Source organism: Rissa tridactyla, chromosome 2 (genome assembly GCF_028500815.1).
Source record: "Rissa tridactyla isolate bRisTri1 chromosome 2, bRisTri1.patW.cur.20221130, whole genome shotgun sequence".
Classification (NCBI taxonomy): Eukaryota; Metazoa; Chordata; class Aves; order Charadriiformes; family Laridae; genus Rissa; species Rissa tridactyla.
The window spans coordinates 28,013,163-28,157,341 of record NC_071467.1 but is presented as its reverse complement, the minus strand read 5'-3'; the positions used below and the strand labels follow the sequence as shown (position 1 = coordinate 28,157,341).

The 144,179-nt window shown below is 42.0% G+C and overlaps 2 protein-coding genes across 2 annotated transcripts; one reads left to right on the top strand and one right to left on the bottom strand.

Annotated features, from left to right (window-relative positions):
- Positions 1-41,245: 41,245 nt before the first annotated feature.
- On the bottom strand, positions 41,246-47,807 carry TMEM64 (transmembrane protein 64). Its single transcript, XM_054192886.1, has 2 exons — positions 46,953-47,807; positions 41,246-45,588 (listed from the first exon to the last, which is right to left on the bottom strand). The coding sequence occupies exons 1-2, from the start codon at positions 47,715-47,717 to the stop codon at positions 45,496-45,498; spliced, it is 858 nt and encodes a 285-aa protein (XP_054048861.1). The 5' UTR covers positions 47,718-47,807; the 3' UTR covers positions 41,246-45,495.
- A 25,479-nt stretch (positions 47,808-73,286) lies between these two features.
- Positions 73,287-143,933, top strand: NECAB1 (N-terminal EF-hand calcium binding protein 1). Its single transcript, XM_054193631.1, has 12 exons — positions 73,287-73,392; positions 81,118-81,142; positions 93,735-93,843; positions 110,820-110,845; positions 113,205-113,302; positions 128,825-128,961; positions 131,381-131,490; positions 133,846-133,922; positions 138,606-138,659; positions 140,493-140,605; positions 142,719-142,796; positions 143,834-143,933. The coding sequence occupies exons 5-12, from the start codon at positions 113,285-113,287 to the stop codon at positions 143,931-143,933; spliced, it is 687 nt and encodes a 228-aa protein (XP_054049606.1). The 5' UTR covers positions 73,287-73,392; positions 81,118-81,142; positions 93,735-93,843; positions 110,820-110,845; positions 113,205-113,284.
- The last annotated feature ends 246 nt before the right edge of the window (positions 143,934-144,179 follow it).

The window sequence follows — 144,179 nt, the reverse complement described above, 5'->3', positions numbered from 1 at the left end:
CCATTATTAAGCTGAGATGTCCCCATTTATGAGCTGTGATTTACACAGAACTGTCAGCCATTTAGGGAATCCTGGCTGTTATAAATTTCAAACACCTGGGTCAACTGTTACCTGATTTTCACTTAATTTTCCATCTGAATACCTATACTAGTACAAATGAAGTCAGAAATTGACTATTAGGCTTTCTCCTTCCATTAGCAGGACCAAAGCTGCAGTCAGGAAGTGAAACTCAAAAAAAAAACCAACTAAACAAACAAAAATTATCTTAATTTCTTACATACGCTTATAAGAACAATCAATTTGGAATGATCATTTAGGTAAAGGCCCCTTCTATTGCAATTTGCTCATTCCTTATTTTCCTATATTAAATCACACGCAGAGCATAATATTCCAGACAAACTTCCATTGCATTAGAAGTTCAGAAACATGATTCATTTTGTATAATAAATGCATCAGAAGAGCCATTCTGTATTCATCATGGATGGGTATGCCCCACTAAAATATTAAGTCAACCTTTGGTCAGGCCATGCTTCTTAAGTTTCAATGTGTATTGTGGCTACAGCTCAGGAGGTGCATTAGCAGTGTCTCTTCCCACCGACTGATGAAAAATGGTATTTTTTTTTCTTATCTGGAGTATAACAAGCATTAGCAGTCAAACAGATTCTTTGAATTTAATTAACTGAAAGCCCTACAGTAAAGGAGAATAACTTCCAGCTGACCCAACGTAAGAACAGCCTTCTTCATGAGCGTTTGAGATAAAGCCCTGGTGTTCATGCAAATTACTATCTGAATAATAAAAATGTTTTATGCATATGTATGATTGAATAAATGAAAACCGGGAGTAGTAAACTTCAAAACAAAACCTCAAAACAACTTTACTGTAAAGCTGATACAGCTTGTTTTGGATACACACAGTTGAAGATCTCCATGAAAAAGCAAGATACATCATTCCCCTGCAGCCATTCTGAACGCACTGACTTCTTTTGTTACAGCTAGACCCAAAATCACAACCTTTAAATTTCGAAAATAATCTTCAGAAAATGGGTGGTTTTGTTTAAAATAGTGTCAACATGACAATGCGGGAAAGGATAATCTGTCTCTGTGCATAAATATGTAGTAACAGTCCTATATGGCGAAAGCTAGTGCAATTGGGCAAAGGGAGATGGAGGGGAGGATATCACAGAATCACAGAATCACAGAATCTTAGTGGTTGGAAGGGACCTCTGTGATCATCGAGTCCAACCACAAAAAAAAAAAAAAAAACAAAAAAAAAAAACCACACACCAACACCGACCTACTGAACTCCACACCCACAACCCCCCACACAACACCCCACCACAAACAATAATCTTGGGCACTAGAGCATGCCCTGAAGAGCCATGTCTACACGTTTCTTAAATACCTCCAGGGATGGTGACTCCACCACCTCCCTGGGCAGGTTGTTCCAGTGCCCGACCACTCTTTCAGTAACGTAATTCTTCCTAATATCTAATCTAAATCTCCCCTGCCGCAACTTCAGACCATTTCCTCTGGTCCTGTCGTTATTCCCTTGGGAGAAGAGGCCAGCCCCTGCCTCTCTACAGTTTCCTTTCAGGTAGTTGTAGAGGGCAATGAGGTCTCCCCTCAGCCTCCTCTTCTCCAAACTAAACTAAACTAAACTATATTAAAAAAATATAAGCAAGAACTTCACTCATAACCCTCCTTTTTCTCCACTCAAACTGCTTGTGAACAAAAGCATCCTGAAAACACTGAGATAAGTAGATATTTTCAGGCTTCTGAAAGAGCAAAATCAGCAATGCCAGACCATGAAGGGCAGATCTTAAGTGATTTCCAGTCATTTCAAGTGAAAACATTAGAAATGTGGGTTTTGCAGCAATCTGAGATCACAAGTTGTTACAACATGGTTAAATGTCTTAATTTTCCACAATCAAATGTTTTTAAGCTTGTTTAAAACCTTTTCCCCCTCACATTGGTGAATGTAACCCTTGTTACTGAAAAGAATCTTTCCTCAATAATTTCAGTTTGCGCAGAGTGAGATCCCAGTCCTGCAACAATATCTACGTGGATAAATGCAGAGGCACCTGCGTTTCGCTGAAGAGCCTGCCCCTGTTTTTTGGCCCAAGGCATGATTAAGCGGTGTTCTTTCTTGACTCAGTGCTGTGATAATAGATTATCTGGATCATTTTTCTGCCAAATAGACATTTGAATGGAGGAAAACCAAACATCATAGTGTAAGGGTTTGCACCAGCTTCTTGGTCTGTTTTAAGAACTAATTTCTGAAAGTAATTGTTCATTATCTGAATACTCAGAAACACCCAAGACTTTTCATATTAAATTCAGCATGCTTATTTCAAAATTATCAATTCCACTTTAGGTTTTGTTAATTGTTTTCACGTTCACGGTAAGAAACCTACACCTCTTCCAGTGAGGGTGTAATTGGCATAAAGCTGTTGCCTTTTGACTGACATTTAGCTCAAAGACTTTTTGGATGCATAAGACAGTTCCAGCAGGAGCAAATGAAAAGTCCTTTCCCCCACCTCCCCCAAATGCTCTTCACTTATGAGGAACTCAGGCTCTCTGGTTTCCTGGGAAGAAGCAGAGGTCCACTGTAATATAATAAGGATAAGGCTTCTTGAAAAGAAGGACCTGGGGGAAAAAAAAAGGAAAAAACCACAACAGCAAAACCCAAACATTTAGTGATTTGCATTGAATGCTTTGAAAGGCTTGCAGCAAGAATTCAAATGTACCATATTCTTAACTGGCTTTTTTTTCCAGTCAGACTTTGGAAAGTCAGTCCTGTATGATGTAGCTGACTTTAATGCCAACTAAGAAAATAAAAATAAAAGGCCATATCATTTGCACCTCAAAATGGAAAATGAAAAATATTTTCCTCTGCAAAACATACTTTAAAGACTACATTTCAAACTAGTTGCTATGACTACCACAGCACGCTTAAAGATATCTGCTTTAAAATGTCATCATCCTGCCATCGTGTGCCAATTTGAGGTACTGCTCTCACAGTCTGTAATATTGAAAACATGACTGTTTTAAAACTTGGACATTTCTATCACTAGAAAGATACATGTTGCAATATAAACATCCGGTTTTAATCACTTGAAATTATTAATATGCTGTGATGATGAATGAGAATGATTAATGATGCAATGACTGTTTTTGCTTCTTTTACTTCAGAGCCAATGCTCTATAATATAAAACGCTTAGGAAACCAACAGCTAACTCGATGACATTCATAACATTAGTAACATTAACACTTTACTTGAAGAAAAATGAGTAATTTCAGTCTTGGTCTTGCCTCCTTTGTCCCAGTCTCATTCAGTTCCAGAATGTATAGAAAATCACTCATCTTGCACCCCATTGCTATAGTAAATCAACTGTATTAATTAGGTATGCCACATCAGATTACCCAGTTTTATCAGAGTGCATACAGCACAAGGTGGGAAAAGGAGGGAAAGCTGCCTTTTGTTCTGTTTAGGCTACGGAAACCAAAATCTCTTTCAATGTCTGGGTGCGTACCCAGCCAGACTCCAGCTCTGTACCAGCAATATGTGGGCACACACCAACCTCTCCCTCCTCTTCCAGAGGAAGGTCCCCAAGCACCTAGCCTTAAATCCCAGTAAGTAAACACAGACACCAAGGGTGGTTTTTTTTTTTCCCTTTTGTAGTACTGAACAGCCATCTGTTTGAAGCAACAACCCCTCTGCTTTTATTCTGGCCTCGAGGTTGAAACACTGATCAAAACCCTTTCAAGCCACATAAATGAGGAGGTAGCAGCCTCTTTTCTCATCCACTTCTTTAGCGCTAGACTATGTTGAGTTTACATCACCCTCCTAATCCTCCTTGCTGACAGATGCCAGTTTGCCTGTGTAGATGGAAGAGAGAGAGACAATACTTTGCCAGCTGGCCAACATGAAAGTGAATTCACACAGCACTGATCTGTACTCCTGAGCCACTAAGTATATCACTTTAATCACGTAAATTTTTAAAAAATCAAAATGGCTGAAATAGCTCAGGAGTCCCAGGAAGAAAGCATTCACAACTTCCATAAAACCTCAAACTCAGAAGCTGTGATTAAAAATAAACCACTGAAACTCTCTGGCCAGCTGTTACAGATGAAGCAAAACCTTCACTAAGAAGTTATTTAAAATCTCCACAAGGAACCTGAAATATCCCTGCTCCAGCTGAGGCAGGTTATAGCTGTTAACTATCCAAGTATAACCTTATCAAGTAAAATAACTCAGAAATGGGAAGCTATGCCATCTGCAGAATGGAGCAACTCAATGTTCCCTGGGCTGATAAAACATTTTACATCTGTTGCCATCCTGCCGTTGCACACATTTAGGTCCTTCCAATGGCAGACAGCGACTGGCAAGCTCTGTACAAAGTTCTCTCACCAAAAGCAGTTCCATTTCTTCATTTAATCTTCTACCCTATTTCCCCTTATGATCAGAAATGAGATTAAAGGCTGCCACTAAGAACAGAGCCGTCAGAGGCAACCAGCACATCTAACCTTCCCCCTTTCTTTGACAAGCTGGTGGATTTTGGTGTCTGCTCTGACACCAATGACCTCATCGTGCAACTCACACAAACAGACCCTCTGATTGCAGTGGAAGCAATTTACACAGGTTTGCAGAATGCCCTCCTTCTGCTATGCACATGCTGCAGCCACTACTCAGCTACTCAAACAGCTGATGAGAAATGGATGTAATTAGACTTTCAGGGCAAAAGTCCAATGGGTTTGCAAGGGCATGAGCTGCACATCTCCTCTGCAAGGGTTAACAATTCACTCTTCAAAAGCATTTTATCTCAACCATGTATCTGCTTATATTTTACTTTAATTTGTTAAGTGATCAAAAACAAAGCCTGTACTAAGGACTATTCTTCTGGGTGCAGGCTAACAGGACCTGTCAGGCTAGTTTAATCATAGAATCATAGAATGGTTTGGGTTGGAAGGGACCTTAAAGATCACCTGGTTCCAACCCCCCTGCCATGGGCAGGGGCATCTTCAACTAGACCAGGTTTCTCAAAGCCTCATCCAGCCTGGTCTTGAACACTTCCAGGGATGGGGCATCCACAACTTCCCTGGGCAACCTGTTCCAATGTCTCACCACCCTTACAGTGTAGAATTTTTTCCTAATATCTGATCTAAATCTCCCCTCTTTCAGGTGAAAATCGTTACCCCTCGTCTGTCGCTCCACTCCCTGATAAACAGTCCCTCCCCATCTTTCCTGTAGGCCCCCTTTAGGTGCTGGAAGGCCGCTATAAGGTCTCCCTGGAGCCTTCTCTTCTCCAGACTGAACAGCCCAAACTCTCTCAGCCTGTCCTCATAGCAGAGCTGCTCCAGCCCTCTGGTCATCTTTGTGACCCTCCTCTGGACCCGTTCCAACAGTTCCATGTCCCTCTTATGTGGGGTCTCCAAAGCTGGATGCAGTACTCCAGGTGGCGTCTTACAAGAGCAGAGTAGAGGAGCAGAATCACTTCCCTCAACCTGCTGGCCACGCTTCTTTTGGTGCAGCCCAGGATGTAGTTGACCTTCTGGGCAGTGAGCGCACATTGCCAGCTCGTGTTGAGCTTCTCATCCAACAACACCCCCTCTAAACAATCCTCTTGTTTAATTTGTGGTAGAAGAGATACCTATGTCTCCTGATTTTGAAATAGTACCGAATATAATTGACTCAGAACTGCTTCCTGCCACAGCTTATTGCATTTGGACACTGCCAATTTTACCCCACACCCCGATGCCCATTTCACAACAGGAGATGTCATCTGTGATGAGCGTTTCCACTGCCTCGCAGCACAGGAAGGCTCTCTCCTACCTCAAGCCATTAGATTAACCAATATCCAAATACATAATGATAAAGTTTCCTTTATTTGTAGTGTGTTGTAGCACAGAATAACTTGATACAATTACAAGGGCATAATAGGATTTTTATGGAACAGAGGGAAAAAGGCAATATGGCACTCAACGTCTGGTCTGCTCCACAGGCCTGTGCTGCTCATGGGGCAAGCCCGGAGCAGGTGAGTGACCACCTCCTCTCTACAGCAGTGTATTTGGGTCCATTTAGGTAAAGAATCTGTCCTAAACAAAAATGACTCAGTAGGCTGTTACACAGACAGCCAGCTTTGTTCACAGACTTTAGCTACACCAATGAATCTGAGTCATGACTTGATTATCGTGCTGACAACAAGGTGGGTGGTAAAGAGAGAACTCTTACAGGTTGGAAAAATATGACTGGTAGAGATCTCAAGAGGTCATCTAGACGAGTCTCTTCCCCTGCCCAAAGCAGGAACAGTTACATGAATACAGTTTTCAGATTTCATCCACCCTATCAGTTGTTTATTAAGCTTGTTCTCAAAAAACATCACTGCTGATGGGAACTATGCATTATCCCAGAAAATCTGTTTAGTGCTTCCCTGTTCTTACTTTCTACTTTCAGGAATTATTTTGTACTCTCTGAAAAATCTCTGCAACTTTATGTGTAGTTTATCCCCTCTCTGTGTTCTGCTTTGTTATATTACCATTTAATTCATAAAATGTGCAGTGTTGCACCTTATTTGAAGGCATTTCATGGGTACATTTCTATTCTCAGCAATTCTGGATCAAATTCATTGCATTCAGCAGACTGGCTGTCACATTGCCTCTGAGTGGAGACCCTTACGCTGTGCAGTGCCTCGCTGTTGGAGCACACATCATGTGTCATTTCCTTCTTTGGTCTTTAGAACTAATGTTGTCCAAATTCACATGTGCATTTTCTGATGTGCACCCATGTGTAAAAAAATGTCATGATAACTGGAGAACATGCATCTGAAAATATCTGTTTGCTTGTGCAAAGTGGGAAGTATGGAATTTCCTCCACAGATCTGCAAATAAACCTTGCAAGCTGCAAGCTGCGTGGGCCTTTACGTCTTTTAACCTGTGCTATATCATCCATGCATTGGTGTGAAACCCTTTCATGAGCCAAAGAACAGCTCACTGCACTCCATACTTCCAATCCTACACTTCACAAGGCGTCTGGAATCTAAACAGCGTTCCTGTGCACACTATTTGTGCAGAGGGGTCATAGGAACAAGTTGAAGCATTGGGCCACACAGCTCATCTCGTAGCCCAGTCCCTGGCTCTTTATTGAGATGATTCAACAAACTTCCTTCAAGATGCATCTGTTATAGAGGGGCTAGCCCTAAGCAAGCTGGACACACCTCACTTTTTATCAGCTGGCCTTGGGGTAATGGCCCTAACTTCTTCAGAAGAATTTCCCCGTCCTCTCTGAAACTCCCCGTCATGCAACAAAAACAAGAGAAAAAACACACATCTGGAAACCCTGCACTAATCCTGTCCCCAAACAGATCCAGTCAACAAAAGCCACTCACTAACATATTGAGCTGGAGCCAGTGTTGTAGACTGAGCACAGCCTGGCTTCAGGCCAAGACATGGTAGAATATCCTGGCCTTCTCTGAGAGCATTTAGTACTGCTGACTTGAGCAGTGTATTACTGCTCAAGAGAGAGGGCAGGGGGCTCAGGAAAAACTTTAAAATGCATTCAGTGTAGGAGGGGAAGGAGTTTAAGGGGTCTCAAAGTCTCAAAGGTGTCCTGGAGAGTTGTGGTGGGAAGTCACAGCTTCATCAATCCACCCAGGCAATTCTCATGCAGTATCTAAATGAAAGCATCAAAAGAAATGGAGAAGCATCATGGCCGCAAACACATTTACGAACTTCTCCTTGTCCTTCAGCAGATAAAACAATGCCTTTCATTCAGTTGGCTGGAAAAGATCACTTCATAGATGATTACTAGCTAGTTACATCTGAAGAGTATTTTCTGAGCTGGTAGAAGGAAGCAAGTGTAGTGGGAAGTTTGCAGCTACTGAGTGAGAAAACCCTTTTGGCTGAAGATAACTGACTTTCAGTGGAAGGGCCTTTTCTAAGAAAATACACACCTGAAAAGACAATGTGAAGTTCCCACCACCCAGAAGTAATGTTTTCTGTCAAATCTCCAAAGCGAGAACATTCTTCTGCATGAGTAGGTGTTGACCCAGCCTTAATACCTGCCTTCAGTGCTTACTGACTGAACTGCAGCAGGGCGCTATTACTGAGCAAGATCATTTCTAACTTCACGTCTCCAAGGACTCTCCAAAACATTCAGAATGGTGTAGATTTGCATCTCCATGACATTCAGCAGTCCAGGGCTTGGGATACTAAAATATCCTTCATGGTTCTCAGCATGCTATCATCTCGCACAATCATACTGTAACTGGCTGTGGGTAATGGGGTGAACTACCTTCACATGGGAAACAGAACTTGCTTATAATGAACTTAAAAAACAAAAAAAAATTAGTCTGGAAGCTTAGGGGAGCATTAACCCATCCCAATAGAAATGGGATTTCTGTCAAAGCTTTGACCTTTCTCTTGACATCTGCTTAGTAATTTGAAAAGAATTTCCCATAGGCATGATCCAAGATCGAGAAAATAGTTTGAAGAGAAATTTTGTTTCCATTTTGCTGGAAATCTTTAAATATCTGTCAGGAAACCAGCCTTAGCTCCATGGCTTCTCCCAGCTCACAGTCAGCTGCTTCAACCTCAATTGTCCAAGCCCTCCCAGTGAGCCTAGCAGCAACATGAGCATCTTTTGTTCTATGTACACCAACACAACTTTACCACAGGAACTCCAAAATACTGCCAAATTTCAGCTAAATGAAAAATATCCAGGTATTTTGATTTTTATCCTGAGTGATAAAACAGAAAAAAAATCACCTGAAAATTCAGAATTCACGCTGAAATGTGAAGCTATTATTTCACATGCAATTACTGCTGCTCTGGAATACACATTAGTATTTGTTGGTTTTGCAAGGTGACAGATTAGCTTTGTTGCAATCTATCCTTTCCTCCAGAGATACGTCATTCTGTGAGATAATATACATAAACTATAATTAAGTCAACTTCACAATTTCCCCTGTAGCTAAAATTCAACTGAAGGGGAAAAAAACCCCAACCTACCTCAGTTCTGTGGCAAATTATTATCAGTTCCCATTGAGTTGAACAAGGAACAAAGAACATTATTGTGACCTTTGTGTATGAAATTACCAAACTTTTTAATACTGGCATCATTCTCTGTTTCTCTGCAGCAAATGAACAATTGTACCCCCAGTATCTGATGTGCTGTCTAACTCTTGGGTGATTTTCTGCTGATTCTGTGCTGTATTTCCCCTTTCTACTTTACATGTAGTTTGAGGCCTTTGTTTCTGTTATCAGATTTAAATATCGTTTTGTTGTCACTCTTGCATGAGGCTGATGCATGCTGACTGCTACTCTTCTTTTAATCCTCACGGTAGTTGAGATCGCTTTAGTTTGCTAAAGCAGGAAACATTAATTTGGGCAGCCTGGTCAATGACTCTCTTTTGCTGTTGACTATTTGTTATTACTATTATAACTAACTCCTCTGTTTATGGCAATTTTGTCCTCAAATTAGCTGGTAGGAATCTTTTGTACCTTTAGAGGAACAAAGGAGCAAACAAAGCTGCCTTATCTTCACTGAAGTAAGAGTTGGAAAAGACCTGCCAGATCAACAAATTAATCACCCGGTAAGTACGGGGCTGTTGCCTCTCTTTCTGTCCCAGCTGTCAGCAACCTGAACACAAGGAAGTGATTTTATTTGATTGCGCATTTGGCTTTTAGCTGCTGCTCCACAACCAGACTGTGACTCTGGGCAGGTTGAACCATGTTCCTGAGCACCATGGGTTGGCAGCCAGAAGCCAACGCTTCAACTACCTCTCTCTGTCATTGCAGCATGCCAAGCAGAACCAGGGGACAATATACTTCTTGGATGAACTTTGCTGAGAGTTAAAGCTCTCCAAAAATACTTACTGTGTCTTTTTTTGGGTTGGGAGAGATAATCCCACAGCACTTTATACTTCCTGCATTAGTAATTTTTTTTATTCCTCATTTAGAGTACGCTTGAGACTTAGCAGGTTGGGAAGCAGAGAGGGAAGGCAATACTCGCAGAGTATGAATAGTTGAGAATCAAAGATAGTTGTGCTAGATGCCCACAAACTGTAAAGCCAGAATCTTATTGGTGACAAAGTGGTAACTCCCTGCAGCTGTGTCATATGTACATGTAAAGTTGTCTCTGTGCTCAAGAAAAAAAAAAAAGAGGACACATATTTGAAGGAATACTCAGATATGAGACTTTTCATTCATCTCCACTGAAAGAAAAGCAATTTAAAGGGAACACAAAGTGCCCTTTGCAGCCCACAAACTGTGGGCAAACAACAAAAAACTGCTGTTGTCTTGCTTTGGTTTACTTAAGTCGGGCACTCTACACAGTAAAACTGGCCCACCATTGCACATACATTTGCATATCTGCAAGAAGTTACAGAAGCAACTTTTCTGATTTATTCATATAATAATTTTTATTTTTTTTTGCCTAGAAGATAGGATAAAGTACTTACACACAAAGAATTCAAAAGCAAAAACACTGAATGAGCCCACTGCATCCCACACCTGAATATACTGTGCAGAACACACGCAGCAGTTCAGAGAGCAGCACCATGGAGTTACATCAAAGAGGAATGTGGTCTGCTGTAGCACCAGCGTCTTACTAATCTTTACTGCCAAAGCATCTCTGGTGCTTAGAGTGTAACACAGATAAAGTGCAAAAACTCTCATGAGCATTAAGAAAATATGGGGAAATTATTGATTTTACGAAAACACCATTTCCCAGCCGTTCTTCAAGATTTACTGCAAATCTTGCTTCTCCTGTTGCTAGGATTATTTCTGTTATAGTATTTGACATAAAGAATAATTTATCAGAATTATAGTACGCATACATGAACTCAATTGTATAACTCAGCATTTACTGAGCATTATCCTTTGTTGTGCTAATGGGGATTTTGGCTTCCTTCTATTTTCTTTGTCAAGTCACTCAGCTAAGAGACAGTCACAGCAGTCGTTAACAGAGAGTGACTAAGTTACACAGCAGTATGTATCGAGATGCAAAGGATCCTATCGAGTGACAGCTGCAAGGGGAATTTCTCTAAGCTGAATGCAATCAGTGAATAGAAACATAGCCAGCAATTTGAGCAATAATGCTACAGCGTCTCTGTGATTTACAGTGATCTGTTTTACTTCTGATCATAGGCACTAAGGGCAGCAGCTCCAATGATACGATGGCGCTGATCACCTGGTGCTTCCCAGCCTCAGGGTGCTCTGGGAGTGCTTTTCAGCCCAGCACAGAGCAGGTCCTCAGGTCTCTCTGTGGGTTTTGGACACATCTCTGGCTTTTTTCTTTGTGGAGGAGAGGCAGTTTCAACACTAATGCTTCCATGATAAGCTACGCAAAGATTTGGTGAACATCATAAGCGACAGTCCGTCTGTGCCTGTCCAGGTGATGCTCAGTACCTCCTGGCTTCCCTCTCTGGAGTTGTTTTGCCCTAGACCTTGAAACTCTGCCTTCAGCGTGGAAAGGGGTTGATTTTCGTTCTGATAGCAGGATAATTACTGCGCGTTAGTTAGACTGCTGCAAAGTCCCAGTGGCACCAAGGGCACTACAATCTTTTTGCCAGGTTGATAGATAATATGTCAACACAAGTGAGAGGGAGCTACGCCGCCGCCCAACTTGAGGCAAGTCAGATCGGTACCGAGTCTAGGAGGCTGGTCTTCTCCTACTGTTAATAAAGAGAGAGGCAAACCTTTCCAGAATGCAATTCAGAAGAGGAGCCAAAATCAAACACATAAAAGTGCATATGTCCCTGCCAGCAGTTCAATTTGTAGAGAAGCGTACAGTATTTTACCTTCACTAGCATCTTCGTGCCTGAGTCTTTCTGAGGGGATGCTGGCCTTTTACGGGAACGAAACAAGGCCCTTGTTGCAGCAAGCCCTTCTTATAACAGCATCTCTCGCTTGCTCGATGCATTACGTTGCCCTAATGTCTGTACATTCACTCCAAAAACAGCCTAATCTGCCTTGCAGCCAAATATGCAAGTCTCCAGATGTAGTACTTCCACTCATTGCCTCCAGTATTCATATATTCATATCGTATATATCTATATGGGATGAATATTCAAAACTGTAATCTTGGCATGCCCCAAACTAGTTCAGGGATGACAAATATAACTTTTGATCACACTCTGTTCATGTGGAAAAGTTAGAACAGCTGCTGCTATTTCAGTTCTCACAGGCAGGGAGTTAAATTACCTACAAATAGACACAGCAAGTGTAACCCAGAAGGCAGACAGCACTGGGAGCTGTGCTGGTGCGACTTGCCTCCCCACAGACAGAAGGGCTTCTGAGGGGGTACCTGGAAGACAAGCTGTAAAGCTGTCCTCTGTAGGGATTACGTTAGCGGAAACACCTCCCTCCCACCCCTGACCCCTCAGAGCTGGAACCAAGGTTTCTGGAGCACCTTCATGCTTTTTTGTTGTTGGTTTTTTGTTTTATGCGTCTTAAAAGACTAAGGAAGTGGGGATGAAAATCTTATCCAAGGAGTTTAATAGGCATAAAGAGAACTCAAGGACAGAACACAGTGAAAAAGATAAACCTTGCTGCAACTGTTTTGAAATATGACTCATACGGGTGGTTAAAGAGAGGGAAAGCAAAACACATTCATCTTAAAGTTTAGAGTTTTATTCCGTTCCCCCAATTGCCTTGACAAATCTCCCGGTCCTACCTCATCAACTGTAAATATGCATCTGTATAACAACAGTGCTAAACTCCAGCAGCTGGGCAAAGAAGTTAATATTCTTTCTCAGAGTCAGCCAGTTCATTTTTAATGGTATATGCAGGATAATGTTTTTCTCGAAAAGTAATTTCTTTTGTTAGCAAGAATATGAAGATAAGCTCTTAGAAATACCTGCACAAACCTATATCTGACTTCTGTCTTTTTCCAATTTCCTACTAGCTACTCTCCAGGCAGTCAGCAAAAACCACAGGTTTTATAACCACAGGATTTACACAGCCAGCAACTCTATAGGCAATGCAAAATGAATTGCAATGTAGCAACAGGAGAAAAATCCAACGAAGGAAGTAGATAGGACTGTTAGCAAAAAAATTAAATCAAAAAACAGTTCTTTGAAAAGAGAAAATTTTAAAAATAAAATTATAGTATTCTGTGAGAAAATAAATGACAAGACTTCTTGGAGAAATTTGCTCAAAAATAATTTAAGTCTTGAAGAAATTATTAATCATTAATAGAGAGTTGGAAAGTAAAGACGGAAGAAGCCTACGAGGTCATCTACACTATTTCCCTGGTACTCCAGGATTTCAAACTGTCTGTGCTCTTTCAGCACAAGAACTGCCTTTGAGGTGTACTTCTAAGTCTTCCTCTGCTGTAAATGTTCATGAAACACATGTGAACAGAATCAAAGGTATGTCCTAAACTAAGTTGAAGATTTCATGCCAAGTGAGATTTAATTTATTGTAGAATACATTCCACCAGGCAGGCCAGAATGAATACAATGATTAGGCAAAGCAATATTTAGTCCAATCTTACACTCCAATTGTAGTTTTATTGTGCTAATTACTGTCAATTTCTATGATGCTAGACAGTGACCTTCAGCTTCTCATTTTTGTTGATCACCAGAAGAACTTGATTTTACTTGATTGCAAAGGTAAGAAGACATGTTTGTCATTATACGGTTCCCATTTTTCCTTATTTCTTTGAGCTGACAGCAGGTAACTCTAGCTCGAAAAATGAATAGGAACACAATTCATAGAAATGTCAACCAGGTATTGCTTCAGCGCATTTCTCTAGCATCGGTGTTAAGTGCCATGCATTGTAAATGTTCTTCTTCAACTCACTGGACTGTGAAATGAGTTTGAAAGCAAAGCGAACCTTGACATTTTGCTTACAAAACGTTCACACTGATAAATTTAATTTACTATCTCTTTCTGGAAACAACAAATGTACATTAAAGTTCCAAAACAATGACAACTGCAGAGGAAATGACAAAATGACAAAATAATTCTTATTGACAGCTTCCTATCTGTCCCAATTCTCTGCTCATTTTAGGCCTGTTTTTCCATTTTGTGGGGATTAATATTTAGAAAATAACTTTAAGCTTTAATTCCACACAATATATAGGCAGCACAAATATGCAGTTATTCTGTCAGGGAAGATATCAATGATTGGTTTAATACGTAACATTGTCCATGTTTATTCATGCGGCAGAAAAAAGAATGCAGCTACATAAATACCTGCATACATATAAATCAGCAGAGACATGAAATTAAAAAAAAAAAATATGAGGAGTCTTAAGAGAAAGATGATCTTTTTTTTTTGCCTGTCGTTTTCCACTCTAAAATCAAATAATGCATTGCAGAAATCTGTATTAGGTTCTGATCCTGCAAACACTTGCAATATGTTTAATTTTGGTCAGGTGCCTTGTCCCACTGATTAGTTAATTTAGTTCTGTGTATGATGAAATTGCACGATAGAAAGTCCATCTTGCCCAGCACTCATCTTGCCATTCTCTCCGGCTTTGATACTGTGATGGGACAAAACCAAATGCAGCACAGCTTAAAGTCAGCACATTCCCACTGGAGTTAGAGAAAGAAAACACTTTTGCTTTCTGTCATGGCAGAGCTGACTGTGTCTGACACGCTCCTGACTGAAAGCTGAAGTACTTTAAAAAATACTCTTAACTCATATTTTAGACTCCCCAGAGACTTATTTCAGAAGATGAGAAAAAAGCTCACAAGTCCCCTGTTTCTTTGGGTGTCCTAAATTGACCAATATACCACAAATCATGAGGAAAATGTATAATACACCTGAAAAGTTCTCTTACAGACTGTAACTACTTTTACAAGTTGCACGGTCTTTAGTTTAAAGAAATTGGATCAGAACTATCAGATAAAAATACATCTGTACTAACATCCGGATTCCAGAAGTGCCAGGAGGCAACCAACTGGAGCAATGTTTTTCACTCTGCGACGTCCAAGAACTATTCTAAAGGATGCATGACCTTTAATTAAGAGAAGGCAATTTATGTTTACATTCACTACATGGAGGTTCAAAAATTTTCAGTATGAAAACAAAAGACTGAAAATCACTGCTCTGAAAATCTCCAGGAAAAAAATTGTATCAATTATATATTCAGAGTGCAACAGAAACAGTGGATCTCTGAATCACTACATGAAAATAGTTCATGTTTTGACTTATACCTCACTCCAAAAGTCAAACTAGTGTCCATAGATGAATAATTTTTTCTCTTAACTTGCCTGACTTACATAGATACAAATGTATTTGTCATTGAGATGCCTAATCCCATCTGCTTAAATCTAACATGGTTTTCTCTTGAGCCTTCTTGATTTAGACTTCTAAAGGGTTATTCTAAGAAGTAATACAAGAAGCTGTCATATTGCCCATCCTTATTTGTCCCCTAGATGATGACCATTACATTGCGGCATTGAGAAAACTCTGTAACACCAGATTGCTTTGATGTGTAGGCAGAGCCAAAAACTGAATCAAACAAAGCTTTGTGATTCCTTTTGTCCCTGCATTGTCACAAATTTATAGAATACGCTATGACCAATCAAGCTTTTACCTGTGCAGAATATTAAGAAAGATTGTGCTGGTTTTGTCTGGGATGGAGTTAATTTTCCACATAGCAGCTTGTATGGGGCTATGGTTTGGATTTGCGATAAAAACAGTGTTGATAGCAGACTGATGTTTTAGCTATTGCTGAACAGTTCTCATACAGCACCAAGGCCTTTTCTGCTCCTCACACCCCCCCGCCAGTGAGCAGGCTGGGGGTGCAGAAGAAGTTGGGGAGGGGGCACAGCTGGGACAGCTGACCAAAACTGACGAAGGGGATATCACAGAATCACAGAATCGTAGGGTTGGAAGGGACCTCTGGAGATCATCTAGTCCAACCCCCCTGCCAGAGCAGGGTCACCTAGAGCAGGCTGCACAGGAACACGTCCAGGCGGGTTTGGAATGTCTCCAGAGAAGGAGACTTCACCTGTCTCCTCCAGAAGGAGACTCTGGGCAGCCTGTGCCAGTGCTCTGCCACCCTCAAAGGAAAGAAGTTCCTCCTCATGTTTAGGTGGAACTTCCTATGCTCAAGTTTGTGCCCATTACCTCTTGTCCTGTCCCCGGGCACCACTGAAAAGAGCCTGGCCCCATCCTCCTGACACCCACCCTTTAAGTATTTATAAGTGTTGATAAGGTCCCCCTTCAGTCACCTTTTTTCCAGACTAAAAAGACCCAAATGCCTCAGCCTTTCTTCATAAGAGAGGTGTTCCAGTCCCCTAATCATCTTGGTAGCCCTTTGCTGTACCCCCTCCAGCAGTTCCCTGTCCTTCTTGAACTGGGGAGCCCAGACCTGGACGCAGTACTCCAGGTGTGGCCTCACCAAGGCAGAGTAGAGGGGGAGGATGACATCCCTCCACCTGCTTGCCACACTCTTCTTGATGCACCCCAGGATGCCGCTGGCCTTCTTGGCCACAAGGGCACATTGCTGGCTCATGGTCACCCTGTTGTCCACCAGGACTCCCAGGTCTCTTTCCACAGAGCTGCTCTCCAGCAGGTCAGCCCCCAACCTGTACTGGTGCATGGGGTTATTCCTCCCCACGTGCATATCCCACACCATATATGACATTGTGCTCAGCAATAAAAGCTGGGAGAAAGAGTAAGTGGGGACATTTGGAGTGATGATGCTTGTCTTCCCAAGTAACTGTTAGGCGTGATGGAGCCCTGCTTTCCTGGAAAGGACTGAACACCTGCCTGCCGATGGGAAGTAGTGAATTAGTTCCTTATTTTTCTTTGCTTATGTGCACGTTTTTTGCTTTACCTATTAAACTGTCTTTATCTCAGCCCTTGAGTTTTCACACTTTTACCCTTCTGATTCTCACCCCCATCCCATTGCGGGGGCCGTGAGAGAGCGGTCGGTGGGGCTTGGCTGCCTACTGGCATTAAGCCATGACAAATGTTCATGTGACAGTAATGCTCGAGCTCCTTCTTCCTCATCCTGGTTAAGAAAAGATACTCCATCCCATATACTTATAGGTATTCCAGCTCCTGAATCACAGTACAGTTGAGTCAGATGTAGGAAACTAAATATCTTTTAAGATTGGAGCCTTCGGCTCTTACCACTTTATATACAAAACAAGAAATTGTACTGAGGACTCTGGATATTTTCTTAATTGGCATTTTGGTTTCAAAACTTTTTAAATTAATACAACAAGATGGAAACACTTGTTTTGATCTCCAGGTGCAATAATAAAAAAAATAAAAATCCCTATCCCTTCTCCCAAGCATTTGGCATATCCATACTGAAAAATTACTCACAGATATTTTGACTTTAAAGCCACCCAAAGACAGAAATAGTACTTTGTTTCGCTGCTCCTTGCCAGACAATCTTTGACATTTATCCTAAAAGCACCGTAATAGCCTTGCTGAAACCATGCTGGGTGGAGAATGCAAACAGTGAAGCTGTACTTGCTGGAGCCTCACAACAGCTGAACAGAAGAGATTCAGAGCAGGAAAAAGCAGTTATAAAGTTGTATCCTGAAGTAAAAGACCAAAGTCACATGCCTAAAAACTAAACTTGAGAAAAGGTTAGTCACTGACATGGAGAAAATGTGAAATGTCCAAAGTAGGGCACTGGATTTCTGCAGCATGTAAAAATATTCACGGATAAGATTTTTGAGGGAGTAAGTCTCATGAGCTTGAAATTAAGATCCGATACATCGGTTTAACCTACAGTAAAAGTTATCTCATACTTTTAACAGTAATAAACATAGGTGATATGTAAACATAAGATAACAAAGAGGTTTGATATTGATTTAACCTAAACCAGTTTGAATCAGAAGTGCTAAAAGTGACCTTAAAAAAAGCCCCCAAAAACCACCCCAACAACAACAAAAAAAAACCAGATCCGGAAATATTGTTGGCTTCACTGGGAAAGGCTCTCACAATACTGTCCAAAACAGTATCCAATCTACAGTGAAGATTTTTTTAAAAAATAAAAATCCAAGCCAGACCTAGGTCTGTAAGTGAACATAAATTGTGAGATAAGATTCAATGCCACCTTGCAAGTGGACAAAAAAGTGCTGTAGTTTGAAAAAAAAACAATGAAGCTGACAGTTACAAAAGTTATACGTCTACTGTTAAATATTAAAGAGTGCCAAGAAAAATTCCCAGGCATCAGAACTCAATTTTATGTATGTTTGACTATTAGAAAATTCCCTAACATTATTTTGGCCTGCACCAACTAGCACCTTCACAAACAACTTATGGGCACGAGTCAGGAGCTAGCTCACATCATGACTGTTCCCTGCAGGCAGCCTTGGATGCAATCATCCTATTTTGGAGGCTAAACTAGTTTAACAGTTGGACGTGGGCTATTCTGTGCCAGTTGGTCTCAGTGCTGGAGAACATTCCCAGACATGTTTAGTTTATGAATACCGACATAGCCAAATATCCCAGCTTGTAGGCACCTGAAGCTAAATTTATTACAAGAATGTGACCTGCAGAGCTTTAGAAGCAGTTGGTAAACAACAGCAGCATACGAACTGATAGGCTGCCCAAGTGATGGAGGAGTCCTTAGAGACTCTACAAAGTGTTTTCCGCTGCAAGAACAACTTCCTTGCAAAACATACGTTTAGCTACAATATTTATTTGGTCACTCCAGCTAAAAGGTAACAGACTAAGACTGTATTGTTGGAAATAGAAGGGGAAAATAAAAAGTCTCCTAATGATCAGAAAGGAAATTTAGTACTTACAACAGAATCATAGAATCACAGAATCGCTTTGGTTGGAAGAGACCTTTAAGATCATTGAGTCCAACCATTAACTTAGCACTGCCAAAACCACCACTAAACCATGTCCCTCAGCAACACATGTACATGCTTTTCAAATACTTCCAGGGATGGTGACTCCACCACTTCCCTGAGCAGCCTGTTCTAATGTTTGACAACCCTTTTGGTGAAGAACATTTTCCGAATATCCAATCTAAACCTCTCCTGGTGCAACTTGAAGCCATTTCCTCTTATCCTGTTGCTTGCTATTTGGGAGAAGAGATCAACACCCACCTCGCTACAACCTCCTTTCAGGTAGTTGTAGAGAGCGAGAAGGTCTCCCCTCAGCCTCCTCTTCTCCAGGCTGAACAACCCCAGCTGCCTCAGCCGCTCCTCAGAAGACTTATTCTCCAGACCTCTCATCAGCTTTGTTGCCCTTCTCTGGACATGCTCCAGCACCTCAATGTCTTCCTTGTAGTGAGGGGCTCAAAACTGGACACAGTACTCAAGATGGGGCCTCACCAGTGCCGAGTACAGGGGGACGATCACTTCCCCAGTCCTGCTGGCCACACTATCTCTGATACAGGCCAGGATGCTGTTGGCCTTTGTGGCCACCTGGGCACACTGCTGGCTCATATTCAGACAGCTATTGACCAACACTCCCAGGTCATTTTCCGCCAGGCAGCTTTTCCAGCCACTCTTCCCCAAGCTTGTAACGCTGCATGGGGTTGTTGTGACCCAAGTGCAAGACCCGGCACTTGGCCTTGTTGAACCTCATACCATTGGCCTCAGCCCAACAATCCAGCCTGTCCAGATCCTTCCGTAGAGCCTTCCTACCCTCAAGCAGATCAACACTCATGCCCAACTTGGTGTTACCTCCAAACTTACTGAGGGAGCACTCGATCCCCTCATCCTGATCGTTGATAAAGATATTAAACAGAACCAGCCCCAATACTGAGCCCTGGAGAACACCACTTGTGATCGGCTGATGACTGGATTTAACTCCATTCACCACAACTCTTTGGGCCCAGACAGACAGACAGTTTTTTACCAAGCGAATCGCATGTGCATCCAAGTCACAAGCAGCCAGTTTCTCCAGGAGAATGCTGTGCGAAACGGTGTCAAAGGCTTTACTAAAGTCCAGGTAAGCAACATCCACAGCCTTTCCCTCATCCACTGAGCAGGTCACCTTGTCATAGAAGATGGTCGGGTTAGTCAAGCAGGACCTGCCTTTCACAAACCCATGCTGACTGGGCCTGATCGCCTGGTTATCCTGTGCATGCCGTGTGATGGCACTCAAGATGATCTGTTCCATAACCTTCCCAGGCACCAAGGTCAGACTGACAGGCGTGTAGTTCCCTGGATCCTCCTTCTGGCACTTCCTGGGCGTCACATTTGCTAACCTCCAGTCAACAAGGACCTCCCCAGTTAGCCAGGACTGCTGGTAAATGATGGAAAGTGGCTCGGTGAGCACTTCCACCAGCTCCTTCAGAACCCTGATCAGGGATCCCATGAGGCCCCATAGACCTGTGTGCGTCGAAGTGATGTAGAAGGTCACTAACCATTTCCCCTTGGATTATGGGGGCTTCATTCTGCTCCCCCTCCGTGTCTTTCAGCTCAGAGAGCTGGGTACCCACAGAACAACTGGTCTTGCTATTAAAGACTGAGGACAAGAAGGCATTAAGTAGCTCAGCCTTTTCTTCATCCTTGGTCACTATGTTTCCCTCTGCATCCAATAGGGAATGGAGATTCTCCTTAGCCCTCCTTTTATTGCTATCAGATGGAGGAAAATCATTACAATCCTCTTGAAGGTGTTCAGAAAAATACACTTTTTAAAAATAATTATTTTACTATTGCTACTCTCCTCATTACATCTGAGAGGTTTTGTTGTAACTCTTGGGCAATTTCTATCCCTGAGTGAATGGGAAGTCTGAGTACACAAAACAGCTGGTTGCCAAGCCAGCAATGTATCTACGTTAGCAAAGTTTCAGGACAGCTTGCTATGTTAGGGACACAGGCCTATTTAGAGACATAAAGTGAAACATAAATAGCACAATGTATTTACTTAGAACATTAAAGAGTTCCTGCTTGTGATGATGGCAGAGCCTAGTATTTTCTTTTGGCTCGCTCAATGCTATTAACAGAAAACACAGGGTTCGGGAAGGAAGGTAGAAATTAGGTTGAATCAGTCAGAGTAAAGAGCAAACAGGACTGGTTCTACTTCCGGTGGCACATTTACCCTGCACTGTCATCAGGTGAGCCCAGAAAAATGATCTCATGTCTTTGATGTTGATTAAAAAGTTTACTCTGCAGATCTCAAAGCTCCAGACAGCAAAGGATGGGATTCATTGAATCAAATGTGGGTTTTACCTGGCACACATCTCATCCAAGTCACCATAGGATCCTTCCATAGTCCTGCAAAGAGAAAGGAGCTGGGCAGGAACAGCAAGAACAGTTCAGGGACTGCTTCATTTGCTCCTGAAGTAGACACCTTTTGTATAGTTACATGAATTCTACTTTAATTTCCACTGACTCTGCTGGGAACCAAAGCAACAAGACCCTTAAAGTTAGGTGAGCTCAACCAGAGTAACCGTTTTGAGTGTCATTGCAATGAACGCTGACAGAAGGTGTACGTATACGAGCAACAAGTCAAATACTAGGGCATGCTTTCTCCTGCCCAGAAGCAACATAAGGGTTAGGCATAACCCTTCTTAGGACAGACTTGGTTTAACTGGCACTAAGTGAAAGACCCTAACATGCAGTCAGAAGAAGTATTTGGCTGGTAGATGGATAATCCTGAGGACTTCAGGGTACCCCGACGATCAACATGGGCACTGGAAGCTGCAGGAACCTAAAGAAGTTTCAGACACTTGGAAAACAAAAATAGGCACAGCTTTAGGAAGGGCACGTGTTTTATATAAGAGATTTCTCAGATATGAGCACAAAGACATCTCCTTCCGGGCACTGGAGTTTGCAATGTAACTACATACACATGCTTGGGTAATACCATAACTGTGGGGCCGACCTCCCAGAATGGTCACCTTACTCTCCGCTGACTCTAGAGATAGCTGAAACAAATCGATGTCTTGCAGAAATCACTAGTTCAGGCTGGTCAGTCAGATACTATCATGGCATGTGTAGAAAAGTCAGAAAAGGGCTGGAAAGATAATACAGGACTAGGCCTGCAGAGAGTAACAAATACTTCTGGTGCCTATAAGCATGTGTCATAAGCTTTGATTGCAGGAAATTAGGGAGGCTGGGGCAGCTCTTTGCATTTTCCCTACATATTCCCGTGGCTATTTAAGGCAATAGCACAATGTGAGAGACGCTGGTGCTGTCAATATACGTGTATCTGCTTTACACACAGCTGACACTATTCGTTATGTGCTGCTTGTGTCACAGCCAAAACTCTGAATCCTTTAGCTTGCCAAAAGTCAACAAAACGTGGGACTGTGAAGCTTCAAGTCGTCTGAAACATACAGCGCTTATTAAATCTGTTTGTGGGTTGTCACCCAGGAAGACTGCATAATACTGCAAGGGAAAACAAGGTAGAGAAGGCAGATGCCTTAACAGCTACTAATTAGAATCTAATTACTCTTTCAATTACCTTTACTTACCACTCTCGGTCCCCAAGCCAGCTACTGACAGACATCAGCTGTCCACGTGGCATTCTCATCTGGCACAAACCGTATTGAGTGCGAAATCAAATGAAACACTGTCACGCCAACATTAGCAGCACGCCTTTCAAACCCTCTGCGGCAGGAAGGTACGCTGAATATTTCATAGCACACATTTATAGCTAGTGTCTCCTTTCTGAGGCGATACGAATACCGTATTTCTGCAGGATTTCAGTGCTGCATAGCTGTAGACAAGTGATTAAATTCTACTTACAAACACAAACACACAGCCAAATCACAGTCATGCTGCACTAAACACGGCTTCCCTATCCTTTTAGTTCAGTCCCCTGCTGTTACAAGCAATTTTGTCATATGATAACATCTAGCATCAATCCCTTCCTTATTTAAAAGAAGGTTCCTGAAGGAATGAAACATAAATACAATCCCTATTCCTCCAGGGAGAACCTTCTATATATTCTAAGGAATTGCAAATCCCCAAATCCCCATCATCTAGAGAGCTACAGCTACCTGGTTATTACTTTTCATAATTCTCACAGTGCCTAGAGTCCTCCCGCAGCTACAGGATCCCTCTGTAGTGGGTCTGTAGCTGCTTGCAGGGTGAGCAAGCCCATGCTGCCACAACCACACAACACAAGCACGTAAGAAAACGGAAGAAATCTCTATTTACAGATGAGGAACAAAAGCTGAGAGACACTTCCCCCGAAAGGCGGGAGACAACCGCAGATTTCCTGCACTCAGCACAGCGTTAATACTGTGGGTATTGCCCTTCTTTCCCCAGAAGGATGGGATGCTTTACTTGTAAATCTTAGTTTTGTGGGGACCCGGATTTTTGAAGCTCACCAAGCAGTGAAGCTGTTTGAGACACAAAGAGTTAGTCAGCAGGAGAAAGAGCGTCTGAGTGTGGCTTTAACGTGAGAGTTACCGTGGGGGTGGTGGTACGGCTCGGCTGTGATTACAGTGGTGTTGCTGCAGCCCACAACTGCTGCAGGAGGAAATTCTGCTCGTTCAGTGTCTAGCACGCTCTACCAGGCAGCGTTCACATGTTGTAAGCTCTTTCAGAGGTGATTTGACCAGATTTCACTTTGAATTTGCCTTTTCTCAATCAGTTTCTCAGAGTGTGCTCCTTGTCCCTAGAAGATGGAGTCTATATTCCAGCAGGACAGCCGTGGGCACGCGAGATGGCTAAAGGCTGACATTGGGATGTGCAGCCTGAAGGGAGAAGAGAGCGTAATAGCTGGCGAGGAAAACCTGGTAACTCTCCAGAGAGCAGGAGTCTTTAACAGATATTGACCTTGTCAATACAAAGTCAATCACTCTGCAGCTGGAGAAGGATCTCCTTGTCTGGCAGATCTTTCCTCTGTTTTAGTTTCATCTGCCTCAGCTTGACTGAGGTCTGCAGGCCCACGTGCCACGTAGTAATGGAAACACTACTTCCAGGGATACCCCTTCACTCCTGTAAAGCGAGCGATACACTGGTTTTCAAAATACAAAAGTTACGAAGTGACGGGGAGTGATCTCAAGGTTTCACTTTCTCAACTACATTGCTGAATTACCAAAACACTCGCCAGCAAGCTCCCCCGGCTGACCAGCACTCTCCTAAAAAGCTTCCAAGTTGAGTTGGGGAGTTAGTATAGCTGGGGAATTCATCCAGTTTGGGCATCTCCACCGTGTTTAAGAGGACAAGATTGTTCAGCTGTATGGACATGGACTGTACACGATGTTGTATCTCAGTGCCAGCAAACGGTCCCAGACATAATTTATTAGCATAGTCGCAGCTTAGCTCTCTGTTAATTATGGCCTGTCAACCTACTTGCCAAACTGTACAGCTCTTCTTCAGATAGCTCCCATGGAAATAAATCATTAACAGAAGAGATCAAAGAGAAGAAAAGAAACTTTTCCTGTGATTCCCCTTGCTTCCTGCATCTGCCACAGACCACAAGGTTACTAAGATCAATAGTTATTTGTTTTCCTGCACAAATCCCTTTTTGGGAAGAGGTGGTCAGGGAGATTACAAACTGCGGACCAGAACTCCCCCTTCTGACCACACTAATCGATCTCTCCCGTTAATTAGCCAAACTTGGTTATCAACGTGAGGAACCTCCTAATAAGACCCAGAGGTGTTTTGTTGTTTTTTTAATTCTAAAGAGAGATGATTACTGATGTGCACACAAACAGGTCAAGCTAGCAGATAGAATATAAAGCAGTTTTCTATCCCAAACCATCCCTCTTGAAGACAAATCATGGTCAGTTTTGCTTCAGTTTTTTTTCTTATTACAGGCAAATCTGGGGTGTGTGTAGCAGCTGACCAGATCTTTGCCTTTTCTTCCGCTGCGAGTGAAAAGCCAGGGGAACAGCATTACAAAGGCAAATCAAACCGCGAAAGGAGAAGCAGCTCCACTGAAGAGAGAGGAACAAGTCCTGCTACCATGGGAGTTTAAAAGATTCCTATTCTTCAGAAATCCCTGCACCTTTCAGAAAACCAAAAATAAAAAAGTCTTTAAGAGATATTGACCTTGTCAATACAAAGGATCATTTTGAGAGTAGGAAATGGGGAAGGGAAAAAGATGCTCAAAATGAGCACTGTAGAAAAAGCTGCCTGCCTGCCTCCATGTAGCCTGCCTACCTAAAAATTTCCTTGTATTTTTAGTGAACAGTGTGTTTGTTTTTTTTTTTTTTAATTCATTCTGACCTGGAATGTAACATGCTGTTCTACAAGGGATGGACAGAGGGATTCACCTTCTGCAGCTCACAATGAATCAACATACCTTTTTATTATTTCTTATGCATACTTTCTCCACTGAATATTATTCTGATTATTGAAGGAATGGTATTTAGATAGTGAAACGATTAAAAATATTTCATTTAATGTAGCATTTAACGCAAGACTTCTCTTTGGGGGATATTGCACTACTTTATTAAGCATTGTTCTGCAAAGATGCATGAGCGTGCCTCACTGAACAGAGCTCTCTGCTGGGTTCAGACCTTAATTACGTTAAGTCCAAACTTTGACATTTTCCAGAAACATTGCTTGGAAGTTCATCTACATTTTCAAAGAGGAGGCGGGATGAAGGAAGCTCTTTTCCGTTATTCTTTTTTATTAACACTGACTAAATATGTGTTGAATTTATTTGCCATCTCTGAAGATTAATGTAAAGAGAGTGTTTTAAGCAGTGTTCCTGCATCCTATTAGATTTGTAAGATCTAAGACCCTTGAACACATGCAGACTCTTGGAAAATGAGGGGTTTTTTTGGTTACCCAGGACAAGGGGAGGATGTCAGATACAGTGGGGTTCTCTCTCATCCCTCCAGTTTTGAATATTTAGCATACTGCTCTTTCAGCAAAGCATTTTCTTAATCCTTTAAGTAGGAGCTGGAGCTTCAATGCATCTACACATGAATACACTGATAAAATAACCTTAAAATTATAGAAGATTAAAAATTTATTTTTTTTTTGCTTTTATCTGCTCGATGTTCCAATCTCTTACAATGAGATAATCCAGCTAGTTCCAGGGTGGGCGCCATCTGTATTTTAATTTATTATTAAATCCGCAAACTGTTAAGCATACGTTAGAGGACACAAATCTAAATATAACACAGAGTTCTTAGAATCCATGTGAAGTTAGTATTGTAAGAATATTGACACAAGATAATAAAGCTTTCTTATTGCTACTACTTTCTTATTGCAAAATTTCAGCCTTTCCAAATAGCAGCTGAAGACTGATGGTGCACACTGCAGACTACTGAAAGGAATTATATCCAAATGGAACAAAATTTTATCCCAGGCCAATGTAGCAGCCGGTCTTTGACAACTAATGGCATTGCCTTCAACAATGAGCGCTTCCCTTCGCTTGCCGTGAATCAGAAACATCCTTAGAAAGTCAAATATGTTGAAGGGTAAAAGTAGGATGCTACCAAATGCAATTGCAAGCCTGATTTGGCAGTATGTCTTCCTGCTGCCCCTCCCTGCAAAGACACAAGCGCAGCATCTCAGAGCCAGTTTCACGGAATCACTCCCAGGGACCTGACTTTCAGGCTGATTTTGCAAGGGTGGGAATCAGAGAAGAGGTTTTTGACTTGTAAGCACACAGAACACCAAGTCCCACAAAACCCCTTGTGCAAAATTGTTTTACAGTTTAAAATTGCGCTGCTGCTGCTGCTAAGTTTCCTTGGTCAGTACAAGAAGCAATGTATTTTGAAGTCCAAAATGACTGAGCCTACTTAATCTGCACTTTCATATACATATATATATATACACACACATATATATATATGAACAACTGATTTCCTAACCTCTTTGTTCCACGCCTCCTCTCTCTTCCTGTATGTAGCACAAAGAGGAAAAGCAAAATGTGTCAGCACTACCTTCTTCAGGATCATCTCAGACATATGCTGAGAGATCTCTAGAGCAAAGCAAAACCATATATAGAAAGCAGCGCTTTGCTTTGCATTGCATTGCAGCTCCAGCTCACAAGCCCCACACGATTTAGGTTGGGCAATTTAAGACGTTAGTAGGGAGCAGGTCTGGTTCACTGTCTGGTGTTTCAATACAGTCACAGCCTTCCCTTGTGATTTGTGTTAAATCCAGTGTAATTCTGAGCTTGTTCTGCAGCCTGCATTTAAATGATGACATCTAGGTAGGTTAGGGTTTGTCAAGATTTCAAGAAAAGTATGTCACATTTTAATTCTTTTGTTCCAAGCCAAAGGTAAGCGTGCCTGAGGCAACTCAGCAAGATGGTCCCGCTCCCAGAGGCATGACGCCTGTACCACAGTATCCTGATGCATCATGAGTGAAGATTCCCGAGAGCTACCGAGCTCAGAAATCATCGGGAATCAGGATCAGGGAAGCTCTGCTTTGCAGAAAGTACCAGAGCACTCCCATTCTGATCCTCTTGTGCCTCACTGAACGCTGGGCAAGACCAAGTGATACAGATGCTAGTAGGTCAGAAGGCAAAGACACAGATCAGCCCTCAAAAGCACTGCTAAAGTTCAGAAACATTCAGCAGTACTGGGTGCTGCAGCGCTTTGAAGATCCTTGGTAGACAGCTTCACACATCCTCTAGGCACCGAAGTACTTTAGGAAAACTGGTCTCCGGGTACCTAATATTTATTATGCAAAACAGGACTTCTGGTGTTCTTTGAGAAGCTCAGAGAAATTAATTCCTTGTGTTGGTAGCATTGCCATTGTCCTGCTACTGTTAAATACCCAGTACCCTTAAACTATAGAAAATATAAAGCAGTTGCTGGGACTGCACAGGTCTATAAATCCCTCACAGCGATTTCACAGTACTTAAAACATATATTTGCAGGTGTTTAGACATTTGCATTAATTGCCACTATTGTAGACACTTACCTCTATGAAGAAAAACACTGCTCAGAATAGCTGATATTCTGGTATTATTTTCACCTGATGTTACTTAAAGCTGATACTTTAAAAAGAACAGTTTATAATTTCAATGGTATTTACACACAAATTTTGGAATGAAATAATATTCGAAGTAGCTACTTTAAGCAATTAAATACAAAAATTCAAAAATTCAAGTTCTGGGGACATGTCCAAGAAGTTACTTTATAGAATGGCAAAAAATGCATGTTCAGTAGCAGGATAAAAACAAAATTAGTCTGAGATGTCACTTGGGATTTCATATTTTTCTTTGTTCTCTAGCTGTAACTTAGCCAGGTCAGCACTTGGAGATGCTTTTCTCCTCATCCATGATCTTCTTACACAAATAACTGTTTTGCGATGTAAATATGGAAAGCGCGTGCATTTCATTACAACTGCAGAGGGACGACAAATCCAAGGAAGTGCGCATTTCTTGGACCCGCAGGGCTGCATGTAAGAACATGACCTTTTGCACTTCTGCTGTCTACCCAGCCAAGTTTCCCCACTGTGGTACCAGCCTCCCCAGCACCAGCCCTCACGCCAGCATCTTCTGCTCATTCCAGCTGGGCTCTTGTGGGGCAAGGCAGGAGCAGACCAGCAGAAGTGCCTCTGAGGGAGCCATGGCTCCACCTCCCATTCAGCTGTTGTCTTTGACTTCCTAATGAGCAGGCAAGAGAAGACGGAGCAAGACTTTTCTCTGAGGTGCTCGGTGGCAGGAGCGTGGGCAATGGACCCAAACTGCAACACAAGAAATTCTGAGCAAATATAAGGAAAAAATTATTTCGCCATGGAAGTGGTCTGTCCTCGGTTGAGCGACACAGGACTAATTTCTTTTCTAATGCTGGGGAAAACTCCACTTTTGGAAGACTCTGGTGTCTGAATTCCTGAAACTATTTGCTTTATAGCCAGCTAGGCTATGTGGGATTCAAGGTCTCAGTGTTTTCAAGCCTTGCCAGGTGCAGGGATGAGGAGGAGCAAGACCCAGGCACTTGACCCAGGCTGGCCAATGGGATTATTTCATACTGTGAATGTCACATTGGTATAAATTAGAAAGTTTTCTGTGTAGTCTCTCTCTCCCTTGATGGCGACAGTCCAGAGAACTCCTTGCCCCGGTGCTAGACCCCCGAGCCCTTCCCTTCCTCCTGAAGCCATTGTGCTCACAGTGTCCGACATTTACCGTCCACTGCTGGGAGTGCATAGCTTCCTGCTGAAATAATTGGCTGAGTATAATTCTTGCACCGATACAGGCTGGGCAGTGACTGGTTTGAGAGCAGCCCTGAAGAAAAGGACTTGGGGGTGCTGGTAGATGAGAGGCTCAACATGAGCTGTCAGTGTGCACTATCAGCCCAGAAAGCCAACCGTATCTTGGGCTGCATCGGGAGGAGTGTGGCCAGCAGGTCGAGGGAGGTGATTCCCCCCCTCTACTGCACTCTCGTGAGACCCCACCTGGAGTACTGCGTCCAGTTCTGGAGCCCCTACTACAAGAGAGACATGGACGTGCTGGAACATGTCCAGAGAAGGGTCACGAGGATGATCAGAGGGCTGGAGCGCCTCTCCTATGAGGACAGACTGAGAGAGTTGGGGTTGTTCAGTCTGGAGAAAAGAAGGCTCCGAGGAGACCTTATAGTGGCCTACCAGTATCTTAAGGGGGCCTACAAGAAAGCTGGTGAGGGACTTTAGGGTGTCGGGTAATGGTAGGACTAGAGGGAATGGATTAAAACTAGAGATGGGTTGATTCAGACTGGACATTAGGAAGAAGTTCTTCACCATTAGGGTGGGGAGACGTTGGGACCCGTTGCCCAGAGAGGTGGTGGAAGCCCCATCCCTGGAAGTTTTTAAGGCCAGGCTGGATGGGGCTCTGAGCAACCTGGCCTAGTGGGAGGTGTCCCTGCCCATGGCAGGGGGGTTGGAACTAGATGATCTTTAAGGTCCCTTCCAACCCAAACCATTCTATGATTCTATATTAGTATCAGGATTAATACTGGTTCTTTAGTATTATTGTTAATTGTTTAGTCTTATCCTATTAAATCTATTTATTTTTCAGCCCTTATGTTTCCTTGCTTTCCCCAATTCCCCTTTCTGGGTGGGGAGGGGTCATCGGGTGATAGAATAATTGTCTAAATGACAATAAATTGTTATGGTTTTTCTCAAAGCATAACATGGTCAAAGACTGGACCGGGTCTCCCAGACTTGTGGATCCTCCACCTTTGAAAACATTCAAGCCTCAGCTAGACATAGCCATCGGGCAACCTGAGCTAACTGGATGTGATCTGAACAGGGGCTGGACTGGATGACATCCCTCCCCATCTTCATTACTCTATAATGCTACGAACTGGGGAGAAATTGCTTTTCAGGAGCTTCAGCTGATCAATATGACCTCACTTGTTTGAGACGGAAGTTCCCAACTTGGATACAATGATGCTTAAATATTAGGTGAAATAGGTTTTTTAGGAGAAAACTCACCTCTTAGTTAGGCAAATGCAATCACACATTACACCTGTACAGGGCTTCCATCAAAGGTACCTGAAACACTGTAAATATCATTAAGGATAACAGTATCCATTTTCAGATAACACAGACACATCTTCCAACTTTGTTCAAGTTCCAAGCTGGTAAGAAGGGCTGATAAGAGGCAGGAATTATTTGCTCAGGCTCATGCCATGTTATGGCAGGTATACATTTGGCCAATTCTGAGAGAGAAGTGGCTCATACACAGTCAGCACAGAGTGCAGGAAGAGGACACCAGGTACTTCTGTCCTACACGCAACCCCAAAAAACTGAATCCCCAAGGACTTCTCCCCAGGAGAATATAATGCACAATACAAATCTGTCCATGCTTCACTACGTGGCTACTTTCCTTCACTGTTTATCAGAGCGGATATAATGAAGAAAAGTGGGTTTGTACCAACATACCTGCCACTTATAAAAGCAAATTTCTGCCTTGCCTCAAGGTTAATATTCAGTAATCTTTATGAGTCTGCATTTTCTGCATTGTTAATACTTTCTTCTGTGACACCCTCTGCTTTTTCTACTCAGGCTTTAACAAGCAAAAAGGATTTTAAAAAAAATAAAAATACATTTAATCCATTCTCTAAGCAGTGACTCATTGAAAAGGGGAGAATAACCTCATCTAATTATAGCTGCCAGGATTCTTACCTCCTGTTAAGTATACTAATACTCTTGCACTAATTGCAACTTTTCCCCCCCTCCTCTAAATTTTCAATTCCAGTCTCAGTCTGCTTCTTTATGGAAAGATTTTTAAAACTCATTATCACTAGACTCTTCTCCCTAGTGCAAATGCCAGGGGGTCTGGGGAGTCCAGGGTTCTTCCTCCAGACCTTGCCATCTTCCCACCTCAAAGCTTATCTGAAAAAAAAAAACAAACAAAAAAACCACTCTGTCACACCCAACTTAATCTAAGGAAGCATCGTTTGCAAGAAGAGAGAATGTATTTCATTAGATTGACTGATGTAGCTGGAAAAAAGACAGATTCCTCAGCTGAAAGGAGCCAGCCACAGAAAAATACCTGTTTAATGCTGGCCCAGCATGTAGGCATAGCAGAGTCGTCTGTTTGACTGCAAATTAAGCGATAACCATACAACATCTGGTAAACCACTGTGGTTGAGGTGGGGGTAGGGGGGAAGAGGCGTGCTATATCCAGTGAAATACAGTACAACTCACCAAAAACCCAAATAACTGTACTCTTGCCAGACAAATATGGGCAAGACAGACATCATGTTGCAACCGGTGCAGCCTTCTCACAAAATGCAATGGAGACAACACAAAATGCTTGTAAAGCACCAATTGGTGTGACGCTGGAGCTGCACACGCACATGCAGTTCTTGTTCCCACAGTTGTGAAACCCTAAAATTCAGTGCAATGTTAAGACAACTGGAAATCAGTGATTCAATACAGTGTAAGCTGCAAGGGAAATCCTTTCATGGCTACCACAGTATTGCACCCCAGCAAGCTCAGTGCCTGGAGAACTTCATTTTGCACAGAAGCCGCTGAGCATGGAAAAGATTACTACAGCTGGCTGAACACAAAACATCATCTTGTACCTCAGTTTACATCCGCAGGAGAATATATAAGATATTCATTCACTGGCATGAATTTTACCAGTCCTGGAGGGTTTTTTGGGTGGCGTTGGGGTATGGTTTTTTGTCGTTTTGGTTTTTTTTAGAGCATAGGGAAAAGAAGCTACTCAGAAAGTAGTTTGAGAATGAGACACAGAGCAACCTCTGGCTTCAACTCTGCAACCTCTGCCTCCCCGGCTGGTGGGAAAGCAAACAGGGAGGGCACAGCTCTTCCTCACCCAGCGACCACCTGAGCTGGCAAAGCAGAGCAAGGCAAAAAAGGAAGCCTTTCAGGCAGGCAAACCATCTGCCATGCAATTCTGCTGCATAAGGTATCAATAGGGCAGCAACATATGTTCCTCTTCTGATGAGAACTATTCACAGCTTCTGGTTTGGACTTTGCTAGCCCAGGTTATAAAAGCAGGCCCTGGATGCAGAGGTACATACTCAGCAGCCCTCCAGAAGCCAAGATGCTCTTACTCTGACTGCTTCTGAGAAACTATTCCCCGTAGCTGTAAAAGCCATCTGAAACAGTCACAATAAGTCAAGGTTCAAAAGAATGAGCAGTAACTTCATATCGTTGCCATTTCAGCTTTACTGGCTTCCAGTAATATCTCCTCCACCCTCTCCCCACTCCCAAAAAGCCAACAGAAAAACCACCCCTCTATCATCTGGGTCCTTCATCATATACCGAGGGGAACTGTTACTCCCTCACAAAAAAAATCACAGTCAGAGAATTCATTAGTCTACTCCCTCACCACCTACCATTTCTCACATTAAGTGGAGAATATCTGTAATCCTAGGCAATCAGGTTTCTAAGGCAGAGAGCGAAAATTTGCTATTAGAATAGTCCATCACCACAGGACTTTCCTTCCTTCCTCCCACCCACCCACAACCTTCAAGAGAAACAGTTATAGCTCACTGGGAACAGAGGGAAACTCCTCACATTCAGCAAATTGAGCTCATGCACGTTGCCCTGCAGAAGTTCCTTCTTGGGCCAGCTGCGCGTGCATGAACACCACTTGGTGTGTACCACGTGTTTGCACCCCAGCTGACCTTGCCCCGTTACTGGGACAAACTAAACCGTTCTAATTAGAGAAACGTCAGCAAAATTTGTCAAAAGACTATTTCAGAAGTTAAAAGGTCCAAAAGTCAAAGCTCCAGAACAGACAATGCTGACCTACCTCTAGCTGAGCCCACCCAGCTGCCCTCCCATGGAACGAAGCAGAAGCTGTCAAAGGACTTGACAATTAAGGAAAAAAGGCATTTACAAGTATTCACAGTTCTGGCAACGTTAACTTAACCTCCTCAAACTGCCTCAGCTGTGCTCAGACTATGAGTTCTTCCCTTCAATTTAAAGACTTGTAGCTCTCTAGATTCCCCCTCCTGCAGATGAGGAGGGATGGGAAGCGATGCACTGCAGCCACAAATGCCAAACTCTGCTGGTCTGTAGATTATATGATTAAAAAAAAAAAAAAAAAAAGACTTGCCATGCTGACCTGAAGATACAGGTTTTACACCCTCTTCACCAAAGTGGGCACCTAATTACCTTGACTCACCTAAGCTTGATTGTGCTACATCTTGGCAACATTCTCATCTCCTAAGAAGGATGATACATGGTATTGAAGTCTCACGATCAGGATGGAACAAATCCTTTTTCTGCTATCTTGCTAATAACCTTTTTTCTAAAACAAAAGAAACAAAAAACCTTGTACAATAAACCTGTTCTGCTAATTGCTTTAGCAATGTATCCAAAGTCCTAAATAAGTAGAAGGAAAAACAGAGGATTTGCACACTCAGGACAGCAAATCCTGCCCAGCTAATTTTCCAAACGAATCGAGAATCCAGATCCAACCAACTACATATTAATCACTTGGCTAGCAAGAGGGATTTAACTTACACTAATGAACACAAGACTTCATTAAAGCGTAGTTTTAAGTTTAGCAATATGACAGAATAATCTATTGAAGGAGGAAAGGGACAGGACTGAAACTGCAGACTCAGTTATTTCTTGCCACTTATCACTAATAAATTAATATAAATTAAAAATCAATACAGCAGGATACTGCAAGACAAATGGTAATGTCCACGAGGAGAGGATGCGTACGACCCATCATCCCCGTGCTGCCAGGCACATCAGTAGCTCTGCAGGACTGGAGGGGACAGGGACAAGCTGCTTTCCCCAGCAGAGCCAGAATTTGCATCAGCTTCCCCTCGGCTCTCCATTTCCTATTCCCTCATGCCCAAACCATCTTCTGTAGACAGGACTGGTACCAACTTTGAATTTATTGTAGTAAGGAAGCCTGTCACAGAGCTACTTAAGCTATGTGCTTCTGCCATTAAGTATGGCCACAGAGCGAATGGGAACACATTTATAGTATTTCATCTTAAGCATCGTACTCTAGATTTTTTTGCAAGGCTGCTGCTGACTCCAATAATCTTGGTCAGTCAAAATCCAAATCATACCAGCCCCAGGTGGAAAGCTGAAAACGAACACAAAGGATCCGATACATGGCACTAGCCACACACCACGTAAGAGCGGCTTTTCCATTCTTCAAACTTGACCTCAGCAACACCTGTTGAAGTTATTGTGCAAAAATCAGTATGAAAATAGTATATAAAGCTCTTGGATAAAAAAAAAAAAAAAGGAGGGGGGGTTTCCTCACAGGTGCTTAGTATAAAATTAAATTTTGACAGATTTATTACACAGTTGCATTTACCACAAAGAGGAAGAAGGAAAACTGGTGCCACACAGCTGAGAGAGACTCCTTCTTCTATATGACCTGCAATTTCGGTACATTTCATACACAAACACCAGAAATCTCACCATCATGGCAACCCAGCAAATATTCATGAAGGTGACTTGCCACACATTACTTGAACTGGATTCAAACCCTTTTAATTTTTAATAGGCAGGGAGACTATCTAAAATAAAATATTTTTTTAAAAAAAATCACATCACTTTTACTACTTTCACTTTCAAAAATACTCATTCTCTTTCGGTTCAGTACCACATTTTTCATAAGCAGAAGTTTGCTTATTCTTTTATCAAAAAGGCTGCTACAAATACCTAACCTTCAAAGTATTTAACATGATTAAGCACGTATTTAATTTTTAAAAAAATAAATAAAAATCAAGTGTCTTTCCCTTGTCAGTAACTCCCCACCCACAGAATTCATCCTTAAATCCTAACTCGTTACTCTAACGTAGACAACTATCTTCGCATGAATACTCTACTGCACCTTCTTTCCAACTACTTCATAGCAACCTAAACATTTAATACATATTCCTTTAAAGAATTTTGAGTGAATTTATTGTATAAAATTATGATTGGCATGGTACAGAAAAGTTCCTTTTAATGCACATTTCCCATTAACTTGTACACAAATATTACAAGTATCAAGCAAAATGCAAAAGTCTTAAGAACTAATTCCATACTACAAAAGTATTCACATAGTGAAGTTACTCTGGTTACAAAATGTCATGGAAATAAAAGCACTTCAAAATACATATTTGGGAAATGTTCTCGAATAATCAACACAACCTTAAGTTAGTTAAAAAACGCAAAGAAAGAGATACCCTCTTCAAAACACTATTGTTGATTTGGCAAAACGAAGCAAAGTTCAGATCAGTTCATTTACTGAAGGATTGTTCTCTCCAAGAAACAAAAAAACCAAACAAACAAACAAACACTTTTAGTTAAGAAAGGGCTCAATTATACTATGATGACAAATAACGCCATCAAAAAGTTATCTGGCTCTCTTGTTTTCACACAGGAGCTGTCAGAGGCAGAGATGTGTAAATGAATACTCCCAGGTATATACAGCTTGCCTTTTCAAAAGCAAACCAAAAAAAAACAAACCCCAAAACAACAAAAAAGAGACAATCTGAACTTTGTTGTTTCATTTACCTAGTTCAGTTCCTTAGGTCACAAGACCCAAGAACGGCAGTCTGCAAAGGATACATATTTAAAGAACAAAATTGAATTTCCACTACCAGGGACCGCGTAGGTGTCAAGGTACGCGAGCACCGTACATCCTCACAGTAACGCTGTCGGAGGCTATCACATCGCTGCTTCCCAACGACCTTGGAGACCTGCAATTCTCAACAAGATGACCCTACAAACAGCCTTACAAAAAGGAGGCACGGTCATACTGTTAGAAAATAACACTAAATCTTGAAGACTGAAAGCATCTTTAAAAACTTACACAAAGTAACTACAAAATAAGCAATACGTTACATTATTTTTGTGTCAAATGACTTGCATGTGTTGGAGCAATTGAACACTGGTACGCATATCTACATGAAATTCACACATACAGGACATTGTGTTCAGGCATTATTGTTGTTTTCCTTTTACACACACACAAGTTACTGTCGGGTCATTCAATCTTTTCAAATGCAGTGAAAAAACAGTCCACAGCAGGCGTAAAAGGAGCATTATCCAATACAGTGTTGTCTTGCAAAAATGGAGTCAGAATTCCTGAGTCTCAGAGACATTACTGTCCTCCTCCGTTACTGGATTATTTATTTTTCCAAGGAGAACCTCTATTTTTCATTTCTTCACTCTACTGAAATTTATAATAGATTGCGTCTTTTAAAAAAATGTAAAACTTTTAGAAAAAAACATGCCAACCAAAGTGAATTTTTAAAGCTTTTTAAAGGGAGGGGGGATTCAATTACAAAATAAAGGCCACCTTCATGTAAAAGTAGTACTGCCAGTATGCCATCATTCTGTTTAGAGGAGAGATTTAGCTCCCTGTTCTGGAAGCCTTATTACATGCAGTCACGTGAGCTGAAAAACTCCATCCTTTTAACGATTAAAAATGCTATAAATAGGACTAACGTGGAACAGCCCTTTGTTACAATCACCAAGGTGGCCAAACCAATGCAACAGTTAAGTCATGAAGTCTCCTTCAAATAGTCACTGCAATCTATTATAACTTCTGTATTTTCCCTTTTACTTTGCATATTACACAGTGTAACTTAAAATGTTATTTAAGAGCACTTCAGTCCCACAATGTAGGATTTAAGCTTGTGTGAATACATATGCATGGCTCTGCAACATTTTTAATGACTTACAAAAATACATTCAACCAAAACTTTATATAGGGTTCTCTTATTTTAAAATCAAAAATGAAGGAAAAGCCAAATGGTCCCACCATTAGCTAAATAATACACTCCAAGTTCTGGAAGCAATTCAAAAGCAAAAGCACATTCAAGAATAACACACATTGAATTGCATACTTTCTCATTCATCTTTATCGGTAATAAAATTCTACTGCATATAATTATTCAGCCTTATAAATAATGCTAAGCAGAAAAATATTTACCTCTGTGCTACTTTTCTCAGTTTATAGAAGCATTTCTCAGTTTATAAGAGCAAAGGAAAAAAACCTAAAGTGCAGACTACAGGCCATGACAGGCATAATAAATGACCAAAGGTGCAGCCAAATTTGCAGTTACATCTTAAGTTACTTCGCCATCTTTCTCGTCTTGCTAGAAGTCACCCCGTGTGCAACTGAAGAGCTGGTCGGTTGGTTTGTGCCACAGTACAACCTGTAACCACTGGTAATTTTTTGTAAAACTAGTTGAATTGTCCATAGGTATTTCTAGGCAATAGTTTAGGTTCACAAAACCTTACTTTATTAATACGTGAAATCACACAATATTGACACCTCCTCCAGAGAATGCTACTGTCCTTTTGTTGCAGTATGTGGTTGAACCACTGATGCTCGGTTGACTGTCTTTAACAAGCGATGTCTTCATTTCCATTTCACACGCTACAATAGCTGCGTTCAGTTCCACTTGAGCTCGGTGAACGACATAAAACATGAGTCCTATGCTTATGACAATCTGCAAATAAAACAAATATTGTAGGCTATACAAACTGTGAGCATGAATATAAAGCAACTGTTCTGAACAAAACAAAAAGTCATCAATGCAAAGATTCATGGAGGCATCTGTTGACTCAATGCTTCCCAGGAAAGATACTTGAAGGGAGCTGAATCTAACCAATGAGTGGGGCTAAGCCTACATATGCTAACAACATAACTAGCACATCAGAACATAGACATTACACAGAACTCAAATACTGACATGAATTGAAAAGATATTTTCTTTCTTTCCATTGACATCCACATACTTCTTGGAAAGCAATCCCTTCACTTTCTCTCTTGGCAAAAAAATCTCCACAAAGAAACAACGTGCTGTATTTCTGGAAGTCAAAAGGGCTATTTTCCACACACCAAGTGAATAACAGGTTGAAATTGTACTGGGCATCTGCAGCTTGCAAAACAGCAGACACAGTGGATGACACAGACCAAAGAAAATAAAAGTTCTTGTTCTTGTCCCTCTGGTGTAGAAGACAGCAGAGAGCAGCAGTGTCACTGCGCTCCTTGGGTATCAGGACTAAACAGGACAGAATCAGAGTTTCTGAGCTTCTTAGCGTAGTCTGTATAAGAAGAATTTGGTTTCTGGAGGATGGCTCAGGGAGGGGACTGGATGTTGACGGTGTGGGGGCTTCTTTGTTTGTTTGAAGGAGGAAGCATCATCCAAAGCTATGGGTTTAGTTCAGGGTTTTGGTCTGAATTTTATTGCTAAGAATTGTTAAACGTTCACCACAAAAAGGATCAGGAATAAACCTGGACAGTTTTTGCTTAGAAATTACTCATTCAATGACATTGGCAAGCACGGCACTCCCCAGAGGTAGCCTCTGATTTCAATAAAACACCAGTTAAGTTTTCAGCTGAGATCCTCCTTAAAAAAAAATAAAATCTTAAAATAATAATCAAGCTGGCTCATAGTGAGAGTCCCTTTGAAACAAGTAAATTCCTCTGCCTTTTTTAAGAATGTCTTATGAAACTAACTGGTACTGCAACTTCCTTTCAAAAAACCAAAAAGGTTCTATTGTTTACAACAGAACCTCAAGTTTTGAGTCCAAAATCTGAACTTCACTATTAATTGGTAGGGCTATGTTTTCTTGAACATTAAGGACTATTACTCAAAACATCTGTCAGCATGGCATAAAAGATGCTAGAATACTGCGGAGTGAGATGATTGACAAGTATGGCCACAAGATAATTGCAGCTGGAAGGCAGCCTGGTGGTCTCTAGCCCAACCCGCTGCTCAGAGCGGGGCTGGCTGCAAGATCAGACCAGGTTGCTTAGGACTTCTGTCCAGAAGGGTCTTTAAAACTTTCAAGGATAGAGATTTCACCACCCCTCTGGGCAACCTGCTCCACTGCTTGACTATCCTTGTGGTGAAAAAGATGTTCCTCACTAATTCACATTACACGTTTCAAAAGCTGTCCAATGTAAGAAAAAAGAGACTATGGACACCAAGTTCTGAATATATAGGAAAAATCCTATTCTAAAAGCTTACCCAAATATTTAAATTTGACTGGTTTTAGAAATATTACTACCAGTAGCCTAGCTCCCTAGATGAATAACTTTAAAAAAAATATACACACAGACAACCATGAAATGTGAACAATTTTGAGAGCTATTTACTAAATCAAAGTCCCATCAAAGCCCAACCAGGCAAAGCACCAGGCAGAAGTGGGAGAACATAAGTAATTCCTCCACTACCAGGCTCCTCTTCACTTGTTCAGTCAGGTCCCAAGGATTGTTCTCAAGGAGGTGAGCACTCCTATTCAAACATTCAGTCCCTCCAGCTAGCGCTTACCCGCGCAACAGTTACGTTACAACCTATATAATCTACAAAGGAGAGTCAATGTCATTACAAAAAACATTAACGAGAAAAAAAAAAGGAAAAGACCACTGAAAACTACTACCCTGGAAATAACATTTCACAACTAAAACAAGAGCTGATCAATTAACCGTTTATTTTCTTTTTTATTTACCAAGGCTATTTACCCCACACTTACACAGGCATTTTTAATACTCATAACCCCGTTCTATGAAGCCTATAGATTATATGTTCCATTTAAGAGCACACAAGCCTTGGGGCAGGGGTGAGGTATAAAAGTAAGTCTAGGACCATTTTAAATCTTAGCATTGTTGAACATCAGCTTTATGGTTGTAAAAACTGAGGAAGATGAATGACTGCAGTACCAACTGCAAGTCTGCAAACCACAGTAACTGCTGGTCAAGCACCAACACTATCAAAGGAAGCTTTAATATGTAATCTGGTTCTGAAATACTCATGACCTCTATGCTCGTAATGGTCGCAGACTTGAGGCTTACCCCCAAGATTTATTGACAAATTATTTCATCCGCTAAGCTGACGTAAAGGTACTATATACTTCTTAGGAATTTACTCACTTGCAAAATTAAGATATTCCCATTTAGGCATTAGCAAAGTGGTATTTCTACAGCACTTTTCCTCCTGAATGCCTACGGAAAACCAGGAGTGCTCAGTGCTAACAGTGAACGCTGCACAGGTGCTAGGTCTACAAACTCTAAGCACACTATTGCACTGATGGTGGCTTTTGTGTAGGGGTGGTTTGACAAGTCTAAAATTCAGCAGGAGATTACCACAGAGGGCAAGAGAAGAAAACTTGACAAAATTGTGGCAGAAATAGAAAAAGAGAACACTGAGTAAGTTCTGCTTTGTGTCATGTGAGGTATGAGAGAATTAAACTTTTCTAACAGAAGAAAATAAAATCAAAAGAAAACAGGACACTGGAAACCCATTTCTCTGGGTACCTACCAATCAATAAGCCTGTGAAAAAGAAACGTCAGCTCAGTTTTGCACAATCTACTGAAAATACCGGTAACACAGCTATAAATTAAACACTTAAAACCTGCTACTTTTCAATACCACATGCCGCACTTGCTTGGCTCTCAGTCTGTAAGAGGCTGGCTGCCTCAGACTAAGGAGCTGTTATGCCAACCGAGAGCAGTTCTTAACCCCGAAGACATGCATTCTCCCAAACCTCCTGCACCCGCCTCTTTTGCACTGGAGGCTGCACAACCTGAAAGACAAACCAGCAATACCGAGTCTCTCTCCCATTTCTACAGGCATGCAGTTTCCAAAGCAAAGACTCAGTGACTTGAAGAGACAAAGCTACAGGAAGGAAATTTGTCTACTGGCTGCAGAAGAAAAATTCTGTCTTGAATTCCACTGGGACAGCACATCAGCAAGAAATTAGAGGGGTACAGAAATAAACTCAAACACAAGAAGATGACTGTTTCCAAGAGTAACTGCTTATCCAAGCAGTCATAAAGAGACTGACATTACTGTTACCAAGGTCTACGAAAGCAATTATTTTAACATACCTGTAAACTGAATATAAAATAGCCACTAACACTTTGTTCTGCGATGACATCCTCCATGGTGCGCAAGGTAGTGCCCAGGTATGAGTTCAGGAGCTGAGTAGGAAGCAGCCCAAGTGAAGAAGCCATCAGGTAGTTGGGTAGTGACAAGTCTGTAATCTGAGTAGAAGACAGCATAAGAAATTGAGCACAGCTCCAACACAATCTATGTACACAAACAACCAGACTGCTGCTCCCACAACCATCTGTGCAAAATAATGAAAGAATTCTTACATTCCTTCACTGAAACTTTCCACTGTGCACGAATGTAAGATAATACAGTGAAACAGTACATGGCTAGTTTTCATCCAGCCTTTTTAAAGTTACTAGGTTTTATTTCATTTCATCTTAGATTATGCAAGATCTCTGTGCAAAAGTCATTAACTAAGGATGCAATTACACTGTTCATTGAAGATGTTTATTTCTTCATGGTGAATAGAGCCCTACAATTTATGAGAATTTGCTCGCAGGAAGAAATTACTTTATCAGATGTGAAGGTCTAAAGCAAAAATCTATTTGCTTTCATTTTGCATGTATGGCAAGTAATACAAGAAGTAATTGTTCAAAACGTCACTGTATTAAATATGATCTAGGTAAACAGCATGGCAGATACAATTTGCCTCTGCAAGGGAAGTTACATAGCTCATTAAGATACATCTATCTATCAGTGATCTCTATCAGCGATACCTATCTATATCTATACTGATATACATGGGTATCATTAAGATTCTCTACCAAGATATTTTACATCACACTTTAATTAGTGAACAAAATAGTACACACGGCTATAGCTCTTGTTAGCGTCTCTGGAAAAAAAACACTAATAATACTTCTAAGGTATTTTCCTCTATTTGCTGTGAAACTTCTGTTCTGAGTCAACATGTGGACAGTTTACATGGGAACAAAGTACACAGTACCAGCTAAATTAATATCAGCAGCCATTGGGAAATAGTAAAGGCAAGAGCCAAGGAGCCAAAAGATATTTACGCAAGAAAAATGAAAGCAAGAGGAAACTATGAGTTAAAAACCAGTACGAAAAGGGTGATTTTGAAACAAGCAGTCTAAGGAATTTTCCAGACAATTCAGTTGATCAGATAGTAATAAAACAAGTTCTAATTAAGAACAGCCCCTAACACTGGGAGTCTACATGGAAATTATTGACCTTGACAGTTTTGTACAATGTCGAAGACAAGAGAATAGCAGCAAAGTTACTCATTTCATCATGCTATTCTTAAAATAAACTTTGGTTACTATGAAAGTCACAGTGCTGAATTCTCAGAGCCCTAAGCACCATCAGTGGAAAGTTTTTGGGAGGAAGAAGGGCAATGGAGGAGGGGACTGCAATGAAGCATAAAGATTAAGAATAATTCACTGGAACAAGATCCAATAAGCCAATTCCAAACTTCACACTACAAATTATACTTCCCACAGACTAAAATATGTACCAGCAGCACAAATAATTTCCCTCTCTATACAAGAATAATTTAGATGTATAATGGAAAAGCACTACATAATTATGTCAGAACTTCACATTTGAACGATACTTTGAAAAGACTTTTTTTTTTAAAAAAAAAAAACACATTATAGTAATCTGGGGCATGTAATAAGAATGCACAACCAAAACTTCCCATATTGCCAAGGGAATGAAGGAGCTGCTATTAAAAGTCTCTGAAATACTAACGCTGAGGAAAGATTTGCTAAGTAGGACACTATCATTAAATCTAATGGAACTGGGAGACTTCCCAAAGATTGTTTTAACACTCCTAGCCACCTCTTTCTTTTTTGTATACGTTGCAGAGCAGTTCAGATGCAGAGCAACACATCTGCACATCTGGATCCGTCCTGAAGCAACGGGACCTCCTGAGCCATGAGAAAGACTGTTTCCAAATGAAGACAAAGCTGCCGATGGATACGCTGGACTGCAACTTGTGCTTCTCACTAATATAAAAGCTAAGGAGAGCGGGGAAAAAAAAAATTTGCAGGTGTCCTTTTAACGCCTGGTTTACACTGGTCTCACTTCCCCTAGATGGCACAGAAAGCAGACAGCATCCCTACCTAAGAAACCCAAGAAATTTTCAATCAAACTTACAGCTTTCCGTATTTTTCCTTCTATGAACTTTACCTGTTCTATAAACCCACCAGACTGGGGTCTGTGTGGCCAAGCTGCCAAACAGAGGCTACCAGGACTCAGTTTCTACTGAAAGCTCAAGCCAGCAAAATTAACAGTGAAATCCCAAGGCAAGTATGGACGATGCAATTGTGTTATGGGCCATACCAATGCATTTAAATAAAACTAAGAACTACTTAACTGCTCTGGCAACAAGAGCATTAGCCAGAAACTCTCCCATTAAGCCTTGTGCAGGCTTTTTGCAGCAGAACTTTTGTGTATTCTTTGCAGCTGACACCTTTGGTTTAGTACTGTCAAAGCATAAATGCTTGTGTCAGGACTTTGTTGGGGGCTCAGATGCAGGGATTGCAGCAGATTTCTCTCCCCTCAGTTTATGAATGCCTGTGTTTTGGATCAGGTAGGCTTAGCAACTGAAAGCAAAGGACAATTCTTAGGCTCTTTCAAAAAAAAAAAAAAAATAAAAAAAACCAAACAAAAAAAAACTAAAACAAAACAACAACAAAAAAAAAACATTAAAAAACCCCCACAAAACCAAACCAAAAATATCCATCATCTTTCCAACAAGCCGAGTAAGCAGCCTGCATGTTCCTGCAAAGCAGGTACCATTTTTTCAACTCTGATTTCACTGTGTGCATTTCTGGAACCAGAGATTAACACTCAAACACTCAGATTTTTTTAGTCAGATTATTTCTTCCATGTGATATTCCTCTCAAAGAAGGGGGGAAAAAAAAGAAACATGAATTCTGATCTAAGCTACACCTGGCACTAGAAGTAAACAGTTTGCACAAACCTCACTCCAGGGAGCCACTAGGGGGAAGAAGGCGATAACCTGCATACCAGGCCTCCTTACAGACCTGCCTTCAGAACACCCTGAGTTGCCAAGGGGAGAGGGCTGTGCATGGGCAAACACTTCAGTGAGAGCTATCAGCCCACCCCAGCAGCCCAGGCCACCCCGGCATCACAGGAGCGACAATTATGCAAAACCAACTCAGAGAGAAATGCAAACATACTTTCACAGTGAACAAGTTTCTAGGTCTTCCAGAAAGGCAAGTAAATGCATTACCCCACTCTCCTACTATCAGCGCTTTCCCAAAGAGCAGCAGCGTGACCTTAAGAAGCACCATGTCCATGTCTGGCTGCTGAGAAACTAAGGAATTGGTGTTAGTTTTCTTCTTGTGCCCTTTCAGATAATATGATCCCATCGCTAATCAAATGCTAGGAAGCTCTTCCTTCCTTCTGTACGTTCCCCTGCAATTCAAGCTCCGCAAAACCCTCCGCAGATGGTACATGCCACTGAACAAGTGCTTGTTAATCCCAGCCCTGTAGACAACCCCTCTCACCTCAAGGTTATGCCTTGCCCTGGACCTCACGTATCACTTCCTCCCTCCCTCCCTCCCCCCTTATTTAAGTATTCTCGGTATCTCCACTTTACTTATAAATAGGCACATAAAAAACATGCATAGACCAGATTGCTGGAAAATTAAAGATGCATAGGTTTTAAGTTCACCATTCTTTCCTCTACTATTAAGAGCAATCCTTTTCAGATTCACTGCTGAAGTTGCTAGCACGGTAGAAATGGATAGACGGTTAAGGCACACCAAATCCCCTTGCATTTTAAACTTAAGTAGAGCATTAAGTTTTCAAGTAAGTCAGATTTCAAAGAAATGACAGCTCAGTCTGTGTAGGTAGAATTTTGTACTCTATGTAGCCTAAACTGGACTCACAGTGGGAAACTGCCTTGAATACCCAGATTTGCATGCAACATTTTTATTTTTCAGTAATCTAGTAGTTCATATTAAGTGTTCTTGGTTAAAAATTGAACACAACATGCTTTATTTTACTATGCTGCAAAATAATAAATCTGGAGTAATAAATGCAACGCAAACTAATTTTAGCAGGCAACATGCAAGTTATCTGGCATACTCAAGAATCTAGTTTCATCTCATTTCCTATCTGTTACTTTAACACTGAAACCTTCCACTTGGAAAGAAAATGATTGAGCCTGCAGTACTCAGAGAAAATAAAACGCTGATTTACAGCATCATTTTAATATCGCATTGGTCTGAGTACTCTGCTGAACTGCGTTTCCAACAGAACGGTTATGCCAGGAAAGAAATCATTTTAATTCGGTAATTCTCTGGTCCACTCTTCAGATCCAATACTGCCCTACAACATCTGTTGACTACTTCAAGTGACACCCAGAAGCTGTGAGCAACCAAAGCATAACAGCTCTCCCCCACTTTAGGATGGTCACGTTGTAGCAGAGGCTTCATCTACTACACCGGTACCTTGGGCTCCAGGGAGACTTTGCTCCCGGCTGCACAGGTCTAAGCTGCCTCGGTCCTGCGATAATATAGGTAAATAAACAAAACAGCTGAGGTTTTTCTCATTCATAATAAGGAAACAGTTTAAGGATTTGCTTAAAAAGACATTATAAATTGTTACAGCTTTTACAGACAGAGATTGCAGCTCCTGAGATGAATGCCCCAGCAGACACAGTTTTATACATAGCAATTTTAACTATTTGATGTGGGTGTTAACCCCTAAAAATTGTGTAGATTAATTTTTTCTTAAGTAACAAATTTGGTTATTCAATGACCTACTCATTTCAACCACATGATTCCATCAAAATTAATCAAGCGCTTCAGATAGGTACAGGATCAGGATTGCAGATGAAGGAAGGAAAGTATGCTGTAAGAAAGTGACAGACCAAAACACTTGTTTAGAGGCTCTCTTATATTAAAGAACATAAAAGCTACCGTTAAATGTTTAAAATGTTTCACAATCTGGTTTGCTTTGTTTTGATTTCACCAAGACATAACTGAGGTGCAACGCACAGCCAAAATCAGATCCTTCAAAGCACTCAGGAAGAGCTGAGGGTCTGAAATTGTGATCATCAGCACGATGGTACTCAAAAAGGTTACCTTCCATGTTCTTCTTTACTTTCTCCTTTAAGATGCTCAAGGAGAACAATAAGACTATGAATTTTAAATAAAGAATGTACCAATCTTCAGCTAAAAGTAGAAAAAGCAACACTAACCTTTTTCCAAACTCAAGTTAAAACTAACTTTCAGTACCACTCAGGTGTACAGTCCCTTTTCAGCCCTACATCTTACTGCTCTGCTCAAAATCCGTGACACCTCTCGTGTGCATGGACTTAACACCCTGTATGGATTTGCCAGATGTATGCTACAAACACCAACCAAACTGACCAAGAATTTTAATCTGTCCACTTCTTTCTTTCCAATATGATTAAGTACTTCAGGGAGATCCAGCAAGACCGCTTAAAAATACAAACTATTGCTCCCACGCGGATCACTTTAAAACTGTCGAGTTCTCTAGAGATTTTGCTACACAGCACCTTGGTGCTTCTTTCTAACACCAGAACATAGTCTTGAAAACCTGAAAGCAACTCTAGTGCAGTGCCACTGAACAAGGCGGCTCAAAAACCTGCCGTCCATCTGCAAGCACAGAAGAGCCACTAGCAGAAGCAGGTGGGGGGGACGTTACTTTTACTGTTGTTAAAGAGAAGTAAACCAAGGTTTCTTCCCAGAAAAGGAGGCAACCTCCACCAGTGAGAAAGAAACCAAGGTTTCTTCTAGGGAAAGGAGGCAGCCTCCACCAGTGACACTGGCCACCATCCTGCAAGCCATCCTTCAAGCCCAAGCTTCTTCCTTTGCCACAGCATGGCCCGGGCCGGGACTCACCGCGAAGACAGCGTTCTGCAGCCCGAAGGGGATGGGGGTCAGCCGCGCCAGAGCCACCACCTTGAGGCCGCTCCCGCCCTCCACCACGCGGACGACGGCGCTGAGCGTCTCGCTGCCCTGGATCCTGGCCCGCACCCAGTGAGCCAACAGGCGCTTGCAGGCCACGTGGGCAATGAAGGTGCCGACGAGGACGCCCAGCACCATCAGCCCCATGCCCAGCACGAAGCCGTAGAGGTAGCCGGCGGCCACGTTGAGGAGGATGTAGCCCCAGCCGCAGGGGAAGGAGACGACGATGAAGCCCACGGTGAAGAGCAGCACGCCGGCCAGGCTGTCCAGGCTCTCGGCCCAGAGCAGCAGGTCCCGCAGGTACTGGCGCACCAGGGCCAGCGAGGCGAAGCAGAGGGCGGCCAGCACGCACACGCTGAGGCAGCTCTTGCACCAGCAGGTGCCCAGGAAGCAGCAGGAGCAGCGCCAGCCCCGGGCCTCGGCCAGCCCGGGCCCGCCGCCGCCCGCCTCGGGCAGCTGGCAGAGGAGCAGCTCCGCCGGCGGCAGCCCGCCCTGCTCCGCGTAGGGCCCGAGCAGCAGCCCGGGGGCCCCCGCCGCCTCCGCCGGGACGAAGCCGACGGCGTCCCCGCCACCGCCTCCTGCCGCCGTCCCGGCGGCTCGGGACAGCCAGCGGCCCAGGTCCTGCCGGGCCCCCTGCGCCGCCGCCTGCTTCACGGCCCGGGAGAAGAGCTGCAGCGCCGCGGCCCCCGCGCCCCACATCCCCCCGCCCCGCCGCCCGGCTCTAGCTCCGCCGAGCCGCCCAGCCCCGTCGCTCCCCGCCTCCCCACGCAGCCTGCGGGCAGGGGCGGCCGCTCCCTCATCGCCCCGCCATGGCCCGGCTCCCGGCGGCGGAGCCCAGCCGAGGGCCGGGCGGGGGCGGGGAAGCGGCAGCGGGGAGGGCGGGGAGGAGGGGGCCGCGCTTCGCCGCTGCCGCGGGGGCCCGGCGGGCGGAGGGGCCGCGGCGGCCTCGGCGCTGCCTCCCCCCTCGGCCGCGCCGCCGGGGCTGCGGCGTTAGGCGGCGGCGGCACCGCGCTCTCCGTCCCGGCAGTGGCAGCGGCGGCCCTGGCGGAGGGCGAGTCCCGGCGGGCGGCAGCGGCGGCAGCAACCGCGGCAGCGGGGCTCCATCTCCCGGCGCGCTTGGGCTCCCGCTCCGCTCCGGGAAGCGCCTTCTCGGAGCGGCGGTGCCGATGTGGCAGCCCGGGCGCCCCTCGCAGCGGAGGCGGGGGGGGTGGGAGGGAGGAAGGAGGCTGGGCTCCGGCGGCGGCAGCGCCCGGCCCCGCTGCGGGGCTCGGCGGCGGCCCCGCGGCCCGCCCCCCGCTCGGCCCCGCCCCGGGAGCGGCGCGCCGGCCGGGTGTGCCTCAGCGGAGCGCCGCGGGCCCCCGCCGGGCAGGGGTCTGCTTCACGCCTCCGTGAGGCGGCCGTGGCCGGCGGCCTTGCCGGTGTCCTGGCCCTTTCTCAGAAGCCCTCCATCGGCGGCAGAGCCGTGACCGGCGGGATTTGGAGCCACCGTGCTGAAAAGCGGGTTATTTTCTGTCAGAGGAGCGCGGGGTCGAGGCGTCCCTGACTAGGCGGTTGCTCTCGGGGTCCCATGGCATCTCCCATGGAGGCTTGCTTTCACCAACACCCCGCTTTTCCCCTCTCCTCAGGCCAGACAAACCTCTCCCAGCCGGCAGCCGGGGGTTTGAGCTGAGGGGCGACATCCAGGGCCCCGCAGCTCCGTGGTGGCTGCGTTGGTGGCTGGTGGCTTCTCCACATCAGGCCAGCGCGACTCGCCCGAGTTCTTGGCTCACACACCTGAAGGCTCAGACACACTTTTGGGTGGTTTCAGCTTGAATTTTGAGCTGTTGACTAGAAGGAAAGAAAGAGCCTGAATACGCAGCAAGGGCTCAGTTTCGAGGGGTGTTTCCTGAGGAGCCTTGCCAAGGCTCGACGGCTTCGTTGGTCGCTGTTGCTCTGGCATTATTAATGGCAGGACCCGTACAGTGCAGAAAGGGGTTTGTTTTCTTCACAATGCGCTCCAGTGGCGTTCTATTCCTCTGCTGGGAAATTTGCAAGCATATATAAAACGAGAATGTGTGTGGGAGTTGTAAAGGTTAAAGGGTGGTTGGAAACCCCCCCCCCCCCCCGACTCTCAAAATGAGGAACGTATCTTGAAGAATGTACTCAGATATGTTCGCTTGAAAAATACACCATTAGAAACAATATAACCTGGGCAATCCAACAAGTCAGCCTAAGAAAATGACAGATGTCTTTCGAGCACCACAGCAGAATAAAACAGTTCTGGGAGACTCTATTTATGCAGATAAATATCTCCAGCATAATCTGGTTTCTTGCTGTTACGTGTATCTGAATATGAGCATTTGATTTAGTGTGTGCTCTTTACTTAAGATGCAAGCAAAGGCAGGGTGTGCATCCAAAATAATAATAGCAATAATGGCAAGAAAGCCCTGCATTACAGCTTGTAAAGGATGATGGGCATACTTACACGTTCAGTAAGGCATTTCAGCAAACTGTGGATGGCTGGAAGTTCAGTAGAAAAACAAGAAGACGAAATATTAATTTCTGGTTTTATACTAAGAGCACGTATATCTCTGATGTGGGTTCAACTTGTGTATATTTTTGCTCAGTACAGTTGCTTTCACAGAATAGAAAAAAGCCTGTATGGAAACGTCTATCAGAGTTACGTGCTTTACGCTGCCCCTGCATTTCTGCATTTAAAGTGCATAACCTCATGCTCAGAGCTGGAATGAATCTCCTGCTGCCACTCCTAAAAGCTACAGGGTTCTGTATTTATAATCACAGAGAACATATTTAAAAGGGACCGCAAAAGGGTATGAGGAATATAATGGTTTATCTAAGTGACAGTCCTAACATTAGACTCCAAGCTATAAAAATATTTTATCTAGTTAGTTATTGGAGATGCTTCTCCAGTCCCTAGGAATATAAAGGCTGAAACTCCTTGACCTCATCCATCCCCTGACCTCCCTAAAATAGCTAATCCTGGCATTGTACAGATCCTTGGAGCAGTAGCTCAGGAAGGAAAGGCGACACGCAGTCAGATATTGAGTGACACAGAGCATGGTCATGGAGCAGGAGCTGAAGCATCTTTGGATAAACATCCAAACGAGGCCACAGGAATTCAACAGGATGCCACGGAGCTGGGAGCCTCTCCCAGAGGCGGAGCGGATGCAGCTACAGAGCTGAGAGGCAGCGTCAGCTGGCTCCTGCGAGTCTTCCCGACGGGCTCTTACCCTCTGAAGGGGGAAAAAAAACAACCTCACACACCCTTGAAAATCTGCCAACTGCTGGACGAAACGGTCTGCCTTTCAGACTTACTAGCCAGTGAATCGTCAGATATTCCCATACTATGGACGATGCAGTTGCAATGGTCTGATGACAGACGCAAGGCAAGATCTGTAAGGAAAAGCAGTTACCTTTTCACAGACCGATCACTTTTCACTTAGAAAAACAGGCAAGCTCTTGAGCACACAGCTCCTGGGCAAACACTTTGTGCTCCAAAAGATAACGTGCTTTTTTTTTTTCTCTCTTGTTTTTTTTTTTTTTCCCAAGTAAGTTAGTTGATTTAGTGAATAATTTCCAACAAATGTTGTCTAACCTGTTCTTTAAAAAAGCACTGCTGGCCTGGTTAGCCTCAGAAATTGTTTGAAGTAATAGGAATAAAAATTACAGGTTTAGTACATATGGGTCTAAACAGTTACGTTAGATCAACTGAAACTGCTCCTATACTTCCTTAGATTGAGTTACTTAGATTCTCATTAAACTCATCTATCATTTGAGCTGATTTCTTACCTGTCTTTATATTTTATTTTGGTATTTGTCTGTGAATCAATTTAAATCTGAGACACACAGGGTAACGACCAGAGCACTGTTCTGCTTCAAGAAAAGGTTTCTATAGAAAGATGCTCTCATGATGACATAGATTGTACTGGATTTTGAAGAATTTTTGCCATACGGGTGGTTTGCCAGGCCCGTGTTTTAAGTCCAGGATAGTTCCTTGATCTGGCATGAGTGACTGTGAAATGCTATTTTGCGTTTTGCAACACTGTTTCTCCTGTCTCACTTTTTATTTTGAGGAATATCAGCATGCAAACACACACAGATAAGCACCTGAGTCATCTTAGTGAAATGAAAGACGTGACTCATTTAGGCCCATGGGATGGGTCCACTCTGAATAGGGGTCCTGAAGCCAGAGAGTAGGATACATTAAGCCACAAATCAGGAGCCAAAATAATTCTGAGTTGCAAGCTCCTGAAAACTTGCCATGGTTATTTCTGAATTGCTCTTTGGGAGGGAGAAGCAGGACTTTTTTGAGAAGATACTAAGGACCGTAACTCTAGCGTACTTCTAAATGCCTGTGCTGCTTAATTCAATCAGCTTTGATGTGAAGGTCCTTTGGTGGGAACTGCAACATTGGCTAATTGATGTCAGGAATAACCATCCTTTGGCCACAGCAGGCTGTCACTATATGTGCCTCCACCTCACCTGCAGCCTTCCTTGCCATATGTTCCTTCACATCCACATGAAGGAAGGTGCATACACTTTTCTCCTGCAGGGAATATACTTTTTGCTCTTTAACAGAGGATGAGTTGCAAGGATGTGGGGGAAGATATTAGCAAGGAGCAAGCTGTGACCAGAGGAATTATTCTGGTAGACCAATTTAGGTCTGCAGGCCATAGGCTGGGCACCACTGGTTTGCGCCATTATATTTCAAATACATGTGCATTTGCAGCTTTGGCAAAGCGAATGAGAAGTATGCTAAAGGAAAACAAGCCATCGTTGTGGCTTTATATGAGATTGGTTACATTCCCAGCAAAAGGTGGTGGTTCTGAAGTTGTTGCATGAAGAATGGGAGGTGCAAGAGGAGAAATGGTGCAATTAGCAACTTAGGATCACCCAGTGTTTTAATTTTCTGGACAAATATCGATCAAGATGTGGCAAAGCTTGTATTGCTTCCACCTTCACCTAGATCACAAGAGATCTTTAAATAAAAGATACATACATAAAAAATGAAATGCCCATAAAACTCAAAAAATGTATTCATTAGAGAGTACTACTTTTTAAGTCTTAGGGTGGGAATCTAAACTGTGTTATTTTGCAGCTTGACTGATTAGGTGTCTACATATAAGACTAGAAACTTTATTACTTTATTTACAGTCCCAGCCTCCCAGACAAGTGCCGTACAATCCTGTTAAAAAAATTGAATGATTTGATATAGTATCATAAACTCATATAATTCAGAAAATGAATGGTTTTATTTTCATACATATTTGTACGTAAAAAATACAGTTAATACAATGATTTCACAAGAAACGTTTCAAGCCAATTTTACTACAACTATATGTAAGGCATGAACAAAAATTAAATACAGTAAGCAATATGCAGAAATATTTACATTGAAGGGAAGATTCTGAGACATCACTCTGGTATTGGTTATTATATAAATGGTGACGTACATAAAACAAGTCCATTGCAGTAGAACTGAGGATTTATGATGACTTGGGTGATATTCCTTAGAGTGTCCTAGCCTAGAAACAGCAAATGAGAAAACTTAAACATCCTTACACATAAGGCAAAAATACAGCTATATACTTGGTACATCTATAGCTGCTTTCAGCTGTTGCAGTAATGGAAAACTTAAGCTAAATTCATCTTAAAGACTCACATGGGATTCTTCCTTGCAAAAGGATATCCTTGGGTTGACAGACGAAACTTCCGTCAATTTTTCATTCCATGAAATGACTGCTTTGCTGCCAAAAGACCTCATCAGTCAGGGGCTGTTGGGGTAATGCAGAGCAGCCTAAAGTTTGGAAGTCACGGAATTGCTCTTGAGGGCCGGACTGGCATTGGCAGCCCTAGGAAATGGTAAGCTATAGAAGAAAGACCAAGTTTATTACAGTCATAGTGTCCTCCTGAATTGCACAGTGCGAACATTAGATGCACCTCAAAATAACCCTGTAGTTACTTACTTCTATCGGGGTCACAAACTAGGAATCTACATTTTCATGCAACAGAATACTTGAGGCAGTTCTTGAGAGCACTAACATTTAGAAGGTGTCCTTTCAAAATGAATTTTGGGTATCACGAAATAAAGCACAGCGAGCAAAGCATATCTGAGGAATAGGAAATTCTCTCAGTAAAGTATTTTATTGAGGTTTTTTACCTATAGATTCTTCTCCGGTTAAAAATGACTTAAAGAAGAAGTGTATCTAAATATATACCATGCTCAGGGCCCTTTTAATGGGAGGGGCTTAGGAAAATGGACATGTTAGCGTATCCTTAGTGTCATGTTTTCATCAGTTCCCACACATCTGGGGCTTTCTAGCAATATACTTTGATATTCTTCGACAAGCTACCACATTCCTTTTGATACACCTGCAACACTTTTTATCCAATCCCATAGGTAAAAGCTATATCTATATCCTTTGATATATATATTTTTGAAGTATACTAGACTAAGTTGCAAAGAAAAGTGTACCGCGTTTTCACTATTTCCATGGCAAGGGTATAGACCTATCGGGTTATGGATCGGAGGTCAGTTTCTCCTAATATTTTTGGATCAGGGATTTTTGTAAGAGTATTTAACATTAAAGGTTAACCCAAGAGCCAAAGATTCTGTTTTAACAGCACAATAATATTTGACTGAGTTTTACTAATAAGCTTTATCAAGCAGCTTTAAGGTTAGCTTCAAGTCAGCACTGAAGCAGGACTTTATATTTGAGTTTGTGGGTTGGATAAACAAACACGCATTTAAGTTTGCTGGTATAAAGCAGGCCACTAATTTCAATTACAACAATCTAAGATCAGAAAGAAGCTCATGTGTTTATTTTTTCATATGTCGTCTTGATTTATAATTAGCTTTTACTTAGCAAAGTTTGAGCAGCCCTTTCCCATCTTTGTTGTTATTCCTTTATCTGGGAAACCACAATGTGGTAACTGCCGGCAGGCATTGAACATAGCAGGGTTTTATGCCTCTGAAGAAGGATGAGGACTGAAAAAAAAAACAAACCAGCTTCTAAAATCAATGGCAGAACCTTGTGTGAGTGTTACACTATATCAGGCCCTGTTGCTGCAACAAAGCACAGTTACATCAGTCTACATGTTTACAAACCTTGTTGTAGTATATCTACTAAATTATTTTTTTTTAGTTTCCAGATGGACTAACTGATGAGTTACAAACCACCTGTGAGGGAACATGCACAGGATTTGAAGCCTAATTTGCCTCCCATTTTAATTGTTATAGCCTACCCCCTTGCAAAAGAGCATCTTAACTAGAAGTACCAAAACTCAGAGCAGGGTAGGCAGCCTGGCTCTCCTCTGCCAAGTAGTTGAAAGGAGAGGCAGATTATGGATGAGTTTGGAAAATGTTTCCCAGTCTTTTCACAATGGGCTCACCTCTTATGTCCTGAGGCTGCAAAATGGAAATTCCATTTTTTGCCCGTTCCTCTGGTGTCTGCGCAGCTACCCCAGCAGCTGAGACCAGGGACACAATGTAGTTCCAGGAGCAGCAATCCATTAGCAATAAACATTTTGCCAAAGGCTTGCAGTGTCCTCTGTTTTCTTTTGAAGGGTTCAGTAGTGCTCAGCAGGCTTTAGCGGGCACTAGGGAACTCGTAGGAGATGCTCCACATCAAGCAGCTTAGGAGATAGACACAGAATACAAACAAATGATTGAGTAGAGGAGACAGTGAGGGCTGACAGGACTTAAAGAACGTTAATGTTGAAACCCCATGAAAAAGGGCTATGTGCTCTTTTCAGTCCCATTCCTGCTCCCCCTCAGTCACAAAAGGTGCTGTAAACATAAAGATGCTTTTTAGTACTACTTAAATGGAGTTATCCAGGAGAAGGTACAAGAAGCAGGGCTGGGAGACCGGATCTGTGCATGAAAAAGCCTGCCCTCTCCATCCCCAAAATCACTATATGCAAGGCAACCTCCACGCGCCGTTTTCTGCACTTGGGGGCAGCTTTTCCATGACAAGGAGAAGGAACCTTTAACGCTGTAAGAGACAGCCTTGCACACAGTAATTAAGATTAGAGTCTTTGCTAAACATGAAGCCTGAGTACAAAGCAGATCTCTATAAGGCACACAGCTTAGGCAAGTAGGAGGCATGGCAATTTGGACTTTTGAAAACAAACATTCCCAAATTGCATCTCTTACCAGGTTCAACAGAGCCAGAAGAGCTGTGTTAAAAAATATTTAGACATGTTGAAACTGTTTATTGACTTTGAGACTGACTTAAACCGCTCATACATTGATACCCAAAAGCACACGTTTAACCTGAAGTTATTTAGTAAACCTGGTTTAAATGGTATTGTTAAATAAAATCAGAAAAAGGTTTGCAAAGAAATATCAGCACATGAATTCTAATCATACAGGGAGATATTTTGTTCTGCCCTCTTTTTACTGTATTCTGGGCAAAATTGTGCTTTCTGCAGCCAATAAATACCGAACAAATATTGTAAACAATTGCATATTAAACACACAAAAGCATTATTAAACACACGGAAAAGTTATACATGTCACTGGTAGACATGTTCAGGCAAAGACATCCACAAAACCTGAAAGCATCCAGAGGTTTCCATTGCTGTGCTTTACAGCTCATCTTTTCTTTAGCTCAGATCTTTACCTGGATTTGGAGTTTGTTTGTGAAGGTGGCTGGTTGGGGGTTTTGAGCCATCTATACTATTACTATTGCTGCTCAATCGTTATTATAACAGTTTCAATTTCAGCAGTTTTCACTGGCTACAACAAATTTTTCAACTGTCTGGCTCTCCTGTACTTTGCATCCTCAAAACACTAGGTAAGCATTTTGCGTTGGATTTATTGCCTCCGTCTCCCTTGAAGCACTTAAAATTGACTTTATAAAATATGCATACATTAAATCAAGCAAACAGTACATTTGAATGAATCTGCTCTAAAGTGCTTTCCAAGTCATCAGGCAATACAGGCAGTCTGCAAACCCAGATACCCCCTTAGGAAATAAACACACCGGCAGCATATCAAAGATATCCCAGGAAGACATTCTCAGCCTCAAAATACAGTCTTTCCCCATTATTCCTCCCAAAGTAACAGAAATAATTATGTGAACCATTTAGCAAGTCCTAACCTAGATAGAGAATTTCTTCTTCATTGAAAGAGAGCCTTAAAATCTTTCTGCAATGCTGAACATTTATAAAACCTCTATGTAATGTTTACTTGCTTGTTTACTTCTTGTGATCAGAAATAAGGCAGAAGGGTTAAGTTAGACCCAAAGGGAATTAGTACCAAAGCTGGGATTTGAAATCAGTTCTTTGCTCCTATTACACAAATTTTGATTTTTGTGAGTTCTTTTTTTCTCTTAAAAAATGTAGAGGATTTTTTTTTAAGTAGGTTTGTGCAATGAGAAAACTTCTCAGAATTTTCTTCATGATTTTTCACAGTTTCTTTAACACATTCTGAGATCACTGTTTCAATGTAGTTTGTATTCCTCCAAGAAATAACATGTTTTATTAATATACAGACACCTTGTACTGCTCCATCTTCAGGAAAACGTTAGCTTTCGTCATTATGTGCGGTCCCAGTGGTAACACTTAACGTCATTCTTTATTCCCTGTTTCCAGTCGATAACGGTGGGAGGTTCACCTCTGTTTTCCTTCCTCCTGTCTCCTTTCTGGCATTCTGCCTACGGCCGTGGGGTAGCAGGCATATATTATTTCTTCAAGCAGTTACACCAGTTACCTCAGGCACACATTATCTCTTCAAATTAACTTCTCTGTGCCCCTTAGCAGCTGTTGCTGCTTTATCACTTTACTGCCAGATGGGCAGCAGCCACCAGTCCTGAGCCAGTACCAGCCAAGATGCCATTCCATCCTCCAAGCACTGACGCTGCTAAATTCCTCACCGGAAACTGGAAAAGCTAATTAGCTGTATTTTTTTCATTAAAAATTACTTTCATTCTTCTTTATGTGTGTTATTAATAATAGTCAATAAGACTAATTTTGTACCAAAGGAAATGCTGAAGAGCTGTTATGTGCTCACATACGTATGATTCTTTCATGGGTTCTGAATGCAACTGCACACCACTCCAGCACAAAATTAGCCTTAATCTCAAGTATTCCTAATTTTCTTCTTTACATGTCAAGGCCTTCCAGATTCATCTCACATCTAGCAAGACATACAAGAATATTAATTATTTTTTGCTGTGAAATAGTTACATTTTAAAGTGTGAACTCTACCTCACCTCGTCTAGAGTGCACAAAAATTTCCATAAAATAATTATTTCACAGGGAAAAAAAAGGACAAAAATAATTCAAATACATCTGGAGTTGTCTGTGACATTTAATAACTTGAGCAAATAGTTACAGTGTGATAGCAACATTATCCTTCAGCACAGAAAGCTCACCAAGTTACACTGCTAAACCAATTATATGTACTTTCACGATGTTCTCAAACACACTGTATGGTTTATAGCAACTAACATGCTCTTTGCTAATTATGGCTGGATTAAAACCGTGGCATGCTCTGTTATGAGCCTCTCCATTCCACAATAGCTTATGGCAATCGTAAGAGAGAGGCTGTGATGCCTTTTTTCTTGACCCATGACTTTTTCTGTAACACATGCCTTGATCCAAGGTGCCAAAAGAGAACTACTGGATTCGTGCAAAAGCCTTTACTTCCTCACACAGCAGATGTTGTGAGCTGTTCCCTTCTAGATAGCCTTCATCGATTGTATCATAGACACACTCCAGTGATGACAGAGACATAAATTACCTCTAGTCTGAATTCATGGGCAAACTGTACCTGCTGTCCCTCAGGACCTGTACTACCCTCAGGAGCGCTGACATCAAATGTGCAGACATCTCAAAGTGTCAAGACCCCATTCAATACAGGTAATACCATTCGTTTTCCTAATTCTAAAGAAAATTGCGTTACGAATGCAAACCACTTGTCTGGCTTATGCATGGTAAGGTGCTACTAGAGGTTGACAAGCATAGAGGAGGATCACGTCTTTCTTATTTGCATCCATGGCATTAAAAAGGTTTGTTGTGTTGTTTGTTTGTTTTGTTTTGTTTTGTTTCTATGTTTGGTTTGTTTTGGTGTAGCTATTATTATTTTACCTGGAGTTCTTTTTCTTTCTTGCATGGAAGTAGAAATGAAGTCTCACGAATCAGTTCCTTAAAGAAGTCAGAAAATTGTCAAGAAAACTGATGTAAAGTGTTGAGCTTCTTTTGAAAGCAGAAATCTAGTATCCTGGCTCTGTGTAAGACCTTCAGTCTTCATGATTTCACCCTCTTGTTTCCCAGTTGCCACTTCTTTTTAAAATTTGTCATGCGCTTTAAACTTTCAGCCCTTCAGGTATTTCACGTTACTTCTATATCCACTACTCCTCCACTTCCCATTTGCCCAAAACTTGCTGGGCAGAAAGCAGGCTACATTTCTGAGGCAATACCTTTGGAGATTGCTTCAGAATTAAGACAACTGATCATAAACTTGCTATGTAGTGATAAAGTCAAGCCCAGTAGATTTCCAAGAGATACAACAAGCTTTTTGGTAAGTTACCCTTTATGGACATACCAAATACAGGAACAACTCATTGCATTGGTATGTGGAATCCGTGAAGCATTTATTTATTTTTTATGCTCTTGATTTTTAATTAGCATTTTACTTAGCTAAGTTTGAGCAGCCCTTTCCCATCTTTGTTGTTATTCCTTTATCTCAGAAACTACAAATGGAGTCCCTCGAAGGAAATTAAGTTGCTCAGGTGTGATTTTCCCCTGGTAAATCCATGCTGACTACTCCCAATCATCATCTTCTCCTTCATGTTCTCAGAAGACGTTATTTGCACTGTATATCTTTTAGATAACATGCAGAAAATACTTCATCAGAGTATATTTTTATTGCTGCTACACCTTTCTCACCATGTATTTTATGGTACAGTACATATGCTATGAGCACTGAATGTCGCCAATCCACAGCAAACACAAGCAGGGCTGGATCCAACCCTGATCCAGATCTGGGGACTCTGCTGTGCGTGAGCCTTCATACTGTGTGTCTGAATCCATTTGCCGCACTGGAAGAGGCTAAAGAAGGATGGACAGGGAGAACGGACAGGGAGAAGGAGAAGGTTAAGGGCCATGTTACCTGTCTGCCCTCCCTCCCTGCCACCCTGCCTCTTCCAGTAAACCCTACCCGCAGGGTATTGTCCTCTTATTAAGAACTGTTTCAGTAGATAGATAGGAAACTGAAGAAGGGAGATTAATAAAAACTCTACGCAACAAGTAGTCACATAGCTGAAGTCTTGATCTGATTCAACAGTGTTACAATAGCTGTGGGACAAGTTCTCCTCCTTGACATCAGAGGTCTTGCATGAGCGGAAAAGCAGGGAAACACAGAAGAAGTCAGGCTTACCCAGTCTTTAGTGTAACAGGAGGCTGCTTCAACAGCAGAGGGAATAAAGTAGTTGTAACTCTGCTGCAACCAATTACGAAGTTTCTAATTACGAAGAATTATTTAGGATTTCCCCAAGGAGTTCTTTTTAAAGAGTATTGGAGATTATCTCTAAAGACTTCTTCTAACCCATCACAATTAAAAGCATTCCAGCTTCTCAGATGTGCTGCTCAAGGGAACTCTTTCTATTTTATTGGTATCCACTGGAGAAAAATAAGCAACAGCCAAGTCATAAAAAGGTTGATTTTTATTACTTAACATTACAGCAATTTGCTGTTGCTAACCTCATTGGAAAATTGTAGGGACCTGAAGATGAGTGGATGAGCTGATTCACTGGGGAGTATGATTGATTGATGGTGGGAAAATAATGAGAAGTCCCAAGGAAGCACATAGCAGAGAGAAACTTCAGCAAAAGGAGAGTTTTAAAGAGAAACATTCTATTTTCCTCTTTCCCCTCCCCCCCAAAGCACCCAACATCTTCATGATACACTTTGATCTGCACCATTTTGCGGAGGTTATTTTCAGACCTCAGAAGGCCCTCCTTCCTGCGCAAAAATGAAAAGGCTGCACTTAGCACCCCTGGAAACAGCTGTAGGATTCACAGTTCACCCAGAGCTCCTAAGAACCAGTCTGAACCCTTGTTGTATCCTTAGCAAAGGAGGAAACGAATGTTTCTGTAATTTTGCCACTGATGAAGTATGAAATTCTAAGTGAAATGGAGTGTCTGGATGCTGTTTCCCTCCTCACAGATATTTCCATGCATAGTTTCATTCATATTTACTGCTATGCCAACAAATGTGCATCAAGTGCCTTTCCACAGCTGCTTTTTCCTCAGAACCTCTGCCAAACCATAGGATTGATTGTTTTTCAGTGTTTACAGACAGTTTGAGAGTCTATAAACTGTTGTTCCTGCAATATACACACAAAAGCAAAGGAAGGAGAGGAGTAAAGTCTTGCCTGCTTTGATGGCAAAATGGTCTGTACAACAAGGAACTATAAATTCACTTATTCTTTTATTTTAAGATTCAACAGCTGCCAAACTCATACTCTGCTAAACTCCACTATTTCAAAAATGCAGTGACTTAACTGCAAGGGATTTTGCAATGAATTGGAGTGCTGTCCCTCCAGTTCTGAAGGTGGCTTTTCCAAACCAGCTTGTACAGGTCCTCTTGTATCTGGCTGTAGAGGTTCTCCCAGCCCCAGCTCGGACCCCAGCTTCTGGGTATAATGATCCTTCCTCATATTCTCTTCCTTCTGTTGTCAAGAACCACTTTCATCCTTCAAACTAAATATGGAGATGTTAATTAGTACTATTTAGAATAATATGCATGTTATAGTCACACAAAGGACTCGCCAGTGGAACCCAGGAAAGGAAGAGGGGAGGAAGTGGGGGAAGGAGAAGGGAGAGTTTATTTGTGGAAACCACTTCATAAGCACCAAGGACATCTCTGGTTGCTATTTCTGAGGTACAAAACCAAAGCAAAGACTTGCTTTTGGAGCCATCAGCCTGAGTTAAACCAGGACAGCTGCCAAGTAATTAGGACATCTTGGGAAACTCTTTTTCAGTGCTCTCCATGATACTGTTTTCTCATGTGAGCTACTCAGTAAAGTGAGCAGAAGGAACAGGTCACTGATTGAAGGAGAGAAAGTCTCCAAGAAGAGGGAGAATTAAAGGCTGTTCCGCACTGCCCAGGTGCAAAAATTCTTCTTGTGGAAAGAGCATACAAAGCTCAACTGCTTCTCTCCAAAGAACTGTATTGGTCTGGGTGGATATTAATAGGAATAACCATAGAAGAGTTGTGGAGGGAATGAAGCAGAGCAGAACCGTGTCACCCAGACAAAAGGCAATTTAAAACTTATGCGAAGAGGGGACGCCTGTGCTGGCAAGGATGTAACAAAGGATGGTGAAGTGATGTAAGTAGAGCAATAGGAAAATACTATCCCAACAATGCTGTTGCCACTACCACTAGTAAATGCTCTGTAACAGATAATAACGAATCATCAGTCACCATCTCAATAACGAAAAGATAATTTTCTTACCCTATGGCAGTAATGTAAATGGAGAAGTGCTAACCCAATTGAAATTTGTGCTAATCGTACCCTTCTTATGTATAGGTTTGTTTGAATTTGCTTGTTTTGGAAACAAAGCAAAGCTTTAACTTCATTTGTTAAAACTCTATAGGCAGCAGAACTAGCCAGTATTTTACTCTGCCTCGTGACCTATTAGTAAAGTTCCCAGAATCAGCAGATTTCCAGGTGCAGAAGTTTTAACTGGTGCCAATGTAAGGGACAGAAGGGACTTGTGGGTTGTGAGATTAACAATGAAATAACTAGCTCTGACATATGTCCCAATGATGTATTGCACTTGTGGATGCTTACCATTTTACACCAGCATATTCCTGTGAGATGTCCTGAAGGTCACCAGCATTAAAATTAAGACAACATAGTCAGGTTCGGTCATCGCTTACAACAGTACAGATCTAGATTAACATCAGTATTAAATTTACGTCAGCAAGAGAATGAGAAACCAAGAACACTTGGCTTTTTCTGGAAAAACCCAGAACAAAAAAAGTTAATATTACCTTTCCCACAAGATTTTACATTGGCAGAAGTGGTGGGACAATGGAGAATGTGGCTACTAATTCACCAGCCTTAGAATTAATTTATAAACTTTATTATTGTCTCCACTGAGAGTCTCAAATTATTTTTGCTATAACAAGATTCCAATTATTTTCAGCTGCTCAGCAAGTAGAATTTGTAGAAAAATTCCGACTCTTTGAAAGTTGTGCTCATTCTGAATGGGAACAAAATCAACTTTCTGTAGTTTCTCAAAACACAAGTTTCTGGAGGAGATGCTGTTTCAGGAAATTTGAAATGCATTACCCTAAGATAATTAACTAGTAAAGAGCTTTGAGTTTCAAACATGACAATTTATTCTGAAAAGGATTAAAATGAATCACACTGATGTTAAAATGCTTTGCAGTTCTTTTCATCAGAGTTTCATGAAAAGCAATGCATTTTTCAGATGGTTCAGTTTTAAATGAAGCTTCATTTCCCAAAGGAGAAATTTTTCTATAGTAAATTTCTTACCTTTTTAATTTTATCTGTTGTTTTATGTACTCTGTTCAGCTGAAACTCGATTGTACAAATGCTGCCGACGGACGCTTGTACCACAACCATGGCCACTTTTTCTAGGTATGCGCCTCTCACTCCATCTGCCAGTGTAACTGTGTATTACAACACAGACATTTCAGCTCCTCATATATGGCATTTAGTAGTTTGAAAATTGTCTGAGGGTTAAATACCGATACCAAACTTTACCAGCAAATGCTGTAAATCTAGCTTTAAATCTAGTTTTCTATGTTTGAAGTGAGTGCTAGCTAAATGAGGCCCTTCTGCTTTTTTAAGAGGTGCTCAGAGAGAAATGGGTAGATTAGGAAAAGAAGCTTAACTAAAAAAATTAGGAGGGAGGAATAAGGCTTGAGGTTGCAAAATACAAGACAGTTTCTCAATTAGGAGGAAAAAGCTTTCCAAAGAATGGATGTACTTGGAGCATGGTGAAAAAATTAATTGGTTCTCTTTCTTTAGGGTAATAGGGAATTAGAGAGTCGCATTGCAGACCTGTTGTGTAATTTCCCTGTCTGCTCTTACAAATGAAGTGGATGGGGATTTGCTTTAGCTGGAGGTTCGTTTTCCCGAAGGCAGGGTAAAGAACTAAGAAATAATGCTCAGCTATAGGTACAGGCAGGACGTAGCAGGGCCGAAGGGAGTCGAAGCAAAAGATTTGTGGGTGGGAAAATCAGAGGTAACCACTGACAAATATTTGCCAGGCTGGGTTTGGTAGATTCAGACCCAACATCTGTTCTGAAGGACAGGAAAAAAACAAGTGTAAAACAAATATCGACACAAGAACCAAGGCTTATTTGCCAGAGATTACAGAAATTTATTTGTGAGTACACAAATGGAAATCTGACCTTTGGCAAGAAGATATGATTAGACAGAGTACGCACGCTGCAGCCAGCGTGGCTTTCCCACCAAAGGAGGATGCCAGAAGAAGCAGCAGTGGCTGAAGTACACTGGGGTTATAAAGTGGAGACTGACACATTCTACACACGTCACCTGCGTAGCACATAATGCACGTTGTCCTTGGGGGGAGAAGTGGGGGCACACCCTCTTTGCAGCTCTGGCACCTCACCAAGTCGGTGAGACGCATAAGATCTGGCCACCGCCTCTCTGGCAAGCCCAGCATCTCAAACTCCTGCAGACACAAGGGCAAAGATGCCCTTACTTGAGATAGCCCAGAGTTAGCAGGGGAGTTATTCCCAGGCTCCCAGGGACGGCGGTGATGTTCTTTTACTAAGGGCTGCTTTAGTGGCTTAAAAATGCCTCAGATATAATTTGCTTCCTTTTCAAGTGAGAGCCACCTGATAAGTACTTGCATTTACTGTTCAACTGCGTGTATGTTCCTCATTGTTGACAACATAAAGCAAGAAGGGATGGTAAACCTTAGCTGTCATTTAAGGCTATGCTGAGAATTAAGGACTCTGCCATAAATGGCCATTTTATTGCCACACGCCAGAACCAAAAAGCACCACGCAGACTGTCTTAGCGTGAGCTACGAAACGTGAGAGGGTAGTTTATATAATTCCTCTGCCAGCTGTCCTTAAATTCCATGTAGATGTTCCTCTGGTGCCTCTCACCTCCCAGGCAGACTCCTGTTTTCCACCTACGTCTGCTGAGCGGGTAGGCAGGGTGGTCATGACCAGGATGGTCAGGACTTGGATGGTCCGTACAAGGCTTTGCACAGTACAAAGCAAGAAGGTTTGTGGGAAGGAAGCTGGCATGGGGATAACCCCACTGCAGAGGCAGCTGAAGAGAGAGACTCCTCTGGACCAAGGCCCTGGGGCTCTGAGAATCTTGTCTGTTATAGATAAAAGAGACATCAGATGGGATCCTGCATATGTTTTAAAAAAAAAATACAAAAGGGCAAAAATCCAGCTGCCATACATCTCCATAAACTTTCTCATCCATACAAGGGTTTCAGACATTAAATCCCCTCTCAGTCAAGAAACCGGGTATGTCGAAGAATATTCACATTAACAAATCAAGTGCTGAGTAAAGACAGATGGGGAAAGGATTAAATCTGGCACTTTTGTAATTTTTTGTGCATTGTATCCGCCAACAAATTTTGTCTTATATTCACCAGAATTAAAGCTCCCTCCTCGTAACTTTTTCAGATAATTCAGTCACTTTCTACCTTGAGAAACAGAATCAGGAGCCAACAGCTTTGAGATATTAAAGCTGATCCCGTTAAACACACAGTGCTGCTAGGGAGAGAGGAGCATCCGACAGACCGTGCCAGCTTCCGCAAACAGCGCACATCCCTGTCTTCATATGGCCAACGACGGGGGAGAGTGCTCTCTGTGTAAGCACCTCCCCTGCTTTCATTTGTGCTTTGCAGAAATTGATAGCCCATTAGCAGGTATCTTAGGTCCTGATCCTGTTAACTGCTTTGGCGGTTTTATCAGATACACCACAAACACTACCAACCCTTGTTAACTCCCAAACCCAAATTCTTACCTGCCGGGAAGGCTTAGTGTGGGCAGTGCTCCTTGTGCAGGCGGACTTCGTACATCTATGCATTTTATTTCCGCTGCTCTCATTTAACCTGTTCACATCCTCTCCGTTGTAGAAATTTAAATACAAAACGGAGGGAAAGAAAAGAATATAAGATAGGAACCAGATGCGACTGGGAGACTCTTCCGATGCACCACAGCTTTCTAAAGGCCAAACAAAACTGCTGAATGTCATGCAGGAATAAGAGACTAGCTTTGCACAGCTTTAAATCTCTTGTTTTAATGACTTAGTAGGTAAGATTCAGGATTTCTAAAGTGTTCACTTTCAGAAATTTACTGATTGAATGACAAAGCCAATAAAAGAAAGAAGTTACGTTGCTCAAACCACCTTCATGCGTTTTCATCAGATTACAATTCTGATTTTTATTTCAATATAAAAAGCTCAAAATGAGTTAAAATGCATATAGACACCATGTTTAAACTTCAAAATATAAATTAGAGGTTTATAAACTCTTATTTTTTAAAAAGATAACAGAAATTTCCCATTCCTTTTACATTTTAGGGGAGAGTGATCTGAGTATTTGTCGATGTCATTTTAATGTTTTACAACTTTTGTCAAATGCATTATTCATGAGCGTATTCGATGGTTTACTTGTTTCGTTCTGAGCAAACACTTTAGTGTGGAAAGGTGGAAAGATTATTCAAACACGATTATTCTTTGCAACCAACTCTGGTTGAGAGCCAGAAGAAGGCATTGTTTGCTGAAAATATGCTGTTCTAGCACTGTAATTAGGAGAGGCTGGAGAAAATTCCCTAAAGCTTTTGGCTAGACAGTATTAGGCTGCAGAGTAAAAAAAAAAGTTAATCTAAATTAAAGGAAGAGCACCCCTCTCATAGCAGATTAGAGTTGGGATGGGAGACCAGAGCATGCATGCTGCCTGGGTCATTTTGCTCGAAAGATGAGAACAATTTGGCTTTTGTCTGCTTTTTACAACAAAACTGCAACAGATGAGAAGAGAAAAACAACAGATCTCGGTGAGTTAAAGCAAAACTAGACTAAAATAAAAATCTGAGAGCTGCATGCAATTCAGAGACTCGATAGTGTTGGAGGCAGAGCAATTGCCTCTGTGGCAGGGGGCAGCCGGTGTCTGTGCCCAAGCAGCCCAGCTGGGACAGGGACAGGGACAGGGACAGCCCTAGTTCTAGACCCTTTGCATGGGATGTTTCTGTCCTGACTTCTCCGGTGCAGTCTGTGACAGATGTGGGCGCAGCATCTTCTAAGGCAGTAGCCTGAGCCGTACCTGAGCTGTAAATTAATGGAGTTCAGCAAGCCCAACTGTTGATCTCCCACTTTTCAGGAACACCATATGTGTATTTATTTATACTTGCATCAATACTCATGAATGTAAAACCAAATGTGAAGGGAACAAAAGGAAACCATTAAAGTAGAAATAAAAATGAGACTCGTGGGAACTCTGATTTTTAATTAGAAACACTGCACAGCTATTATAATTTTAGCTCACAGAGGTTAATAGAAAATGAGATCAAAGGCAGCATGTGTTTACCAATGGTAGAGCATGCCAGACTAAGCTTCTTTGATGTGCTAACAGATCTGAATAGGAAATGCAGATCTCATCTATCTGAACTTGAGGAAAACATTTAATGTGCTGCCACTTGGGACCATATCTGTTAGATGAATGAGAAAGGAACTCATAAAAGAACTGTAAAAGTGCATGAGGTTTGGAACAGGGCAGATGACAATCTCATTTTGTTGAAAGGAAAACGGCAATGCTGGAAGGAGGTTAGCAGTAGAGATCCTCGAGGATTTGTGGTGGGTTCAGTCATCTTTATAGCAGTACTTACGCTGTTCCTCCTCCCCCAACCCTGTAGGTTCCTGAGGGTTTTTTTAACCAGATGCTCCAAGGCTGCTCAGCAAATGAATGCAATGCTGCCCTGGACCCTGGGCTGTGTCACCCAGCTGGTGGGTGCCCATGTTACAAGTCCCATCCCTGCCTCTCTGGGGAATCCTCACCCGTGCTGCAAATGTTTGCTCCAGGGAGGGCTTCAATGCCCACCAAGTGCAGGGGTGGTGATGCTTCCCACTTTCCTAGAGCATGGACACTTTCAGAAGAGCTCCACACAGCCACGCAAACACCACAAAACCTTCTGGACTCAAGTCCAATTGATAGCACTGCCAGGTCATCATTCAACTAGTAAAGAAAATAGGTTCCTGTGTTGGTTGGAAGCAAATAATGAACACAGAGCTTTCATTCTTAATCATAATTTTTTAAATTTTTAAATTTTTAATTTTAAAATTTTTAATAAAAATTGCAGATGTGACAAAGCAGAAGACTGCAATATCATTCAGGAGGAACCAGATGACCTTAAAGAGTCACAGCAATGCAATGAGCTTCCATCAAATATATTGTAAGGACCCACAATAAGATTTGTGTTACAGACTAGGAGTTCATCGTCTGGGGAGATGATGGACCAAGGATGCATTTGCAAAGAAGCAAAGATACCTAGAAAGTATTGTTTGAGCTACTTCTAGCAAATAAACATATAATGACATTTTCCTTGTGAGCTACTTCTGGAAGATGGCATAAAATCCTAGTCCCTTGCTTTGAAAAAGAGAAGCAAACGTGAACCAGTGCAGAGAACGCAGACATGACGAGGGGATTGACAGCTTCTGAGTGAGAGGAAAGCTAAAGAGTTTAGTTTAGTTTAGTTTAGTTTAGTTTAGCTAGTCTAGCAAAACCAATGCTGAAAGAGGAAGCAATTATTCTCTGTAAAGCTGTCAAGATCAAACCTCAGGGAAGGAAAAAGACTTTTTAGCTGACACAATAATACATGGGAATAAACTGGCCATGAATATGTTTAATGTGGAAAACAGGAAAAGATTTTTAACTATCAGGGAGAAGGTTGTCTCCAAGTAGAGGCAAATGAAAGCGTATGAGACTTTAGGACAGCACCTAATCAGCATCTGGAAGGGACACCTTGAACATTGGCATCCTATAGCAGGAAAAAGCAGCTGTAAGGCATTTCTAATTTGCAAATGGACGTGCAAGTCATATGAGGAGAGGCTGAGGGAGCTGGGCATGTTTAGCTTGGAGAAGAGGAGGCTGAGGGGAGACCTCACTGCCCTCTACAGCTACCTGAAAGGAGGTTGGAGAGAGGTGGGTGTTGGCCTCTTCTCCCAGGTGAATAATGACAGGACCAGAGGAAATGGTCTGAAGTTGCGGCAGGGGAGGTTTAGATTAGATATTAGGAAGAATTACTTTACTGAAAGAGTGGTCGGGCACTGGAACAGCCTGCCCAGGGAGGTGGTGGAGTCACCATCCCTAGAGGTATTTAACAAATGTCTAGATGTGGCACTTCAGGGCATGCCCTAGTGGCAGAGATTGTAGGCTGTTTGTGGCTTTTTTTTTTTTTTTGTGTGTGTGTATGGTTGGACTTGATGATCTCAAAGGTCCTTTCCAACCATGAAGATTCTATGATTCTGTACAGAAGCCCAAGGGATTCCTAAATGCATGGCAGTAAGTAAAACCACTTCTTCTCCTCTCAACAGGAAAAACGTCTCTCTAAGTACAGGTTATTAATGCTGGGATTAAAAGGCCAGTCCTACACCAGAGTAAGTAATTTCTTTGCCCTGGAGTTAGAAGTGACACTGGAATCAAATCTGACTAGTGCCTGTAGACCCATCTGCTGCTCCTCCTAAAAACAAAGAAAGGCAAAAAGAAGCCCACAATAAGTAACTTCAACTAAAATTCAGATCCACAGCTGAAGCTGAACTGCAATAGCAGAGGGTTGGTTGTAAATCCTCTGCTTTGGAAAAAATGCACAACCTTATAGAAAATCTTGCATACACTTTTTCTATGAATTATTGAGGGCCCAGGTAGGACATGCGTGCATTTCGAGGGTGAAAAGACCTCTGGACATTACAGTGACGACAGCCCTTGCTCTCCCTGCCAGCCAAGCCGGGAGCCTGCTGACCTGAAACTTTGTTTTGGGCATGGATTCTCCTGGGAAGCATCCTCTGCTGAACAGAGCGGGCGGGCTATCGCTTAGGGGGGTGCCATTTGATTCCTGCTGCCTTAGCGGCGGCCGGTGACAAGTTGTTACACTTCTGATTAATTTACAAGCTGCAAAACATTACAAGCTTTGTGCAGACCACAAGATGGCACAGCTGTAGTAGCTATATAGAGCTGGATAAAGCAGCCTGGCAGGAACGGATTAAAAATAAAAATTAATATATTTAATATCAGTTAGAGATGAGGGGGAGGGTGAGCAAAAAATATACAGTCCTGGTGAAAAAGCTCTTACTTTTAACTGATGAACAGAGAATGCTGAAATCTTTTCAATAATCAACTGCTTATATATTTACAAAAAAAATTTCAAAGCAGAAAGGACTTTTGAACATGGAAACCAGTTTTGTCTGAGATGTAATAGAGTCCTGTGACTTTAGATTATTTTCAGTTGAATGTTACAATGATTATGGAATAGTTTTTCAGTGATTTTCTTTTTAAGCTGAAAAATTCTTTAATACCAACAAACTCTCTCTATCCCACAGACAATTCCGATTGCAACCACTTTCAATCTTTGAACAGCAAAAGAGTTTGAGGACAATCCCTAGTTAGATGTCAGATACCAATGACCTTTTGAAAATAGTCTCTTTATGATATAATCCACAAGGCAATGAATGCACTCTATGAGACAATAATGTTACTAATATGGATTTGTGGGATCCAGGTTCACTGCTGTGAATGACACAGAAAATATTATGGAAATTTAACGCAATCATTACGCTGGCAGCGTATCACAAGGAACTGAACAATATAGGTTTATTGTCTCCAGGATATTTGTTTTTATTATCTCATAACTACTGAGGAGATTATTTGAGGTAAAAAGCAACAGACATATATTGAGGACTATGCAGGGAGGTGGAATTTCATTACATTTTTGTTGTGGACTTTTTTAACAAAAATGATGTGATTTGTACCATTCACCAGTGAATTTTGCCATTTGTCCTGCAGCTGTTCAGCATCTGGCATAACAGAGTAATGATCTGTGATTAAGTTTTCTAGGAGTGTCTCCAATAAAAATATTAACTTTCCATCTGTTTATGTACTGCCATATTCATCGATAATTTTCACAAATGCCAGAGATTTGTATCAGTCCCATTGTGGCAGAATCTAAACTCATCTAAATGCTGCTATATGTCCATCAGAAATATCTATATCTAGCCATCTAATCAATACCCAGAAGGGAGGAAAATAATTTTATTAGTCAGGTTCTCCTGTAGAAAATCAGAATTCCTGATTAGGATCCAAAAGAAAAACTGGCCTTTCCAAATTTGCTACATTTCATTCAGGCAAGCTGTTCTCTGACTTAGAGAGTGAGGAGATTCACAAAAGCCTGCATTTTTTTAAATGATATTTTGAAAAATGATAAATTTTGAAATTTAATTAGCAAGTTTTTTGTTTTGGTTGACAGTCTTCCTTATTTTAACTGGGAAATGCCTGTGACTGTTCTTGCTATGCCTGGTATAATATTTATAAGGAATGCCCTAGTAAGTAAGAATTGAAGTCACTGACATTCGCTAATAATCATGGATACGATTTTCAAAACAGCCTGAGGGATTTGAACACATAATGTTCTTCCCCTCTAATTCTTCCCATATTGCTGTCCTTATCAGCCACTGCAGTATTGTGTCTACTTCAGGGCTCATTCCTCCAAACACAGAACGCAGTTCCAGGAAGCCTGTAATGATGGAGGGGGGCGAGTCTTCAGGTTAAAAGCTTTCCCAGGGAAGGAATGCACACCCAGAGCTCTGCAGGAAAATGGAAAAGAAAAAGGAAAAGGGAAAGGGAAAGGAAAAGAGGAAAAGGGGAAAAAAAGGAAAAGGAAAAGAGAAAAAGGAAAAAGAATGAAAAATTAAATGGAAAAGGAAAAGGAAAAAAGGGAAAAAAGGAAAAGGAGGGAAGAGATGGTGATTGATTCCTACAGTGCTCATGTTAACTGAAATGAAAGGAGTCGACTTCATATCTCCCACTGTTAGATCCTCTACTCACACCAGCAGCATTGCTTCAGGGGGCTCTCCAGAGTGCAAAAGACTGACACCAAAAAATACAATTATTCTTTTCTTATATTAATATAACTCATCACAGAAACAGACCAAAGAAGTATAAACTGTCTATTTATTTTTTAACTGAAGGTAATACAGAGTCTTTAAAATTTCACAGAGAGGGTAAGTATCCCACGTAGAAAACTCAGTCTTGCAGTTCCCATTAATTTTAATGTGATTTGTACAATCAGTCCCTGAATGCTAAAAATGCCTCTCACAGCGAAACGCATACAATGTCCCTGTTGTTTTATTGCATCCTTTGATGATTAAGTTTGTGTATTTTGGCCTTTATAGAGAATACACATCCTAAAATCTTGTTTACGGTTCCCTGCTAGTATTGCAGCGAGCGAGTGAGTTTTGAGATGCCTATCTGTAGAGCTTTGTTTTCCTGCCCCTATATGTATGTTTATACACACTGAGGAGGTCCCCCTGGAGCCTTCTCTTCTCCAGGCTGAATAGTCCCAGCTCTCTCCCCCTTTCCATGCCACCAGTCACTAGTGGTGCCCCACAGGGGCTGATACTGGGACCAGTGCTATAGAACATCTTCATTAAGGACAAGGATGATGGGACAGGGTGCACCCTCAGCAAGTTTGCAGGTAATTCGTTGATCCAGGGGCTCCTGGCCAGGAATTTCACCTAGTTGTCTTGGGGTCAGGCTGGCATCGTGACGCTGATCCAGCCTTCGCAGGCCTGGCTCCAGGATAAGGACAGCATTAGTGGGATGTGTTTGTCCAAGTTCCTTACTGCTATTCTCGGTCTCAAATCCCATCTGTCAGTAGAACTTCCTTGGGAATATTTTACATATAATTTCTCCAATATTCAGAAGCAGGCCAAAACTTTGACTTTTATTACAGGAAATTCTCTCGATTTCTAGTACTGAGTTGCATTTGGATAGAAATTTCTCCAAAGCTGCACTCTGTTTGGATTAAAGGTTTTGGTTCTGCCATTTAACAGAACTGCTTTTTTATTTCAAGTAAACACATATTAATTTTATTAATTGTTGACCTATTAATTGCTAACTATTGTTAAAATCAGTAACAGAGAACATCACGCCCTAATTCCCCCCCTCTTTTTTTTTTGCATTTTGTTGCATTATTCTCCTTAGCCTAAGATTGAACATGGTAAGAGCTGGGGAGCAAACAGAGTGCTTGTCACTGAGTGCTCTGGCAATATGAAGTCGCTAGAGATTTTTTTTGGCATAAGATGGCTCCATATCTGCTTTTCCTGCAAGAATTCCGTCCCCAAAAAAAAATCCTCTGAAAGCAAAACAGAGTATCAGCTACACTTGCTTGTAACGGTACGATCACAAATGTCAGTCAAAAAGACATCGAAGAGCCCTTGGCTTTCCTTCAGCTGGGAAGTACCAGGAGATGTGCCACCAGGCCGTGAGCATTGCCCGCGGGGGGAGAGAGGGTTGCCCGCAGACTCTGTAAGCGTGGCTGTAAGTGATGAAATCACCGAGCTGGAATAAGGCAGGTAGCCATTTCTGAGAGCAGAATTTCAATGACTGCCGGGGGTTTTCAAACTGAAAAGCAAAGACAAGAGCTGGCATCATCACATCGGTTACTACTTCATGGGAGATATGAACCTTAGGAGCAGCGGCAGTGGCAGCCTGGGAATGGTAGAGGGAAAATTCTTCATTTCACAAAACCATTGGAATAATACAATTTTTCTAAAAAAAAAAAAAAAACTCAAATTTTCTCAAATCCAGCTATAGAAGTTAATGTGAGATACCCTTCTCAAATCTATAATCTTGTTATTGGATTACTGTAATTAAATCTCTCTTGCATATGAAGGATGATGGCCTGCACCTAGAAAAATATCTGAGCACCTGAAGCAGAGCTTAGGCACAGGAGTTTTGCCATGACTCCATGTCATAGGTCTCAGACACCCTCCCAGATTTCTGTGCTGTCTGTTACATGTATATAAGTGCTTACTTTTGGCCCAGCTCTGAGGCAAAAAGCCTTTGGCATTTTCTTAGTGACAGTCCTCAAACGCTTCCTAATTCAAAACATATTACTCATAGGTTGGCATTGGTGGGAGGGTACACAGGCATGGAAGCAGAAACAGTAAGTATTTACATACCCCAGCAAGTCTCAAGCACTTGAATAAATTAACCAGACTCCTAACATTACTCTGTAGTCATCAGCTTCTTCAGAGCCAATATAGACCAGGACCCTTAAGACTGGACTTAACCCTGTGGTGGAGCCTCACTCTTTTCTTCAGCTGTGTGGAAAACTGCCCTCCCAGGTTTGACAAAAAATTAGCGACTAAAGCTTTGCAACACAAATAACCTTATGATCATCCTTCTGAAGGGGAAAGGAGCTGGGGTGTATAGACCCAGCCCAGGACGATTGCTCACATCTGAGTCTGACGGGTACTGTGAACTGGACCTCTTTGGGTTTGGATTAAATATGAAATTATTTTTAGCCGCGGACTAACAACAGCAGCTTTCTTGTACCTTTTTTTCTGTGAATGTTGCAAATACAAAGAATGAAGCTGCATCATTTTTACTGCGCTGTTGCATTGTTACGCTTCCGACTCTCTGTTTTGTCATTTGCCTTTGTTTCTTGTCTTAGATCTCATAAGTAAATATCCGACTTAACCATCCAGCCACACCGCAGGCTTTTGCTCAACATGAACTGTAGTCTCTGCTGGATGCCCCATTACAGGCATTTTTATTACACTGCTTGCTTCCAAAATGCTCCTGTGGAGCTGGTCATAAACGGAATGTGCATAGGAGAGGAGTCTACATGGTATTAGTTATCACCACACATCTTACACATTTCACGTGTCCCTAAAAAGTTCTCCTAGAATCTACCAAATTGTCTGGATCTACGTGAAAGAGTGTGTTAAAAAAAAGTGTGTTACCTCTTGCCGGGAACAACCAATATTCCGTGTACAGTGACGTGCATATAGTTTACTTAGGCACTTCTAACGCACCGCTGTGCGTCTTGTTCACATCCAGACCTGTTCTGTCTTTACTATGTTTATCTTTATAATGATAATTATCCATCCCAGGAGTATTATGTGTCCCTTACGGACAGAAAGGGGGCTGGTAAAGAGAGGCTGAGGTTCATAGCTGCTGGTCTAAAGCCTGCCTTAGATGCCAGGAGAACGTAGGCTTGGTGTTTCCCACCATCTGGGAAGAGCCTGTCAAAGGCACCAAACTATTAAGAAAAATTAGGCTTGGGAGCCTACATGAAAACTGGATTGAATGAGTAGGTCTTCAGTGATTTTTTTGCCAAATATTTATAGGAAAAGCATGCAAATAAACAAAAAGAATGGGATCATGTTCTAGTGTAAGCTGTGTTGCAAAAATGATTTTGCCCTTTTATCTGGGAAAAACAACCAAATGAAATCCATGGGGCGGACATGCTGGGAAGCAGCTCTGAGGAGAAGGACCTGGGGGTCCTGGTAGACAGCAAATTATCCATGAGCCAGCAGTGTGCCCTTGTCGCCAAGAAGGCCAATGGCATCCTGGGCTGCATAGGGAAGACTGTGGCCAGTAGGTCGAGGGAGGTCATTTTTCCCCTCTACTCTGCACTGGTGAGGCCACAACTGGAGTACTGTGTCCAGTTCTGGGCTCCCCAGTTCAACAGGGACAGGGAACTACTGGAGCGAGTCCAGCGAAGGGCAACCAAGATGATTGTGGGACTGGAGCACCTCCCTTATGAGGAAAGGCTGAAAGAGCTGGGACTCTTTAGCCTGGAGAAGAGAAGGTTGAGGGGGGACCTGATTAATGTTTACAAGTACCTAAAGGGTGGGTTTAAGGAGGACGGAGCCAGGCTCTTTTCAATGGTTCCCAGCGACAGGACAAGGGGCAATGGGCACAAGCTAGAACATAGGAAGTTCCGTTCAAATACACGGAAAAACTTCTTTACAGTGAGGGTGACAGAGCACTGGAACAGGCTGCCCAGGCAGGTGGTGGAGTCCCCTTCTCTGGAGATTTTCAAGACCCGCCTGGATGCAGCCCTGAGGGATGTGCTTTAGGCAACCCTGCTCTAGCAGGGGAGTTGGACTAGATGATCTCTAGAGGTCCCTTCCAACTCTGAAGATTCCGTGATTCCGTGATTCCGTGAAAGCTGGCAGCAAGAGCTACCTTACACTTGGTGTGCAGTGGGCTGTGCAACAAGAGCCATTGATGCCGAGGCAGACAGACACCAAAGCTTCCTTTTTACTGAGGAAATGCAAGCTGCCTAACTGTCTAATCAAGTTTCTAAATCACTCCATGATGGTTAGCTATGTGTGTTGCCTCTAAATGACAGGAAAAACACTCTATAATGCTTATGTTAAAATATAACCTTCCCAGCAGAAGAACAGCTTTCGCGCTCGGGCGTCCCACAGGTCTGGAGCGAGAAGTACTATTTGCCCTTGGTTAAGGCAATGGATCTGCTTTACGATCCTTTTTTCACCGTACGAGTTGATTGGTACCTATGTAAAGACTCAAGTTAGCATAATACAATGTCTCCCTTCTGTTCTCAAAACGGTTTTGAGAGTGGTTTGTCTTTGTCACGGTTTGACCACCAGGTCTGGTGCTCTGTTGGTTAGCCCAACCCCAAACCAGCCTCTGGTTTGAGTACTCAAGTGTTGTCCCCTGTATTCGCTCCCGTGTGACTTTTCTTGATTGTAAGCTGTAAAAAAAGATAAATTTCAGAGTTGGTATGCGTGTGGCCATGGCTTGTTATGTGAGCAGGAACAGCGGGTGCTAGAGGCCACCTTTTCCATCACCTTGTGTCTTGCTCCCGCCCAGAAACACCAGCACTCCCAGGTCCCCACAGGCCACTTTGAGGGGTAAATTATATTCAAGGACCTTATTTTCAAGCCCGAGCGCTTTTGCAGAGTGCAGCCCCCAGGCAAAGCCTCCCTCCCCGGTGCCGCCCCCCGGCCCCGCCGCCGCTGCGGGCGGTGTCGGCGGCTGCGGCGGGCGGATGGCGGCGGAGCTGGGAGCGGGGCTGCGCATCTTCCGCGATGTGAGTACGCGGCGTCCGTGGCATCAACCCTTCCCTCCAGCACAGGCAGCAATTGCAAGGGGCTGGGTGGGGGGGGAGGCGTCTTTCCCCCCCACCACCCCGTTTTCCCCCCCCCCTTTTTTTTTCCTTCTTTCGCCCCCCCCCCCTCCCCCCCCCCTCCCCGCCGCTTTTTTTTCTTCTTCTGTTTGTTTTTTTTTTTTCTTTTTTTTTGTTCTTATTTTCTGGAGCCGTGATTTCCTCCCTGGGGTGGAAGGGGGTGAAGGCCAGCAAGGCTGTGAGTCCTTCCCTTTCCCTTTCCCTTTCCCTTTCCCTTTCCCTTTCCCTTTCCCTTTCCCTTTCCCTTTCCCTTTCCCTTTCGTTTTTCTTAACTGTTTTTACCATTTAAAATGTTAATGAGGGGAACGAGTTTGCATCGATGGCGTGCATATGTGAGGAGAGCAGGTTAGCAGTTGGGGGTGGTTAGGAGAGGCGCTGGGTAAAAATGCTGTCACTTTTCAAAATGCATTGCTTGGATTTATATTATTTTAATTTTTTTTCCGGGCTTTTCACTGAAGAGTTTCTCGCCCTGACAAAGTTTTTTTCCCAAACTGTGCAGGCTCCCTCCCATCCCGTTAGACCCTGATGGATTTAGGAGGGATATTAGGAAGAAATTCTTTACTGTGAGGGGGATGAGACACTGGAACAGGTTGCCCAGGGAAGCTGTGGATGCCCCATCCCTGGAAGTGTTCAAGGCCAGGCTGGATGGGGCTTTGAGCAGCCTGGTCTAGTGGGAGGTGTCCCTGCCCATGGCAGGAGGGTTGGAACTAGATGGTCTTTAAGGTCCCTTCCAACCCAAACCATTCTGTGATTCTATGATTCTATGATTTGAGGTGCCCAGGGCTGATGTACAGAGCAACCCTCAGCCTTTTGGGGTGAGCCCAGCGAGGTGCCCTCCTGTGCACCTGGCCATCTGTCCCTCAGGAGTGCTGTGCTAGACCATCACCAAGGGCTCAGCATCTCACAAGATGCAGCTGTAAAGTTTTTTGTCTAAACTTGCCTGGCACAGGGTGTTTCTTTGGTCCAAGGCAAGTCCTGATAGAAGGCAAACTCCCAACCAAAGATCTCCAAAGTATCCCCTGTTCTTAATGAGACCTACAAATCTTCAGACCAGCTCTACTATCAACTCTGATCTACTTCAAACCAACTGCTGTTCCGGTTAGTCACCAGAAATTACATATTCTGTATTAAAGGACCCTTTATCTTGATGTTTTCTCTAATGTTCCCACATTAACTTCCCGAGCCTTTTCCCCAAATTATTTCAAGCAGCCCCCATCTGCTCATCTCCTGATTTCTCTAACCTCCATGAGAAATCATTTAAATTAGACTCTTTGTTCATTTTTATTATTTCCATTGAAGTGTGTAATGAAAACGCAGCTTTTTTGTCTTATAAATAACACTTGTAAGAGAAACAGGAGAATTACAGGCATACATCACCAAGACAGAAGAGAAAGCTAAGTTGCCAGGAAAGAGTTAAAAAACATTAAATGCAGCCAACTCCCCGGTTTAACTCAGCACACTGGGTTAGAAAACTGCACGTGGTCAGAATATCTGGTAAAATTAAAACTTTCGATTTCACACAAAGTAAAAAAAAATAATTAGAATGAAAATTATTTGTTTAATTTTCAGCAATTTCTTAAACCAGCGTCAGGTTCATATTTATGGAAAAGCAGATGCCTTTCACAAAACTGGTGAAGAGGAGAGAGGAGGGCTGCTGTCGTACTTCTGCTCTTACATCTAGAGAAAAACCCGAAATTCAAACCTTGTCTCTGCCTGCTTCAAAGCAGGGTCTGGACCCTGGGGGCCCTTCCTCCTGTGAGAGTGCACCCATATCACAGATATCTGGGGGTGTGCAGCTCTGTGATTACCCCTCAGCGAAGTACCTCCACCTAATATAAACACCTAACTGTAAATTAGACCAGGCAACAAAAGACTGCCTGTAAGGCTGCCCAGAAAGGGCAGGCACTGAGGTCCTGGTCCCACTGGGGAATCGGCAGAGACCTGATGAGAGCTAGACCTGATTTCTGATGCGACCTCCTCCCTGCTCTTGTCTCAAAGTCCCTATCAAGCATCCAAAGGATTTTAATATTTCCTTAAGTTTTGGGGTTAAAAAAAAATTTAGAATTAATTAATCCAAATTTTAAATAATAGTGAATAAATCGATAAATGCATAATGCTTAACTAATTAAAATTAATTTAAAAATAAAAAAGAAAAATTACTTATGCAGAAACTTTTGCCGCCCTTGACCCATATTTATGGGGCGCTCAGTCCCAGTCCCAGGCCCATACATCCGTAAGCCAAGCCTGAGCAGCCAGCGCTCTTGCTTGCATAGAAGTCTTGCCCAAGGTGTGGGCTGCGTCACCTGGTGTGGCTGTGACACCCGTGTGGCTCTGCCTCATCTGGTGTGGCTGTGACATCATCCGTGTGGCTCTGCGTCACCTGGTGTGGCTGTGACACCGTCCATGTGGCTCTGCGTCACCTGGTGTGGCTGTGACACCATCCGTGTGGTTCTGCGTCATCTGGTGTGGCTGTGACACCATCCGTGTGGCTCCGCGTCACCTGGTGTGGCTGTGTCACCCCCGTGGCTCTTCACAGGCCCTTGCTGTTCATGGCACAAGTCACCGGTCATCTGTTAATATTGCTTGGGTCCATGCTGGGCGTATTTATCACCTCGCTGGAGCACACCTTGCTCTGTCCCATCAGAGATGCTTGCGTGTCTGCCCACAGCGTGCAGCTCAGCCCAAGCATCTGCGAGGCGTGTAACGCTATTCCCTTCAGCATCCCTCTGCTCGGGGGCACCCCCTGCTCCCTTTTATCAGGTGCAACCGGGCAGAAGGAAGCCATTCGATCTCAGAGCATCGTGTTTCGCCGCCCTCCCCAACTTTCACAAATCTCTCCACTTCCAGCTGAAAATCTGCAAAACCTTTCAGCACGCTGGCTTTGCCATCTGCTAACATATAGTTACTAACCCCAGAGCAGCACCAAGTCCTACAGGCAGCATGGAGGTGGGTCCCTTGACAAGCAGGTCCTTCAGGTGACACAAAAAGGCAACAAGGCTGCTTGCCACTGAGAAAGGAGAAAGGTCAACAACAGTTTCCAAAAAAATCAAGCCAAACCCTCCAGGAATCTGGAACTGTATTTTGCCTGTTAAGGATTATACAAAGAATTTTTATTTTATTCTAATAATGCTTTTAATGATCTTTCCTTTGCTCTGCCATTTAGTCATTAGTTCTTATTAGGAGAAAATTTCCAGTTTAAGAGTGAAAATTTAAAACCCCTAAATGTTCCAATCCTCATACCAAAAATTGAGTTGCAATGTATGATTTATTTGTATATATAGGGAGGGGAGATGTCATCTTACTAAGTTTATTTCATACTTTACATGCTGTGAACTTGGTCCAATGCAAAGTTCAGCTTAGGGACCATCAGTGAAGTCTTGGATGTGGGTCACAGTTCTGTTAATTGCCCACAAACCCCATCCTACAGAATACCGTCACCAAGATGCTCTGACAGAGCTTGGCACGTCCATCCTTGTGTTTCTCATTTGGTTTCACCTCTAGGAGCAGAGCGGTTATGGCATGTGCTGGACAAGCTGCTTAAATGCTACTAGCTGTTTATCAAACCAGAGAATGTTTCTGTTGCTGTCAGCTCTCAAAAATATATGTGCCCATTTTGAAACTCTTTTCTTTACTGATATTCATAGCAGCAATAGAAACTATATTCGGAATATTTGCTTTCTTCGCCTGCCTAAACTGGGTATACTGTTGCCTGGACGACTCCCCATTACAGTTTAGGCTGAAGTGGCGATGGGGACTACCTCTGGAAACTCAGCAGGGTGACAACAGATGGCAATCGCACATGTCTGAAATGCCAAATGGTGACCCATGCCACAGCAAAACCACCTCATCTGGAGAGCAGGGAGCAAAGAAACTGGAGGAGAGCCCCTCTGTTGCCTCCAGTCCACCTATCCCTGATCCCTTCTTCAAAGCGCGGACTAATGTGGTGGTACCTGCGGTGGGGCTCCAGCAGGGACAGGCGGGCACACTGGCGTGTCACCAGCAGTGAGGCAGGGCTACCGCACCTACGTGCAGCCCCAGGTGGCTTCGTGCTGTGTGTCTCCGCCAGTGGCAGAGCTGGGCTTGGGAGGCTCTGCCACCTCTCCCCGCAGGATGCACCACCCCCCAGGACCCTCTTCTTTGCACGAGGAGCTACAGACTCTCACCTACGTATTTAAATAGCTTCTCCAGCCGGTGCCATTTGCAGAGGGGAGAAAAGGCATCCCTGCACACCGCGCGGGTAAGCTGGGGTCACACACAGGCTGCATGGCAGAGGCGTTGCCGCGAAGGATCGACAGCAAGGACCCCCGCGCTGCCTTTGGCTTCCCAGCTTATAAACCTCTCTGATTTCCCTCTCCCCTTCCTTCTGTATCTGCTTTCTACTCGCCATCAGAGCAATCCTCAAATTTGCTCCCACACACCTGATCTCACCTCCCACACGTGTTCCCTTCACGCCAGCCGTCCCCTCTCCTGACTTATCCCTTTGCTTCCTCCACCCACACAAACCCCGAGCCTTTCTCACCATCTCGGCTGCTGAGCGCGTCCTCCCAGCTGTCATCCTTGCTCTGCTTCTTTAAACCACTTCTCTCAACCCCGAATCCAGTACCATGGTAGCCATATGGTACCAGGTTTTGTGCCTGAACATCATCCTTATAAGCCATGCACAAACTAGAAAACAAAGCTGTTTCTTACTAGGGTCTTGGTTTTCAGTGAGCACAGCACAGGAGGAGTTAAAGAAAGCAATACTCTGAGGGAAGGATGGAGACACACTAAGGGCTTTTCAATTTTATGCAGCCTTATGAAAATAAGATGTGGAGCTCAAACTGTAAATGCCCACTACATACAGCATTGTGTGCTATTAATCTGTACCAAAAAAGTGATTCTGTTCTCTCTCTCTCTTTTTGTCTAGATACTAAGAAGAGCAGACAAGAATGGTAAGAGCGGTCATGTGTCTTCCCCCCTCCCTTCGGGAAAAAACAATCCATCATTGATTCAGCATTTTAAGTCGTGCTTTAAATATCCTAACAGAAAAATCAGCCATCCCTCATGTCATTTTATGTTTTCTACAGGTTCAATGCAATGTATTTTGTTGTGCACTGATCCTCCCTACAGCTTCTTTAAGGGCAGATCTTGTGCTCTCGCAATGTGGCATGTGTGCTTGATTTGCACTTTGGGGGCATGTGGGAGTTTTCTTAGTGACATTGTGTTTACAAGAAGGTTTGAAATACTTGTTAGTAGGCCCATCTTATTACTTTCTAAAAACACCATGGGCTATATCCAGCAATTAGGCTTGTTTCCTACATTTGGCAATTATGTATTTGTTCAGCATGTCAGTAGGCAGAATAAAGCCTGGAATTCAACTCACATAACACAAAAGTAATGAGTTTTTTATTATGTTCTTAATCTCAAGTTTTTCCCTTGTGCTACTGACTGATTTTCCTTCCACATACATTTTTTTCCCTTCCTTGAATTCAGTAAGCTGGAGCATAGTACTGCAAGGCTTCACAGGTGCTCCCAGTCTGGCCTCAGCAGGGGAAGGGCCTTGCTGTAAGGACTGGATTTTTTTGCTGGTATACATAGTCACGGTCTTGAACCTGGCTTTAACTCCTTTTCCCATCTCAGAATTGCTGCACAATTTTGGGCAAGTTAAGTTGTCGGGTTTGTGCCACATACCCCAGCAGAGAAATGAAGCCACTGCCACGGCCCTGTGTCACACAGAGTGTGAGACTCAGTATGTTTGAGGCTATAAAGAGCTTCTGTAGCTCCGAAGTTATCATAATAGTATTTATACTTAACTCACATAACCGGAGTTAGATCTCACAGGACGAGAAGGAAATACACGCTTGCAATTATTTAGCACTGTCATACCCAAGTATGGGAAGAAGGGAGATGCGACTTCTTGCAGAAGCACGGGCCGGACTTCGGTCTTTTCCTGAAGGCACTGAACAGTGTCAAACCCACAGCTCAGACAGGTTTAACCCTGATAAGCAATTCCCAGTCAATCCTCAGAAAACAGGTATTATGCGCGTTCAATAACATGTACTCACAGGTATCTGAAGGCAAATGGATACCATTGAGACAATCAGAGAGAATAATTTTCAAGGAAGAACTGTTGGACAGTAAGGGGCCACCATCCAGTTTGATGGTATAGCTGAGCCTGTTGAATAACCGCTTACTGTTGCTAAGAGGGCAGTCCCATCCACAGCACACCTCCTCCACCTGCATATTCCTGACCCACCTCCTGTGTGGCAGCTGGCACTTCCCACGAAACCATGGCAGGCTCCTTCAGAGAGCTCTGGAGCTACGAAATCCATCACTATGAGAGTTTTTTGGTAGTTTTTTTTGTTATCTCCCTCAGTCAGCTTCCCAGTGGCTTGCAAGGGCAGTGGTGGTACAAGTTGAATCCCAAGGCGAGCGTTGGGATGGGGAGGAGAAGGACCTGTCCCTTCAGCAGTGCTTTTCCAGCTTAACTACATGCCAACCACAGCCAAACTCTGCTGGTGTCCCCCGCAGACTTTCTCCTGGTGTTTGGAATAGATGTTTATCTGTCTACCCTGAAGACTCAGAGCGCGTGGTGCAGAGCAGTGCTCGTCATCCCCCTGGACTCAAAAAGAGTCCTGTCCTGGACTTTGAACTCATGCTCCGTCCCAGCTCTCATGGATCCACAGCACTTTGGTGGGTCAGGAAGACTTCCAGCCCTCATTGGGGTTACCCCACAGCTTATTATTTATACATTGCTATTAAAATAGGGGAAACAGCTCACACGATCAGTGACAAACTTGCTTGTTCCAGAACAATACGAAACCACATCATCCCCAGAGACTTTGGTCACTGGCATCCATACCTGTGTATGGATGCTTTACAACATTACTGGGAGAAAAGTGGCTAAGTTCAGTCACTTTAGTTCTGTTTATTTAAGTCCATTAACTTGAAATGATTTCAGCTCTTACGTGCTTAATTGTATTTGCTCAACCACCAATTGCCCGTGGGACTTCCAGTTTGCACTGCACTGCAGGGGCTGGTCCCACATTAATAGGGAGGAGATTTGTTTTCAGGCTGGGAAGTTAAGTACCTTCCCAGAAAGGTTAGTGGATATGCGAACACTTAACTAAAATGTTTACACTGCTGGCAACACAGATTATTAGCTTTTGTTAATGACTAGGATCAGTGTCACCTTTCTGTGCTACAGAAACCCACGTATTGGTTTAAAGTAACAAATACTATGTTGCTGTCTATGACATGGCCATGTTAAGGTCTCCCATACACTTTTAGTAGGACTGTCTGAGATCTGCCATATTCATTCTCTCTGTGGGATTAAAATACCACCAAAAAATTTATCATCAAAAACCTTACTAGGTACTTGCTTAACAGCAAGAAAAAAATACATCCAAAAAAGTGGATCAGGCTGATAAACAGGAGTATTATAGGAGATAACGTTCTTACTATGAATTTAGGGACTGTGAGACTTCAGTTAGCCTTCCGCAACAAGGAAAGACAACTATTCTTGCAAAGACAATACAAAATAAGAGACGAAAAGAGCCAAGAAATCCTGCTGAACTGCTGTTACTCAAAAACGCTACAATGATTTGTGACAGCTGGGTTTAATTGAGAAATTTTTTCATCGAACAGTCATTCCCCTGTTTGAAAGAAGGCATATAAATGTTGTTTCTTCTGGGGTGGCGGCTTCTTTCTTTGCCAGCCCAGATACATATATCATTCTGTTACCCTCCTGTTTCTGGAAATAGCAGCTGTGCACAGCTTCCACAAGAGGATCAGCTTCATAAGCTTTATCTATAGTTGTTATTTCATGGCTGAGCACCTCTGCTCTGTATGGAGCAGATCCACACTCCTCCCATAATGGAAAAGGTCATGTGATTTTCTTAGAGGGAGAACAAGGTATAGGGAAGGAATATCACATTTCTAAGAAATAAGGTTCATAATATTGACAAAAGCAACAGAAAGCCCTGAGAGGGGAAAAAAAAAAGCAATTTCATAAAGGTGAGGTGTTGCACATTGACCTTTTTGGAAAAGAGAAGTTTCAGGTTTGCATGTCAAAATGAAATTTTGTTCAGGTTTACTTTACAAAACTCCATGTATTCAAAGGAAAGCATCTGAGTTTCACACAGAACTAATTTGGAAAAATTCCAGATAAAAGGAAAGTTCTTCATTTATTTCATTCCTTTTGCTATTTCAAACAAAATCAAAGTCATTAAATTCTTCTCAAAAAGTAAAATCTTGTCCCTGGCCTGCAAGAGAGGGAGTAAAGTACGGGAAACTGGAACTGCCAAATGCAGTCTTTCCTAATGAAGAAAATTTTTTACCTCCCTAACCTCACAGGCAACAGTCATTGCCCCACGCACATGTGACTGCAGCACCTCTACGTGCTTGTCTGCATGAGGTGTTTCTCGTATCTTCTGATATGCTAAGAGGGACACGGTACACCCCATTAGCCTTGAAGTGATTTGCAGTCAAGTGAAATTATATCCGGTGTAGTTAAAGGTCACCCAGGGGCCTCTCCTGACCACGCAGCTTTGATGTGTGCCCTATTAGTTTAGCCTCATGCTATAATTCCCTCCTGTTAGCGGGTGAATAGAAATTCAAATATAGATGATGTTGCAGAAATCTGATCACAAACAGTCTGACTGTCAAAATGGAGGAAAAAAAAAAGGTAATAATCTACTGAGAATGCAACTCAATCTTGCAAGCGTAACAGTCTTCCTTCAGCCGAGGGAAAGTGCTTCAACACTGACGGTTCAACACTGAGCAGAGTCAAGGAGTACCACCAAATAACTGGAGAGCAGTGCCCTGCCTTTGCCTGCATCAAGGTGGGGCTCATTTCTCTTCCCATCCTCCTGGGGAAGAAGAGGGCTGCTCTTCCCATTTATCAGAGTCTTTCTGCTTTATCATCTCCAGCTTTTTCTTCAGGGGAGCCTTGCTGCTGCTGCAGATCTATTCTCTTATGATGGTGGAAACAAATCACTGTGAGCCCAGTGGCTTGGCGGCGGGCTTGCCTGGCTGTGGGCTGCTGTGTGTCAGCACAACAGCCGCCCTTTAAGGCATGAGCCTCCTACTCCTGCTCCTGGCGTTTAAAACTCCCCTTAGCACTTTTCAGTGTGAAAACAGCCAGCCAGTCAAACCTGGAGGCAGGAGGGAGTGACCCCCCAGCTGTGTCCTCCAGAAGGAGGACCTCTCAGCTGTCTCTCTCCTCCGCAAGTTTAGAACTGGTGTTTGATTGCGGCCTTGTTCCAAACCTACAGCTCCTGCCCCCAGGCTCTCAGAGCAGCTCCAAGCTGGAGCCCTAAAAAGGGCAGCTCTAGTATGACAGGTTGAGAGAATAATATACAGGCTGAGAGAGTTGGAGTTGCTCAGCCTGGAGAAAAGAAGGCTCCAAGGAGATCTTATAGCACCTTCCAGTACCTAAAGGGGGCCTACAGGAAGGGTGGGGAGGGACCCTTTATCAGGGAGTATCGTGATAGGACACGGGGTAACAGCTTCAAACTGAAAGAGGGTAGATTTAGATTGGATACCAGGAAGAAATTCTTTCCTGTGAGGGGGATGAGACACTGGAACAGGTTGCCCAGGGAAGCTGTGGATGCCCCATCCCTGGAAGTGTTCAAGGCCAGGCTGGCTGGGGCTTTGAGCAGCCTGGTCTAGTGGGAGGTGTCCCTGCCCATGGCAGGGGGGTTGGAACTGGATGATCTTTAAGGTCCCTTCCAACCGGAACCATTCTATGATTCTGTGTTTAGAAAAGGTTATTTGTATATAGATGCTGTCATTGGTTTGCAAATACAAGTCATCTATTATGAAAAAGCACTGAGTATTAGCTTTATCTCAAACATCCTTGAAGCTCCTAAGGGGAAGATATTTGAAAACATCATAGGTAATGTCTGCTATAGAAGCAGAGACTCTCCAAAAAAACCCCCAAATTTAACTACAAGGAACACAGTAAACAGTATGCTGCAGGCAGTCAAGAATGACTGCCACCAAACAAGGGAAAATTAAAAACTGACTGAAAAAAAGAAGACTAGAGCTCCAGAGGTGGCCAAACCTGGATGTCAAATACCCAGTGCAGACCAGCAAGAAAATGTTATTAATGCCAGAACCAGCGCATTTATGTCTGATTTCATTTTTTCCCTGACATTTCCAACAAGCATTCACTGAAAGGTTTTTTTTTCCCCTCCTAAAAATATATCTTTTATAATGTCATTGAACTAGAATCTGCAAAATGAAAAATACAGTCAGATAAGATTAATCTTCTCATTCTGTCATATGTCTTCATTCAGCAGCCCCTGATGTCCATGATACAGAGCAGGGACATCACACTTTTAAATGTAGAATTCTAAAACTGTGAAATAGCACGATAATACATCCAGTAGCAAAACTGATTGTTGATTGCAATGATCTGGGGATTTCAGCCCAGCTCTAAAAGCATGCGAACATTAGCCCAACAAAAAAATCTGTGGGTCATAAATAAAGGATTCTTTAAAATAAGGCAAGTGCAGCAGTAGCATCCTAGTCCTTCCACTGCTGTCAGTGACTAAAGGGACGGATTCACAGAGCATACACAGTTGAGTCACCTGACAAGATTTCCACAGAATAACCAAAAAACCACCAAGCCGCACCTGTACGATGATCAAGGGGAAATCTCGCAACGCTTACTCTAGAATCAGTTTTGCAGAAATCAAAATAGGTGTTTTCATATTCATTATTTATTGACAGTGCCATTGCAGGACAAACACTGACTTTGCAGGTGAGTTTTCTACCTGCTGCATCTGCTCCTGTGTCTCCAGGGTGAGCTCTGGCAGGATGATAGCTGTCTCAACTACAGCAAGCCTCAGACTATGACTTCTCAGGGGCTCTAGCTTGTAGCCCAGAGACCTAATTTGTGCCATCCAAGAGGACTGAGTGAATATGCTTGCGAGAGGCGGGGGAAGCACCTCAGGAAGGGGATCTCTTGAATCACCCTAAAGCGGACTGTCAGAGTTGGCCTGGAGGCTCTCTGAAGATTGCCTCTTAGGGGATTAAACTTATTTCCAGGGAAAATTTTAGAGTTACACCAAAGCAAGATGTGCCAAGTTCCTGATTTCAGCATTTTTTCATAGGCCAGTACCTCCTAATCTGGGACCACAACATCCTGACATCTCACGAGGTCTTCAGCTAGCCCATAGATTGTCCCTAGCAACACTGCTTGGTGGCATGGGCTCTCCCCTCCATACACATGGACTGGCCAGATGTGTCACAGCATGACAGGGTGACCCATCTCTTCTGTGCCCTTCCTTGAGAAAAACAGCTATGTGCAGGAATCCCTCGGGGAAGCTCTGTGTGCCATGATACCCATAAGGGACAGGTTTGAGCAGGCCATAGTGGTGACGTTGAGGGGTTTTTTTACATCATTTACTGGATGACTTTACAGAATGTATATTCTGAATGGGAGCCAGAGCACCGAAGTTCTCTGAACTGCAGCATCACTGGTTTGTTGTCCCAAATGATTGAATCAGTACTGGTAAAATAGATTAATAAGGCAAAACCCTTGTAGCACAGGCTTGAGGGACCCTCACCATGCTGCTGTTTGCTTCCTGACCATCTGGATCCATTGCAGATACCCTCTGTCTGGGATGGGATTCCCCATCCCACCTCCCTGGGTCCTTCAGGTGCTTCAGGGTGAACTCTGTGCTCCAGACTCCAAATGTTATTATTTCTATAAAGATAAAATGCCTGCTTTTAAACCTAACCCCACTCCCTGTTAGCCTGCTCCCTTTGGGACTGCTTCGTTACATGTGCTAAGCTTTTCCAGCGTAACAGCTGGAATAATGGCTTTAAAATCATTATTTCTGGTTATATCAACACTCGGTACAGATCAGTCAGTGAAAGCTTAGTGTACTTGCCCAGAACCTGTAAAGCTTCAGCCTATGTCTCTGCTTCTTCCTATGCAACTCCTTATGCCTGGGACCTGGTACATATTACCAGCATACTCTTTGGCACACTGAAATTTATTATTTTGGCAGCTCTTCCTTGGCCTGATTCCAGCCTCTGTGCTATATGCCAATAAAACAGGTCTTTTTCAACTTTTTGCATCTGGTTCAGTCCATCTGTGTCTGTTGTCGTGTGTCCCCTCCCACTACCTCATTTTCTCTGTGTACAGGGCAATATCTTTTAGCACTCAAGTGCTCTGATCCAGATCTTTTACAGCAGGTATGGACTATCAGTTCCTTCCAAAAAGGCAAGTCACGCAGCAGGTCCCCAGGAGCAGGTGATCTGGGAGGAGGACCCAAGTTTGCGCTGCCTTCCCACTGTGTTTGCTTGAGCCATGCAGGGCACTGTGGCCTGAGTGAGGCACTTTAAGGCTTTAAGTTCTTCAAAGGCAGCCAGATTTCAAAAAGACATAAAGGGCTGTCACAACTCCCACGAGGCATTTAGGAAGTCGGCTCCCATTGAGAACTGTGAGGGCCTGGATGGGGCTATGGTTTTGGCCCTTGCCTTTCCCATGACTGCTTCATTTTGAGCACTGTCGTTTCCTAGTCGCTGTTGCACCTTCCTGGGGGGTAAATACTTTCTGCCACAGCGGATTTTTCTTTTTATTGGTTTCACTTGTTGTTATCTCTTCTCCTTTTGCTAATTTTTGCCCTACAAGGGCACAGCTCATAGAGCCCCAGACCCTAAATCACCCGACTGCCCTGGCAGTGTGCACATTGCCAGCCTGGAGGCAGGCTGGGCACCGTCTGGTTGAGCTGGGACAGTGCCATGGGCTCTGCTTTCCATATTCCATTCCACCAAGGTGAACCCCAGGATGAGCTTTAGCCCAGTGGGGTTTTTCCCTCCAATTGCCATAAGTTTTCCATGTGGGTCTTCCAACTGCCATAGGCCCTAGGGCTGCCATTCAGCCATACCAGCTCCCTCTGGTGTGGCTCCTGCTATGTCCTCCGTGGAGCCCACAGGCATGTTTAACTGCTAGGAAAGGCTCACAGTCCTAACAAGAAGCCTGAAATAGGTGGGAGCAGAAGCTGTTTTGTTGCCCTCCAGCATTTGCTGGCATCTGCGAGACATCCTGCTCCTCTACATCACTGTAGCGTCCTTCACTGGCTGCAGACTCACATTTGCCATTGTCTTTGGGCACATAGACTCCAAATATGTACGTGCTCTTGTCCATTATTTGCTTGATATCTTTTCACTCACTGAAGTCATCTTTCAACTCAAAAAGAGAGCATGTGTGTGGCTTTCCTTTGTCGGATATGCTGTTGTCTATTGAAGTCATAAGCTATTCAAAATGTGTCCTGGAGATAGTGTTTCTGGAGTGGACCACTTGATATCACTTGAGCCCATTTTACACATAAAACCATCTATTCAATAGAGAGGTGAATTTTACTGAAATAAATGTAAGAATGCAATTATAACCCAAAGGAAGGCTCCTCTAAAACACCATGTAAATACATTTCTAAACCTGCAAGTGCTACACGGGGAGATTCAGTTTATTGTTTATATTTTTGTCTGCCAGTCAGGAGTGTTTTGGCGCCAAGGAGGATGGGCAACTGTGCCTGGTTTTGAAGAAACCCTGCTTTTGAAAGACATCAGAGAAGACACACAGAAGCAAGCAAGGCTTGCCAAACAGCTTCTTTGAGATAACGTTGCCAAGGCAAACACTGATGAAGATTGATTTGTCTGAGGGATGCATGGCTTCAGAGAAGTTTGTCTGTCACAAATCATCCATCCCCTGTCACTTTGCCAGTGACAAGGACTGAAGCATCTATAATAAAGGTTTCTGCTCAGCTGCTCTGAAGCACTTAAACCAGACAGTATTTATCCGGGCGCTCCAAGGGCAGCGAGGTGTGCCCCAGGGAGGCAGCGCTGGGGATACGTAATGCAGCCTTTAAAATTAAAACCATTCTTAACACTTGGAAAATAATCCTGGCTAGGCAAATGTGTCTTCAATTAAACAGCACAAGGAGCGCTTGTTAGGGGTTGGGTCTGAGCTTCATCTGAGCACTGAGGAAGTGCAGGGGTGGCCTGGGCCACTGGCCGCTGAGTCTCTGCCTGCACTAGCAAAGCAGTTATATTCATATGAAATCAGAGAAATACACTGGAGAATCAGAGCTTTTTTCAGTAAACGTAACTCTATGAACTCTGTAAGTAACCAAATAGGTTCAAATCTCCTTGGCTTTTGCCAGCAACAAGCTCAGGGATGTGTCAGTCAGTGTCAATAACATTCACAATGTTTTTGCGAATAAATAGCAATGAAGCAAAAGGCAATGCTTGCTCTTGGATGGTAAAATTTAAAGAAAACAGCTGAAGTGCCCAATCTGGCTGTTGACAGATCATTGATTTTCTGGATTGATGTAAAGCCAATGATCTTGAAGAACAGAGCTAAACAGACAGATGTTTCAGGTTTTTGTCATTCCCAGACTTTTCTGTAAGTAAACTCTTAATATGTTTATATCAGAAAAGTTGCCAAAAATCACAAGTTTCTTAAATATGTGTATAACTTGCATGCAAATCACCCTTCCCAGCAAAGTTTAAAGCTGTAGAGGCAGTTCGATTAAACAATTGCATCTGTACGAGCCAAAGGAAGCAAGGCTGTGAAAAGAAGCTCATTTCAACGCACTCAATAGTTGATATTCCTTCTCTGTAGCCATTGCCAAATGGCAGATGTTTTTAGATTCTCAATTAGGTAATTATGGCAGTGCTGTCAAAGAAAATTGCCTACCTTCAACACAGTATTGTGCCATCTTGGTTTTTAGCTCTTGTAGATCCTGACATTTTATTTTGATCATAATGATGATTATCTCCAGCTACAATCTGTCTTTTCATATTAAACATTTCAAAATGTTTCTGCTGAAGCAGACATTCGATTTGTCCAATTTTGAAACCTCTTGAAGATTACATATTTGAAGCCATATATTCAAGTCAAAGAAATTATTAAATAAGAGCAAGTAAAAGACTGAGGAAACTCCTCAGCTCTACTCTTCAAATCTCTGTGTTGTAGTACAGCAGGTAGTTACATGATTCAGATACTGCCTTTATAACAGTTTCTTTGCCACTGTAAAATTAAGCCACAATATGTTTTTGATTTTTCTGGTGCTTAGGGCATCATAGTCTTATCTTCTATGGTTGTTTAGTGCCCTGAGAGTCATTCAGTATGTCACTGAAGGAAGAGAAAGAATGATGTGAGCTTAAATTTAGTGCTAACCAAAAGAGAGTTATGAAGTGTTGGGCTCTGAAAATGTTCTCTGTGCTTCATGCAAAGGCTCAATCAGTTTAGATAAATTATTATGTAACTACTGTTTAAATATTCCAGCTTCTAAGTAAAAGCAAATGGTGTTTTATTTTCTTTGGCTTCTGTTTGGTGATTACCAATCTTGCATTTAAAGCTTACTCAGATACACTAGTCAATGAGGAACAAATTCCCATAACTGTTTTAATGAAATTACGGATTTGCCTTATCCTGACCCATGCACCTCTTCTGAAGTCATGCCTGTACAGCAAAGAAAAGAGGACACCTTTTCTTCAGGACAGAAGCAAATATCAGCTGTTGTTCAAGGATCCACGATGAAATCCCCATTTACAAACTTATTTTTTTCATTTTTTTTACATCCTGCTGGGAAGCATTGGTTGGTTTCTCGCATCACCTTCCCTTCTGTACAATATCATTCAAAGTCCCATCCAGGCTCTAGTTCATTTCAGAAGACATAATTATCTTACATTTCTTCTTTTAATTGATTCCTTCTTCTCAGCCTTGAATCACATACACAGGAACAAATTAGTTGTGCTGACTGTCGTATGTTGTTTAAATAGTCATTGTGATATGATTAGAGGCCAGAGTCAAGAGAGTCTAATGCTGCTCACATCTCAAGGTCCAACCTTCAAAAACAGACAACAGCCTAAGTCTGACATTTCTGTCAGTGCAGCTACGGCCACCCTGTGGGTGGGACAGGCTGTCTAAGTCATGGTACATATTATCCATTTCTGATGTTACCTCTCAAAAAAAAAAAAAAAGAAAAAGAAAAAGAAAAAAGAAAAAAGTATGGGAAGCCTGCAGTACAGCATCTCCTCCGGGATTTTCGGACATGCATAGGTGAGGTGAGAAACAAGTATGATCCCTTCTTCAATGAAATGCTGTAGTATTTATTGGAATGCCCTTTAGAAAGCATTGATGGTTGTGCAGAGTTTGATCTAACAAAAGGAGGGTAAAGCTTCAGTCTTAAGTGGCGACATCCTGAAAATACCGGATGAATTAATCTCTGCTTAACACATCTCAGCCAAGGATTTTGGCTAAATTAAGGAACAGATGAAACAGACTCCACTAAATAATGTAGTAGAGATTGTAAGAAGGACTTACTCCTCTTGAATTAATTTATAACCCTTTACTGTTCTTCTAAATGTTATCACATGGTATTACCCCTCCCTCTGAGTCCCATTAGTCTTGTAGGCACTTCCTAACTATATGAACATGTCATCGGTGATGATCAGGACCCATGTGGTGATGACTGGTTTTGTCCCAAATAAATGAGAACAACAGATACTCAGAAGATAAAGTCAACTTCTTCATAGTTGGGCTTCACTGTATATTACATGGCCAATCCAAACTCCATGTGAAAATCCATTTGAGGATTTTGTATGACCTCTGATATATGTCCAAAACCAGTTTTCTCATTCCTAAATTTTGGTGTGATCTCCAGACAAATTACATGCTGACAAACAGAAATTTATTTTCTATGCTAACCAAGAAAATGAGCCGAAATTCTTTCCAGCAGAAAAGGACGGGCAGCTGGCTTCCTATTGCATGAAAGTCAAACTTTCTTTTATTTATTTTGTTAATTCCACCACAAGCATAAAGCTTTTTGAGAAAGATGTATTTTATGAAGAAAGAGAGAATCAAAATGCTGCAAATCGGTGCAGTGTATTGATTAGTGTCCTTAGCTAGAGAGGAGAGCCAGGGTCAGATCCCCACTGCTATTGAATTGTGCACTTGAGTCTCAGTCTCCCACGTGGGAAAGGAAAGAAAGAGGAGGAAAAGGAAAGGGAAATAAACAAATAGCTCTAGATAGCTGAAGATGTTTTCATTGAACTAATATGTTCCTTCCACAAATATTTGCTTTTGCATTTCCCTGGATTTTCTCTGTCCCCCTCTATCTTAGGATGTCCCTGATTTTCTGTGCAGAGGTGAGGACGTTGGCAGGGAGCAAGCAGGGGAAGCACGGGGCAAAACAGGGAGAAGCTGCAGTGAATGGGATCAGGGCAAAGACAGGGCTATATTGATGTGTTTGTCAATAGAGACTCACCAAAACCAACTATCTTTGCTTGAAAGATGAGAAGGAGGAAGAATAACAGAGTTACCAGGCAAACGGAGAACTCCAATGCAACAACTGATGCATTTAACATCATGTTCTTTATGCGTCTTGGTATAATATGTAAAGTTTCTACACTAAATCTGAAGAGCTAGGGTTTTTTAATAACTTCCTCTTCTACTGCATGAAGTAAACAAGCAAAACCATAAATTAAACTGAGGCACTTTCTATTTCTTCACTGTTTCAGATGATGGAAAACTGTCCTTTGATGAATTCAAAGCTTACTTTGCTGACGGAGTTCTGAGTGGAGAAGAACTGCGTGAACTTTTCCACACAATCGATACACAAAATACTGAGTAAGTGTCCTCTTCTTATAGAGTGCTACTCTCTGTACCTGAAAATGGAAAAAAAAAAAGACATCAGACTGATTTTAGAAAACAAGTTTAAGAAGAAAGCTGCTTCAGGGAAGCTAGGCTGTGTCAAATGGCTCTAAACTGCATGAGAGAAGTGTTTCTAGACCTTGTAGAAATACCTGCATGTTCCAATAACTGTGATTTGGGTACTGAGAACACAGGGTGGAAACTGGATGCCTTTTATGTTCCCCAACGATGATAGTGAAGAAAAGGGTTTGTGGCTTCCTTGAGGCTTAAATATGAGTTCCTCAATTCTTGACTCTACTACCTGAGATGAATACTTGGAGCAGATGTTGAGAGGGAAAAAATAAATGAAATAATCAGAGTAAAGAGCAGAAAAAGCCATCCTATCTGGAGCTGGCATGGTTATTGTGTTGGTGTTGTCACTTAGGCTGTTTAGACATCCCCATTACCATTTGGCGTAACAAGGCTGCAGGTTGAGAGTGTGAAGAACCTTACTTATTGCTTTCAACAGAGACAAACTTGTGCCATTGCATGCTCTCTTAGGCTAACTTTTCCTATCATCTACAGTGATTAAGGTGAATTGAAAACTGGAACAATGGCCAGGCCCAGAGGGTGGTGATTAGTGGCATGAAGTCTAGTTGGAGGCCAGTAAATAGTGTTGTACCCCAGGGGTCAATACTGGGCCCAGTCCTGCTTAACACCTTAATTGATGATCTGCATGATGGGGCACAGTGTACTGATGACATAAAACTGGGAGGCGTGTCTGATATGCCCGAAGGTCATGCTGCCATCCAGAGTGACCTGGGGAAGTGAGCTGATAGGAACTTCATGAATTTCAACAAAAAGTGCAAAGTCCTGCACCTGGGAAAGAACAAATATATGCACCAACACATGCTGGGGGCCACCCAGCTGGAAAGCATCTTGGCAGAAAAGGACATGGGGGTCCTGGTGGACACCAAGTTGAACATGAGCCAACAGTGTGCTCTTGCTGCAAAGAGGGCAAATGGTATTCTGGGTTGCATTAGACAAAGTATTGCTAGGAGGTCAGGGGTCACCTCTACTTAGCACTAGTGAGGCCACATCTGGAGTAGTGTCCAGTTCTGGGCTCCTCAGTACAAGAGAGACATAGACGTACTACTGGAGAAAGTCCAACAATGGGCCACGAAGATGATTAAGCGCCTGGACCATTTCTCCTATGAGGAAAGGCTGAGAGAACTGGGACTGTTTAGCCTGAAGAAGAGAAGGCTGAGGGGAGACCTCATGAATGTACATAAATACCTCAAGGGAGGGTGCAAAGAGGACAAAGCTAGGCTCTTTTCAGTGGTGCCCAGTGACAGGACCAGAGACAATGGGCACAAAATAAAACACAGGAGGTTACCTCTGAGCATCAGGAAACACATTTTTCTGTGAGAGTGACTGAGCATTGGCACAGGTAACCCGGAGAGACTGTGGAGTTTCCATACTTGGAGATATTGAAAGGACACCTGGACATGGTCATGGGCAACTGGTGCTAGGTGGCCCTGCTTGAGGAGGGAGGGTTAGATCACATGACCTTCAGAGGTCCCTTCCAACCTCAGCCATCCTGTGATTCTATGACTGAAGACGAGAATGGATTTCCTTTTTATATGCTTTCTGGCCATCAGCAGTTATTCACTGCAGGTCTCCCATTTATTGTGAATTAGGAATGTGTTACTAAGCTAGTGTGTTTTTTTTAAATTGGACTTTTCCTGGGGTAGAGAAAGTCCTGAGGAGAGACCATTTATTGCTTTTGCAAAAAGGTTGTGAAGACACCGTGTAGCAATCACAGCGTGTGTTGTGATTCTGTTTACAAGGAGTGAGTATAAAGTAAGTCAGTATTGCTTTTCTCAGCTGCATACAGTGTAGCAATGAGTACTAAAATGCTATCACAGCCTGGCTCCCAGGTAGAAGTAGTGTAACAGGGTCTTATCTCAACCAATGCCAAACTTTGTTGTGACTCTGTGTTTTTTTACTTCCCACAGGGAAAAAAAACCAACATGCTGTTATCTTGTACTTCATAAACATCCAAACACTAAGTCACAGTAAGATATTAGTAGCCTTGTTCCTCAGACACATGAATCTGGCCATCACCGCAATACTTTAGAACTTGCCCATTACCCCAGGTACCTCCAGACAGGCCTTTCCCCTTGGCCAGCTCTTCCTGACAGTGACTCTCCTATGGCTTGTTCTCCTTTGGATGTCTGTGTCACAGCATTGTACCCCTCCTCCTTCCCCTCCTCCTCGGCTTTTACTTCCTCTGCAAACACCCAGTTCTCGTGACAGTTGTGTATCATCAGCCACAAAAGCAGACCCTAGCCCAGGCCCATCACCCTGCAGGCCTGTCAATGACCAGGCATGATGCTGGCCATTGACGTGACAACTACCCTTGTAGCAGAAGGCCTGGAAGCCCAGCTGAGGGCTTTTTTGGGAACCATCTCAAAGCTCATTCTTCAGAAGAAGCCTCACAGAAGGCCTTGTGTGCTTGGAAGCTTGTCCATTTTTTCCACCATTACCAAGTAGTCTACTGAATATATTCTTGCCTTGCAAATTTTGCCTCCCTCCAATCCAGGTGGAATTATTAAACCGCTTCACCTTTGCCAGAAAGTGTGAAGAAAGAAATCAGTTGAAGTCTGAAATCGGATCAGTGTTGCAGAATCACAGAATCACAGAATCTTAGTGGTTGGAAGGGACCTCTGAGATCATCGAGTCCAACCACATTAAAAAAAAAAAAAAAAAAAAAAAACCACACAAAAAAAAAAAACCACCCACCTACTAAACTCCACACCCACAACCCCACACACAACACCCCATCACAAACCAATAATCTTGGGCACTAGAGCATGCCCTGAAGTGTATGCTAGGGAACATGTATCTCAGTTTATGATCATTTATGAACATCTTCCAGGAAGAAAAACATTAAAATTTTAGAAAAGTTTCTAGGTTTTCATTAGTCAATATGCAAATATATTTTGGTAAAAAAATCAATAATTAAATTAATTCAGATATAAACTATTTAAACTGTTGCTTATTTCAAGCCATTTAAAAATACAGTCTGTATGCAGAACCACATTTCTTTGCTTTCTTAAGAGCTTGATTGCTTCTTTTATGAAGGTGTCTGAAGTACTTTCCATGCGCAGTATTGTCTGTGTGATTATATGGACCCACAAAATGCCTACAGTTAGGAATCCTCTTTTAGATCTGTTCTCTGCATCCTAAAAGCATTCACATAGCCACCTAATTCATATAAACAGACTAATATATCCCCTAGGAGTAAATGCCTAAATAACTCTGTGGATTTGTTTTTTACATCTGATCTCACTTATGTTTCTGTAAATCAGGTGTAACCTCCCCAGAGTCATTAGATTTAAGACAGCACATAATGGAAGTATGGAATTGGACTCCTAATCCCAAAGCATCCAGTAAACCATCTTGTGTTGAAGACTATTGATACTAGAAAGCAACAGAGAAACAGGTTTCCCAGATATACCATTTTTTTAACGGACAACACAGGAGGAGCAGCAATATAAACAGCTTATCTGTTATCATAAGAAAACAAGAGACAGCTATCATTGTTTCCCTAATTTCCCATATTTCCCTAATTTGTCAAAAGTATTTACATGCTATAAAGCAGAAAGTTGCAGAAATGCTGCTAAATAAATAGGTGCTGTGTACAGAAGAAATAAGCGTAACATTTTAATTTCCTCTGGTTTCTTAAAATCAGCGGCAAAGACTGAGAAACAAATATGGTCTTGGACAAATACAATACATGCAGTCTACCTATTCCTAGCAAAATGAATCACATGCTTCTTAGAACACCATGGGAATTTGCTTAGCAGGTTAAGGGCCTTCACAAAATTTTTTTAACCCACAGTCAAAGACTCATTTGAGAGCAAAAGGCTGATTCATACACCTTTGGCCTTCCTCATGTGCACCACATATCTGCATGAGAGTGGTTTTATTGTACTATGATTCCATGTGTCTGCATTTGTGAGGATGCATGCTGATACGGACAAATATCCTCAATGACGATGTAAGATTTCTAAGAAAAAAGACGGACGTTCTATGTCTATTTTTTTCTTTCTTTTTACCTGTAAAACCTTTTTTTAATTTGTAAAATATTTTTATTTGTTATTTTTTATTATTTATAACCCTTTTTCTCTTTAGCAGAGACTATCTGGGCCTGAAAAATACATTGAAAAGTTTAATAACATTACATTTTTCCTCCTAGGAGATAGGCATACCTGAAGAATAGGTGCAACTTTGTCGAATGCTACAGTTATTAGCTGAGAACAAGTAATGAAACTGGCAGAGCAGCCGTCTGAGAGAGAGTTCATTCTCACTGTTCAGGAAAAGCCTGGCAAAAAGCAGAGCGCAAAAGTCACAGAGAACACGTACTGTGAAGGATGATATTGTCATGTATTTCAGGGAATTGAACAGGTGGAAAACTAAGAAAGCCTACTAAATCACCTTTTCCAACCAGAAGAAAGGCTGCTTTCTATTGACTGGTTAACATTTGTTATAGAGTAGGACCTAGATATAAATAAGGAAACTCGCTCAGAGCTTAGGTTTAAAACAGCAACAAGATGCTTTTTTGAGTGTTTTTTCATGAAGTCTTCAACTGGTAAAAGGCTTAGTGCCCGACTTTGCAGCTGAAAAGCTTCCTACGCTGCTTGATCTTTCTTTTTAATACATTTTAAAAGCTTTCCTTTGGTACCTTTGAAAGCTTTTGAGAACCCTGCCGTCATGCAGGCAGCAAGATGGAGTGTGCCAAATATTGGATATAGCAAAGAGAGACAGCATGGACAGTATAATATAAATTCCTTGTTAGTATAGCTTTCCAGCAAAAATCACATGAAGCAGATATAATAAGGAGGTGAAAACTTTACTCACTGGCATTTGCTGAAAAGGGCAGATTATGTAAAATGTCTCAAATTAACCAGCTGGCTAAGAAAAGCAGCAAAATGTTCACTGAACCTTGGGAAGTTTTGTAATGCAAGCACTGGGAGGATGATCTACATATCAAACAATCTCCAAATCACCAATTTTGTGATGTTTTCACTTGCAAATTACCCAAGGGAATGAAATTAAAATCATGGTTTGTGTTTATAATTCCTAAGTAGTTTATGGCTGGTTTTGAGTAGGGGAGGGTGAGAAATTGTTGTGTATCTAGTAGGAGAAGATTTGCACAGATTATTTTGTCTCTCTTATCCAGTTAAAATACAGACTCAAACTCTGGACAAATCATTTATCTTCTCTCTGCTTCACTTCACTATTTACAAAATGCAGACTGTAGTTCCCTATCCCAGAAATATTTTGTAAGCATTGAGATTATGCAGTGATTTACACTACTTGTAAATGCCTAGGACAAATGGCTAGGGAAGCATGTCATGATCTGCTGGACCATTTATTGGAGTATCTCAAGATTTCGTATCTAGCTTGTCACAAGAGCAGATTTTGGGTTGTTTCCACCTGCATTAGATCTTTTAGCTCTGCCAGCATTCAAAACCTCACTGTCTGTGTGCATGAGTCTATGTACTTCAAAGCCTGAAGATAAAAAAGGAGAGATGGCCTTGGGGTAATATCCGTGGGCCACAAGCTCAGGAAATCTGAATTCCCTTCTCAGCTCTGGTGCAGCAATCTTTCAAAAACTATTCAAAGCATGGAAGACTTACACTGGCTTAACACTTTTAAGGGAACTAAATTAACCAGGTATTAAACCCCCCTGTTACACGGGTCCTAATGTCAGTCTTGTTATTAACTTTTAAAAAGACCAAGCCCAGCTAATGTAACATACCTGTTACCGTGCAGACAGGCTACGGAAGACTGATAAAACAAGCAATTGCCATTTTCAGTGTGATAGCAGGGCAAATAATAGGGGGTTTAACTTCGCAGTAATTAAGGTTGTGTCTGCCTAACCCACTATGATCCCTGCACCTTCCTATTTGGTGCAGACAGGTGTTATCTTTTTACAAAGTAAGAGAAGAGTCAATTGGTACTGCAGTGACCAGAATCACCAGGAAAAAAAGATGAGTAGGAATCAGTTACGACCACATAAAGTTTCCAAAAGATAAGCAGAATAGGAATTGGTTACGCCAAGAAGAATTTATATTTACAATTTGTCTAGGCCCTAAAGTACAGGTTATTCATCCAGGCCAGATCATTGCTTTTACTGAAAGTTTGCATTAGCTAAGGATCATTCCTCAATACATCATTTGGACATATATTTTGCAATTTATGAATGTACTTGTGTGTAGACTGGCTATTTTTTTCTTTCTATTTCATAAAATCTACATTACCTCTTTAAACATTTTAAACATTAAATCAATACCAGTAAAGACACACTGTAAAAAATGATTGTGTGATTGTTTTAACTTCCATTCCTTTTTCCTTTTGATACAGCCTGAAACAAATGCATAAATTAATATACATCAGGTACAAAATAGATGAATGATGATGCTACCACTACGTAGACAACCAGATCAGGTGAAGTAGTGTGTCCATGCAAAAAGGAGGTATTTCTTCCTATATTCTAGTACTGCTACAAAGTTTTACCTTTCTTGAAGGTGTTTTAATATAAGAATTATATTTGTAAGAGCTGGCGATCAAGAAGAGAAATTGTAAACAATTAAATTTGTGGAAGGGTCTTCTGTCCACTGAACCATAAGCCAACATAATAATTAGTTTAAAGGCCAACTACTAGATACACAGAGTTACACAGAAATTCCCCCCATGGGCAGACTAGCTCATACCTATTCAACAAGAACTTAGGTGTATTTTTTTAAAAAAGTCTACTATGACCACAAAGAAACAAGAGGACACTGGACCAATGGGCCACTGTGGTGACCTAGTGAATACCAGTCCCCTGTTTGTTAATCAATGCAGGGAGATAATACCAAGAATTAAGTCATACATTAAATTAATTTTAGTGTTCTTCGGTAAAACAAGCAAGTTTGGATTATTCAGAGATACTGTGCTTCAAAAGCTACATAGACAGTAGCTTTGATTAGGCCATACAACCAGCATTCCTGATGTGTAATTAACACAAGGTGACAGCTTTCGGGGAGTAGGAGTTAACTGTTCTTCCTTAAATGCAGTTTCCAGTATTGTCGTTACTTCAGATTGAAGCTGAAAGCCAATTAGGCATTTGACTTCCACTGAAAGTCACTTCTATTGGTGCTTTCCAGGATCTCATGGAACCTTTGGGCAATCCCTATTCAATCACTTACTATTAAATACTGAGAACAGTAACAAAGCTGTTATGGAGGGTCCCCACTCAGACGCTCTCACTCTGTAAAAAAAGGCTTTGTGTTGAGGCAGCAGTGATTAGGTCTGGGCTGTTACAGCTAGGTCTCCAGGTTCTCGTTTCCTAGCATGCAACACTTAGCACTTGCATCTACTGCAAAGCAGTGTCTTGTATTTAAAGACCCTTAAAAAAATGAACGTATAGGCAAGGAATCAAGAGCAGTGATTATTAAAGTGTTAAGCTTCAATCGAGAGTTGTACAATGATCCTTCTCCCTTTACAAGGTCTCCTTGGAGACCATATAGCAGCCTTCCAGTACCTGAAGGGGGCCTACAGGAAAGCTGGGGAGGGGCTGTTTGCAAGGGCATGTAGCCATAGGACGAGGGGCAATGGTTTTAAACTAGAGCAGGGGAGGTTTAGATTAGACATTAGGAAGAAGTTCTTTACAATGAGGGTGGTGAGACACTGGAACAGGTTGCCCAGAGAGGTGGTGGAGGCCCCATCCCTGGAGACATTCAAGGCCAGGCTTGATGAGGCTCTGAGCAACCTGATCTAGTTGAAGATGTCCCTGCTTACTGCAGGGGGGTTGGACTAGATGACCTTTAAAGGTTCCTTCCAACCCAACACATTCTATGATTCTATGATTGTTCATAGTGGTTTAAGTGTTTTGCAGATAGCATCAAAATAAACACACTATAAGCATCTGGGCAACATCTTAAGCTCTGTTGAAGGTATCAGGAGGCCAAGGTAGATCCCCACAGTGTGCTGGGTAGGAGTCAAGGCACCACAGCCCAAGTTAGACCTACGTGACATCATGGCTGTGAGCAGGGAAGGAACAAGAGGAAGAGCTTACCTTTGCCTCCTGATTTGGCACGTATTTGACACAACACCTATGTTATACATATGTGACATCACAGTTGGGCACTTAGTGCTTGTCCTTGTCAGTGCTTGTCCTGAGCCCTCAAGAAAACCTCAATGCAGTCTTTGTGAAAGCTGAGGTAACCTTTTTGGAGGAGTTTTGGGAGGCTGAAGGAAGGCGAGGTGGTTTTTTGCTCCTCTCTCCCCTTCCCGACCTCATGTCCAAGCCATGCAGTGTTCAGCGAGGCCTGCAAGGGTGGTGGGAGCAATAGGCAGGGTGTTGGAGGCAAACGCAACTGCTGCAGAAGCACCAGAAATTTTTCCCAGGGCTGACAAACAGGGGGACAACACACAGCTCATGGAGGAGGTGGTCTGCAGGTCATAGCTGATGTAATTTTGAAGCTGAAGAGCCACATGCTCTGCTGTCTTGGAGCATCCTAGTTATTAACTCCTTGATCAAGTGAATGTGAAACACCCATTTTGGCTGGGTAGCAATTTGTACAATCATGGCACGAGTGCAAATCAATACACACAGCTCAAGGCGAAGGCTATCAGTCACTGATGCTCAAAGCCATCTGAAGGTAGGAGAAGTGAGCTGGTGATGTTACCTACAAGAAATGCTGTATGTTTTCAAAAATTGCGGGCTTTTGCAAAGTGGTATCTGGGAATTTTAGGGCTGAGGAGGGAGTTGTCTTGCAACCTTAAGCATTGTGTGTTTTAACATATTCTCCTAAGCACTATTTTTAGGAGCAGATTGGAGCCAAGAATATTTTACAGATTAAATAGGAGGAAGAATCATTGACTGTGACTGGCTTTTGCTGACTTTCAACTTGAAAAATATTCAAGAATTTTTCAGTGTTATTTCCATTGCTATTTCATTTCTTTTCAATCACTAAATCACAACATATACTCCAAACCCAAATCTGAAAATCTTCTTCCTCCCATATTTGCATTTAATCAGGAACAAAAGTGGTATTTTTATTGTAAACTTGGTATTTTAAGTTCTTTAACAATGTGAGCATCATTTCTACTGCCTAGTTTGTATCTTAACATTTCTATGAGCTTTCATCTGGTTTCTAAATCCAATGTGTGCATATGTTCGGCGCAGCTGCTTGGGGGTTGTAATACTGCTGAAGAAACTACTTAAATTCCCAATGATCCCAACTCAGAAAACCCCAGCTTGGGGGGTTAGCCTTCTCTAAACAGTTAGTAGATTGCATTACCTGGACTTCACATCTGCCCTTACTGAATGCTAAACAGCTTGCATGCAAGACAGTATTGCAGCACAGTTCAGCTTCAGGGGAGGTAGTTCGGTGGAAATATAGCTGTTTTGCTTACATGTGTCATTGCCTGAAAAATTGTGCTGACATTAGAGAAAAGCATCAGCAGCACAGCTTTTTTTTTTTTAATACATGGAGAGAAGTATGCAGGAAAAGTTTAAAATTTGTGGCTTATGGGGTGAATGCTTTTACAGCTCATTTCCTTGGTAAATCTGCCCCTGTTTAATTTTAATGTCAACTCTGACGAACCCATGTTTCAGCAGAACAAGAATCCTTGACACGGTTAATGGTTTAGTGAATAGGTTTTAGCAGTCATTGCAAATGTAAACCTCCCTTTTACTCTCATCCTTCTCCCTTCCCTCCCTCCCCCTCATAACTTCCACGGAAATTGTTTTTGCATAATGGCGTCCTCAGGGAAAAGGTGTCAGAAGATAATGAGAAGATTTGGCAAAGTTGCAAATTAAGAGATTTGCAGAGGATCTCGAGGGGATTCAGTCTGCAGCACTGTCAGAGAGATAGTGCGATAAATGCTTCACTGATTACTGACTCATATGAGTCAGTGGGGAATCGGACTTGTTTTTCTCGCTTTTCTCCTTGGTAAAATGAAATCCTTGGCCAGGACCTTAGTTACAGGGTAGGAGGGATGCTAGGACTATTGAGGTAGACCTGGGGCACCAGCAACCTCCCAAAGGCAGGTATCCCATTAAGCCTTTGTGTGTGGCACAAGTTAAAGATAAACTGTTCACAAACCGGAGATGAGTTTGGTGAGGACCTGACAGTCTTGGCCACCTGCAGCTCTGAGCTTATGCTGGCCATTTGGGAGAGTCTGTCATGCTGCATGTAAGAATGGGACTTGGCACTATGGAGAGATGTCTACTCTTGCATGTGTATGTATCAGCAGGGTGTCTAAGGCTCCCTTATAGGCAATAAAGTCGCCTAAGAAGTAATACTGCTCACCCAGGCTTCAGCTGCGTTGCCCAGGCATAAGGCCTTTAAGATACCCCCACCTGAAACACCAGCCCAAGGTGGACAGGATGGCACAGGAGAAGCAGCTGGGACATGAGTGGTGGGAGAAATGCCAGAGCATCTGAAACAACACTAGATGCCTGCGTTATATTCAATTGCTCAGGCTCCTGCTAGCTGGCCCACTGAAAAAAAAACCTACTGCGTTGAATACACTGGGGCTCATTTGCCAGGCAAGGGAGGTTGAATACCCTTGTACACATATGGTCATCTACATTTAGGACTCTGACCCCCAAAGTGAATCCACCTCCCTCCCACCTGCCCAGGTCTTCATTAGCAGAGCCCTAGTTCCTCCCTTGTGTCAAAACAGAAATGCTGAGACCATCTGCCCTAATAGTAAACTCCAAAAGGATGCCAATTCAACGTCTGAGAGCAAGAGGTTGGTTAGCATTGTCCTTGTCATTGTGGGAACCCATCTGACTGCATCAGCCTGCAACCCAGTACTGTGCACTGAAACTAAACCAAAATGCATATTACATGGGACTACAGTGCTTCCTTCGAGACTCTGGTCGTAAAGCTAATAATGACAAACCCTCAGTAATGTGATAGTAGTCCAAGGATAGTAATTACCCATGTCTTGGATAGCTTGCTTTTGTTTCATTTGGAAGGCATATTTTAGTCTCATGCTATTGCTGATTTATCAGGGTTCAATACAAGTGCAGAGAAAAAAATAATTAACTTCTAAGTACAATGAGGAAAAAAAATGATTTATTAAAACCAGAATGAGATACAGACAGGCTCTTTCATTAGGTGAACTGCAGGTGAATAAAAAGTGGGGTTTTTTTCTAAAAATGAATTATTGAATGCAAAAAATTGTGTGAGGAAAATAATACATTGGGTTTTGACCATTTTTTGAAACTAGATCTTTTAGATTAAATAAGAATTTCAGGCACATGGTGCGGCACTGACATCAAAAAGGTGTGTTTGCTACTCCTTAAGAGAGATAATTGCAGCTATTGACTTTAACTGTCAGACTTTTCAAGACAAGAGCTACAGAAATCAGTTTGGAAATGCAGTACAGAGAAAAAGGCAAGATACTGGTCAGAATGAGCTGATTACACAGTTTAGTATTTCATGATTGAACAAAACGAGTTCACTGAGAACAATCTACACAGTCTTGATGCTGATGGATCGTCTGATCAGCCAGACAAGCTGCAAATAGAGTTGCTTAGAAATTTTCCATATGAGTGATTATTTTTAATGGGGAATTCAGCTTTCTGCAGAAAAAAATGAGAATCAGTCATACTGTGAAAGTCAAGTCATAATGAGTAGTTTCAACTGCATTGACCTAAATGGAGCTGACCTAGAATGTTTCATTTCAGTTCAGTTCTTCAGAAGATAACATTGGCTTCCTAGCAGTGAGCTCACTGCTTGATGGTAGATGTAGTTTGAGGGCCTAGACCCTTCCATAATTTGGGTTTCTCAGTGAACCACAGCAGTTTTGGCATCTCTATCAACACGTGCATTTCCAAGGAGTTCAATAAAGCAAAATAAACACTTTATTTTGTGTAACAATACATAATTTAATCTCAATTATTTTAAAAAATAAACATTTTGGGGCAAAACCAGAAGTTGAAACATTATCATGTTCTACAGGGTGCACACTCTGAAATTTGCTCCTTGTGGCACAAGAGCCACCACGATGGTACCTCCCATCTCCTTGTTTACGTTGGTGTGATTCAGACTCTGCTAAAAAAATCATAGCTCTGCAGCCGTTGTACAGTTCTCTACAGATTTTAGCAAGCGCTGCAACTTTTAATAGTATTATTAAGACTCTTTTAGCAACACAGAGACTGTTATAGTTGGGATGATTAAGGGGCTAGCCAGATATGTAGTCATCGCATCCCTGTGAATCATTGTCTGATGCAAAGGGCTAGGTTGTGGGGTTTTTTTTCGGATGAGTTGTTAGTCAGTAAAAAAAACCTTTATTGTCTCCTGTAGCCTTGCCACACGCAGAGCAGTAAGTGATGCTTCTGAAGTTATCACTTGGCCCGGAGCTAAGCATCAGCAAAGTAGGCAATTATTTAGTGCAGCAAAATGTGGGACATTAAAACAACTGTGACCCCACCGCCTGTACCAGAGCCCAGAAAGCCGAGCTGGTTGCTGCCTTTGAGAGACCAGAGGGTGCACAGTCCACCCAGCCCTGGGCTTGAAAAGCCAGCGGCATCCTCAGGGCAGCGGGAAGTTTGGCTTCCCATGGACCAGCCCCAGGAGCTCTATCCCACTTTTTCCCCCTTCTTCCTCCTCTCCTTTTTCTGGGGGAAGAGGCCAGCCCCTGGGCTTGTCCCAACTCCATATCCTACTGATGGCAAAAGGCGGTTTTGCCTCCACTGATAAGAAATCTTGAGCAAACCCAAGTGAAAAGGTCTTCATTGTTGCAAAGGAGCTGTGAAACAGAATATCCTTAAAATGGACGTGCACACGTAAGAACTCCTTTGCACAACACCCTCTGTAGTGTTGGAGCACTTACCTCATTTTGCTGACTAGAAGTGGGATGGTGTGCAGGCTTTCTTGTTGCAAAGAGCTTACAGCTTTTTGGCAGATATTGTCCATGGATGATTAGTCAGTGACCCTTGCACAGTCTACGTAACGCTTAATCCCTTTCAGTCACAAATTATACGCCTCTACTTAACAATTGGAGATACCAGCCTCAGACTTTCCTCCCTAAAACCAAATTTAGCAAAGAGACGTGCAAATAGGACACAAAAAAGAGTTGGTTCAAGCCTCTGAAATAAATCCTTCTCATATCTGAGAATGAAGAGAGATTGAAGAAGAAAGCATTATCTTTCTCCAGCTATGATAGTCATGGCAATGAATTTCCCAAATTAAGTTAGTTGATGAAGTCTTTCATATAGTATTGGATTCTTCAATAAAATAACTGCTTTAGATGACAGAGTCACAGTTCCTGTATGTCATTGCCTCTTCTTGTGGTCCAGGGAATATTCATGGACCTTCTGCTGGTACCTCTGCCTAGAGGTGCCTTTCGTCCCAGAGAATAGTATATGTCAGGCCAGTGGATGGGTGGAAAATATTTTTAACCTTCCCTCCTCCCTAGCTGGCCCCAGTCCACAGCTGACTGTGGGGGGCACAACTAGAGCGTGATCACAGCTGCTTATGTTTCTGTCACTGAGCAACAGGTATGAGCAACTTTGCAGTGATCAGGACTGCTCAATGCAATATTTGTAATAGTTTTTTAACAACAGCTGATGGTACTAGGTAGGGAACATTTTAGACATGAAGTCAGACGTGTAAAAGGACTGCACTTAGTAGTCAGAAAGCAAATTGAGAGCAGAAGTTTAAAAAATAATCACGCTGACTTGACGCGAGCGCATTTTGCGGCACTCTGTGCTTCGGGTGCTTATCAGGAGTGGAGTGCTGGTGCCTGGATGTGAGTCATCAGCAAATATTGCAAATAACATGTTCAGCATTGCTAGATTATAGGTTTAAGCAGAAGCATCCTTGTCAGATGTCCCCACCGACATGATGAACAGGTGCCCGCCTGTGTACTGAGTTGCAGAAACAGCCCTCTGGTGTGCACCTTACTCCTGCACAATTAAATATATTCCAAATTTCATTAATTGTTTCCATAGCAGGGAGCTCAAAATTGCTTGTATACAGAAAAAAGGATTTCTAGGTTTGTTCACAACTGTGTTTGAAGTAGCATGTTATTATTTCTGGAAGAATGAAATAATCAGTGACACAAAATTATAGTTCCCCTGCCTAGAACAGCATCCCCTCCAAATAGGATGCCCAGAACAATGGAGCCTCAGATGGTATTCATAATAGAGAAGGAAATACTGTGAGTATGCTAGACTGAAATCCATGCTCTTTATGTAATTTCTATGTTCTGTCACAGGCTTCCTGAAAGCTGCTGCACAAATCACTTTGCACAATAACTTTCTCATTATTCAGGTGCCCAATTCTAACTGAAAATGAATTCAGCACCTAAATACTTTTCCATTTTTACTCACAGTCCATTTGCGGTTGCATCACTTCTGTCAATAGGACTAAGAGCAATGTTCTGATGACAGCAATGCTGAAAGCCTGTTATGGTTTGAGAAACCCATAACAACTTATTGTTGTTTAGACAATTACTCTATCACCCGATGACCCCTCCCCACCCGGGAAGGGAAATTGGGGAAAAACAAAGAAACATGAGCGTTGAAAAATAAATAGATTTAATAGGATAAGACTAAATAATTAACATTAATAATACTAAAGAACCAGTATGGTAGCCAATATAAAATATACAAGGATTATACTCAGCCCATTCTATCACAGAAAGCTGTGTACTCCCAGCAGGGGACAGCAAATGTCGGACACAGAGTGCCGCGGCTTTGGGAGGAAGGACCCAAAGCACTGGGTCAAGAAGTCCTCTGGACCACCACCATCAAGGGAGAGAGCGCGCTACGCAGCAAACTTTCTAATTTATACCAATGTGACATTCACGGTATGAAATAATCCCATTGGCCAGCCTGGGTCAAGTGCCCGGGTCTGGCTCCTCCTCATCCCTGCACCTGGCAAGGCTTGAAAACACTGAGACCTTGAATCCCACATAGCCTAGCTGGCTATAAAGCAAATAGTTTCAGGAATTCAGACATTAGAGTATTCTAAAAGTGCAGTTTCCCCAAACATTATAAGAGAAATTAGTCCTGTGTCACTCAAACCAGGACAAAACCTCTGAGCCGCTCCCTTACTCTATCACTACCACACTGCTGAGGATACTGCAGAACAAGGACCAGAAGAGATTTTGATATGAGATTTTAAAAGAGAGCATGAATTTGACTGGCTAACAATATGAAAGGCTGTTTTAAACACAGTTATCAAGCTGTACGTTAAAAAATGCAGAAATGCCTTTTACAAAGAGAAGGTATCAGGGCAGATGATGTGAAGGGGCAGAAAACGCAGGGACAACGAACAAAGAGTATGCATCGTAACAACAAACTCCTGTCATTTAACATCATCATATTCTGTCACTGCTTTTTGACTTGGACAATTTTCCAGCTTTCAGGGTTTCAGTTTGCATTCAAGGAGGGAACATCAGGACTGTTCCAAAAATGACTGCTGAACTGCAGAAGTGGTTGGTCAGACACGTCTGATGATCGATGCCATAGTGATCTGTGGTGAACAGCCTTAAGGAGTTGCAGAGACTTTTTCCCGTCGCATAGTTTGTTGACCATTAGTTAAGTTTCTCAGCAGTTTCTCAGCATCAGCAGCGATTCTTACAGACTATAATTTTCATTATACCTGCCACCAAGGTCATTGGAAAAATCAGATGCAAGACCCATTTGCAGGCATCCAAACTGGCCCATTCAAATATAGATCAGGTCACCTTTCGTTAGTAAAAGTTGTGGGAAAAATCTCATCTACATCATCAATTAAAAGTATTCAGAAGTTTTTATAGCCCTGAGCATGCAAGTTTTTGACAAGCAAGGATCCTGTGATTTCTGTCTCTCCCCCTTATGAAATAAAAGCCAGATGTGTGGAAGTTAGAAGTGGTGAAAATGAATTCAAAATAATACTGTGTCATCATTTTATTAAAAGGTCAACAAGGAAGCCCATTAAAAGGATAAGTGAAAAAAATCCTAAGTGCAATCAGCCATTCAATATTCACCCTTCAGCAACATTCAAAAGCCATTCATGCTTTTAAGTTTCTTTAATAATTAGTTTCTTCTCCTCCTTGGAAGAAAGTCAATATGGTAACTTTCAGAATTGAGCGGTAGGTGAAATGGTTTATCTTTTGCCTATTAAAGCCTCAGAGAGAAAATATTGCCTAAGAGTTGATCAAGATGAAATCTGTTTGAAATGAACCGTTTTGTATTGTATGGAAACTTGCAAACCTTTATGTATTTATATAATGTTGGCGTGGGAATATGGCAATGCAACTATTCTTTTCATGTCACTAATTTGACTGAAGTTAGTACTGGTGAAACTGTTTGCATGGCCAGGACAAGTTAGAAATTATGCGTGCTGATGGGCTATGTCTGGTTTTATCCTCCTGCTGTACTGTCTCTCCTGTGGAGCACTACTGCAGATTGCAAACAGGAGAAATGCATTGGGTTTTCCCCTCATTTAGCATGGAGAGCTGAGGTCTCCGGGACACACTACCCAGCATGGCAGCCACAGAAGAGGAATGCAGGCAGAAAGGTGGGAAAAAAAACAGTTTCTGGTGTTTAGATGGATTTCTGCCAGCACTGGGACCAAGCATGTAAAGCCTGAGGATCAGTGCTCTGCACCATGATGCACAAAGGCTAGGTGAGGAACTTCAAAGGGGGTTGTTGGTGAGAAGATGATTCGGAAGGGTGCCTGCAGCCAGCTACAGCCTTCCACTTCAAAGCAGCAGCCAAAGGCTCTTGACCCTAAGGCAGCAGAGCAAGGGCCAGGCCCTCACATCTGCTACAGACCGGGCAGGGAGGCTTCATATGCCAGTCAGGCTTCATATCCCAGTCAGGCTAATCTTTGATTCCTACTATTTACCAATCCAACAGAAAACACTGCTAAGCTCACTAACCTTCTATCCTCTTATCTTTCCAGCAATCTTGACACAGAAGAGCTCTGCGGTAAGTTCCTTTTTTTAGGCAAGAACATAATCCATGCCTGCAGCTGCCCTGCGCAAGTGAACATACCATGTGACATGACATGACTTTTTTCCTGTTTAATCTTCATAGCTCAAACAGAAAATAATTTCCATTGAAAGAACTCCTGGGAGAATGCAGATGGCTTATAATCTTTCCAGACTCTTGTCATCCATTACATGCAGAAATTACTTTGAAAATGTTTTTCCTAATCCATACTTCACATTCTCTGAGCTTCAAGTGCTGTTCTGATGTAAAGATAGATAACTTTTATCTCCTTTCCCTTTCATATGAGATTTTTTTTTCTAGCTAGTTCATCACTTTCAAGGCTGTGAGTCTTTTAAGAATTTTGAAAAGTATCCCACTGGAGGAAAAAGTTCATTACTTTGCTCTAACTTGATCCAGTAAGAACAGAAGTTTGACAAGTTCTGTCATCCTTCATCACAAAAAAAAAACCAACCTCCCAAAGACCTAAAGTTTGGCCCAGTTACCCATTTCCATGCCTTGTTCTGAGCTGTGAGTCATTTCCCCAAAACCCTGTTTGCTCTCCAGCTGGCCTTACAGCACCTGATTCAGGAATGCTGCTTGCAGCAGAAAACAATTCACAGAAAAATTCTGCAACTCTTTCCCCAAAGCATCAAAAAAAAAAATAGCTACACTTGACAAAACCAGCCTATTTCTGAGAGAAATATAGTAGTCTGATAAATTTCCCAATGGTCAACAATGTCAAAGACCTTTAAAAGCTGAAAATACTGCCAAGTTGAACACCAGGACACTTACTCACCCACAGGGCAGCTCCACCCATAGCTCAAGAACCCACTAAGAGGCACCACAGCCCGTGGCTTATAAATGCATGACAAGAGACTCAGATGAAGTGAATTGGGCTGTGACGACTTCTGCTGGTTGAGAGTCTGGCCAAAATTATATAAACCTGCCCAAGGAAGACAGGGGATTTTGTTCTACAAGGGATTTTGTGCTGTTGATGTTGCACTGGGGGCTTGTAGGTTTGCTTCACGCCTGAGCCCAGTGGCTGCCTCAGAGGGGCTCTGTTTGCTGGCTGTTTTGATTAAATATGGGCTGTTTTATCTGCCTTTTAAATCTTTTATGGGTTGCTGCTAGGGTGTTTCTCATCTGTGAATCTGGTACTGAGTTTACTCGACACATGTTTAAGCTATTGATTATACAGCTTTTTCTGACTTGCCTGAGTTCTCCTTGGAAACGATGCTTCACTTCCAGGATACTAATTCACAATTTGTTTTCATTCTAAATCATTTCATTCAGCCTCTCAGCAGTACCAAGTTATGTCGCAGTGCTCCAGAGACCTTATGCTCTCGCGACTCCCCTGAGAAGCTCACGCTGACCTCCTCAAAGCATTGCTATTTATTATTTCAAAAAGCTCCTGTCTAATCTTGTTCTTCCTGTCTGCCATTTAGGTGTTGTTTTTTCACGTTCTTCCACCTGAGCTGATGTCTAAATGCCTTGTCTAACACAGTCTCTAGCTTTAACATAATTGTCTGTCTCTTTTTTTCCCACACTTTTCCCTTCCTGTGCCTCCCTCTGTTGTATTTCGCCCCATCGACAAAATGGGAACTCAGGTCGTGATTTCCCAGGTTTGCCTCCAACTCTTGCCGTAATCCCTCTGATTGAATTTGCCCCCTGGTTTTACATCAGCTCTTTCCATTAAAGCATCCTTTTCTTTAAGCAGCTATGCAAGGACATCCTGCAACTTATGTTATTGCCATGATTTTTGTTAACAGTATCTTGCATACATCATACTTGTTGAAAATATAATCACGGTGCCTGGGACTAGAAGCTTACCTGGCGAACTCATGGTCTCTTCATCTCAGAGCAAAACAGCTGGTCTCAGCTGACCCTGACTCGCAACAGCCCCCACTTGATCTTACCTCCTCTAAGCGCTTTACCAGAATTATTCATTTTTGTATCAATGTAATCAGATTTAGTACATACACATGAAAACTGTGTTTCCTACTGGTAACTGTAAAATAGACTATTGGACAGAAAATCCAGTTTAGAAAGAGAATGTAGATATTTTGAAATTATGTCTGTTTCAGCTCTCAAACTGATATTTAAAATTTTTGTCAGTTTGACAACTCATTTGTTAAAAAAAATGTTTTGAAACAGTGCTTTTGAGATTTTAAGTACTCCAGGAATGATTTTGAGGGAAATTAAACAAAATTTAAAAATAAGTTCACCCATGTCATTGTAACTCTTGTTCATGTTATATATTTAGCTGAATTCAAATTTGATAAAATTGATATTTAATGAAATAGTGATTTTTTTTTCAGGTCATGAATAGGTGACATGGGTTTTCTTCTTCTTTTAGAATATTTTTCTCAGCACTTAGGAGAGTATGAAAATGTTCTATCTGTCTTGGAAGACTTAAACATAACCATACTGAAGGCAATGGACAAAACAAAGAAAGTAAGTAAAAATCGTGAAATTTTCTTTACATTGTATATTTTGTTTATTTGAACATGTAGCCAGTATTTTTCTTATCTAGATAAAGTTACTAATTTGTATTTAGATTCTTCCACATATATATGTTTGTAGCAAAAGTTCAGTCGGAAAAGGTTGAGTATCAAAGCCGTAAAGCTCTGTCTGCAAAGTATTACAGTTTGGATATAACCAAAATTGTCTTTGCGAATGATCTGAAGGATGGTTCTTCATACTGTCATCCCAAGAGAGGGTTCCACGTCCCGTGCCAAATGTGGGTAAGTTTTATCAGCATATCAACATTTGAAATTAGTCTGAATTTGAAAAAAATAATCCAAGGGGTTTTTTTAAGTAGAAAACATGTTAGTAAAAGATGCTAATGACTTAAACTATATTGACGACTATCATTAAATTAGGTGAGAGTCATCTGGAGACATACTGAAGAGTTGTATTTATGTTACTGTTAAATTTAGATTCCAGGATAGTTTGAAAAGATTTAAAAGGGCTGTAATATCTCTCCCCATGTTCCCTGAAGCTGAACCCCAGTACTTTTATGATTATAAAAACTGTAGGCAGCGTCTGTGTGTCCCAACTACTTAGTCCCAAAATATAACTGGCCAATGAAAATCACTTGAAGGTATTTCTGATAGTAAACAACAGAATACATATAAATGTGGGTTGAATGAAACATCCTGACCAAGAAAAAGATTTTATTTCCATTTCAGGCATTTTAAACAAAAGCAGCGCTCACAGAGTCAACAAGGAGGAGGTGTTAGGGCTGTTGCTCACCAGCACAGCAAGTAAGCATTCACCCCAGAGGGAGGAGGTGTTTCTCAGGAGGAGAAGCTCGGTTTCTCCATCCATCCATCTGACAAGGGATGTAGCTGTGCTGCAGGACACGACAGGTGGCCAATTCACTCGGCACTCAACTCATTATGGTCATACCTGCTCGTATGTTCAGACCTGCTCATTCATACCACACCCCAGCTCAATGTCTGATCAAAACTGCATCAAGACACTGGGTAGTATGCTCCTTTTCCCTGACCGAACAGTTAAATATTTCTGTGCAAGGTGGAACAGCTTCAAAAGGTGAGGGAAAGCACAAATCAGTGAAGAAAGTGAACCTAGATCCTCCAAACGCAACCCCAGGCCCACACCACAAGGGTATTCACTGGAAGGCGAGCAGTCAACAATAGAAATTGCAGCCAAAAATTTCCAGTAAGATCCCATGAGAGGGAAAAAAACTTGATTTTTTCAGTCAGTCAATGGGGAGAAATCTGTGCTTCTCTAACGAAGCTGTTATCTTTGGCATTCAGGTGCTTGCAAGAGTGCAGTACTCATACATTTTACATGAACTGCCAAAATAAAAACCTGAAAGTGTAGCTTATTTATTTAGAGCTCGAGCCAGTAAACTGAATGTCTCTCTGTTCGTGCTGTGCATCTTCCACTCCTAATGAAGTGAACGTACACTGACTCACTGCCTCATTGGGCTGGACACTGAAAACCAACAGCTTAGTTTATTCTAGCTATGCATAATTAAAAAAAAATTACCTATGTGTATAAACTACTGCTAAAGGTCAGGACACGTCATCTGATACCTACTGGAAGTAAATAGAACACAGCATTCAAGAATTCAGAAGTTAATTACAGAGGAGGAGGCCCAGTAGACTAATCAGACTTGTAAGAAGTAAGCATTGGCCTGACTAGAAAATGGATAAGAAAATCTGAAATAAGTGTTTATTTGTCTGCCTGAAGTACCCATCTGGGAAAAAAAAAAATCAAATAAACCAAAAAACCCAACACTATTTCTTTAAATTTTATTTTCCTGACTGAAGATTCAAGCTTAATGGGTTTTCTGTCTTGCAGGAATATCCCAATTGACTATTAGACATGGTAGAACTAGAACAAGGCTAACACTGGAAAAAATAGTTTTAATTCCAGTTAGTAGACACAGTGTGTAAACACAGTCAAACAAAAAATGTGTCCTCAAATATTCTAACATAGAGCTTTCTACTACAAATATGCCCAGCAACGATGGCTTTGTATGGAAATTAAATTCACAATTTGAGTTTGGGATTATTGGCAAGAGGAACTCAGTTCTCAGGAAACAAATAGGTTATGTGACCTGACTACCTGATAAATCATTGGAGTGCAAATAATAAAATTTCCATCTTAATTAGTCCACGCTTTTATTGAAGTCTAAAATCTGGAACATATCCACCTAAGATCAGAGCTGGAGGTGCAGCAAAAGCTAGTTAACATATTGACATAGCATGTATAAATGACGTTCATTGCCAGGGACGCACACAAAATGGGATGTAGCTCGTAGCCCAAGTTGACTCCCCAGCTCAAACAAGCAGATGCTCAGAAAAGGGTGGTTTGGTTATGAGTGGCCATTGGCATGTATGCAGAGCAAGGCTTGGCTTTCCCCTCCTAGTACAGACTAAAACTGTGTCATTGCTCTGCCATTGCAGCAGTCTAGTCCCTTGAATAGTCACTGGGTAATGGGAGCATTTATTACTATCTTCCAAGCCATCATATATAGGAAAAAAGCTCAGAATTGGAGATCTACACTTTGACACCTACAAAGTCATGGTGTATTCCAATGATTAGGACCAAATTTCCAAGGACTGAATTCTCCTATTAAAAAGCAAAAGTAAAAACTGCTGAGACTGAACCTGAACTCTGCTCTGCAGAGCATTGGGCTGATTACGGACCCAGTCCTCAGGGCTGCTGTGAGCTTTCCGTCCTCTCCGACTTTTCGTGGATTTGAGAAAGCTTAGCACCTCTTATCGATGTCTGATAAACTTTCCCAGAGTGCATGCCACTTCAGATAGGCAGCTCATTCAGTCTTAGGTATTTAGGGGGAAAAAAGAGAAACTTGGTACTTCATTCATTTTATTTATCCACTTTAGAGTCAGATAAACAGTCACCACTCAGTCCTTCCTATAGAAAATTCCTGCTTTCATACCAATTTATGTTGCCGTACTTTGCATGAGAGGCAGCTGTGGAGTTGGAACCCTCGACAAATTGTTCAGCTTCAGTTTCCAAGGAAAACCCAGAGAATGAAGATGGATCAGTCTTCAACAAAAAGCTGAACAGTGGATCAACATGTCTGAAAAATCTAAAACCCTAATCTATAAAGCCTAGTTATTCCAGATATAAACATAACTAGCAATTAAAACCCCCTAAAATGTAGTGTTTAATATAGTTTTCTTTACTTTTTGGCATATGTTAATCTAAGTTTGGTAACACCAAAGTGTGTGGCCTTACTTGACTCATATCCATAAATCTAGTACGCAAGTGTGCACCAAGTAGCTTCTGCACATGATTTGGCTCTTCATGTTGCCTTGTTTGGGTTTTTTTTTTTGAAAATCACAAACATTAATAAACAAATACCTTAGATTTTGTTTACAAATATTCCCAACTTGTTCAGCCTTTAGTCAGAAAGGTCTATCACTAAGAGCAACCTGAGTTTGGCTTGGGTACGAACTCCTGGGTTTAAATCTGGATGAACCAAATTGTCCTCATCACTCCAAAGTATTTCCATGTGTAGGTATTTTTAACCCAACAGATTAGCAGATAACTGACTCCCGCAAGGTAATGACAGGATAATTTCTGTGTACTTTATTTCCCTCTGTGGTTTGAAAGCACAGCTTTCCTGAACCAAGCTTTTCTCCAGTCTTCCAGTCGCGTGCTATCTGAAATCAAAGATATCAAGTCATCTAGAGGACATAACATTCCAGTCTTTCAGCACTTTCAGGACACTTTGAAACCAGACTTCCTTTCACCGTCCTAGGGTCAGATTGCTCCAGCCTGGTGGTCTCCTTCAAACAATTAGGGGTTTTCCCAAGTCTGGACGCCGTACGATGAGCGTGAGGGGAACAAAATCCCAATTGCAGACTCTTTTACTAAGGTAAACTTACAGGGCAGCATGTCAGATGAGAAGACAGGAAGCCCTCGTGGGTGTAGGAATGGTTCATGCTCTGTTGCTTGGTGGGAAGGTGCAAAGCTAAAAATGCAGAGAAATAGACATAGAAAGGAACATCTTTCAGCAGGGAAAAGACTGAGTTGCATTTGCAACGAACATACATTTAATACAAAAAACATCCTACCAGAGGATGCTGGGGCATCTCCTTTGGTTTTGTTTTTTTGTTTTGGTGCTGGTCTCTTGTGTTTTATTTATCCTTATGCAAGGAAGGGAAATGTATATCTGAGGATTTTTAGAGGGACTTGTGGCATTTGATCATTTGTCTCCTTAGGGTGGAGAGTCTGCATGAGTTGCTTATGCAGGAGTGGTTAGGAAGGATTATTCATTGGTGACAGTCGTTTTTCTTGTACCTGCCAGGTTGTTATTTTCCTGATCAAAGTACAAGCTGGGATAGTTCTGTTTATGTTGTTTCTTCTTCATCTCATATATGGGAAACATTAAAAATTAAAGTCAGCAAACCTTTACAAAAGCATTGGAAGGCTTGTTCCTTTAAGCCTTTTTTTTTTCCCGACATCTTTTATAACAAAACACAGAAGCGTATTTAATTAGAATATTTAATCTTAACCTTTTTATTACCCAAATAACCATAACGCTTTCAGCAAGCTGCATTTTTATTCCAATCCATAGCTTCCAGTCACATACAAATACAATGAAGAGAAGCTTTGCAACCCACAGCACAGAAAATAATATCTGCCACTGAGTAATGATGTAGGTAGATAAAAATAGGCCAATTTTTTTTTTTTAAGATGCTTGACATCTGGATTATATCGACTTGTGAATACTGACAATCAAAAACTGGCAGGCCAAAGAACGTGTCTCCCTTAAGTTATCAAGCCATAAAATTGTTGCTATTTGTCAGCTATTCAGTAAAAACAAGCTTTGCTCTATCTTTTTTATTTCTGGTATTGCTATAGTTTATTGCAAATGCAACCTGCTGGTGGTGGTGAACTATTCTGTACTCAGTAAATTAGCCCATTTAATCACCAAAAGTGTAATTTTCATATGAAATGGAATTGACTATATAGAAGTGTTCATGAGTTCACACATAGGTACCTAGTGGTATTTTAGAAAACCTGGGTTGTTCAAGGGTGTCGAAGATATCTGCACAGGCCTGACAAAGAGCATACAGGACTTCTGGGAGACCTATGGGCAAAAGGAGACATCCTTCTTGGTCAGCAGCTGGAAACCAGGTGGGTTTGGCACCAAACTCTAGTTAAGGTACTTTAAGAACTTGGAGGTTTCCAAAGGATTTTTCCCAAGGAACTCTCTCATAGAGGAAAAGCTGACAATGGCTTACCCTGATCCAACAGTGCCTTTTATCAAAGTCATAACACCCATTTGAAGTTCACTTTTTTTTCACCAGCTGAGGCACATGCCCCTCCTCTCCTGCCTCCCTCTTTCCCATTTGCCAACAGCACGGGGTCATTTTCCAGCCAGGACGTATCCCCATTTTCCAGCTAGGACTGCTGGCACCCACGCAGTGCAGGCTGGCAGCAGAGGCCTGGGGGGAAGAAGGGACCATTGCAGATTATTTTAAAGACCCTGCTCCCCAGGGCAGTTTGTGCTGCAGTGTTGGTGAAAGTCTAACCACAGCTGGCTGGTGGCCAAGCGACTGTGCCAAGGGGATTTCAGGATGGGACTTGCTTCCTGCTCCATGATTTCCGTGGCTGTTGGCTTGAGCGTCACCTAATGCATTAGTCTATCATAGAGCTGATGATGGTCTTGGTGCGCAGCGTACCAGCTCTTAACTTACTGGCGTAACTACCAAAATTCAGGCTTTTTGCATCGATACATTGGTGAAAGGGTGGGAACTGGGAATCACTGCGAACAACTGATCCCGGCAGAGATGCTTCCTCAGGAGAGTGGCACTAAGTGCCCACGTAGTTGTTTCTTTTTTCCTTGCAAATGGAGGCCACCCTATGAGCTGTCTCAAAAGCGACTTAAAAAAAAAAAAAAGGCAAACTGAAATTGGCTTTTATGGTTAACAGTGCTAAGAAGATGAAACTTTGATCCAGTGAATGAGAGTGGAACTGGACCCTATAAACTTTATATCTGAAGCACAAATCCAATAACTATAATGCAGCAGCAGCCTCTTGGATGGACTTGAGTAGGGCTTTTGTATAGCCGATAGAAAACATTTATGAATGATTCTATGATTCTATAAACAGCAACATGAAAAATTCAAATCTAAAGTAAAGGGAACATCAAAATAACCAAGGAGGACTCTCAGCACAGTAGGAAATTGTTTAAACAAATATTGAAGATCCCTCCTTAATCTGTTCCTCTGTGTCTTCTTTTCATCATCTTTATTTCTCTGTTCTCATTCCATTTCTTTACATCTCTCTTCTTCCTCAAAATTACAGCAAGATCTTTCTTCCATAGATGAAAGCCAGAAAGTGGTTTGGCTGGAATAGTTAAGGTACACTTTTTCAAAGTTGAATCAAGAGAGAGATGACCTCTGAGTGCACACTCCTCCTGTCGCTACAGAGGGTGCAGTTCTTTGGAGACAAAACACCACAAACTTCCATGGAAAGGAACGGCTGGCAAACATAGGAAATGAGGGATGAGACACTACCAAATGTCTCCTTTCCAGACTCTAAAGTCTCATGCTCTTTGCTTTGGAGGGAATTTCTTCCCTCCTTTGCAACTATTTTATGAAGGACACCAAATGATCTGTCTGTGACAGCTGGGGACCAGACTCGTGAACTAGCAAACATCACTTAAGCAGCAGTAACCATGAGTGGTTTATACCCAGCATTTAAATATGCAAAACATAATTCAGACTTCATTAAGTTTAGAATGGAAATGAAATATAATTCTCATTCACTAGAGCAGTCAGGTTCTGGAATGGCCTTCCAAGCATTTGGGGGCAAAAAAACCCCTAAGTGTTTTTTTACATGTTGCTTGGAAAAACGTAGAAAAAGGGAGTGCGTGGTGTGCAACAGCAAGGTGCTGGATTCAGTGACTGACACAGCATGTCTAATCCTTTGCTCCTATGAAATCATTCATTTTTCTGCTGTGCTCAAAAAAAACCCAAACCTAAGTGAAGTCAATGACGGTTATTACTGGAAAGCTTCTTGAATAGTCTAAAAATAGGAGCCAGTCAGAGAGAAGATTGCAGGAGCTGAAAGAGTAACACAGGGACGTGCAATTTAGTTACTGATGGTGCATTTATAGTAATTATGTAAATCACTGCACTCTGGAGGGTTGATACCCATTCTAAACCAGAAAATCTCAGATTTTTTTAATTGCATATTTAAGTAATAGTAAAAGTAGCGATTATGTAAATTGTATCACAAAACAAAACAACTGGAAAAAAAGCTAGCCAACCATATGTTGACAATGGAGTTCCACAATTAACATTCTGTTTCAGCAAAAAATGAGGTTTAAAATTGTTTTGCTTTGTTTTCTCAAAATCTGTGTTAAATTGGCTGGCACCGCTTTTTGCACATGATTAGAATTTATTAACAGTTTCCACATAATCTAGTCTAGTTGTCTTTGAAATCTCATTTTACAAGTGCACCTTTTGCAGAATGAATGTAATGAATAGCTGCTCCCAAAGAATAATTCAAGGCAGGTATTACTCAGTTTATCCTGATTATTAATTTTCATGCATTGGCTTTGAATCCAGCTCATTCGTTCCTTGCGTTCATCACAAAGCTTTTTTCAGGTGAGCATCAGTCTAAAATACCATAGCCAGCTCCTGTTTTGATGTTTTAAAGTGGACAAAATATCCAGATTCCACTGGAAATGAAAAGCCAGAACAAAAAGGAGTTATTAATTTTATTATTCCTTGTAAAGAAATAGAAATCTGCTCAGGGTGAAGATTACACAAAACACTGAAGGCAGACAGATATTGGTTCAAGACAGCAATGGTACATACTGCAGCACGCAATGATTATTTTTAATACTGTAAGCCAACTGACAAAAATACTGCAATCTAATGTATTTCTTAGCTGCACACAGTAAATTCTTTCTGTACATTTGATTGCTTCCGGCTGTCTTTTAATGACAGTTAGCTCTATTGCACTAGTTAAATAGGACATATACTGTATCTTCTTCCGTTACAGTGTCTAAGGGGTTTGATTCTCATAATTACTTAGAAGATGTAAGATACTGATTGAAAGATCATAGATGAAGAAGAGAGTTTCAGGGAGAGTGGGTACTTTCTGAATTCCACATCAGAAAACATCCTCTCAGAATATTTATCATCCAGCTAGTCAAGCAAACTGCAGACTCAGGACTTGTCTTTCTTGCATTAACGGTGTGTTTTCACATCCTACCAGCTGTCTTCAGGTACATTCAGTGGCTAGGCACCACTAGCATGGATGTTAAAAGTTAATACCATGGAGGGGAACGAGGACTGAAAGATTTGCTGTAAATTTATGCTTTTCACAGAGGAGACAAAGGGAAAGACAGAGCCAGAAAACCAACAGAAGACAGATTAGACATTACATGCCCTGTGCTGCCCATTCCCAACATCAAGAATAAAAGTTGAATGGCGGAAAAAAAACATCCTACCCTTCTGGGCAGATGTTGGCTATGTTGCAGCAAAAAATGCATGAATTGTTGGGCCAAAAGAAGAACAAAAGAAGATTCTTTTAATCAAAAAAATAGTTTTGCTTTTCACTCTAAGAAAAAAATAGCAATAATTTCAAAATTTCATACTGTTCTTTCAAAGAAATGGCAGGTATGGTGCTGTTCACCACATCCATTTTTCACAGGCATTTAATTCAGCTCTAATATCAGACCGAACACACCCCCTAAAATATTACCATAGAATTACAGAATGGTTCGGGTTGGAAGGGACCTTAAAGATCATCTAGTTCCACTGCTCAAAGCCCCATCCAGCCTGGCCTTGAACACTTCCAGGGATGGGGCATTCACAACTTCTCTGGGCAACCTGTTCCAGTGCCTCACCATCCTCACAGTAAAGAATTTCTTCCTGGTATCCAATCTAAATCTACCCTCCTTCAGTTTGAGGCCATTACCCCTTGTCCTATCATTACACCCCCTGATAAAGAGTCCCTCCCCACCTTTCCTGTAGGCCCCCTTTAGGTACTGAAGGCCGCTATAAGGTCTCCCTGGAGCATTCTCTTCTCCAGGCTGAAGAGCCTGAAGCCCCAACTCTCTCAGCCTGTCCTCATAGCAGCGGTGCTCCAGCCCTATGATCATCAGTGTTCAATATTAGATCTACAAAATGAGAGAGGATTCTAAAGCAATTGTTGAAGTCCTAAAGACTGGACTGTCTTGACTGAACTCTGAAGAATTGTCAAAGGTTTTTCAGTGTAAAAAAAAAAGCAGATGCCTTCAACGCATTTTTGTGTTGTTTAAATTTCAAAGCTTCATCAAGTTAAAATTTTGGTAGGAATTTTTCAATCAATCCTTTTTGAGTAATCAGAAATCGACAAAAGGATAAAAAGTAGTAACATCAAAATATCAGACTAATAAATGAACTTGTTACTAAGCTCTAGCTGCACTCGGCTTTTAAAAACTGTTCCTATTTGCAGGCATAGTTGTTTCTCATAGTCTATTTTGTAGCTAAAATACCTATAAAACTGATTAAATGCAGTCTGTAAATTCCTAAAAAGAATCCTCCAGAAATTGTTTTGCTTTTGAACCTGGATGACTTGACCTAAATTCCATAGGTTGGTTTGTTGTTTTTTTGCACTCCCTAATTTTTGATGAGACAGACTTCCCAGTGGTTACAGTTGGAACCTGGATCCTTTTTGCATAAATCCATGTACTCAATTGTTCATCGGCTCTCTGCTGTAAACTCACCTGAAGAGAGCAACGCTGGTGGGAGTGCTAAATATATCACCAGTTGCACCCTGCCACAAGGCAGAGATCCCTATGACTGAAGAGGTGATGTCTAGGGACATTCTTAAAGGAAGTTTGGGGATTTCATTGCATAGGATTTTCTATCTTTAAAATTTATTCAAGATGGTGACTATTGGCGCAGTCAAGTCAAACACAGCTAAATTCAAAAAGCTGCAAGTGATAAATTCAGAGCAGTCGTGCAGGGATGTTCCAGAGATTCACCCCTTTAGTCTCCTCCGAGCTCCTTATCAGAGTAATGAAAACTCTTGGGAACTTCTTTGATCTGTTTTGTGGAAGTCTTATACCTACAGGTATAAGAAAAAGACATCACTCGAATTTCGCTGGTAGCAGAGATGATGTGTTAAATAGTCAGAAAGTAAAAAACAAAAACAAAAACAAAAACAAAAAACCCAAACATAGCCTTAATTAAGTTAAATCCATATCTTTAAACATAAAAGTACATAAAAATAACTTCACAGCAGAAAAAGAAACATTTAACCTAGCCATTCTCATGTCAATACCTATCAAAACCACCAGCAGCTTTGATGTGTTCCTTGTATTCTTACAGCCTTCTCCCGGGAGCAATGGCGTTACACGTATCCCTGCTACCTGCTGCTAGAAACCACAGCCAAACCACCGTTTCTTGTCTCTAAGCTACACGGTGCACTTAAGAGCAGTTAAATAGGAGTTACTTTTTATCCATGCATGAATTCTTCTGATGGATGCTATTACAAGTGTGTCTCGATATTCTCCCACAGTCACCCATGGCTACCTATTTTATTTCATTGCTTTTGTCAGCATTGCAAGCGGTAGGCAGGGACTGCCACTGTTCCAGTTCTCTAGGCAGAATTTAAACACGCCATTTATTCCAAATGTAATACTTCAATAAACTTGTAAAGTTCGTGCCGCATTCTAAAATGGAAGTTGAATGAATTTAATAGTTTGGCATGTTATGCCCTTGCTCAGTCTTACAACGAGGATGCTGTAAATGTTCCATTTGTGTGAAGTCAACACAGTGAGCTCCTCTGGATCTGGCTTCTGTTGAAACTATAATTTTATTCTGACTCTGTTCTGATTCCATCCTACAGTCTGAAGAATTAGATCTTAGTGTTTGAAATGAAAAAGGCTTGAATTCTTTATCATTTTAGTACAGTTATTCTGGCTAATTTTATTTCTTGAATTTAAAGTTGTAACCCAGGGCATTGTCCCACAAATGTAGGATCTAAACACACAGGGCAGGAGATGTTCCATAGTCAAGGGACATTGAAGTAGATTATTCCTTACTGAGTTTTATTCAATGATAACTACTTTTCAGTTGCCTTGGGGATATTTTCTGTAAAGATAAGCATAAATAACTTTTATGAAATTTTTTTGATACAACATATAAAATAAGAAACGGAAAAATGCAAAGTAATAGAACAGTAATAAATAATTATTATAAGTAACATTATAAATAATAAAGTACAATAAATAAGTTGTAAAGTGTTATATAACTTAAACAACTATATAGCAAAATAGCAATATAGGAAGGAGAGGCCAAGAGGAGTAGGTTTGTTCAGTCTGGAGAAGAGGCTCTGGGAAGAGGTAATCCTGCTGTCTAAAGGAGGGTTACAGAGACAACAAAACAACATTGCCTTTTTCAGGGGTGCATAGAAAAAGCACAGGAGTCAACGGCTACACCTTGACAAGGGAAAACGTTGACTAGACATAACCGAAAATACTTTGCACAGAGGGGGTGATACAAAGGTTGCCCATAGACATGGTGTAAATCTCCGTCCTTGGAGGTGTTCCAAACTCAGGTGGACATAGTTGGCCCTGCTATGAATAGGGGGTTGGACTAGATGACAGCCAGACATCCTTTCCCATTAAGTTTGTGGAGCTCTTGCCTAAACTCACACCCCTTTCTGAGTTATTTTTTGTCCCAACCAGGTTTAGTTTGCAAGCACCAAATAAGCAAACATGGGTATCTGCCTCCTCAGCTCATGAGTAGCTCAAGGAGCTGCTCTTCTGATAAGTGGATCAGCGTGGTGTCAGGTCACCCAAGGGGAGAGGATCGGGGCTGGCACCAGGGCTTGAGACAATCAAGAGAGTTGCTGAACCCATGGTAGCCCTGAGATGTGAACTCTCTTAGGCGATACCTAAGCCCTGCCTCTTCCACTTTTACGGAAGGACAACCTCTTCTGCACCTTCTAAGGCAGCCGTAAGCCAGTTTTAAAGACCACAGTGACCTTTTCCACAGGGAAACCACTAATTATGTGTATTTTCAGTTGCATTAATGGAAACTCAAATCTTAGCTGCTTACAAAGGTCGCAGTTGTCTCTTGATGAGGAAGACGTGGAAAATTACCCTCATTCACTCATAACCGGTAAAACTAACAAGCAGAATGATACCTTAACACAGACTTATTTCATCTCGACTGCCCAAACTGCTGTGCTGTATAATGTATATGCTAATGAACAGTAATTTACAGCTAATGAAATTCAAGAAACAGGCCAATTTTTCTAGTTTATGTACAGACACCACCAGTGGGTCGCATTATTCAGTGGTGGTGCAGTGTACTGACAATACAAATGCTGGGCACGCCAGTTAAGCTGATTCTACAATGACATAGGCTTAATAAATTGATGCATATTTTTCTGAATTCAGAATTAACATATTCTTTCTTCTCGTGAAATCTTGTACCAGTGTGCCTTTAGAAAATGCAAACGAAGGCACTTTTCTGTAGGAAGTAAGGTGGTGTAACGATAACAAAGCATAGCTGGTAATTCCTCATTGCCAAGAACTGGAGTTGAGGTTTAAATTGAATTGTAAAAGACAATCTTTTTCCCTCCATGACTTAAATTATAATAATGCCAATAATTTATATATGCTGAATACCTTCTTCCATAACAAAGAATTTTAGAAGGACAGGTAGGAGTAGTTACCTTTCAGCAGGAAGATGTCGAAGTTATCTAACATTGCTGTGAGCTCAGAATTGCTGGCCTCAGAGCCGTTATTTAAAGAAAAATATTGAGTAGCCATTTGCCCAACTGGGTGCATTAAGCGAGTTCAGTAGTTCTGCATAGAAGAGTTGTAAACAATCAATATTTGCGTAAAATATACATAAGGAAAGAGTCTTTGCTAATTCTAGTCTCCCATAGACGGTGTTAGCATCTTGCCTCCCTAGCCCATCTTTACCTGAAAGCTCTGTGTACCAGATAAGGAAACTCTACGCCATATTTAAAGATCATGAAGACTTATGGGACCACAGAACAAGAAGAAAAAAGACTAAATTCTGGTGCAATGCACAAACCTGGAGTAGTTCTGATGAAAAAAAAAACAAAACAAAACAAAACAAAACAAAAAAAACAACCTTAAAAACTCTCAGATGCAGGAAAGCGTTTCTGCAGGAGTCAAAAAGCAGCCTCAGGGGGTGGCAAGTATTACACAGCTCGTATTTACACCATCCTCCTGCCAGCCAGGGCCCACCTGAACAGTTTGCAAAATGAAAACAGTATTGATGTACATTTTAAGTCGTAATTCAGCATGCCAGAATCAGATTTACCGTGACTATAAGCAGGAAGCCGTATGGAGGTATCCGTAGCATTTACTTTTTGGATGCCCAGAATTTAAAAAAAAACTTTGATTATCCTCTCTTGTGAGATTGCTTAGGCATTTAAAAACTTACAAGAAATGGTCAGTTCTGTCATGTTTTGTTCATTTATTTCCAAGTGCACTGGTGAAAGCTGAAAAATTAAAACACATCTTGGATTTCTACTGCAGGGTTTTATTTGGCTGTCCGTGCCCCACAGATTCACACGCGTTGTTCTAACATGCAACAGAGAATCAAAATTGTTGGAAATTAAATTATCTCTGCCAGGTGCACCAAAGTTTTAAATCGGTTACAATGGAGACAACTTAGAAGAAGAAAAAAAATCAGCTTTCCTATTGCAAAATAAGATGTATTAATTATAAAGGTTGCCATAAAAGTTATTTACAGGACTGGTGTGAATCTCAGGTATTCACTTAAAAGGCAGACAAACAATCTCTCATGAGTATTTTAAAAATTTATAAGTAAGAAATTATTTGTTGGAGAGTGACTCACACCTGATTAATCTGAAGACAGAAGTAAATATAGAAGACCGTGAAGCTCCTGGCTACATAAGTAACTGATGATTCACAGATGGTTTAACATCTGAGATTTCTGTAGCAGAATTCTTCCAATAAGAACTAACTTAATAACATATATTGTGAAAAGATTGCTCTCATTTGAGAGAAAAGTGCTTCAAAGCTATTATCTTACAATCTTTTATTTTACATTTAAATTTCAAAACATCTCGTATTTGTATTCTGATTGCAAACACATACATACATGAAAAGAGAAGTCTAAAAGTGAAAAAGGCATTTCAGCTGTAATTCACATTGGGAAGAGCTTAAAACAACCCCACAAGCATTGCCAAAAGTATTCAATGGGTTCTCAGCTAAAGTAGGAGGCAACGCCATTTAAACGACAGGTTTTTTTTAAAGCTCAGAGATAATAGACCATAATCTATCTTCAGATGTGGTGACTAGAGAAATCTTTTTTCAGTGCCCCTCATATTTTATGAAACCATTTTAGATGGGCTTGTACCAAAAAGCTTTCAAAATCATCTGAATAGTTTTTTTGCACACATAAACAGAGTATACAAAAACATGAATATCAGCATGCTTTCATCAAAGTAGGAGCCAACAAAGTAATTCTGAGTTTAGGAGATGAAAGTCCATTTTCCTTCTCTGCTCCTGATGGGAGCTGTACACAGTAAGCAGAGGCTCTAGGAGTCTGTTCTGTCCTCTTGGTTACATTTACTAAGAAGACAACAAAGGGGGTGTTTATATTATTGTATAGGTCACCCCCTCATACAGCATTTACCTGCATATTGGGGAGGGACTCTTTATTTGCCTCATATTAGCGAGGGAGAGAGCAGGCCTAAGAATTTCTTTCTGAAATTATCTCTGCAAAATAGGCATAAATATTTTTGAATACATAAAATATATTGGAAATGTAGTTACAGAAAGAAACCTTAGCGACCGCTAAATAGAGGTGCAAACTTTTCTAAGCTCCAACACAAAGAACACTTAGCTGCATTTCATGTGATTATGGAATAGATAGATATTTGGTTTCAAAAATAATGAAACGAATTAAAGGAACAAAAACCAGTCAAAGAGTGTTAAATTCAAAAGGCACTATCTCTGGCAGAGGCAGTCCTTCAGCCAAACTGATGGTGGAGTTTTCCAGGGCAGTATTTCCTGATCAAAGACTGTTCCCATAATCACTGTCAGAGACAGACCAGTGAGCAAGATAAACGCCTTTTCACTGCTATGGTTGTCAATCACATCTTGGCTTTTCCATGCTTAAAAAGTAATGTGGTACTGCCATCAACTGGACTTGAGAAATGCAAGGAAAAGGGGTTGGTTTTTTTAGTAGGAACTATGTTGTGCAATTGTGCAGCTGGGCCTCTCTCAGCTTGGGTGGGATCAGCGTCTACACCTGGAAATTCAGAGTATATGTATAAAATTTGTCCATAAACATAAAGGTTGCCTGTGTGGCTTGCGTGTAAAAACACCAAAGCATCCAAGCTGCTTCCTTTCTGAATTAAGTCTGAATCTTCCCTCCCATATTTCTAACATAGTAGGCAAATCCTTACCTTTTTTTTCTTTTTTTTCTCCAATGTAATTTTTAGGACTATCAGGAAGCTTCTAATTTGGAGCAGTTTGTGACTCGCTTCCTTTTGAAGGAAACACTGAACCAGCTTCAGTCCCTGCAGAGCTCCCTGGAGTGTGCCATGGAAACCACGGAGGAGCAGACTCGGCAGGAGAGGTGAGCAAAACTTCTGCCCAGCTGCGGTGAAGGGGGCGAAGAATGGGGTCACTGTGAACCTCCGAGACCATTTTACATTTCACCCAGCAACCTGGTGTAGGGAGTAATGGGAGAAATAAGGATACACTTTTTATTCCATATATGAACTCACTAACAGTTTTCCTGAAATTGAATACGAGCAGGTTCCAATCTGATCCTGTGGTGGGTTGCATGTAGGAGGAGCATTTTGTTACATCTGAGGCTCTGCTCCTTTGACTTCTTTTAAAATCCATCGACTATTTAATATCAAATGCAGAAACCAGACCACTGCAGCGTGAAGAGCTCTGAAATTACTAAGAATATTGACTGTCTCCTTGTTTGTTTCTTCCGGCTTTATGATTTTCTTTTCATTCCTGGATGCACAACATCCCAGTGTTAGGAGGAGAAATAGCCAGGTTCTTGCTTGTTACAGCTGCTTCCTAGACCACAGGGCCCATAGTACTGGTTAACATATAACTCTATAAATTCTCAATCACCTGGGTAACCTATATCCATCCAAGGCGTTTAGCTCAATTTAATATCATGACCTCATAGATCAAGGATCAAAACATTTTTGAAAAGGTACTTGGCTTCATGGATTTGTTTTCCTCAGTATATTATTGTTAAAGATGATAAGGAAAGCAAAATACAAGGTGTTGGGTTTCATGGACAAGGAAGATCTCAACATTTCCTGTGTTTTAAAATGCATTGCTTTTTCATTCTTTCTCTTGGAAATGTAATTTTCTTGCTTGCTTTGCTGATGGCTGTGCAATCTCTGAAGTACATGAATAACACCCTGGGGTTTTTTTGCTGGCAGCTTGACTGCAGGAAGCAAATGGGTTTTGAAAGGCTGAGGGAGCACGGAGTGTGCACAGTACATGTACCCCTCCATTCATGCGTACCTCTTTCCAGGTTCCCCACACCTGATGGGAGAGAAAGAAGTCTCGAATGGCCAGTTCAGGGCTGGAGCCTGACTTAGGTCATCTAAACCATCCTCTGGAGTGAGCATTGGCTTCTTCTCTGAGTTGACTTCAGTGAGGATAGCCTCACTAGGAATACAGTCTGGAAAGATCACCTCAAACCACTCACTTGGGTGCATAGAACTGGGTGACATGAACCTTCCTTTTGCTGCCAGCTTTCTTGTCCACATTGACTGGTAGGGCATTGTGGAGAATTCTTTCTCCAGTTTTATTAGTACAGCTGTTCAGAAATATCCTCTTGGATGGTGAATTTTTATAGTTATGCTATTTACGTCTAAAAAAAATATGAGAAAGAGGTATGCCGCTGTTAAGCCAAATACCATCTTCCCCATTTTTCTGAGGTAGCAATGGAAAACCCAGGCAAACTCAGCACTTTAACTACAACTATTCTGGAGAAAATTAGTTAGTTCCTAATGCAGATGCCCTGGTCCCCATGCAAAATCATCTTCAATTATGTTTAACGTAACTGTCTGAATCAAAATCCCATTAAGATGTTCCTAAGCTAATTTAAGAGTGCTCACAGTGGGGAACTGCCATAATTTGGCTTACCGTGAAGGAATTTTTTGCTGCAGAAAATACCACCCTAAAACATCTCCTTAATATAGCGTGTGAGCTTTTGGTGGACCTTCATTGTGTGCTTCAGGAGACCAGAGAGCTTTCCAAAGCAGTGACCAGAATCCGAATTATATACTGAACTTTTAGACTATTGTCCAATATTCCTTGCAGTCACTCGTCCAACTGACTGTTCAAAACTTAAACCGCAGCCCTGCTCCTTCACTGCTCTCCATCTGGAGGATGAAGAACCAAGTGGAGGCAGCCCGCAGCCCCCACACAAACTCTCAGGCTTCAACATCTCTGCTGCTGCAGTACAAACATAAGTCATTTCTGTATCCGCTGTGTTTCAATACTGTTCCCAGAAATGTGTCTGCCCTCCACCCAGTAGTAGCCAATTCTCATCAGTTTTCCTTTTTCATTAACAGACACATGTTGCTGTTTATCTTTTCAATCTTTAAGCTGAAGAGGTCAATGTTTAAAGTTCATATCTCACTTTTGGCTGTTCTTATAACCTCAGTTCTTCTGCAGAGATGCTACAAAACTGTCACGAATGAAGAAACAGCGTGAAGGGTTCCTTAGGTCAGGTCAGAACCACATCATGGACAGGCACTGACCTCGCGCTTTCTCTGCCTAAAAGATACATTTACACCAGTTTAACCCTCCTTTTTTTTACTTCTTTAATGACTAGCAACTTAAACACAACTGATTATTAATAGTGAAAATCTGGAAAATAATTCAGTTGGTCTTAATAGGTATTTCTCCTTTTTTAATTCAAAATGGAACACACCAGGACATTTTGTGAGAGCAGAGAGAGGAGAGCTCTCCCACATGTTTTACCTTGTGAAGTCTCCTGTGTTTCTGTGCAGACAAGGCCCAACAAAACCAGAAGTGCTCTCGGTTCAATGGCCAGGAAAACGCTCAGCTCGAAGGCTTCAGAAGAACAGCCTGTTGCCAAATAGCCCTCATTTTAACACAGGTATGGTATTTTACACTTTAAATATATTTAAAAAACATGCATACACACACACACAGAAAAATGTACATGTATCTTCCTCTCAAAACTTTAATTTAGACATGGTGACTAACTCAGGTACTTTACTGACAGAAATCAATCTTCAGTTTAATATAGAGTCGTAGAATCGTAGAATCATAGAATCTTCGTGGTTGGAAAGGACCTCTGAGATCATTGAGTCCAACCATACACACACAAAAAAAATCCCTACAATCTCTGCCACTAGACCATGCCCTGAAGTGCCAAATCCAGATGTTTCTTAAGTACCTCCAGGGATGGTGACTCAACCACCTCCCTGGGCAGGCTGTTCCAGTGCCTGACCACTCTTTCAGTAAAGTAATTCTTCCTAATATCTAACCTAAACCTCCCCTGCCGCAACTTCGGACCATTTCCTCTGGTCCTGTCATTATTCACCTGGGAGAAGAGGCCAACACCCACCTCTCTCCAACCTCCTTTCAGGTAGTTGTAGAGGGCAATGAGGTCTCCCCTCAGCCTCCTCTTCTCCAAGCTAAACATGCCCAGCTCCCTCAGCCTCTCCTCATATGACCTGGTCTCCAGACCCCTCACCAGCCTGGTAGCTCTCCTCTGGACACGCTCCAGCACTTCAATGTCCCTCTGGTACAGAGGGGCCCAGAACTGAACACAGCACTCGAGGTGAGGCCTCACCAGCGCCGAGTACAGAGGCACGATCACTTCCCTGCTCCTGCTGGCCACGCTATTCCTGATACAAGCCAGAATGCTGTTGGCCTTGGCCACCTGGGCACGCTGCTGGCTCATGTCAAGCTGGCCGTCCACCAGCACCCCCAGGTCCTTTTCTGCCGGGCAGCTTTCCAGCCACTCTTCCCCAAGCCTGTAGCGTTGCTTGGGGTTGTTGTGACCAAAATGCAGGACCCGGCACTTGGCCTTATTAAACCTCATGCAGTTGGCCTTGGCCCATCAATCCAGCCTGTCCAGGTCCCTCTGTAGAGCCTTTCTACCCTCAAGCAGATCAACACTCCCACCTAGTTTGGTGTCATCTGCAAACTTACTGAGGGTGCACTCAGTCCCCTCATCCAGATCATTGATAAAGATATTAAACAAAACCAGCCCCAAAACTGAGCCCTGAGGGACACCACTGGTGACTGGCCGCCAGGAGGATTTCACCCCATTAATCACAACTCTCTGGGCACGACCATCCAGCCAGTTTTTAACCCAGCGAAGAAGTTAATGTTATTAAATCAGCCATGGAGTCCACTGCAAGATTATATCCATAATTAATGGAAGAACACGAGAAAACCCTTAAGACATCATATTGCTGATGACTAACAAAAGTGAAAACCCCTCAGCGTGTAGGTAAAAAGCATCTGTTGCAGCTAAATGAACTTTTCTGAACGAAGAGAAAGCCCCTTATTCCTAATGCATACGAGACATTCTGTGATGTTAGGAGGCTCCTGCAGATCCTTCAACATATCATGCCAGAAACCTAAATCATTTAGCTGCACATGTACCCCCAATTAACTCTTTTCTGCTGATGATAAGAATGTAATTTTTATTGGGAAGGAACCTTTGAATAATTCTGGAATCCTGCTGGGAGAAGCACTGTGGCAGGAACCCTGGGGTCACCAAGAGGCTGGCCGCGGCAATGTCCTTGCAGTCAGGGCCCTACAGCAGGTCTGCTGTCTCTCTACAGGAGGAAGAAAGATCCTACCACCTAAGCTGTATTGCCCATGCCAGCATGTTTAAGTCAGTCTTGACTGCATTTCTTTCACCTTCACCAGTGCTCTCAGGGGTGAACTGCAGAAAAGACACAGCACATGGTCCCTCCATGGGATGTAATTGAAAGGAGACCCAGGGAGAGGCTTGCTATGCAGCAGAAGAGCTAACTCTTACTTTTATAAAAACTTTCATGTAAAGAAGATTAAGAAATGGCAAACTGAGAAAAATATTAAGACAGAGAAAGCTTTAACCCACACACCCCGCCAAGATGATTTTGCATTTGGAGCAGGAGGTGCTCAAGTTATGAGCTGGTTCCATCTGCAGAGAAGAACATTCCTTTCTTCAGGTATCAGCATGATTTCAAAAGCACTGGCATTAATCTAGAATATAGTTTTCATTCTGTATTGGATTTCTATTGTATCTTGAAAAAAAAGAAAATAATTCATATAGTCAAAACCATGCTTTCATTACGTTAAATGAACATTAAACAAGTTGCAGCACAATCTTTAAGAAGCAAAATAAATTGCAAGCCAAGCTAAACACTTTAATATAAAATAAATGAATAAACAATGTTCCAGCTTTTAGTAACATTTCATAAATGTTTGTTATTTATATTTTCCAAAGGTTGGACTGAGGAAGACAGCCAGTGGATGACACAGATAAACAGACTCCAAAAGCTGATTGACAGGCTGGAAAAGAAGGTATGTCTTTCTTTTCACCTGTTTGTTCTCTCACTTTCAGTAACACAATCCTTAAACCACAAATGCTTTCGATGTCCCCGTTGCAGTCTTTCCAATCAATAAGGAGCAAAATTTCAACACCACCTATTCCTTTCACCTTCTTCTTTCCTATTTCATGAGACCATGACGTGGTTTTCCTAGGCTTCCCTTTCCCATCACCACAGATCCAACTTTTCATAAAGAACTGAAACGTCACATTACTCTATGACTGGAGGATGTTATTGTATTTAGTTACACTTCTTTTGGGGAACATGGGACAAGCCTCTCACTTTAGGATCTGATTTTTTTCTCTTCCTCTCCAAACTTTCCCACTAAAGCTTGACAAAAAGTTTTGTTTCTTCCGTCCTTGTCAGAGAATACTAATTTATAAAGATTAAACCACTTTCCTAGTAAGTGCAGTTCAAACAAAAGCTGATGCAAATCCCACCATCCCACCTGGGAGTCGTGGGAGCTGCCCCAGCTCCAGGGTTGCACTGGCCCCCAGAGGCCTGAGGCTGCCTGCAGTTCCCACGCCAAAGCACAGCCCTCCGGCAGTCTGACAAATGACCCGTCGGATCCAACACTACCAAGGCTTCCCAGGGCTTGTAAAAACTGGAGTTATGGCTGTCTGTACAGAAAATGTCTATTTCTTTTGTTATAAAAGGTGGTTTATGTCTGTGTATGGTGACTTTTTTTTTTTGAGAAAGAAGAAGAGCAGAAGAAAGATTATAAATTCCTGTGTTGTTCTCTACATAAAATGTCCCAATTGAAGAACAGACAATTTCAGATAGGTGCTAAGGGAGTGGCTGAATTCAGTGGATTTTAGGCCCCAGGGTATTTCTTACTCCAGGTCCACAAGAGACCAGGTTTTTGGTTGAAGGGCGGGAGTTGGTCCAAGTCCTGGTGAGGCTGATGCTGCCCATCCCAGCAAGGCTCTGCATGTGTTCCAAACACATGGATCCACACACACCAGCACAGGTGCCTTCACAAGCACCCGCAAACAGACCGGCAGCACTCGCGGAAACATGAACATGCAACAGCCTGATCCTGTTCCTTCTTTCCAGCTGATCAGGATGGACAGTCACCCCATGAACGCTATCATGGGCTTCAAGTCCATCTAGTATTTGTGGCTGGACCCATGACCTGTAACTCAGCATCGGCGCAGACCTTGGGTCCTGGCAGAGAAGTGTCTCCTCTTATTCACCCGCTAGTCTAACTTGAGCAAATTATACACCTAGAAAATAGTTAAGTAAGGGAGTTAACAAGAAGACAGAATAAGCAGTGGTGATCCAACACAAGGCTCAGCAAGACAAGCACGCTGACCTTTCTCTGCCATTGCTCCCTTCCAAATGAACAAACTGCCACTAATTACTTTTTCCCCTTTGGTCCCAGTTTGGGACCAAAATTAGGTATTTCTGTCATCTCAGCCTTATTACTGATGAGCTGCATTACTGATACGGTCACCCCCAGCCCTGCTGGCCTTGCAAGGCTCCGCTCCCGAAAAGGAGCCCAGTAGTCCCTTTGGTTATCCCTGAGGTCTGACAGTCTCTTGCATCGCTTCTCCTTATGCGGCTGTGAAATTCGGCCTTTCCTTGTGGCACTGTCTGTAACTTCTGTCAGCTTCTCACTCTGTGCCTTGCTATGCTCAGCAGCTCCTCGTGGTCTGCTCAGTCCATTAAGCCTCTGGCCAGGGCACACTCCTCTGCCTGCACACACCAGCTTTCTCCTGGAGGTCATTTCTGCATGAGAAAAGCAATTACACAGCAGTTGCCACGTTAATGACATTTTAGCAGCAACTTGATTTTCTTCTGAACAGCTATAAATTGGATTTTGAAATGTCAAAGTCCATCATGAAATGTAACTCTCGCTTGTGGTCCAGCTTTACTCCCAGCTCTGCTTTGGACGCAGCAGCTCGCTGGGCCTGCCACAGCGACCTCCCCAAAAGGAGTTTAAGGAAACTTAACATTTAAACGAATGTTAGTGAAAAAAAGAAAAAGAAACTTGGTAATGCAAGAATTACAAAAAGCAGCCAACTATTTTGTAGTAAATAAACTTACAACAAGGATGTTATAAAATGATCCAATCTGCTACAGATGACAGAGAACCTCAGTTTGAAAAGGAGCTCAGTGCCAAAGGGAAACAGGGGCAGGGCATAGACCTTCCGTAATTATCTCCTTATAGATATAAAACTTGATTAATAAAACATTGCAACTAGACAAACCTACTTCTGTCAATAGATAGACTATATCCACCTTTGCCTAACTTTGCATCTGCTTGACTTTGTATCTCACAGCCAGGTCTAACTGTGAGAGGTGAGAAGTTCACCATTTCCACAGCTTCTCTAGGACCACCTCCTTTGATTTTTCTTCTCTCGGCACTTCTCTCTGTGAACTAAAAAACCACAATTTATTAGGCATGCAACTTAAAAATCGTAAAACTTCTGGTCCTATAAAGTGTCCTAAGGCATATTAAAAAGACTGTGAGAATTCTTTTGTAGTAATGACATTCCCTCTTGTCCTCATTTTATTAAATCTTACACTTTATGACAGTAGGAGCATCCTGTGATCCATGTTTAAACAAAATTTAGCAAAACAGTGTCTGGGTCATGACTGGGACATGGACTGCAGAAAGGATGTCGGTGCCTCTTAGCAGTAGGAGACTGTCAGCCCATCTACTCTGTTCCAAAGCAAAGTGAAGAAAAGGCAAAGTCAGGAAAGAGCTGATTGCATGGATCACCACGGACTTCAGACTGAAATGAATTAGACAGAAACATCAAGTGGCGACCAAGTGCTGGTCATCACTTCCCACCTGGGATAAAGCCATTACACATGCCACCTCTCAGCAGTAAGTTAATAATTTTTAGCCCAGCTGATGTTCCAGGTTAGCCCACCACATCCACAGAGGTGTTACGTTTCAGCTGTCTTTCAGCAGCTACTGAAGCTCTTCTTTTTGACTTTGCCCTGAAGCAGAGCAGAAGGATCACACGGTCACACTAAGAGGCAATTTCAGAAGCTACTGCTTCTCAGCAGAGGTGAGGTTGGGCTGAGGAGGGACCGTAGAGCCTCAGCTGTGAGCTGCAGTCTTGGTCAGTTTTCATTTCCAGGCTGCATGGTTACTGTCTGGCAGGAGCTCTCATCTCTGCATTGGGCTCTCTTGAGTTGGCCGATGCCTGAGTGCTCCTTCCACAGGGATGAGGACTCTGTGCCAGTGCTCGCATGCTCCGAGGTGACAGCAAGCTGTCTGTGTAGACTTACCTCATCTGTGTAGTCCTGCCCTGTCTAATGACATAATATTACTGGAGAACTTGTATAGATTATTTTTAGCTTCTTGAGGGGGCCAGCAAGTTATCCATCGGTGGTTTCTACCAGAAAATTACCTGGTGAATGACTGATTTAGTGTTATCTAACTCTTCTGTTTTCTGTTAAACATGAATTTAACCATGAATCAGTCTCATAAGTTGTCTTTTTCTCCTCAAGTTCTAAAGTTATATATACCGGAAAAAATATTCTTCTCTTGCTACTATAGAAGAAAGTTTGCAGTACAGCTTGAGTCGTTCCTTTCCTCTCTTTTTCCATAACTAGCCCTAGAAAAAAACTTACACGGAAAGTATAGAACCCCCATTTCGTGCCTTTCTATGCGCATTCTGCAGGCGAGGCGCAGCTGCACGGCAGCTGCTGTGTGACCGCTGCTTCACGCCTGCCTTGCTCTGCCACCCGCTGCTGGTGGAGCTCCCCTGCTCGTTTGAATTCTACCTGTGCACCTCTTGTTGGCTTTTCAGCCAGTACAGTATTTGTGCAGGCAAAATGCCCGCCGCTCTGAGGTTAATCAATCCTCACCCTTCTGCAAGTAGAATGTTTTTTAATCTTTGTTACACAACAACAGTTTGCAATGAGAAGCAAAGCACCAGTAACAGTACATTTTGCTCCAACTGCCTACTGCAAATCGACCTGCTTTTTTTCAGGCGTATGGATATTTTTCAGAGTATCCATATGGCAACGGGTTAGAGGGTACCGCACGTGCCTAGCATGCAAGTGATAATTTTGTGTGCGCTACTAGGTGGTGTTTGCATGAATCACTGATTCACGAAGTGCGCATCCAGTTTGCGTGATAAGCAAGGATAGTCCTGCCTCACAGGGGCATCTCTGTGCTGCTGCTGCCCAGTCTGTCCTCAGAAGCAAGCGCAGCAGTTCGGAAACCTGACCTGGATCTTTTTCAATGCTAGAAAACAGTCCCTTGCAACCATATCCCTTCCCCCTGAGAAGTTTCTTCTGTATAAAATTTTACGACAGCTGATCGTTCATGTCAAATGACCGTCCTTCCGCATTTCCATAGCCCACGTGTCAATTTGGGAAGGTATCTGTCCTTTCTGAATTAAGTCCAACGTACATTTGTGAGCAAGCAGATTTGTTACAAATGAAAAATTACCTGCTCAGCATTATAAATAAAACTTTACAGAACAGCCTGGATTGGATTTAACCACTGAAACATGCAAGATTCTGCAAACAGTGCTTGTGTTTGACTTACAGCTAATAAAGAAGGGATTTAATTATAACTTCTGGAGATATAACAGAATCTAGCTATTAGAATAGCATGTTAAAAAGGTAAGACCAGGATACAGCTGTAGTATTGCCTCATATTTCTATTTTCTTTTCAACTGCCTGAAAGGACCTAAAGCTTGAGCCATTTGAAGAGGAAGTTTTGGAAGAAAATGCAAAATCTGTAAGTGCTTTTCCAGATAATGACTTTTGACATTTGATTTCCATGCCAGCTATTGAGACGACAATCTCATGTGATCTCTTTTGTTAAAAAATAAAAATAAAAAAATGACCATCCTCCCTTTTCTCAGTGGTAAGAATCCATTGTAGTCAGCAGAAGACATTGTGTAAGATGAAACACACCAACACTTAGAATATGCAGGAGAAACTTTTATATTCATTTTTGCATTGTTTTCAAATGATACAGTGAGCCAAAACGTCAGCTCACATAAGGAGTGAAAGGTGTCATTTGTAAGATTTACCGAATTTTGCAGCAGTGTTTATAGGGTGATAGCTTCTCAGCTCATGATCACCTAATGCTGCATGCATGCTTTAAATCATGGTTGTACAATCAGCCTCCCTCCCTCCCTCCTAAAACTGCTACAGGAAGCCATACCAGGCAAGACGGGGGAGCATCTATTCTACTCTTAAGCAGTAATCAATATTACAACTTAGAAAACCAAAATCATAACCATAAATCAACTTAAGTTCATGTCCCAAGATCAGTTTTCAAATACACTAGCATTCCTGCTGCTTATGATGGAGGGATAATCCATGCCATAACAGTATCAATAATCAAGGCAGAAACAAGTTAAAAAGCTGTACAAGACAGGAGGTTTTATTAATTAAGCAGCACTTGGTGTTTCTTTATATATTTCATTAGCAAAAAAACTGACATGCTCCAATGGATTAATCAATATGTAAAGTACTTACATTAACTAAATTATAACCATAATAATTCAGGATAAATAGGACTTCTGTACTGCCAAACGTTTCCACAGTCCTGTTTATAAAGATTGTTCAGTTTTTGCAGTGGAGGGAAAAAAACCCCCTCTCTATTCATCATTTAACATGGGCTACCTTAGGCATCTCATTCAGGCGTGCGTCAGAGCTCTGAGAGGTAAAAGACTACAAGAGCACTTTATGGAAGTAAGACTCCATCCAATACAGATTGTTCTTATCTCAAAACTCACCCCTGCTTGCATAAGGATTAATCCAAGGAAACACACTGACTTTATTGTTGAATATTCCAAAGATAAACACTTGCTTTGGACTCTTCTGAAAAGACTCTCTCATCCAGATTTCTGAAAACTCCCAGTTTCTCTAAGATCAACACTAATTTTGGGAGCTTCCATTCTGTGCCTCAGCCTGATAAGGGCCACGAAGATGCTCCGCAGGCTGGAGCCCCTCTGCTATGAAGATAGACTGAGAGAGTTGGGGTTGTTCAGCCTGGAGAAAAGAAGGCTCCAGATCTTATAGCCCCTTCCTGTACCTAAAGGGGGCCTACAGGAAAGATGGGGAGGGACTGTTTATCAGGGAGTGTAGCGATAGGATGAGGGGTAACGGTTTTAAACTGAAAGAGCGGAGATTTAGATTAGCTATTAGGAAGAAATTCTTTCCTGTGAGGGTGGTGAGGCACTGGAACAGGTTGCCCAGGGAAGCTGTGAATGCCCCATCCCTGGAAGCGTTCAAGGCCAGGCTGGATGAGGCTTTGAGCAACTTGGTCTAGTGGGAGGTGTCCCTGCCCATGGCAGGGGGGTTGGAACTAGATGGTCTTTAAGGTCCCTTCCAACCCAAACCATTCTGTGATTCTATGATTCTGTAATAGCTACACTCAAGTGTTTCTACTTACCCACTCCAAAGCACTAAAACAGGGACCGCAAACTTCAAAGGAACTTCTGTGGAGGTTTTTTTGATGATTGTGGGCTTCATTGTTTTATGGCAGACTTTTCGGAGTTTAAAGTACAAGGAATTCAGAAGATGATATGGCAGTAATATTGTAATGTTTTTGTATCAGCATATAATGATTGTTCAACGTCAAATGTCTGTGATAGAAGAAGAAATCGAGGAATTCCGGCTTGCTCTGAAGCAGTACGTGGAATCTGCTTCTTCGCAGGGTGGCTGCTTGCAGTAAGTACAATGTACAAAGTACAGCCCCTGGGCTGAAGGAAGGAATGTAGTCCGATTTCTTGAATAACCTATAAGTGGAGCTGGATTATTTATGAAGAAAGAACCTGTAACATCTTCTTTCCTGGCTGGTTATGTATGTGTTTAAGACAAAGCTTTTCAAAGACAACTAAAATCAGAAAGAGATGTCAAAGTATATGTGCAGACTCTAAGTAGTATCAGAAATGATGACACAGGCTATCCCAAAGATGCTAAACAATCTTTTAAGACTTCTGAGCTCTGCAGGTCATCAATTCATGGCCACTCCTAGGCTGGCTGACACTTTATTGGAAAACTCATTTGCCATCCTTCATTTGGGCTCGCCTGGCAAGAGAGCAACTTATCAACTTGTTTGACAGTTCTCTGTTTGGAAGCTTTCAAGGGGAGGCTGTCATTTTAAAATTTTCATTCATAATAAAGAATGTGAAAAATTAAAAAGCAAAATTTTCAATGAAATAGTGTATTTCTGCTTTGCTTCTTTTAGAATTAAATAAAATATTAGAACTGGGTTAAGAACAAATTTTGAGGACTCACCACTGTACTGAATTTCTAAATTTAACATACTTGAGAAAGCTACTACCGTACACACTCTGACCATTATGAAATAAATATTTTTATAATGTGTACACAATACAGGATCTTCCTATATATACAAAGGCTTCAAAGGCTGCCCATCACATCCCTAATTTATGAGCCTTGTCGCTGGGAGATCATCACACTTAATGGTGATTGTATCACTAGTGTTCACACAGACCAGAAAAAGTAAGTTAAGCTGGAAGACGAGTGACCTTTTTGCAGTGGTTCACTTGTAAAGGAAGTCTGATGAGGAAAATAAAATTCTATTGTGGGCCAAGAGATGGAAAAAAACAGAGAAGAGAAGCCCCGTAGCCCCCTTCCAAAAATGAACATCCAGCCAAATACTGCAGTGATTGCAAACACGCCAGGGGGGAGAGCTTGCATGACTCCGGAATGGAACTTAACAAAGGGTGGCAAAAAATTACTGTTTTTCCGAAGTTCACAGGCATTTGGTAAGTCTATAATGCCACCTACCGGTTGCTTTTCAGTGTAGCTGTTTATGGTAGACTTTTTTCCAACAGTTCTTGATATTTTTGCTATTTTACAATGTATGTTTGCATACGGCTGGAGAAAACCAATAAATCGCATGGAATTTCTTATTGCAGCATGAAATATAATCTGAGGCCAGTTTGCAAGCGTATCAGTAGCAAGATCAGCAATCTCACACTTGGGGACACAAAGAAATACGCACACACACACACACACACATATATATATTTATTTTGGGGGGGATATACATCTAAACACCAATTTGAGTACCCAACTGTCTAAGTACCCTAAATGCGAGAAAGCTGTTCTGCTCAGGATAATAAACGAGATGATTCTGTGTAGAGGATCAGCAGATATTCTGTGGGTCATTTTTCACCCATGATAAATTGGTAGCTGAATGACATAAGGACAAGTAAATAGTACCAAAAGGTATTATTTTAAAAGTGAATCTGCAGCAGACATCAGCCTGTCTGTCTTTACACTCCATTGCTAGCCACTTCCAAAGCACCTAAACTCTATGCCGCTTTGATGCATCTCTAGTACAAAAGGATGACTTCTCAGTGTAATTCTTCAATGAACCAGCACAAGTTACTCTACAAACTTACTTGAACTGTTCTCTATGTGCAATATGCTCTATTAGCTGATTTTCCCTGAACCACAGTAGTTTGATTAATTTTCTGTATTACTGATTAGCATTTCTTTAGATAAATGGCGCTATGGGAGCAATATGAAAAGCTAGTTTCTCAGGAGTCCATCGTAAGTGTACTGAGATAAAATATTAATAAATAAAAAGCCGTGAAAATACTCCAGGAGTTTAAAAAAAAAAAAGCTCAGATAATTCACAGTATATTTCCCCAAATCACTTATTTGTTAAATTTATTATTTGGGGGTTTTAATTTGTTTGCTTTTCCAAAAATCACTGCATTTGGTTCATACTTATAAGCAATTTGGAGTAAGATGCATATGTCCAATAACTGTGTTTGATTAAATAGTTCTATGCTACAATTCTTAGTGTTTCCATACAGAAGTTTCCAAGTGATTCCCGCTTCATTATTTATGAGTTCTGGGAGAACAGCAATGCCTGGAATAGGTAAGTTTGGGGTTGGTTTTTTTTTGTTTTGGGGTTTTTTTTGGACTACAGAAAGTTTTAAAAGTTACAGAGCTGTTGCATAGAAGGACTGAATATAAATTACTTTAAATACTGCTAATTCATCTCTTGCTAAATATGTAATAGTTAACACCTCAGAACAATATTTCAATCGCTAAAGACTAAAACATACTGAAATGTATAAATAAAAATGTCAGAAAAACACAGCTAGTTGAAACAGCAAATGCCTGAAAGTGAACACAGAAAGGTACGGCATCAGATGTACGGTAGGTGATCAGAGACAAAAGAACAGAGAAACAGCAATATTACCATAGTGCAATGATGACAACAAAATAAATGAATGAGGTGGGAGGCACGCCATCCAGCAACACACTCAAGCTTGCAAGCAGTCATGGGCGGCTGTCCCAAAGCTTCCCAAATCCACATCACAAAACCCCATCCAACAGACTCCAAGAATGTCTGGTTTGGGCCCAAAATAAGTGTTATAATGATTAAGAGTCCTACCAGCTGAGTTCTAACCTGCAGCAGGCAGATGGCTAAGAAATTGAGTAGAAATAAAAACATTTGCCTTAACCACTTTCACTATTAAAAAAAAAACCCAAACCAACCCCACAATCCTAAACCTGTAGACAGAAACCATTCTGAAGAAAGACAGAGAAGTCTCTTGAAGCTTAATTTCTTTCCTTTTGAACAAAGCCCCAGTTCAAAGTTTACTTTCAGAAGGACTTGAGAACACCGGTAACACGTCAACACACTTGGAACAAGAATTGCTGTACGGAGTCACAACCGAGAGACGAGCATAAGGGTAACAGTTAAGCACGCAGAAGAAAAGGCGTGTTTAATATAACATGCAGGAACTTCACAGCTGAACTGGTCTCCTCTCCCACTGTCATAATTTTCTAAGTTTTGAAGCACAGAATCTCTGTTATAGCATTAATTGTAAAATTTCTGATGCTCATAAAGATTTTTAGCCCCTTTAAAAAACTTGTTTCTCATTCTTATTTTTTACAACTATTTAGGCACCTTCAAATGAATTACAGCAAGACATTCCAAAGGAGTAACGTGGACTTCTTGGAAACTCCAGAGCTCATCACAACAATGCTAGTCCCTGGTAAATAACAATTTTTCACGTTCTTTGGTTTATTCCATGTGAAGAGTTCTGCTATATTAGTGCGCTCCGTATGCAGGACCACTGTGTAATATCACCCTTAGATTTTCTTTGGCAAGGTATGATGGAGAAAGGGACTCCAAATGTTTTTATTTTAAGCATCAAAATGTAAATGCATCAGCAAGAATAAGACCCACAGTGCTTTATTTTATACAATGGAAAGTTCAGCTAGCATATGCTATTTAAGAAAGTATCTA

Bases quoted from the DNA above. Each gene is read 5' to 3' on its own strand.
- NECAB1 (XM_054193631.1), top strand. The intron at 128,962-131,380 runs GTGAGCAAAACT...GTTTCTGTGCAG, and splicing joins GAGCAGACTCGGCAGGAGAG to ACAAGGCCCAACAAAACCAG. The intron at 140,606-142,718 runs GTAAGTACAATG...TACAATTCTTAG, and splicing joins TCGCAGGGTGGCTGCTTGCA to TGTTTCCATACAGAAGTTTC.
- TMEM64 (XM_054192886.1), bottom strand. From the start codon at position 47,717: ATGTGGGGCGCGGGGGCCGCGGCGCTGCAGCTCTTCTCCCGGGCCGTG. The intron at 45,589-46,952 runs GTGAGTCCCGGC...ATATTATCGCAG, and splicing joins TGCAGAACGCTGTCTTCGCG to GACCGAGGCAGCTTAGACCT.